Genomic DNA, 144179 nt, shown 5'->3' on the forward strand with positions numbered 1-144179 from the left:
CTGGGGGCGGTCCTCGCGAGGCTGATCCCTCCAGGCGCCTTCGAGAGGCTGATCTTGCCAGCGGTCCTCACGAGGCCGGTCACGCCACTCCTGGCGAGGGCCACGGTCGTCCCAGCGTCCTCCGCCACGTCCTCCTCCTCGGCCGTAGCCCCGGTCGTTGCGCTCGGGGCGTCGACCGAGGCGTCCATCTCGAATGGCCCTGAGCTCTTGACAGTCATTGGTGTTGTGGATGTGAACGTTGTGGAAGGCGCAGAGTGGTTGGCTGCTCTTGGATGACTCGGGCTGGTCCCGGCCGCGCTTCGTGTCTGGCTCCGCCGCGAGTACGGCCACTCCCTTGCGCTTCACGTCCTTGGCCTTGGCTTTCTTCTCCTCTAGGTCGGCAGTTGGGAGCTCGAGGAGGGAAAGGCGCCCTTCCTCAGCTCTTGTGCACTTGGTCACCAGGTTGAACAGCTCCAGGGCCGTGCATAGCTCCTCGTGGACGGCGAGCTCCTCCTTCATCTTGACGTCGCGGACGCCATCAGAAAACGCGGAGATGATGGCCTCGTCCATCACCTTGGGGATCTTGAGGCGAACGTTGTTGAACCGCTGGATGTACTTCTAGAGGGTCTCCCCTGGCTGCTGCTTGACGCGGCGCGGGTCACCCGCGGCCAGAGGGCAGTCGCGAGTGCCCTGAAAGTTGGCGACGAAGCGGTCGCGCATCTCATTCTAGGAGGAGATGGAGCCCGGGGGCAGGTTCAGGAGCCACGAACGAGCGCCTTCCTTGAGAGCTATGGGGAAACAGTTCACCATGACTTTTTCGTCGCCGTTGGTTGCCTCGATGCTCAGCTCGTAGAGTTGCAGGAACCCCGCGGGGTCGGGGGTCCTGTCGTAGCATGGAGGCAGGTCGGGCTTGAACTTGCCCGGCCATGCGATGCTACGCAGCTCAGGAGTGAAGGCGCGGTAGCCTGCGGTGGCCACCGGGACCCTTTGCTGATGTGGAGCCTGCCCTTGATGCCCGCGCACCACCGCTGCAAGCGGCGCGTGGTCTTGTCGCGGTGGCGCCGGGAGTGCGGGAGCATTCTCTTGCGGACGGGGAACTTCTTGGCAGCTTCCTTCTTCGCGCATGGGCGCCCGACGTGGTGGGTCGCGCCGGGGGGCCGCACACCTTGGCGCCAGGACGCTGTCTTGGTGCGGAGGTGGTGGTGGTGGCGCTCCATGAGCCACATCGCCCACAGCTGGCGGAGGGCGAGGCAGCGAGAGGGATGGCACGGGGGAGCCCCCTGCGGCGCTGACGAGCTCGGCGATGCGGTCCAGCCAGTCCTCGTAGAGGTCGTCGACGGGGCGGTAGCGCAGGAGTTCGCGTGCCATGAGCAGCGCAGCCTGCGCGTCCGTAGGAGCGCGACGAGCGTGAGACGACGAGCCAACCGGGGTCAACGGCGGAGTGGCGGTGCGGCCGTCCCGCCGCACCGAGGTGTGCAGCGAGGACGCTTGCTGCTTGTTTCCCGCCGGGCCGGTGGCGGTGTTGGCGGCAAGCGACGGAGAATGACGGGGAGGCCCGCCGACGGGAGCTGTCTGAGCAACGCGGGCGGCGATGGTGGCCCGGCGCTCAGCACGAGCTCGGCGAGCATCCGCCATGTATGCGACGAAGCGACAGAATGCGGATCGACGGAAGGAAAGCTTCGGCGCACCCCTACCTGGCGCGCGAAATGTCGGATTTTGGGTTCTGGCAAAACCCTTGAGGTTCGAACACTGGGGTGCGCGCGAAGATTTCCCCCTACCTAATCACGCCCTCAGCCTCACCGCGATCTCAAAGCCTAGCTCGACGAACCCGCAACACAAGAGACACGAGATTTATACTGGTTCGGGCCACCGTTGTGGTGTAATACCCTACTCCAGTGTGGTGTGGTGGATTGCCTCTCGGGCTAGGGATGAACAGTTACAAGGGAATAATAGCCTCCTGAGGAGTGGTGCTTGTGCTTGGTGACCTGGTCAAGGTTTCGATCCCTTGCTATGGAGGTGGCTAGTCCTATTTATAGAGGCCCGGGTCCTCTTCCCAAATATTGAGCGGGAAGGGATCCCACAACGGCCAAGTTTGAAGGGGGACAACTAGTATAGCTTATCCTGACAAAAGTAGTCTTCGCCTACCAAAGGCTCTGGTGGTGACGCCGTCTTGGGCTCCACGGTGCCCTCCGTCCTGCCGTCCTGCTGGTCTTGGTCTCATTGCACCGATATGGAAACCTTTACCTGATGCCTCGGGACTCCTCGCATGCGCTTGCCCCTTTAGCACTAAAGAGGAAATGAGGACACTGCGCGCTGGCGCCCGCCTGGCTCCAGTCGTCATGGCTTGCGTCATGGGAACCTCGCGAGGTTCGCCTTTCCTTGATCTCTCCGCCCCTCGCGAGCCAACCTGGTGAGGCCACTCCCAAGGAGGTCTTGGGTCGTCCGCCTCGCGAGGGTCTTGAGCGTTTGCTGGTGAAGATGGGCCATACGGGCCCGCTTGCAGAGCCACGCCGTGGGCCGCACGCAGGCAAGTCTGGGGACCCCCATTCCCAGGACGCCGACAATTGTGTCTAGATTGTATCTATGGTTTCTAGAACTTGCGGCGGCTGGCATTGATTTTCGTCGACTCCCCTAGGTTTTCTGGAATATTGGGGTATTTATAGAGCAAAGAGGCGGTGTGGGAGGCCACCGAGGTGGGCACAACCCACCATGGTGCGTCTGGGCCTCAAGGCGCGCCCTGGTGTCTTGTGCTCAACTCGGGCTCCCTTTTCGGTACTTCTTTGGCCCACTGGATGTCCTCTGGTCCAAAAAAAATCCACAAAAAGTTTCGCTGCATTTGGACTCCGTTTGGTATTGATTTCCTGTGATGTGAAAAACATGCAGAAAACAACAACTGGCACTGGGCACTATGTCAATAGGTTAGTACCAAAAAATGATATAAAATAATTATAAAATGATTGTGAAACACCCAAGAATGGTAATATAACAGCATGGAACGATAAAAAATTATAGATACGTTGGAGACGTATCACGCGCCCAGGGGGCAGGGCGCGCCCCCCACCCTTGTGGTCGCCTCGTGTCTCTTTTGGACTACTTTTAATTTTCCTAATTTTATAAATATTCCAAAATGGAGAAAAAATGCTATTAGAACAGTTTTGGAGTCGGTTTACTTATCGTACCACATACCTATTCCTTTTCAGAGTCTGAAACATTCTGGAAAGTGTCCCTTATGTACTCCTCCGGTTTTACGGTGTCTATTATATTGGTTTCCACATTTATGGGGTTACCTGAGATATAATGTTTGATTCTTTGTCCATTCACCAGCTTTGGATTTGTGCCTTCGGCGTTATTGATTTTTATGGCACCGGAACAATAGACCTCCTCGATAATGTAAGGACCTTCCCATTTAGAGAGAAGCTTTCCTGCAAAAAATCTTAAACGGGAGTTGTATAACAAAACATGATCACCTACATTAAACTCACGCTTTTGTATCCTTTTGTCATGCCATCTTTTAACCTTTTCTTTAAACAAATTGGCATTCTCATAGGCTTGGGTTCTCCATTCATCAAGCGAGCTAATGTCAAATAACCTCTTCTCACTGGCAAATTTTGAAATCATAGTTGAGCTCTTTTATAGCCCAATATGCCTTATGTTCTAGTTCAAGAGGTATGTGACTTGCTTTTCCATAAACCATTTTATACGGAGACATTCCCATAGGATTCTTATAAGCAGTTCTATAAGCCCATAATGCATCATCAAGTTTCTTAGACCAATTCTTTCTAGATCTATTAACAGTATTTTTCAAAATTAATTTAATCTCTCTATTTCTCAATTCTACTTGACCACTAGACTGAGGGTGATATGGTGATGCAATTCTATAGTTAACATCATACTTAGCAAGCATTTTACGGAAAGCACCATGAATAAAATGTGAACCACCATCATTCATTAAATATCTAGGGACTCCAAACCTCGAAAAAATAACTTCTTTAAGCATCTTAATACAAGTGTTATGATCAACACTACTAGTTGGAATAGCTTCTAGCCACTTAGTAACGTAATCAACAGCAACTAAAATATGTGTATACCCATTAGAGGAAGGAAAAGGTCTCATATAATCAAAGCCCCAAACATCAAATGGTTCAATAACAAGTGAATAATTCATAGGCATTTCCTGACGTCTACTAATATTACCAATTCTCTGGCATTCATTACAAGACAAGACAAACTTACGAGCATACTTGAAGAGAGTAGGCCAATAAATACAGGATTGCAATACCTTATGTGCAGTTCTATCTCCAGCGTGGTGTCCTCCGTAAGCCTTGGAGTGGCACTTGCGTAGGATTTGTTCCTGTTCATGCGCAGGTACACAATGTCTAATAACATCATCTACTCCTTCTTTATAAAGGTGTGGGTCATCCCAAAAGTAATGTCTTAAATCATAGAAAAACTTTTTCTTTTGCTGGTATGTGAAACTAGGTGGTATAAATTTAGAAACGACATAATTAGCATAATCATCATACCATGGAGTATTACGAGAAGCATTTATGACAGCTAATTGTTCATCAGGAAAGCTATCATCAATAGGCAGTGGGTCCTCAAGAACATTTTCTAACCTAGGCAAGTTGTCCACAACGGAGTTCTCAGCTCCCTTTCTATCAATAATATGCAAATCAAATTCTTGTAACAAGAGAACCCATCTATTAAGTCTAGGTTAGCATCTTTCTTTTCCATAAGATATTTAATAGCAGCATGATCAGTGTGAACAGTTACTTTGGAATAAAAAATATAAGATCTAAACTTATCACAAGCAAATACAACTGCTAAAAATTCTTTTTCAGTAGTAGCATAATTTCTCTAGGCACTGTCTAGAGTTTTACTAGAATAATGAATAACATTCAATTTCTTATCAACTATTTGCCCTAGAAAAGCACCAACAACATAATCACTAGCATCGCACATAATTTCAAAGGGTAAATTCCAATCAGGCGGTTGAACAATAGGTGCAGAAATCAAGGCTTTCTTAAGTATTTCAAATGCTTCTACACAATCATCATCAAAAACAAAAGGAACATCTTTTTGCAAGAGATTAGTGAGAGGCCTAGAAATTTTAGAGAAGTCTTTAATAAACCTCCTATAGAAACCAGCATGACCAAGGAAACTTCTTATACCTTTGATATCTTTAGGACACGGCATCTTTTCAATAGCATCTACTTTAGCTTTATCAACTTCAATACCTCTTTCAGAAATTTTATGCCCCAAGACAATACCTTCATAACCATAAAGTGGCACTTCTCCCTATTCAAGACAAGATTAGTTTCTTCACATCTCTGCAAAACTCGATCAAGGTTGCTTAAGCAATCATCAAAGGAAGTTCCGTAAACGGAGAAATCATCCATGAAAACCTCAAAAATCTTTTCACAAAAGTCAGAGAATATAACAGTCATACATCTTTGAAAGGTAGCAGGTGCATTGCATAAACCAAAAGGCATACGTCTATAAGCAAAGGTGTCGAAAGGGCAAGTAAAAGTGGTGTTTTCCTGATCATCTTTTGACACAGGTCTTTGAGAAAAACTAGAATAACCATCTAGAAAGCAAAAATGAGTATGTTTGGATAATCTTTCTAGCATTTGATCAATAAAAGGTAGAGGGTAATGATCTTTCCTAGTAGCTTTATTCAATTTGCAAAAATCAATTACCACTCTATAACCTGTAACAATTCTTTGTGGAATCAATTCATTCTTATCATTTGGAACAACAGTAATACCTCCCTTCTTAGGGACACAATGAACAAGACTTACCCATTTACTATTAGCAATAGGATAAATTATACCTGCCTCTAGAAGCTTTAGTGTTTCATTTCTTACCACTTCTTTCATCTTCAGATTTAACCGTCGCTGGTGATCAACAACTGGTTTAGCATCAGGTTCCAATTTAATTTTGTGCTGACATAGAGTGGGACTAATGCCCTTAAGATCATCAAGAGTATATCCAATAGTGGCACTGTGCTTCTTCAGAGTTTCAATAATTTCTTTTCTTCATGCTCTGAAAGGTTAGCACTAATAATAACATGATATATCTTCTTTTCATCAAGATAAACATATTTCAGAGTATCAGGTAATTTTTTAAGCTCAAACACGGGATCACCTTTGGGTGGAGGAGGATCCCCAAGGATTTCAACAGGCAAATTGTGTTTCAAAACAGGCCCTTGATTAAAGAATATTTCATCTATTTCCCTTCTTTCATTCATAATCATATCATTTTCATGGTCTAGCAAATATTGTTCTAAAGGATCAGTAGGAGGCACGACAATAGAAGCAAGACCAATAATTTCATCGTTACTAGGCAATTCTTTATCATGGGGCTGTCTATGTAATTTAGAGAAATTAAAATCATGAGACATATCCCCTAAACCAACAGTAACAATATCCTTTTCGCAATCTATCTTAGCATTAACAATATTCAAGAAAGGTCTACCAAATATAATGGGACAAAAGTCAACTTGTGGGGAAGCAAGAAGAAGAAAATCAGTAGGGTATTTTATTTTCCCACACAAGACTTCAACATCCCTAACAATCCCAATTGGCGAAATAGTATCTCTATTGGCAAGCTTAATAGTAACATCAATATCTTCTATCTCAGCAGGTGCAATATCATTCATAATTTCTTTATATAAGGAAAAAGGAATTGCACTCACACTAGCACCCACATCACATAAGCCATGATAACAATGATCTCCTATTTTAACTGAAACAACATGCATGCCAACAATAGGACTATGTTTATATTTAGTATTGGGTTTAGCAATTCTAGCGGCTTCATCATAGAAATAAATAACATGCCCATCAATATTATCGACCAAGAGATCTTTAAACATAGCAATACTGGGTTCAACTTTAATTTGTTCAGGGAGTGTAGGTGTTCTAGTATAACTCTTGTGAACCACAGTTGAAGCTTTAGCATGATCCTTTATTCTAACAGGAAAAGGTGGTTTCTCAATATAAGCAGTAGGAACAATAGGATCAACATTATAAGTAATAGTTTCTTCTTCAACTTTTGTAGGTTCTACTATTTTAACTTCAATGGGAGTATGATATTTAAACCACTTCTCCTTAGGGAGATCAACATGAGTAGCAAATGATTCACAAAAAGAAGCTACTATCTCATAGTCAAGTCCATATTTAGTGCTAAAATCACGAAAGGCATCAGTATCCATAAAAGATTTAACATAATCAAACTTAAGGTTTATACCTGACTCCTTACCTTCATCGAGTTCCCAATCTTCAGAGTTGCGTTTAATTCTTTCCAATAAATCCCATTTGAATTCAATGTCATTCTTCATAAAAGAACCAGTACAAGAAGTATCGAGCATGGATCGATCATTATGAGAAAGACGAGCATAATTTTTTGAATAATAATTTCTCTTGAGAGCTCATGATTGGGGAGTAAATATAACATTGACTTAAGCCTCCCCCAAGCTTGAGCAATACTTTATCCTTCATGAAGCCAAAAATTATATATATAATTCCGATCATGATGAACCAGATGCATAGGATAAAACTTCTGATGAAATTCCAATTTCAATCTGTTGTAGTTCCATTATCCAATATCATCACATAGCCTATACCATGTCAGTGCCTTTCCCTTGAAAGAGAAAGGGAAGACCTTCTTCTTGAAAACATCCTTGGGCATACCTGCAAGCTTAAATAATCCACAAACTTCATCCACATAGGGTGCATATTAGGATGTAATGTTCCATCTCCTGCATAAGGATTAGCTAGCAGTTTCTCTATCATACATGAAGGAATTTCATAATAAATATTTTCAGTAGGTGCAGTAGGTTGAGGAGCAACTCTTTGCTCTTCCGGTCGAGGTGAAGATACCCCGAACAAGCCCCACAAAGGATTATTATCCATAGTAACAAGTGACAGTAAATTTCAGCACACTATATAAATGTTTCCTTACCAAATTCCACTTACCAAAGGCGCTACACTCCCTGGCAACAGCGCCAGAAAAGAATCTTGATGACCCACAAGTATAGGGGTTCTATCATAGTCCTTTCGATAAGTAAGAGTGTCGAACCCAATGAGGAGCAGAAGGAAATCACAAGCGGTTTTCAGCAAGATATTCTCTGCAAGCACTGAAATTATCGGTGACAGATAGTAGTATGATGAGATAATTCGTAACGGGTAACAATGAACAAAAGTAAAAATGGTGCAGCAAGGTGGCCCAATCTTTTTTGTAGCAAAGGACAAGCCTGGACGAACTCTTATATAAAGCAAAGCGCTCCCGAGGACACATGGGAATTGTTGCCAAGCTAGTTTTCACCATGTTCATATGATTCACGTTTCTTACTTTGATAATTTGATATGTGGCTGGACTGGTACTTGGGTGCTGCCCTTCCTTGGACAAGCCTCCCACTTATGATTAACCCCTCTCGCAAGCATCCGCAACTACAAAAGAAGAATTAAGGTAAACCTAACCATAGCATGAAACGTATGGATCCAATTCAGCCCCTTACGAAGCAACGCATAAACTAGGGTTTAAGCTTCTGTCACTCTAGCAACCCATCATCTACTTATTACTTCCCAATGCCTTCCCCTAGGCCCAAATCATGGGGAAGTGTCATGTAGTCGACGTTCCCATAACACCACTAGAGGAGAGACAACATACATGTCATCAAAATATCGAATGAATACCAAATTCACATGATTACTTATGACAAGACTTCTCCCATGTCCTCAGGAACAAACATAACTACTCACAAAGCATATTCATGTTCATAATCAGAGGAGTATTAATTATCATTAAAGATCTGAAAATACGATCTTCCACCGAATAAACCAACTAGCATCAAGTACAAGGAGTAATCAACACTACTAGCAACCCACGGGTACCAATATGAGGTTTTGAGACAAAGATCGGATACAAGAGATGAACTAGGGTTTGAGAGGAGATGGTGCTGGTGAAGATGTTGATGGAGATTGACCCCTCTCGATGAGAGGATCGGTGGTGATGACGATGGCGATGATTTCCCCCTCCCGGAGTGATGTTTCCCGGGCAGAACAGCTCTGCCGGAGCCCTAGATTGGTTCTGCCCAGGTTCCGCCTCGAGACGGCGACGCTTCGTCCCGAAAGCTTCCTTCTAATTTTTCCAGGTCAAAACACACCATATAGCAGAAGATGGGCGCCGGGGGCCTGCCAGGGGGCCCACAAGGACGGAGGGCGCGCCATCCACCCTTGTGGATGGCAGGTGGCCCCCCTCTGGTGCTTTTTTTGCCCAATATTTTTATATTTTCCAAAAATATTCTCCGTGAAGTTTCAGGACTTTTGGAGTTGTGCAGAATAAGTCTCTAATATTTGCTCCTTTTCCAGTCCAGAATTCCCTCTGCCGGCAATTTCCCTCTTCATGTAAACCTTATAAAATAAGAGAGAATAGGCATAAGTATTGTGATATAACGTGTAATAACAGCCTATAAGGCAATAAATGTCAATATAAAAGCATGATGCAAAATGGACGTATCATATATCTCCTTATTCATGGTAAAGGTTTATTATTCATGCTATATTTGTATTGATCGAAAACTTAAAATACATGTGTGGATACATAAACAAATACTGTGTCCCTAGTAAGTCTCTACTAGACTAGCTCGTTGATCAAAGATGGTTAAGGTTTCCTAACCATAGACATGTATTGTCACTTGATAACGAGATCACATCATTAGGAGAATGATGTGATGGACTAGACCCATCCGTTAGCTTAGCATATGATCGTTTAGTTTATTGCTACTGCTTTCTTGAATGTCAAATACATGTTCCTTCAACCATGAGATCATGCAACTCCCGGATACCGGAGGAATACCTTGGGTGCTATCAAACATCACTGTCGGCGTTCTGGGAACCAGGGTACCTAGACTTGCCTGCCTGCGGCCCATGGCGTGGCTCCTTCGACGGCCTGGTACGGCCCATTTGCAAGACCATCAAGACAAGATCCTCGCGAGGGGCCAAGCCTCGCGAGGCGGACGACGTCAAGACCTCCCGAAGAAGCGGCCTCCCCAGGAGGCCTCCCGAGGAGCGGAGATTTCTATGCAGGTACCCAGCCTCATGAGCCTACCATGACGCAAGCCATGACGACCAAGGGCCAGGTGGGTGCCAGGAGGCACAGAAGGCACAGTTTCCCCTTTGGTGCTAAGGAAGCAAGGACAGGCGCGGGTTCCCGAGGAATCTGCTAAAGGTTTGCATTCCAGCGCAACGAGACCATGACCACGGGCGCGGAAGGATGGATGTCATCGCCGAGCCCACCGCTACGTCATGACCAGAAGCTTTGCAGGCGAAGACCACCTTTTCATCAGGATAATATGTACTACTTGTCCCCCTTTGAATTGGCCACTGTGGAATCCCTTCCCGCCCATGTTTGGGAAGAGGACCGAGGCCACTATAAATATAGGTTAGCTACCACCGTAGAGGGGGGACGGATTCTCACCCTCGATCGGCTCATTGCCTCCCTAGTCGACTCACTCTCACCCTTAGGAGGCTATTCATCCACTGTACTAGTTCATCCTCAGCCCCTCGTGAGGCCAATCCACCACAAAGCAGGAGTAGGGTATTACACCGCAAGGTGGCTCGAACCTGGGTAAACTGCCGCGTTCATCTTAATCCGGATAGGCTAGGCTGTAGGGCGACGAGTTGGTGAGTTCGAGAGGTTGAGTTGTTCGCACACGCCTTAGAGTTCGAACCTTCTTGGGTCCGCGGAGCCCTGAATCCGACATTTGGTGGCCAGGTAGGGGCGTGTCGTAGGCCCGCCTCTCCGCAAGTCACGACCCGTTCTTGCCCCGCTTCGCCCATGACATGAGCTCGCCAAGATCGCGTCGAGCGTTGGGCCGCTCACGCCTCCCAGGCGACACCCTGGCTCCAGGGCCCTTCAACGCCCCAGTCGCCGTGCGCTGGGCGCCGCGGCTGGTGCATCCGCACGCCTGTGGCCAGGCCCGTCCACGCCGCTTTCCGCACGGCATGATGGTCATACCGTCACGCTCGCCTTCAATCTCGCCGCGGCACTGACAGCCCCCCCCCCCCCCCCCGTGCCCACCATGGGCTCATGAGCGCGCAGACTGCGCTTCTTGTGGCGCAAGAGCTTTTGCGCCACCATACCACCGGAGGCAGCTGTGACGCGTGGCTCTGTAGGATCATCGAGCTGCTTGATGCCGCCTGCGGAGGACCGGGACCGGCCGTTTCATGGCCGGAGTTGCGGTCTTCTTCTTGGGCCCATGCTTGCCCGTGTTGTGTTTGCTCGTCCTTCAGGAGAGGACCTGGGGGGCTCCGCCGTGGTAGGATCGCGGGCTGGACTCCACCTCCAGCCCAAGGAAGGACCCATCTGGCGCCGGTTGGGATGGATGGCCGCCATGGGCCATCTCCCGGCCGGCACGGCTCCTCCATAGCAATGGTGGCCGACACGATGGAGGAACCAGAAGTTGCCTTCGAGATGACGGTCGTCCCCGCCCCCATTCCACCACCAGCGTTCCCCGGGTGGCAGGGGAGGGGCCGGGTGCGCCGCCAGGATGGCCAAGGCTTCACGAGACCAGAACCGGCCGTGAGATGGCGCAGCGCCCTTGGTTGCGCCGACCATGATTGCAGTTTGCTCACAACCGATCTTTCAAAGTATACATCACACTAACCCTTGGATGCAGGTAGAACGTGTTCGGCGGTGCCCCCGCGAGGTGATGGGCAGGATGGGCCTGACCTCATGAGGCCGGGGGCCCCGCACTCAGTGGGCCTCAAGAAGGGGGGGCCAGAGCGTGGCAGGAGGCTCGGCGAGCTGCGGCCCGGGACGCGGCCCGCCAACGTTGTCGCAACCGGGGCACTCAGAAAACCCTACCCCCCCCTCGTGAGGTCGCCGCTCTCAGCCTTCCTAGGACCAAGCATGCCCCCCATGACCTTGGGTGTCCCAGCGAGGCACGTCGGGGCACCACGGCGGGGCCTGATACGTCTCCAACGTATCTATAATTTATGAAGTATTCATGCTGTTATTTTATAATTCTTGGATGTTTTACAAACATTTTATAGCAACTTTATATCATTTTTTGGGAGTAACCTATTGACCCAGTGCCCAGTGCCAGTTGCTATTTTTTTCTTGTTTTTTACATCGCAGGAAATCAATACCAAACGGAGTCCAAATGCAACGAAACTTCACGGAGATTTTGTATGGACCAGAAGACCAACAGTGGGCCAAAGAAGCACCTGGGGGGCCCCGAGGGGGGCACAACCCACCAGGGCGCACCTGGGGGCCTAGGCACGCCCAGGTGGGTTGTGCCCACCTCGGTGGCCTCCCGCACCATCTCTTTACCCTATAAATTCACAAATATTCCAAAACCCTTCGGGGTTAACCTAGATCAGAAGTTCTGCCGCCGCAAGGCTCTGTAGCCACCGAAAACCAATCTAGACCCTTTCCGGCACCCTGCCGGAGGGGGGAATAATCTCCGGTAGCCATCTTCATCATCCCGGCGGCCACCACGATGAGGAGGGAGTAGTCCACCCTCGGGGCTGAGGGTTTGTACCAGTAGCTATGTGTTTAATCTCTCTCTCTCTCTCTCTCTCTCTCTCTCGTGATCTATATCATGGGCTTTGTTAATATAGATGGATCATATGATGTTTCTCCCCTCTATACTTTTGTTGTGATGAATTGAATCTTTACCCTTTGAAGTTTTGTCTTGTCGGATTGAGTATTCAGATATGAGAACACATGATGTATGTCTTGCGGTATGAATAGTTGAGGTGACACTGGGGTATCATATTTATTCACTTGATGTATGTTATGGCACTCAACTTGCAGATTCCCGAGGTGACATTGGGGTAATCTATGCATAGGGGTTGATGCACGTTTTTATTATCTTTTCTCCGATAGAAACTTTGGGGTCTCTTTGTAGTTCTTTGTGTGGATTGAGTATTATGAATATGAATTTCCTTTGGTGTTATTTTAGTATGAACTCTTGATTAGATCGACCGAAAAGAATAGCTTGCGTTATTTTGGTATTAACTCTAGGATAGATCGATCAGAAAGAATAGCTTTGAGGTGGTTTCGTACCCGACAAATAATTTCTATCTTTTGTTGTCCGCTAATAGGAACTCGGGAGTGATTCTTTATTGCACTTTGAGGGATAATCATACGATCCAACTATGTTAGCATTGTTGAGAGGTTGCACTAGCGAAAGTACGGACCCTAGGCCTCATTTTCAAGCATTGCAATACCTTTTTTGTGCTCGTTTACTATTTGCTACCTTGCTGTTTTTATTTATTCAGATTATAAAAATATATTTCTACCATCAATATTACACTCTTATCACCATCTCTTCGCCGAACTAGTGCACCTATACAATTTGCCAATGTATTGGGTGTGTTGGGGACACAAGAGATTTCTTGTATTTGATTGCAGGGTCGTTTGAGAGAGACTATTTTCATCCTACGCCTCCTACGGATTGATAAACCTTAGGTCATCCACTTGAGGGAAAATTGCTACTGTCCTACAAAACTCTGCGCTTGGAGGCCCAACACGTGTCTACAAGAATAAAGTTGCGTAGTAGACATCAAGCTCTTTTCTGGCGCCGTTGCCGGGGAGGTGAGTGCATGAAGGTATATCTTTAGATCTTGCAATTGAATCTTTTAGTTTCTTGTTTTATCACTAGTTCAGTTTGTAAAAGAAAATTAAAAAATGGAATTGAGGTTGCATCATATTATTCATCTTTATAATGTATTTCGTGAAAATGATGGAAAGGAAAATTCTGCTCAATTGATGGAAGAAGAATTCAATAGAATGTTCGGTATAAATGATGAGCATGATTGCAATGTTGTTAGTATGAATTCTTTGAATATCCATGATTCTAATGATATGCAAAGCCATAAGCTTCGGGATGCTATGTTTGATGAAGATGATATTTTTAGTCCCCCAAGATTTGATGTGTAAATTTTTTATAATGATTGCATGCCCCCTATTTATGATGATTATAATGGTGAAAGTGGAGTTTTAGAGGTCATGGCTTTATTTAGTGATGAATCCACCATTTTGGATGAGGCTTCAATTGACTATGATAACAAAGTTGCTATCTATGACGATTATGGTGACGACATGTATGCTATAAAGAATAATGATAACCATGAAACTTGTCATCATGATTTTAATTTCCAATCACATGATAGTTATTTTGTTGAGTTTACTGCCACTACTATTCATGAGAATAAATTTGCTTATGTGGAGAGTAATAAAATTTCTATGCTTGTGGATCCTGAAAAGAATGGTTTATGTGATGGTTATATTGTTGAATTCATTCATGATGCTACTGAAAATTATTATGAGAGAGGAACATATGCTTTTACATATCTCAATAATATCAAGTTTCCTCTCTATGTGTTGAAAATCTTGAAGTTATGCTTGTTTTGCCTTCCTATGCTAGTTGATTCTTGTTCCCATAAGTTCTTTGCTCACAAAGTCCCTATGCATAGGAAGTGGATTAGACATAAATGTGCTAGACATATGCTTCATGATGCTCTCTTTGTGTTTCAATTCTTATCTTTTATGCGAGCATCATTGAAATCATCATGCCTAGCTAAAAGGCATTAAAGAAAAGCGCTTGTTGGGAGACAACCCAACACTTTTACCTACTGTTTTTGTGTGTTAACATGATTAAGCTACTGTAGTAGTCATGTTTTATTGCTTTTGTTTCAATAAAGTGCCAAGTAAAGCCTTTGGGATCATGTTGGGTGATAGTTGATTTGACCCTGCTGAAAAACAGAAACTTTTGCACGCACGAAAATAAGTCTCATTTTTAACAGAAGAGCGCTTTTGAGTTGGTTATTTTTGCAGAAGTTTAATATACAAATTGCTCACGTGGTCCTAATTTTTTCATAATTTTTGGAGTAGCAGAAGTATGGTAGTTATCCAGATCATTACAGATTGTTCTGTTTTTGACAGATTCTGTTTTCAATGCATAGTTTGCTTGTTTCCTAGTTTCTATGGCTTATATTGCTCAATATAAATTGTGGAAGTGATATGGTACAGTAGGAATTGTGTATAAACAATTATGAATCTTGTCTTTGACAGTACCAAGGTGAAATGGTTTGCTCTTTATCATACTAACCTATCTCACGAAGTTCCGTTAAAGTTTTGTGTGATTGAAGTTTTCAAGTTTTGGGTGAGATGTCGATATGAGGTGAATAAGGAGTGACAAGACCCTAAGATTGGGGATGCCCAAGGCACACCCAAGGTAATATTCAAGGAAGATCCAAGAAACTAAACTTGGGGATGCCCCGGAAGGCATCCCCTCTTTCGTCTCCAACATTATCGGCAACCTCACTTGGAGCTATGTTTTCATTCGTCACATCATATGTGTTTTGCTTGGAGCGTCAATGTATTTTGTTAGGATTTGCTTGCTGTTATTTAGAATAATTTTTTGCATCTTTTATTTCAATAAAAGTGGCATTGATAGCCTTTGCATACTTATTTTACAAGTATACATGTTGCTGTTTGAAAACAGAAAGTTTACCGATGTTGCAAAAATTTCCTAGAAAAGTCAGAATGTGATAAAATGTTGAAACTTTCTGCAAAATGAGATCTGATAAATTCTCTACAGTGTGGTATAATTTCATAATGTTTGGAGTTAGGGAAGTGTTGATACTCTTGCATTCTTTACAGACTGTACTATTTTGGCAGATTGCTGTTATGTTTGCATTGTTTGCATATGTTTGCTTGTTTAATGATTCTATTTGAGGATAGGAGTATTAAATATGCAGAGGCATTTCGTATGCAATGTTGAATAATAATTTTAGTGATTTGCTACAGTAGAGAATGATAAGGTTTTTGCATTAGTTTATACTAACTTATCTCACGAGTTCTTGTTGTGTTTTGTGTGGATGAAGCTTTTGAGATTTAGGAAAACCGTGATATGATAAGAATTAAGGAGACACAAAATCTCAAGCTTGGGGATGCCCAAGGCATCCCAAGATAATATTTCAAGAAGTCTCAAGCATCTAAGCTTGGGGATGCCCCGGTAGGCATCCCACCTTTTTTCTTCAACAATTATCGGTTACTATTGGTTGAGCCTAAGTTTTTGCTTCTTCACATGATGTATGCTATCCTTGGAGTGTCATTTTATTTTGTTTTGCTTGCTGTCTTAATAAAGTACTTAGATCTGAAAGTTTTTAAATAAAATAGATCCCTCAAATAGTTGCCAGGGAGGCTAAGTAAGCGGCATTCACATCCCATCAATGAAGCTCTTTTCTATGGAATTGCTCTAGTGCTTCACTTATATCTTTTTGAGCATGGTGTGCTTTAGCATTTTTGAAGAAATTATCTCTTGCTTCACTTAAATTAATTTGAGAGAAAGAAATATTATGCTCATGATCTTCACTTATATTTTTTTTGAGCTTATCAAAAGCAATACATGAAAATTAGCTCCAAAGTGATAGATATCCAAGAAGGATATAATAAAAACTTTCATGAAGATCATTGGACAAAATAAACTTGATTCTTTGTAATAGTTTTGAGATATGATGATGTGATATGTGAGTCATGTTGATGAGTAATTATGCTTTAGTAAGAATATTGGTGTTAAGGTTTGTGATTCCCTTTGCAAGCACAGAAGTCAATAGTTGTGCAATGAAATTACATCCTAGTTGTGGTGCATTATTCGGTGTTAATTATGCCCAATGCTCGCTTATGAGATTATTCGTTTCTTGGTTGGTCGCTTCTCAATTTTTTGCTAGCCTTCATTTTGCACTAAGTATGATCACTACCTGTGCATCCAAAATCCTTTAAACCAGTTTTGCCACATGAGTCCACCATACCTACCCATATGCAGTATTCTTTTGCCGTTCTAAGCATATTTGTATCTGCCATCTCTAATTTTCAAATTAAATTTCTCTTTTTTGTGCTCGAACCGCTCGCGAGGCGGTGAGGGGTGGCCAATATTTTCCATGCTAGATGTGTTATTCTCACGATGAGTGTTTATTCACTTGTCATTGCATGAGAGTAAGGCAAAGGTATTAGGGATGCCCAGTCCCGAAATGAAAAATGAATTTACTTTATGTTGTCAAATAATAAATTCCTTGGAAAGTGTAGGTATGGAGGGTACCCATGGATACAGTTAGCCATGGAAAGTGAAAGTATGGTGGAAAAAGGAATAAACTTTATTTTCTGTTTGGGAACCGCCTATGATATATCTAGCATGGAAAGTGTTGGGAACTCTAAGTCGTTTTCGTTGGTGGGAAAAGTATGCCTCTCAAAACGTTTTTACCTCTCAATTTTTTCATTGAGCTCTGGCACCTCTACAAATCCCTACTTCCCTCTGCGAAGGGCCTTTCTTTACTTTATGCAATTTTTATTTTTAATTTGAGTCTCCATGTTCTCTTATAAAGCACCAACTAGGGGGCACTATGATCGGACTTGAGCATTGGGTGTAGCTAATATGCGAGTGTGTTTCATGAATGGATCAATGATTGAGCATGATGGGCTAGGGATAGCTTATTTTAGCATTGATATTTTGAAAGACATGGTTTCTTGTTGGTATGCTTGAGTATTTAAGTCCTCATGTCAAAACTAGACTATTGCTTTGAACCAGATAAAAGTCCAAATGTCTATACTACAAAAGAAAAGAATATGTGACGAATATGATAGGTAGCTTTCCACACCAAAAATTCCGTTTTCAATTGCTACTTTATCATAATAAGTTTTATGAGAAAGAGTTGTTGTTATGATGCTAGGAAAAGTGATTGAAATTATCATTGATCAAACTTATGCACTTTGCTAGCATTCACACTTCATAAATTATTTCTTTTATCATTTACCTACTCGAGGACGAGTAGGAATTAAGCTTGGGGATGCTGATACGTCTCCAACGTATCTATAATTTATGAAGTATTCATGCTGTTATTTTATCATTCTTGGATGTTTTACAATCATTTTATAGCAACTTTATATCATTTTTTGGGACTAACCTATTGACCCAGTGCCCTGTGCCAGTTGCTGTTTTTTGCTTGTTTTTTGCATCGTACGAAATCAATACCAAATGGAGTCCAAATGCAACGAAACTTCACGAAGATTTTTTATGGATCAGAAGACCAACAGTGGGCCAAAGAAGCACCGGGGGGGCCCCGAGGGGGGCACAACCCACCAAGGCGCCCCTGGGGGCCCAGGCGCGCCCAGGTGGGTTGTGCCCACCTCGGTGGCCTCCCGCACCCCCTCTATACCCTATAAATTCACAAATATTCCAAAACCCTTCGGGGTTAACCTAGATCAGAAGTTCTGCCGTTGCAAGGATCTGTAGCCACCGAAAACCAATCTAGACCATTTTCGGCACCCTGCCGGAGGGGGGAATCCTCTCCGGTGGCCATCTTCATCATCCCGGCGGCCACCACGATGAGCAGGGAGTAGTCCACCCTCAGGGCTGAGGGTTTGTACCAGTAGCTATGTGTTTAATCTCTCTCTCTCTCTCGTGATCTATATCATGGGCTTTGTTAATATAGATGGATCATATGATGTTTCTCCCCTCTATACTCTTGTTGTGATGAATTGAATCTTTACCCTTTGAAGTTTTGTCTTGTCGGATTGAATATTCAGATATGAGAACACATGATGTATGTCTTGCGGTATGAATACTTGAGGTGACAATGGGGTATCATATTTATTCACGTGATGTATGTTATGGCACTCAACTTGTAGATTCCCGAGGTGACATTGGGGTAATCTATGCATAGGGGTTGATGCACGTTTTTATTATCTTTTCTCCGAAAGAAACTTTGGGGTCTCTTTGTAGTTCTTTGTGTGGATTGAGTGTTATGAATATGAATTTGCTTTGGTGCTATTTTAGTACAAACTCTTGATTAGATCGATCGAAAAGAATAGCTTGCAATATTTTAGTACGAACTCTAGGATAGATCGATCGGAAAAAATAGCTTTGAGGTGGTCTCGTACCCCACAAACAATTTCTATCTTTTGTTGTCTGCTAATAGGAACTCAGGAGTGATTGTTTATTGCACTTTGAGGGATAATCATATGATCCAAGTATGTTAGCATTGTTGAGAGGTTGCACTCGCGAAAGTACGGACCCTAGGCCTCATTTTCAAGCATTGCAATACCGCTTTTGTGCCCGTTTACTATTTGCTACCTTGCTGTTTTTATTTATTCAGATTATAAAAATATATTTCTAGCATCAATATTACACTCTTATCACCATCTCTTCGTTGAACTAGTGCACCTATACAATTTTCCATTGTATTGGGTGTGTTGGGGACACAAGAGATTTCTTGTATTTGATTGCAGGGTCGTTTGAGAGAGACTATCTTCATCCTACGCCTCCCACGGATTGATAAACCTTAGGTCATACACTTGAGGGAAAATTGCTACTGTCCTACAAAACTCTGCGCTTGGAGGCCCAACACATGTCTACAAGAATAAAGTTGCATAGTAGACATCAGGGGCCAGCCTCGTGCCCAGTGGGGGTCTAGGGCTAGGCCCCCTCCGCGCCGCGAGGAGTCCGCGGCCCAGCCGCGGCGGCGACACGCGTTGTCAGAATCCCGGGGGCCAGAGGCCCTGTCCGGAGGTGGGTCCCCAAGGGAGAGCGGCCATGACCTCACGGCTCCGTGCCCCAGGCCACTCGCCTCGAGCCTGGGGGAGGGACGGGGTATGCGCTCAGGGGGCCTGACACGCCCGGTCTCTTGAAGACCTGCCCATGACACTCTCATGTAATAATGAGTGGGGCTGTACACACCCCGGAGTCTCCTGAGTGCTGCCCCTGGGCCTCACGGGGGCTCCCACCCACGTCCCAGTGGAAGCCCCATGCTCCACGCTGGCGGACGACATGGTCCCCCAATGACTATGCCCACGCCCTATGGAAGCCCCATGCTCCGCGTTGGCGGGAACACTAGAAGACTAGCATAGGTGCCGGACGCGGCTGTTCTTGGCTTTTTCTTGTAACCAATTTGCTACTTCTTGGAATAAACTTGTTGCTCTTGCATTTTTGTTTAAAAAAGGGGGGAGTTCCTGGTTTTGTCTTCTTCTGGCCGTTTTCCCTTCGCTTGATTTTCGTCTTTGCGAAAGATGGCGGGCACCTATCAGGCTTTTGGACTTTGCTCCCAATGCCATCACCTGCATGTCCGTCTTCGCCCATCTTTGTGCAAACTTCGTGGGGATGTGCCCAATGTGCCTCTCTTCCGTCATTTCTTCATTCCCCGGATTGAGAGCGGGAAGGCCCTCTCCAGCAGTGTCACATGGATCCCAAGGATAGGAATGAAGAAGCACTACCTTGACAGAAAGCTCCACATCAAGCGGCCTGAATGAAGGGCATATCAAGCAAGAAAACTTCCCGGATTACTGCGCCCTCAAAACAGAGAAGATCAAAAGGAATCCACGCTGGAGTTATGTGGGCCCCAACGGCGACAAGCTTGGCCTTGCTTTGGATAGGATCCATAGCCTTAAAGTTGTCGGGCTGACCATTGAAATGGTTGGGCCGGACTTCACTCGACACCGGATTTTCCCCTTGAGCAAAGAGGAGGCTGGCGAGCTTGGGAGTATAAGAATCCTGCCGCGGTTGCACCCAGGCCTCCGCAACAACTTGACTATCATGGAGCACTACTGGATTTTTCCAGCTCTTCAACAAAGGTTGCCAGTTTCCTTGCCGGAAATAGTAGTCCCATTGTGCAACAACACCGACAAGGACTCTATTGTGGCAATGATGCAGGCATGCAATGGCAGGGGTGTAGAGGGCCATTGGAGGGTACCCAGCAAGGCTGAGGTGGATGCGTGGTTCAACAATTTGGCAGAAACACCAGTCAGAGAAGAGAAAGGCATGATCCACCCTACCAAGGTTGATGAACTGGAATTTATTGCCTTAAGGGAAGAAGAAATGAAGAAGGCGACACACTCCAAGGCAGTAGTTATTGATGCCGAGGGGGAAGAACACGCCGAAGAGTGTGAGGACAAAGAGGAACATGCTGAAGAACATGGAGGCAAGGAAGAACATGCCGAGGACCATGTGGAGGAGGAAGAGCCCCTGTTCCTCCTGCTTGAACAAGGGCTAGAACTTCAAAAAAGCCAGCCAGGAAGAAAATGACACGCACCAAGACGACAACAACGAGCCTATCGGCATGGAGAGAACCGTCAGAGTTCCCCGACAGCAAGCTGCCCGGCAACAGTCTTCCAGCGGCAAGCTTCTCAGCAGCAACCGCCTCAGCGTTCATCCTCCTAGCAGCCGACTCCATCAACCGAGGATGGACCGGGAACCTCACAGCCCCTAGAGTCTTTTGTAGCGAAGCACGCCAGGGCACCACCTCCACCCCCTGCAACTTCTGGTGCTGATAACGAGGTTTATTGGGATTTATCCAATTTCATCGACCACGAAGAAGAGGAGTGAGTACTTCAGTCTTCTTCATCCATTCTTGATTTCTTTTGTTGTTGTTGTCATCAATTTGACTATTTGATTGTCTTGAGCCTGCAGGGATGAGGAGCCATTGGCAAACAGGTCTCGGAAGAGGACAAGGACCGCCGAGGAGAGCGAGCCGGGAACAAAATATTGACCAGGGCATAGCTTCCCCTGATGTTGTTGTGGTCAGCCCCCGGCACGAAGAGATCCCGCAAGGCCAGCCGGCAAGCATCACTGGAGACGCTTCCATTGTTGAAGCTGACAAGGAAGTGGAAGGAGAGCGTCACCAAGAATAGCGCCAAGAAACTAATCCCTTGGTAACGCCCCACACAACCACCATTCCTGAGAGCAGCTCGCCGGAAAGAACTTCCACTGATGAGCCTGTCCGCCTTGAGCGAAGTTGCCGGCAGCCAGGCACGACAACGAATATTGCTGGAGAGAAGACCATCCCCTCTCAACAGACCCACCTAGGTAATCTACTTCCACTTGACCACTTTTCTTCCATTGGCAATCTTGTTTTGTCTTCTTGAACTTGAATTTTGAATTTTCATTTCCATTTTCTCCTCCATTTTCACAGATCCACCTCCGCTAGAAGACATGGATACCTCTGTTGATGTGGAGGGAATCACGAAGAGTATTGCCGCTGAGGCCACCAATATTTTGTTGGGAAATGTAGCATGCAATTTCAAAAAAAATCCTACGCTCACGCAAGCTCTATCTAGGAGATGCATAGCAACGAGAGGGGGAGAGTGTGTCCATGTACCTTCATAGACCGAAAGCAGAAGCGTTTAACAACGCGGTTGATGTAGTCGAACTTCTTCTCGTTTTGACCGATCAAGCACCGAACGTACGACACCTCCGAGTTCTGCACACGTTCAGCTCGATGACGTCCCTCGAACTCTTGATCCAGCAAAGTGTCGAGGGAGAGTTCCGTCAGCACGATGGCGTGGTGACGGTGATGGAGAAGTGATCCGCAGGGCTTCGCCTAAGCACTACGTGAATTTGACCGGAGGCATAAACTGTGGAGGGGGGCATCGTACACGGCTAACTATGGTTGGTGTGTGTTCTAGCGGTGCCCCCCTCATATATATAGGTTGGAGGGGAGGAGAGGCAGCCAAGGGGGCGCCCCAAGTAGGAGGAATCCTACTTGGGCGCCTCCCAATTCAGCATCCCCCCTTCCATATTCATCTGGAGGGAGAAGGAAGGAGGAGGGAGGAGAGAAGGAAGGGGGAGGCCGAATTGCTCCCCTTCCTTTCTCTCTTCCCCTCTTTCCTTCCCCTTTATTTTGGCCTACATGGGGCGCACCAGCCCCCTAGGGGTTGGTCTGTCCCCTTCTTGGCCCATTAGGCCCATGTAGTTGCCGGGGGGATGCCCGGAACCCCTTCCGGTGACCCGATATGTACTCGGTACCCCCGGAACACTTCCGGTGTCTGAATATCATCGTCCAATATATCAATCTTTACCTCTCGACCATTTCGAGACTCCTCGGCATGTCCGTGATCTCATCCGGGACTCAGAACAACATTCGGTCACCAAATCACATAACCCATATAATACAAAATCGTCATCGAATGTTAAGCGTGCGGACTCTACGGGTTCGAGAACTATGTAGACATGACCGAGACACCTCTCCAGTCAATAACCAACAGCGGAACCTGGATGCTCATATTGGTTCCCACATATTCTATGAAGATCTTTATCGGTCATACCGTAATGACAACATACGTTATTCCTTTTGTCATCGGTATGTTACTTTCCCGAGATTCGATCGTCGGTACCTTCATACCTAGTTCTATATCGTTACCGGAAAGTCTCTTTACTCGTTCCATAATAGATGATCCCGGAACTAACTCGTTAGTAACATTGCTTGCAAGGCTTCTTATGATGTGTATTACCGAGAGGGCCCAGAGATACCTCCCCGATACTCGAAGTGACAAATCCTAACCTCGATCTATGCCAACCCAACAAACACCTTCGGAGATACCTGTAGAGCATCTTTATAATCATCCAATTACGTTGTGACGTTTGATAGCACACAAGGTATTCCTCCGGTATCCGGGAGTTGCATAACCTCATATTCAAAGGAATATGTATATGACATGAAGAAAACAATAACAATAAAACTGAAAGATCAATATGCTAAGCTAACGAATGGGTCTTGTCCATCACATCATTCTCCTAATGATGTGATCCCGTTCATCAAATTACAACACATGTCTATGGTTAGTAAACTTAACCATCTTCGATTAACGAGCTAGTCTAGTAGAGGCTTACTAGGGACACTATGTTTTGTCTATGTATCCACACATGTAACAAGTTTCCGGTTAATACAATTCTAGCATGAATAATAAACATTTATCATGATTATAAGGAAATATAAAATAACAACTTTATTATTGCCTCTAGGGCATATTTCCTTCAGTCTCCCACTTGCACTAGAGTCACTAATCTAGTTCACATCGCCATGTGATTTAACACCAATAGTTCACATCTTTATGTGATTAACACCCATAGTTCACATCTCCATGTGACCAACACCCAAAGGGTTTACTAGAGTCAATAATCTAGTTCACATCACTATGTGATTAACACCCAAAGAGTACTAAGGTGTGATCATGTTTTGCTTGTGAGAGAAATTTAGTCAACGGGTCTGACACATTCAGATCTGTATGTATTTTGCAAATTTCTGTGTCTACAATGCTCTGCATGGAGCTTCTTTAGCTAATTGCTCCCACTTTCAATATGTATCCAGATCGAGACTCGGAGTCATCCGGATCGGTGTCAAAGCTTGTATCGACGTAACTCTTTACGACGAACTCTTTATCACCTCCATAACCGAGAAATATTTCCTTAGTCCTCTAAGGATAACTTTGACCGCTGTCGAGTGATCCACTCCTGGATCACTATTGCACCCCCTTGCCAAACTCATGGCAAGGTACACAATAGGTCTGGTATACAGCATAGCATACGTTATAGAACCTATGGCTGAGGCATAGGGAATGACTTTCATTCTCTTTCTATTTTCCGCCGTGGTCGGGTTTTGAGTCTTACTCAACTTCATACCTTGCAACACAGGCAAGAACTCCTTTGACAATTCCATTTTGAACTACTTCAAAATCTTGTCAAGGTATGTACTCATTGAAAATTGTTATCAAGCGTCTTGATCTATCTCTATAGATCTTGATGCCCAATATGTAAGCAGCTTCACCGAGGTTTTTCATTGAAAACTTCTTATTCAATTATCCTTTTATGCTATCCAGAAATTCTATATCATTTCCAATCAGTAATATGACATCCACATATAATATCAGAAATGCTGCAGAGCTCCCACTCACTTTATTGTAAATACAGGCTTCACCATAAGTCTGTATAAAACTATATGCTTTGATCACCTTATCAAAGCGTATATTCCAACTCCGATATGCTTGCACCAGTCCATAGATGGATCGGTGGAGCTTGCACACTTTGTTAGCACCTTTAGGATCGACAAAACCTTCTGGTTGCATCCTATACAACTCTTCTTTAAGAAATCCATTAAGGAATGCAGTTTTGACGTCCATTTGCCAGATTTCATAATCATAAAATGCGGAAATTGCTAACATGATTCAGACAGACTTAAGCATCGCTACGGATGAGAAGGTATCATCATAGTCAACTCCTTGAACTTGTCAAAAACCTTTCATGACAAGTCGAGCTTTGTAGATAGTAACATTACCATCAGCGTCAGTCTTCTTCTTGAAGATCCATTTATCTCTATGGCTTGCCGATCAACGGGCAAGTCAACCAAAGTCCATACGTTGTTCTCATACATGGATCCCATCTCAAATTTCATGGCCTCAAACCATTTTGTGAAATCTGGGCTCATCATCGCTTCCTCATAGTTCGTAGGTTCGTCATGGTCTAGTAACATGAATTCCAGAACAGAATTACCGTACCACTCTGGTGCGGAACGTGCTCTGGTTAACCTACGAGGTTCGGTAGTAACTTGCTCTGAAGTTTCATGATCATTATCATTAGCTTCCTCACTAGTTGGTGTAGTCATCACGGGAACGATTTTCTGTGATGAGCTACTTTCCAATTCGAGAGAAGGTACAATTACCTCATTAAGTTCTACTTTCCTCCCACTCACTTCTTTCGAGAGAAACTCCTTCTCTAGAAAGGATCAATTCTTAGCAACAAAGATCTTGCCTTTGGATCTGTGATAGAAGGTGTAACCAACAGTTTCTTTTGGGTATCCTGTGAAGACGCACTTCTCCGATTTGGGTTCGAGCTTATTAGGTTGAAGCTTTTTCACATAAGCATCGCAACCCCAAACTTTAAGAAAGGACAACTTAGGTTTCTTGCCAAACCAAAGTTCATACGGTGTCGTCTCAACGGATTTAGATGGTGCCCTATTTAAAGTGAATGCGGTTGTCTCTAATGCATAACCCCAAAATGATAGTGGCAAATCGGTAAGAGACATCATAGATCGCAACATATCTAATAAAGTACGGTTACGACGTTCAGACACACCATTACGCTGTGGTGTTCCAGGTAGCGTGAGTTGTGAAACAATTCCACATTGTTTTAAATGAAGGCCAAACTCGTAACTCAAATATTCGCCTCCACGATCAGATCGTAGAAACTTTATTTTCTTATTACGATGATTCTCCACTTCACTCTGAAACTCTTTGAACTTTTCAAATGTTTCAGACTTGTGTTTCATCAAGTAGATATACCCATACCTACTCAAATCATCTGTGAAGGTCAGAAAATAACGATACCCGCCACGTGCCTCAACACTCATCGGACCGCATACGTCGGTTTGTATTATTTCCAGTAGGTCATTAGCTCGCTCCATTGTTCCGGAGAATGGAGTTTTAGTTATCTTGCCCATGAGGCATGGTTCGTAAGTATCAAATGATTCATAATCAAGTGATTCGAAAAGTCCATCTGCATGGAGTTTCTTCATGCACTTTACACCAATATGACCTAAATGGCAGTGCCACAAATATGTTGCACTATCATTATCAACTTTGCATCTTTTGGCATCAATATTATGAATATATGTATCACCACGATCGAGATTCAACAAAAATAGACCACTCTTCAAGGGTGCATGACCATAAAAGATATTACTCATATAAATAGAACAACCATTATTCTCTGATTTAAATGAATAACCGTCTCGCATCAAACAAGATCCAGATATAATGTTCATGCTCAACGCTGGCACCAAATAACAATTATTCAGGTCTAAAACTAATCCCGAAGGTAGATGTAGAGGTAGCATGCCAATGGCGATCACATCGACCTTGGAACCATTCCTGACGCGCATTGCCACCTCGTCCTTAGCCAATCTTCGTTTAATCCGTAGCCCCTATTTCGAGTTGCAAATATGAGCAACAAAACCAGTATCAAATACCCAGGCACTACTACGAGCATTAGTAAGGTACACATCAATAACATGTATATCAAATAAACCTTTGTTCACTTTGCCATCCTTCTTATCCACCAAATACTTGGGGCAGTTCTGCTTCCAGTGACCAGTCCCTTTGCACTAGAAGCACTCAGTTTCAGGCTTGGGTCCAGACTTGGGTTTCTTCCCGGGAGTGACAACTTGTTTGCCATTCTTGTTGAAGTTCCCCTTCTTTCCCTTGCCCTTTTCCTTATAACTAGTGGTCTTGTTAACCATCAACACTTGATGCTCTTTCTTGATTTCTACCTCTACAGCTTTGAGCATAGCGAAGAGCTCGGGAATTGTCTTATCCATCCCTTGCATATTATAGTTCATCACGAAGCCTTTGTAGCTTGGTGGCAGTGATTGAAGAACTCTATCAATAACACTATCATCCAAAAGATTAACTCCCAACCGAGTCAAGTGGTCATGATACCCAGACATTCTGAGTATGTGTTCACTGATAGAACTGTTCTCCTCCATGTTGCAGCTATAGAACTTGTTGGAAACTTCATATCTCTCAACTCGGGCATTTGCTTGAAATATTAACTTCATCTCCTTGAACATCTCATATGGTCCATGACGTTCAAAACGTCTTTGAAGTCATGATTCTAAGTTGTAGAGCATGGCACACTGAACTATAGAGTAGTCATCAGACTGCGTTTGCCCGACGTCCAAAGCGTCTAGATTAGCGGGAGGGGGCTTGTCACCTAGCGAAGCATCAAGGACATAATTCTTCTCAGCAGCAATGAGGATAATCCTCAAGTTATGGACCCAGTCCGTGTAGTTTCTACCATCATCTTTCAACTTAGCTTTCTCTAGGAACGCATTAAAATTCAAGGGAACGGTAGCACGGGCCATTGATCTACAACATAGGTATGCAAAAACTATCAGGACTAAGTTCATGATAAATTAAGTCCAATTAATCATATTACTTAAGAACTCCCACTTAGATAGACATCCCTCGAGTCATCTAAATGATCACGTGATCCATATCAACTAAACCATGTCCGATCATCACGTGAGATGGAGTAGTTTTCAATGGTGAACATCTCCATGTTGATCATATCTACTATATGATTCACGTTCGACCTTTGGTCTCTAGTGTTCCGAGGCCATGTATGTACATGCTAGGCTCGTCAAGTTTAACCCAAGTATTCCACATGTGCAAATCAGTCTTGCACCCGTTGTATGTGAACATAGAGCTTATCACACTTGATCATCACGTGGTGTCTCGGCACGACGAACTGTCGCAACGGTGCATACTCAGGGAGAACACTTATACCTTGAAATTTTAGTGAGGGATCATCTTATAATGCTACCGCCGTACTAAGCAAAATAAGATGCATAAAAGATAAACATCATATGCAATCAAAATATGTGACATGATATGGCATCATCATGTTGTGCCTTTGATCTCCATCCCCAAAGCACCATCATGATTTCCATCGTCACCGGCTTGACACCTTCATCTCCATCGTAGCGTCGTTGTCGTCTCGCCAACCATTGCTTCTACAACTATTGCTAACGCATAGTGATAAAGTAAAGCAATTACATGGCGTTTGCATTTCATACAATAAAGCGACAACCATAAGGCTCCTGCCAGTTGCCGATAACTTTTACAAAACATGATCATCTCATACAATAACGTATATCACATCATGTCTTGACCATATCACATCAGAACATGCCCTGCAAAAACAAGTTAGACGTCCTCTACTTTGTTGTTGCAAGTTTTACGTGGCTGCTACAGGCATCTAATAAGAACCGTTCTTACCTACGCATCAAAACCACAACGGTGATTTATCAAGTTTGTTGTTTTAACCTTCAACAAGGACCGGCCGCAGTCAAATTCGATTCAACTAAAGTTGGAGAAACAAACACCTGCCAGCCACCTTTATGCAAAACTAGTTGCATGTCTGTCCGTGGAACCGGTCTCATGAATGTGGTCATGTAAGGTTGGTCCGGGCCGCTTCATCCAACAATATCGCCGAATCAAAATAAGACATTGGTGGTAAGCAGTATGACGATCACCGCCCACAACTCTTTGTGTTCTACTCGTGCATATCATCTACGCATAGACCTGGCTCGGATGCCACTGTTTGGAAGCGTAGCATGCAATTTCAAAAAAATTCCTACGCTCACGCAAGATCAATCTAGGAGATGCATAGCAACGAGAGGAGAGTGTGTCCACGTACCCTCGTAGACCAAAAGCGAAAGCGTTTAACAACGCGGTTGATGTAGTCGAACTTCTCATTCTGACCGATCAAGCACCGAAAGTACGGCACCCCCGAGTTCTGCACACGTTCAGCTCGATGATGTCCCTTGAACTCTTGATCCATCAAAGTGTCGAGGGAGAGTTCCGTCAGCACGACGGCGTGGTGATGGTGATGGTAAAGTGATCCGCGCAGGGCTTCGCCTTAGCACTACGTGAATATGACCGGAGGCGTAAACTGTGGAGGGGGCGCCACACACGGCTAATAATGGTTGGTCTGTGTTCTAGCGGTGCCCCCCTCATATATATAGGTTGGAGGGGAGGAGAGGCAGCCAAGGGGGCGCCCCAAGTAGGAGGAATCCTACTTGGGCGCCTCCCAATTCGGCCTCCCCCTTCCATATTCATCCGGAGGGGGAAGGAAGGAGGAGGGAGGAGAGAAGGAAGGGGGAGGCCGAATTGCTCCCCTTCCTTTCTCTCTTCCCCTCTTTCCTTCCCCTTTATTTTGGCCTACATGGGGCGCACCAGCCCCCTAGGGGCTGGTCTGTCCCCTTCTTGGCCCATTAGGCCTATGTAGTTGCCGGGGGATGCCCGAAACCCCATCATGGTGACCCGATATGTACCCGGTACCCCCGGAACACTTCCAGTGTCCGAATATCATCGTCCAATATATGAATCTTTACCTGTCGACAATTTCGAGACTCCTCGTGATGTCCGTCATCTCATCCGGGACTCGGAACAACATTCGGTCACCAAATCACATAACTCATATAATACAAAATCGTCATCGAACGTTAAGCGTCTGGACCCTACGGGTTCGAGAACTAAGTAGACATGACCGAGATACCTCTCCGGTCAATAACCAACAGCGGAAACTGGATGCTCATATTGGTTCCCACATATTCTACGAAGATTTTTATCGGTCGTACCGTAATGACAAGATACATATTCCCTTTGTCATCGGTATGTTACTTGCCCGAGATTCGATCGTCGGTATCTTCATACCTAGTTCAATCTTGTTACCGGCAAGTCTCTTTATTCGTTCCGTAATACATCAACCCGCAACTAAATCATTAGTCACATTGCTTGCAAGGCTTCTTATGATGTATATTATCGAGAGGGCCCAGAGATACCTCTCCGATACTCGGAGTGACAAATCCTAATCTCGATCTATGCCAACCTAACAAACACCTTCGGAGATACCTGTAGAGCATCTTTATAATCACCCAGTTACATTGTGACGTTTGATAGCACCCAAGGTATTCCTCCGCTATCCGGGAGTTTCATAATCTCATAGTCAAAGGAATATGTATATGATATGAAGAATGCAATAGCAATAAAACTGAACATAATATGCTAAGCTAACGAATGGGTCTTGTCCATAACATCATTCTCCTAATGATGTGATCCCATTCATCAAATGAAAACACATGTCTATGGTTAGGAAACTTAACCATCTTCGATTAACGAGCTAGTCTAGTAGAGGCTTACTAGGGACACTGTGTTTTGTCTATGTATCCACACATGTATCAAGTTTCTGGTTAATACAATTCTAGCATGAATAATAAACATTTATCATGATTATAAGGAAATATAAAATAACAACTTTATTATTGCCTCTAGGGCATATTTCCTTCAGATTTTCGTAGAGGAGGCCGCAAAATATGCCGCTAAAGAGGTTAGGAAAGTTGCCGAAGAAGTCGCCAAGGCTGCCGGCAACACCTCAATTACAACTACCGCGGATGATGAGATGAGAGCAGTTGATGATGTTGAACCAGCCGCTGGCAACCATCCTAGTACATCGAACGCCCCTCCAACAAGGAACTTCTTGATGCTCTTGAGCTAGCAACATGAATCTGAAGCCCCCAGCATGTCCAGTGCCGGAGATCACGCCCTCGAGAACGTGGATGATGAAGTTGTCGTCCCCATGTCTCGAAGAACTAAAATTTGCATGCCTCCAATGACAACATTGCTAATCTCACCTTGCTGAAGGCCATGGACGATCGCTTCAAGGATGCGCAAGAGCGCTATAGGAGGCGCTGGGAAAAACTCCAAATGCGGCAACTTATCATGGAAATGGGCGAGGAAAAGCTGAAGGAGAAGATTGAAGAGGCGCATATGTGGTACGAGGAGAGGGTCCAGAGCATCAAGGACCGTGAAGCTGAGCTTGCCACTGCCAAAGAAACTTTCATCCCGGAGAAAGCTGCGGCCGAGATGGCACAAGAGGAATCCGACAAGAAAACTGCAACCCTCAACAGCAAATTGACTCAGCGCAAAGTTTAGATTGACGTCCAAGAATAGGATCTTGCCGCTAGGGAAAATACGTTGGCCACTACTCTCCATGCTAAGGATGAAGAGATCCAAGCTCTTCTCGCCAAGCGGAACCAGGAGCTTGAGCAGACCCACAAAGAGACCATTGCTATTGGTGAGCTGCGTTGGGATTTCCTCGAAGAGGAGAGGATAATGCAGTACAATAGATATAAGTATTTCCCTCAGTTAAGAACCAAGGTTATCAATCCAGTAGGAGAACCACGCACGACCTCATGGACAACACCTACACACAAAAGAACAAATACTTGCACCCAACGCAAACAAGGGGTTGTCTATCCCTTGGTAGTTACAATGATCAAATCTCGTAGTGATAGATAGGTAAAGAAATTGCAGCAAGGTATTTTCGGGTTTTAATATATGATAAAGATATACCTGGGGGCCCTAGTATTCAGTAGAGGCTTCCCTCTTGAACATAGCATATGGTGGGTAAACAAATTACTGTTGGGCAATTGATAGAAAAGCGCATAGTTATAACGATATTCAAGGCAATGATCATGTATATAGGCATCACGTCCGAGACAAGTAGACGGACTCCTGCCTGCATCTATTACCATTACTCCACACATCGTCCGCTATCCAGCATGCATCTAGTGTATTAAGTTCATGGAAAAACGGAGTAATGCCTTAAGCAAGATGACATGACGTAGACAAAGTGAACTCACACATGAATAAACCCCATCTTTTTATCCTTCATGGCAACGATGCAAATACGTGTCTGCGTCCCTTTCTGTCACTGGGATATTGAGCACGCAAGATTGAACCCATTACAAAGCACCTCTCCCATTGCAAGAAAAATCAATCTAGTTGGCCAAACCAAATCAATAGATTGGAGAGAAATACGAAGCTATAATAATCATTCATAAAAGAATTCAAAGAAGACACAAATAATATTCATGGATAATCTGATCATAAACTCACAATTCATCGGATCCCAACAAGCACACCGCAAAAAGTGATTACATCAAATAGAACTCCAAGAACATCGAGGAGAACATTGTATTGAAGATCAAAGAGAGAGAGAGAGAGAAAGCCATCTAGCTACTAACTATGGACCCATAGGTCTGTGGTAAACTACTCACACATCATCAAAAGAGCAGCAAGGTTGATGTAGAGCCCCTCCGTGATTGATTCCCCCTCCAATAGAGTGCCGGAAAAGGCCTCCGATGTGATCTCGTGAGAACAGGAACTTGTGGCAGTGGAAAAAGTGTTTCGGGTGGCTCTCTATTGGTTTCTCGATTTTAAAGAATTTATAGAGGCGGAATTAGGTCAAACGGAGCAAAGGTGGGCCCACGAGGCACTAGGGAGCGTCTACCCCCCTGGGCGTGCCCTGGTGGCTCGTGGCCACCTCCTTCGTCTTCTGGCCCTCTCCTGAAGCTTCTAGTGTCTCTTTTGTCCAGCAAAATATCTCCAAAATGTTTCGTGGCATTTGGACTTCGTTTGGTACTGATATTCTGAAAAACCAAAAACTGGCAACAACAACTGGCACTCGGCACTAAGTTAATAGGTTAGTCCCACAAAATAATATATAATTCCTTGTAGTTGCATATAAAACATCCAAGATTGATACTATAATAGCATGGAAAAAAATTATAGATACGTTGGAGATATATCACCGACAAGGCCTCCGGGGGAGCCACTAGGGTCCAAGGACAGCTCAGGAACTAATCTCCGTGTGCTTGCTTGTAGCAGACGCGGCCCATGTAAAAAGAACAATTTATCTTTTAATTAGAACCGCCTTGCTATCTATATAAGATATAATTTATGTACTTGAATGAATGTAAGCTTCCTTCCCCATGAGATTCTGCCCTTGTACATAGTTTTACCCTACGCTTGCCGGAAACTTGCCGGTGCGCACACTCTAGCCGACATCGCTTGAGGAATAGGTACTTAGCAGCTTGCCGGAAGTGCCGCTTCCCGGCGAGTTAACACTTCTCGGTCCTGGTGTAGCTACGTACTTATATTGCTGAGTGGACTCGAAACAAATAAGAGCGCAACCAATTCCGACAAGGTTCCTTCACATGCAGGGTTTTCATAAAAAACAAAAATTGTTCAAGGAAAAGTAGCAAACACAACAAAGAGATTTGTTTCAAAGTTTTGCGACTTAATTTTCTTTTTCGTACTTCTTGTCATTAATGATAACTTGAACGTCATTGGTTTCTACACCATCACTCCCCCTGGGAAACTTGCACGCGATGAACTCTGGCTTTAAGAAAAAGAAAGTAGAGAAATGAGTAGGCTAGAACCCTTGACAAATTGTTAATCATTTCATACAAGATAAAATGTAACACAACATCTCATTTGACATACATAAATAAATATGTAATTTGACAAAGGGTTGTGAAACACTTAGTTTTATTTCACTACACACGGCTTCTGCGCCCAGCTGTGTACAAAGGATTACATGCCTAGCCCGCCAACTTGTACAAGAGAAGTTGCCGAGAGGCCTGGCAATAGCGCCTCACGGATAGAACATGCGAAGATGCTCAATGTTTCATGAGTTTTGCACTAGGGTGCCATCTTCGGTCTCTAGACGGACTGAGCCAGGTCTAGTGACTTGAACTACCTGATAAGGGCCTTCCCACTTTGGCATCAACTTGTTTATTCCCTTCACGGACTGGATCCGGTGAAGAACAAGGTCGCCTTCCTCAAGCTTCTGGGCATGAACTTTGCGGCTATGACAGCGGCGCAAAGCTTGCTGGTAACATGCAGCACGCATAGCAGCCTTGAGACGATCTTCCTTGAGGAGCGTGGAATCATCATGCCTCGTCTCTTCTTGATCCGCTTTATCAAAATCTTGGACTTGAGGTGATCCATGTCTGATTTTGTGAGGAGCTTCGCTTCTGCACCATGAACAAGGGAGAAGGGTGTTTGGCTGGTAGCTTGATTTGGTGTCGTCTTGAGTGACCAAAGAACCGTCGACAACTCATCTATCCAGCGTCTTCCAGACTTGTGCATCTTGTCGAAAGTTCTCATCTTGAGACCTCGCAGGACTTCAGCATTTACCCTCTTCGCCTGTCCATTGCTTCTCAGATGAGCAACAAAGGCGTAGCGGATCTTGCTTCCAAGCTATCAACATTATGATGTGAAGGAGTGGCTCGTGAATTGGGTGCCATTGTCGATGATGATCCTGTTGGGTTCACCAAAATGATCAACCAATGCTTTAAACAACTTGATAGCTGACTGTGATGTCACCTTCCTTACCGGCTCTACCTCAGGCGACTTTGTGAACTTGTTGATTCCTACGTACAAGAACTCAAAGCCCCCGGTTGTACGGGGAAAATGGTCGAGGATGTCCAGCCCCCTGACCACGAAGGGCTAGGAGGGTGGAATGGTTTCAAGAGCTTGAGCTGGCTAGTGTGTGTTCTTGGTGTGGAACTGACATGCTAAACATCTGGTCACCACCGACATTGCATCTTGAAGGGCTGTCAAGCAATAGAAGCCTTGCTAACAAGCGTGTGTGATCCAACATGGGAACCACACATTCCTTCATGTACTTCTCCCACAACTTCTACCCATCTTCCCGGCAAATGCACTTAATTTCACTCCATTCACTACCAAAAAAAAAACACTTCCGTGATGATACGTGTTTGTCACAGTAGGTCATGTTTTCTGTCATGCATGTACATCCATGACGATTTTATGACAAAATCAAGATAGTCATACCTATGCTGTCGTAGAAGTGTTCCATGACAATACCAAAATTATCATCACAGAAGTGGGCAAATGCACTTCAATTTCACTCCATGCACAACAAAAAAAACACTTCCGTGATGATACGTGTTTGTCACAGCAGGTCACATTTTCTGCCATGCATGTACATCCATGATGATTTTATGACAGAATCAAGATAGTCATACCTATGCTGTCGTAGAAGTCACTACTGCAGGATGCTTCTAATGCGATAGTCCAATCAGTGACCCTTCGACGACTGTGTGTGATGCATTAATTGCAAACTGTGATGTAAAATAACAGGTAAAAATGATACGAAACATTTGCGATGGCGGAGACATCAAACATGATCTAGATTATAGTTGTGTGTGCGATGCGTGGCATACAATTAATCCATAAGAACTATTTGGGATGAGGCAGAACAACAGAAACGGGCATCCATATCAAGGTGTGTGCGATATACGGCATACAATTCACTCGGATGAACTGTTTACGATTAGGGAACGCAATAGAAAGGATCAACAAGATCAAGGTGTGTGCGATATACGACATACAGTTCATTCGGATGAATTTTTTTATTAGGCAAGACAACGGAAACGATTCAAGTTAACAAGATGTGTGTGATATACGACATACAGTTCACATAGATGAACTGTTTACTATGAGCCAAAAGAACACAAACGATTCATGTAAACAAGATGTGTGTGATACGCGGAAATAGCCCACTCAGATGAACTGTTTACGATGAAAAGTTATAACACAAATGGTTACTAGAGCTAATTCGTGTGCGATTCTGTGTGTAGAAAAAACTTTGGAAAATGCAAACTAGTTGCTTGCGATGGCTAGGAGTATTGCACATGATGCATGTGCGAGTACTCGTGTGCGATGATTAGTAAGTTACACATACGTTTCCTTACGTTAACACGTCTGTGGTCACACGAGACACCACATACGGTTGTCAGGTTGTGTGCTCCACTTAGTCTTCCCATGCTCCACAGGGGTGAATTGTAAAATCCCCAATCCTCTAGCCAGATGCTAGCTATAAATAACCACAGCAAAGGCCGCCACCGGTGACTCGCTACTGATCCACTTGCTAGCTAGTTACCCACACATACCGACATACCCACAATCATCGGCAACTGGATGGAGTTGCGTGACGAGAACGAGTGCCCGAGATCATAGTTTAGGTTAACTAGTTATACCTCCAGAGCCGGATGATTCCGGCTCTGGAGGTATAATTAGTTAACATAATTGGAGATCAAATAACTAAAGCTTCCCCAACGTGATCGTGCGCCGGCCCCAACCGCTAGCAGAGCGCGTGCGGAGGGACGCGACCCAAGCACGCCTTGGCGCCTAAACAGCGAGCAGAGCACACGCAGGGACACCAGAGTGGAGCGCGACGCGGCTGCCTCAATGCGAGCAAAACGTGCGCACAGGCGCGCGCAGAGCGCGCCGCGACTGCCTCAACAACGAGCAGACCACGCGGGGGGCCGCGAGCAGAGTGCGCCGCGGCCGCCTGAACGGCGAGCAACCACACCTGCATATTGCAATTCTGGTCAACCTTCTAGCACCGCATGGGAGGCATGACGGGCTATCCATTGACACGATGGTGATATCTAGACCATGTGTGATAGTGGGCAGATACGTACACGTGTGAGATCGCGGGCCCACGTACGCCATCTGGGAACCGTTTTTGGCTTCGAGCCCAGAACCATCAATAAATTTTGAGCTTGTTTCTCGTCACATTCCAGATTACCACGCAATAAGTAATTGCAAATCTGTTCACACCAATCAAACCTAAACGTGTTCCCACTGAGCACAGGGCTAAAAAAACGACCCAGTATAAATTACTTCACAATTCCTCTCCTCATCACCTAAAACACAATTCTTTGCCATGACCGGTATGAGGAGTTTCGGGTCGACATATAACCAGGGAGCAAAGACCAAGGCCGCGGAAGCACTACAGAGGTCCCTCCGCTACACAGCAGCCGCAACAGCGATGTCCTTGCGCGCCGCGGAGCCCTCGAATGAGCTCTCACCGGCACGCGAGGGCTCTCACAAGCGCACTCGCCGCATCGGCGATTGCGACGAGCTGGCAGTGCTGAAGATCTTGGCCAGCAACAAAGACATTCTCACTGGCCTAGTTAAGCAGCAGGAGCTAGTCGATGGCTTGATGAAGTTGCTCGAGATTAGCGATGCCTCGGTTGAGAAGGTGACCGGCCTCATCAAGCAACTCATGGGTGACGATACAAAGCTCCTCAAGGCGCTCATCGAGACGGAGGAGGAGGCCGCCGGCTGGAAGAAGCCGCATGAGCAGAGCAGTGCCTCGGGGATGCCGCTGAAAGTGGTCGTCGAGGAACTAATGGGTGACTTGAGGAAGCTCCGGATCGAGCGCGAGTTGGAGGTGGAGGAATCCGTGGCTGCTGTCAAGCAAAGTCGTCAGGAATTGAAGAAGGAGCTGGAGGATCTCGTTGCCCAACGATCCATCAAGGAGTAGAGACAGTTGCGATCCATATCGTTGTCTGTAATTTCCTTCTTCTCTTGCCCCCGTGTCTTCCAGGCGTTGCTGCATGTGGCATTTTAAATTATCCGGAATATGCAAGACAATTATTTTCTGCGCCATTGTAAATTTGTCGTCATATTATCCGTTGCCATTTTATTTGTGGTCATATTATCCATTGCGGCATGTGGCATTTTAAATTATCCGGAATATGACTGGAAAACACGAACGAAGCAAATGCTAACATTGAGTGCGGGGCCATGGGATCACAAGCCAACACCCTCCGTCCAGGTGCTTTAATTAACCGCATGTTAAACAACGCTCGGCCGCCATTAATGGAGAAGTTCTGAGCGAGGCGGGCGGCTGGTGGATGAAGTCAAAGAGCCCGCTTCCTGGTGAGCATGCGCGGCGGACTGCTCGCACGTGTCCCGTCGAGCCTACGCGGTGGACAGGTCGCACGCGTCTCGTCGAGCCTGCGCGGCAGATTTCTCGCATGCGTCCCGTTGAGCCTGCATGGCGGACTTCTCGCGCTCGTCCCGTCTAATCAAATAGCTGCACGGATGCCACCGGCTATGGTTAAATTTTGGCACAAAATACAAAGACGACCAGTGAACGAGGGCCGAGGTAGTACTCTCCCATAAAAAGAAGGACGCGTGGCCGCACTTAAATGGTTACAGGAACACACGCGGTTCATATAATACAACCGTTTGCGATATTAACGTGTCAGTTATTTGTTTCAAAAGGACTTCGTTGGCTATTAATGTGTGCGCCTTGTCTCAATCTGGACGATTTTCTTACCACGACATATATGTGCCATGTCATGAAACCATGCCAAGTTTCATGATTTTTGGTGAGTTTTGGATTTACTAGGATTTAAAAACTGAGATTCTCAATGTTCCAGGACGACGAGACGTTTGTAATTCATTCCCATTCGTTCAATGAGACCTAAACATGCACCCAAGGACACATGTACGATTTTCCACCCATTTTGCTTCACTGGAGCATGTGCTTGTAGTTCAAATTTCAATTATGGACATTAAATGCCTAGAAAACTCAATTAATATATAAAATGGCCAAACGACCCCTGAATAGCTCCAAATTTCGGCACTACACTCCAGTAATTCTATGTTGCGTGCAGAAAACAAAATACAAGGCAGAAGAGGCAACGATTAAAGTTTCACCCACAAGAGGGGCACGTTTTCCTACCAGAACCACGAGGGTTGCGAGAAGCTCCGGTTTGTAAGAGGCTTGTAATAAAGGTTAGCCCAAATTGGACAATTTTTTTACCACGACATATATGTGCCATGTCGTGACACCATGCCAACTTTCATGATTTTTTGGTGAGTTTTGGATTTACGAGGATTTAAAAACCAAGATTCCCAATGTTTGAGGACGAGCCAGGGCGCCGAGATGGTTGTAATTCATTCCCATTATTCCTTGCATGGGACCTAAACATGCTCCCAAGGACACATGTATGATTTTTCTAGCCATTTTGATGCACTAGAGCATGTATTTGTAGTTCAGATTTGAATTATGGACATTAAATGTCTAGGAAACTCAATTAATGTATAAAAAGGCCAAATGAACCCTGAATAATTTTAAATTTTAGCACGGATATCCTGTCATTCCATGTTGCATGTAGAGAAAAATATAAGGCGAGAACAGGCAGCGATTTTCGTTTCACCCACAAGGGGACACGTTTCCCTATCAGAACCACGAGGCTTCTTGAGAGAAGCTCCGGTTTGTAAGAGGCTTGTACTAAAACTTGCCCCAAAATGGACAATTTTTTCCATGACATATATGTGCCATGTCGTGACACCATGCCATGTTTCACAATTTTCAGGTGAGTTTTGGATTTACATGGATTTAAAAATAGAGATTCTCAATGTGCGAGGCCGAGCCAGACGCCGAGACGGTTGTAATTCATGCCCATTCTTTGCATGGGACCTAAACATGCAGCCACAGACACATGAATGATTTTTGTAGCCATTTTGGTGCACTAATTTGAATTATGCACATTAAAGTAATGCTTATACAACTTAATTATAATGTATAAAAAAGGCCAAATGAACCCTGAATATTTAACGTGGTTCTGGTCAACCGTCTGTCACCCGTGGGTAAGCACTGTGCGCATGCGTCATGCTAGCTCACGCTTCCTTCTTAACTAAGTTTTCTGTATTAATGGTGTTATATATCCAAACACGCTACCGTTTCCTGCCACTCTTCCCATCGGTTTCCCGCTGCCAGTGTCAGTGCTCATAGAAGGCTAGGCGGTGACACACCGGCCATGTACAGATTGCACACAGTTTCTAAAAGCACAAACATGTGTGATAGTAGGGAGTAGGTCCCATACGCTGACCGGTGTGAAATGCCTTAAAAGCAAGGAGGCAAGTTTTATCAGCAAGGGGCGGCTTCCCATCCACTAACCGAGTCGAATAGAGCCCAGAAGTTAAGCTTGCTGGGGCTGGACGAGTCTAAGGATGGGTGACCCGGTGGGAAGTTGCATATCTCAAGCTTCATTAAAGCGCCATGATATGGTCATTACAAACATTTATCATCTAAATGTGTCTATAGTGACCTGTCATGACGATTATATAAACCTTGGGATCCTTGTTTTGGTAATTTGTAGAATATTTTTTTCATTATTTCTTGTTCTAAAAAATCAGAGAATGATCGAGATCTATAGGCCCACACAATCTGTCCCTTTGACCCAACGTACGAGAAGGGGTTTGGCCATGATGGTTGCCTCTTGCTCTGTGTGCCATGTTAGAGCAAATTAAGTTTGAGCACATGCGTTGGACGACGCCCCTACCCTCCCCGCCACCTCGAAGTTACGGAACCACCATCGTACGTCTTTAACCTGGCTGGGGGGTACAATGTTCGTTTTGTAATGTTACTAATGTAGTTGGTGCCCCATCGAAGTTGTGCATTCTGGATTTGTACAAATCACACACCACCCATTCATTTTTTCGGGCCACATGCATGGTATAGGGGGTGTTCTGATCGAGCACCTCTCCCTTGTGCAGTTTATAGATGACACACATATCTATGGGCTCCTCGAGGTCTATATATATATCATCCTTGACCGATAACAAGGGGGACCACACAATCTATCCCTTTGATCCAACATACAAGAAGGGTTGGACCATGAAGGTTTCCTATTGCTCTATGTGCCATGTTAGACCAAATCAAGTTTGAGCAAATGCGTTGGATGACACCCCCGCCCCCCTGCCTCGAAGTTAGGGAACCGACATCGTACGGCTTGACCCTGGCTTGGGGCCGGGTACGGTGTTCGGTTTGTAATGTAGTTGGTACCCCATCAAAGTTGTGCATTGGGGATTTGAACTCATCACACACCACCCATACATATTTTCGGGCTGCATGCAGGGTATAGGGGGTCTTCTGATCGACCACGTCTCCCTTGTTCGATTTTTTCTGACGACACGCATATCTGTGAGCTCCCCGGGTCTATATATATCATACCTTTGACCAACAATGAGGGGTGTTTGTCCATGAATGGATTTCTCCTAGTTCGTGTTAGGCCCGGTCACCGTCACATGTTTGAGCAAAGTTCGAGCTCATGCGTTCTCAGGATTCCCTCCCACACGCTCAGATTGGTGGGTTGGACTGACACCATACCCTATGTATCTCGTCCTTAATTACACTACAAAAAAATAAACTTCCCCGATGATACATGTTTGTCACAGTAGGTCACGTTTTCTGTCATGCATGTACATCCATGACGATTTTATGACAGAATCAAGATAGTCATACCTGTGCCATCGTAGAAGTGTTGCATGACATTACCAAAATTATCATCACGGAAGTGTCCACTTCCATGACGATAAATGGAGCGTCACGGAAGTGCTTTCATCAAGGGTAACCGACACGTGGCATCCACCATAACGGGTCGCGTTAAGCTACCCAGTCCGGTTTCGGATCCGATAACCCATTAAAAGCCCGGACCAATGCGGATTTTCCACGTGTAAAATTCTCATTGGCCGGAGGAAACAAGTGTTGGCTCACCGTTGGGACATATGTCATCCACTCATTGGACAGGACGCGCCTATGATAGGTCGACACGTGGCATGACCCAACAGTGGCCCATTCCGGTGAAAAAGGCCGGCCCAGTAAAAATTAGCAGGCCGGCCCATATAAGGCCTACTTGTGTCAGGTCCATTTAAGCCCACGGCCCATACGAGATGTGCCAATTCGGCCCGTCAACGGCCCGTTAATGATTTGACACCATTGCGGCCCATCGTCAGTTTGAGCCCGTTAATAGCCCGCTATATATTTGGGCTCAATATTGGCCCGATGTGGTTTCAGCCTGTTAACGGCCCTTTCAAGGGATGGGCCAATTTTCAGGATGTACATCTTACGGCCTTTTAGCGACCCATTTAAGTGTTGGGATAATTTCCGGCCCGATGTGTCTTTCAGCCTGTTGATGACCCATAAATGAGTTGGGCCATTTGCCCTCGGACATGAGTTTTGTCCTTTTAATGGCCCATGCTCTTCATGGTCCAATACCAGCCTGGTTTCTCTTTCGTCCTGCTAAAGGCCCACAACACAGTTAGGCCATATACAATACGACCTGACTTTCGACATCTTAGCGGCCCATGCTCTTCATGGTCGAGTACAAGCCCGCTATCTCTTTCGGCCTGCTAAAGGCCCATAGTATAGTTGGGCCATATGTAGCCCGACCTTAGTATCGGCCTGTTAACGGCCCGTGAAATCAAATGGGCCCACCTGTTGCCCGCTTTGATGTTGGCCTGTTAACGACCCGGGAGGTAACAGGGCCGACCATTAACTTTCAGCCTGGTAACGACCCATTAACTTAATGGGCCCACTAAAGTTCGAACATGTCTGTAGGCCCAATTATAAAATTTGAGCCCATTACGACAAGAAATTATGCAGGACCAAAACCGATCAATCAAAGGCCTATGAAAACTTTGGCCCCTCCGAGCCCATTAGGGAAGCTCATTAAGGCCAGTGGGCTGCTTCCTTCATATAGGGCCCACGACTGTTCATGCTAACTAATAATTTCACTACTTTTTTAGCTTCCTAGCGACCATTTAGCTGGAATGCGAGGCGTGCTAAGCAAAGGTACGACATACAGGGAAAAACTTTGCACATCCAGCATATATTACAGGAAATTACATCGACTAGGCCATCAAAGATTGATGCCAGTGCAAATAAATGAACAGAACCTAACGATCTACAACGTCACAATCTGCAACCTCAGCGTGTATGACGCCCATAAGCATGTGTGCAAGTTCTTCCTACTTTGCTACACTGTCTATGAAAACATTGATCAGTTGTTGTTGCGCAGGAATGTGCACCTCTGATTCCTCCACCATTTCCATCATTGCTTCAGCAAGTAATTGGTTCACAAACATACATTTTTTGCCGTTGCATCCGAGACAGAGGATACTGAACAGATTCATATGGCGATTTTGGCAGGCTTGTATTATTGATAGTGGAGAGTGTCTTGACCACTGTATCATAACATAAATTAGGAGGAGAACCGAACAGATTAATTAAGATTTATTGCCATATTACCTGACCTAGATTTATTGGAAAGAAACAATGGGGTTGCCTTGATTTTCAGAGTTTGTCTTCTTATCTTCAGCAGCCTGCACCAAATTAACACACTAGCATTGCTATCATTGGCCAGGTCAGATAATAGGAAGGCAACATTGACACAATGAATGTTTGGGCAACCAGACCACACCAGTCTACACCAAATTAACACAATATGGCACAGCTATCATCAGCCAGGTAAGGTAATACGAAAGTAACATTGACACAATGAATGAATGGGCAACCAGAGCAACACTACAATTCAGTAATGTGCATGATACGAGATAGTACACTCATGCAACTCAGTATGCAAAACTACCAGGCAGTTTTCCTTACAAAAATCAATATTGTTTCCTTTAATTATACATTTTTCTACAACTAAATTTAGATCAGATAAAGGTTGGATTCACGCCGATTAACAAAATACATGTTGATGTAAAAATACAGTGATATAGAACATGTACTTACATTAGCATTGGAGCACAGAGAATTCCTGCAAGATACTTTCCTCGAATACGATCCCAGTGCAGAAAATCTTCTATCGTTTAACCTTATTTTCTAAAAGAGAGATGGGTAACAAAATGTAGAAAATATGATCAGAATGCTATAAAATTTCATGATGTCAGGATACACACACGCTTCTTAGAATGGAGTTGACATATTTTTGCTGGATTGGAGCGGACTAGTTCTTTGGCCACTGGAATCTGCTTATTATCAGTAGGAGTTGGGTTTCTCCGTGCTGGAGCAGTATCTATGAAAACTAGAGTTGGTTTACTATCTCCTGGCGTTTGGATCTTTTGCAAAGACCTTGTTTGTAACCCTTCAGATTCTAACATAGCCGTCTTCCCCTTGCATGCCTATATAGAAGAATGGTGCTTCAATTATAAAACATACTACAATAGAGAGATGGAATAGGTACTGAAGAATAGAAAGGCATGACATATTGACATGTATTCCCTCCATCCGGAAATAAATGGATGGGTCTAGGCGTATTTCAGTTCTAGATACATCCATTTTTATCCATTTCTGCGACATGTAATCCGTACGGAGGGAGTATGATGTAAGAGCTAGGGATAAGACAGGACAATAGTGTAAAAACACTACTTGAATGTAAAACTATATGCTAGCGGAATACATACAGAAAAACACTAAGGCAACATATGCGTGTATGATTTGGAAACTAAGATGGCATTGCAACAGACCACTAGAACAACACTTCAATGTAAAAAAGAACATGGTATGGTAGACAGATGAAGTACATACTGATGAATAACAATGCATAAGATATTCAGCAGCATGATGTCCAAACTAAGCAGATGGCATTGCGATAGAGTAGAATGACAGTACTTGAATTTGAAAACATGTTATCATGAATGGAATAGGTACTTAAAACCAGGAAGACATGACATATTTACATGCATGATCAGCAGGCTAAGCACATGGCATTGCAATAGAGTAGATGCACTCCAGGACATTATATGCATGTTGTACCCATATCACGGGCCAAGTTAGAGCAAGGACCTTGTGGGGTGAATAGGATTCATCATCTTTCTGCAATTCTTATGAAGAACTGCCTTTACATGTTCCATCATATTGGGTATCATTAACGTCATGTTTGTTGGCCATTACATTGCTCCATGAGGTTCTTGTGGATAAATCGGTGTGTGCAATTATATCTGACATGCATGGAAGACAACTAGTAGTTAGGTTTATGTAATGAGTGCATGTAGGAGACGACATAAATAGTAGGACTGGTGTTAACTAGCAGCAACATGTCTCAAAAACTAAAGGGAGAACACAGATGAAAGCTACAGAATATGTATCATTTGTACTCGAGATTAACTAGATGGCACACAAAAGTATTAAAGAACGACATAGGTAATACTAGAAGTGGTATAATACTATAATCACCAGCCTGTGGGATAGCATTGGCTGATGGATGATAACTATGGAACAGCGTTACCTAAAGAACAAGTCTCTTAGCTGAACTATGGAACAATGTTAACTCCTGAACAAGAACCGTAAGAGATCAACATGAATATACAATGAAATGTGATAATCTAGTTTCCATGCTTAGGTGAATAACAAAGCCATAAATTTTGCACACAAGTAAGATGAGGGTACAACCCATCTGGCCGCCCTCCATAGGAGTGAGCATCATGTGCTGACTTGTCGATGGCCCTGCAGTTGGTGTGGCTGTCCATCTCGGGCACATGCATTCGATGCAGGGAACTATTGAGTGGGGACTATAGCTCCCTTCTAGTGTATGCTTCCCTTGTTGGAGCAGCTACGGTGAGTCGGAAGACGGTGTAGCTGAAGATGCAGAAAACGCATAATGTTAAGAACGACACATATCTCTGATCTTAAGAAATACCCTAAGAGATTAATAGCATGGTACGAGAGTGGTCAGACGTTTGTTGACTGAAGATGAAATTGGGGTCACACGATTTTATTTTATTTTGGTACTGCCCGATCTACACCAGATGGCTTGATGGCAGTCTTGTGCCTCCCGGCTGACACTATTCGGAATCTTCCCCAAAGAGCCAGCAACCACCGGCAGAGCAGCCTGCCTTCGATGTCTGTGGCCGCGAGAGCTCCGACCAAAACCCAGCTCCCCACCCCACCGCACTACCGTGGTTGCGCCACCCCCGGCCAATCCACAAAGACTCACCGTCATCCAGATCCGGCGGGGGCAATACCTTCAACCCATGCAACTCTAAGATAGCCATCTAAGCACTGCTTCCACGGCGAACTTGCACCCCCGCGCCCTTACATTAGACACCAGCCAACCGGCAGCCTCTTCCCATTGGGAATCGATTGGCCTAGAATAAAAATTCAGACAACTGACGCCTAAATAAAGTGATTTGAGATGAGGGTGCGACCTATCTTGCGGCCCGGTGAAGTATGCAGCTCCAGCTACCGCGTCGGTGAGGCCGGCGCGGTTGCGGTGGCTACCGACGGCAGGGAAGCAGAGATGTTGTGACGGTCGATGACTGCGGGGAAGCAGCGTCGGGGCTCTGGACGGATCCGGAGGTGGAGCTGCTCCGGCGTCGTGCACAACGACGGGGGTGAATCGGCTCCGGTACGGTTCACGCGGCCATCGTCGAGGCAGCTCCGGCAGCACAGAGTAAGAGGCACATGGCCCAGTGCACGATAGCAAACGGACAGCGTCTTCGACATTGGGGAGGAGGGCGGCGGTGAATTTGGTGCGGTGGGGGCACCATGGAGGAGGGGCTGAGGTTTTGCGGCTGGGGAGAAGGGAGCTTCGGGGAGAAGGTGATTTGGCGCCCACGAGGTATGAATGGGGAATTGGGAGGGGGGACCATGTCTTACGGATGCATTTGTATGAAATGTGTGTGTGGGGGGGGGAGTTACAGTTCTACCCCTGCCTTTAGGCTTCTCGGCTTGGGTCTGTGTACTGAGTGTCGGAGATAGTAGAGTAACTTTGCTTCTCCCAAATAGTGGGCGCGAGCGATTTCGGGCGAAGAGGGCGTGTTTTGAAATAGTGGGCGCGAGCGATTTCGGACGAGGAGGGCGTGTTTTGAAATAGTGGGCACGAGCTATTTCGGGCGAGGAGGGCGTGTTTTGAAATAGTCGGCGCGAGCAATTTTGGGCGAGGAGAGGGTGTTTTGCCGCCCATGGTTTATGAATTATTCGGCACATGTCATTTCGGCCGAGGAGAAGCCGCGCTTGGATGAAGTTACGAACCTACCCTCGATGTATAACGGGCCAATTGATGCATGTCCCACATAGGCCGGTAATTCCGTGTCTCCCATTTATTTGCTCGGGCAAATTTCACCGAGCAGAGGGTTTTTAACGGTTCATTCAAATTTTGGGAGAACAAGCATCCACGTCTACCTTACCAAGTCGATTCAAATCAAATTTTGAAATATTAGCTTGCCACTTCTTTTTAGATGGAGAGATGATGCTCGGGAGTAATGTGTTTTTACATGCTCGTTGCTAACGATTTACTATATGACAAATAGTTGATCCACTCAAAAACGGGAATCAAACCCAAAATGAAATATCTCGATTCAATGAAATAGCTCGTTCACCAGGTCAAAATAGTGAACTAAATCCAAAATTGAACACCTCAACCAAGTAGCATGCTGTACATTATTATAGTACTCCATGAACATGTTGAAAGTCAAATTAATGAACTTGTTTGATACGCATATCTCCGTTCATGTGTGGATTGTAGACAACATGTTCTCCAATTTAAATATTTGAATGCAAGTTTATGTCGAAACATGGTTTATATCAATCTTTGATGCATAAAACGCGACCTCCCCCTCTCCCGGACTCCTGCTCTCTCCCTCGTCGACAATCTTCATTCTATCGCACGCATCCAACACACAAACCTTGTTGGTCCCTCTCCCTCTCTCTCTATCTCTCTCTCTTGCTTTGTGTGTGTGTGGGGGGGGTGGTCTTTCTACTTCGCATGCATATATACTCCATGTATAGGTCTCTCTCGCACACTATGTATGATTCTCCAGTCCAAGCTAAATATCTTGGGTGCACTCATCGTACACACACAAATTCCCTGGCTCGTTGCCCGTAACTCTCTCACGCACCACTCTGCCGTCTCGGAGCTCTTCCCTCTCAATCTCAAACTCTCCATCTCCCTGGGTCACACATACACATTCATATCTCACTCGCGCTCGATAGACCCATCTAAAACTCTATCTCTCTCCCTCGTTCTCTCTCCATCTCACATGCACACACACACAATCTCATGCCTAGCCAAGTATAATGGTCTCTCACTAAATTGTAGGCACACACAGTCCCCCCTATATGTATATGACTAGCTAATTCTTAGTCTCCATCACAAACATGTGCATGGTCTATCTCGATTTCTCTCGGGGCATCTTTCTATCACACACGCACCTCGTCCCTCGATCTCCCACCCATATAGTCCACTAACGATCTCGAGGGGATCTCTCTATCACAAACACACCCTCTCTTCCTCCCCATGTGTCCATCTTCTCCATGTGTCCCTCTCGACCTTTGTTCCTTGTTGGCCAGACCTCTATTGGACATGTGCTATAGGGGTGTCTCTCTCCGTTGCAAACAATCATGCACTAGCTATCTTCGTGTATCTCCTCACCTCGCTTTTCTATCTCGGAGATGCATGTGTGATATGTTTGCATAAGAAATGAACACACACACACTCTCTCTCAAATTTATCGTTTGTTGTCCCTTTCTCTTTCACACACATACTCTTTTTCCACACTCATTCATTCTCCTTCACACGCACTTGATCTCTCTCGACTTAGGCACTCTCTTCGGTCCATACCATATTGATTTATTGAAAAGTCAAACATCATAAAGTTTGACCATGTACGTGGAGAAAAACATTCACATCTAGAACGACAAACATATGTCATTAGATTCATCATGAGATGTAGTTTCGTATGATGTATCTTTGGTATTGTAGATATAAATAATATTTGCGTAAACCTGGTCAAAGTTACCAAAGTTCGACTTCTAAAAAATTTATATGCACTGGATTATCAAGCGGATGGAATATCTCTTTCCCCCTCTCAGCTATCTGACACACCACTCAGCCTTATCGGGGCTCCTCTATCTCTCTCAAACTTTATATCTCCCTGGTTCACACATACACATGTCTCGCTCGTGCTACATAGACCCATCTAACACTCTCCGCCCTTGATCTCTCTCTATGTGACACGCACCCCCCTAAGTACCATAATCCCTCACTCCATCATAGGCGCACGCACTCCCCCCTAAGTATGACTATCGCTCACTAGCCATCAGGAACACACTTATTGTCTCCTTCCATCCATACGTCTATCTCGATATCTCTCGGGGTATTTTCTATCGCGCACACACCTTGTCACTCGATCTCCCACCCATGTAGTCCCATCACGATCTCCATGGGATCTCTCTATGAAAAACATACACTCTCTCCTCCCCATGTCTGCATTTTCTCCGTACGTCTCTCTCGACCTCTCTCCCTTATTTGTCAGACCCCTCTTGGCCACGTGCAAGGGGTCTTTCTCTCTCGGTTGCAAACAACCACACACTATCTCCTCACCTTGCTTCCGCTGTCGAAGATGCATGTGTGATATGTTTGCATAAGACACACACACTTTTTCTCTACTTTTATCGTGTGTTGTCCATGTCTCTTTCACACACGCACACACACTTTTTCAGTCACTCTTTCTATTTCTCTCTCTCTCTCTCTCTCTCTCTAGTTAGGTACTCTCTCATGTCCATAAGCATATGGATGTTTTGAAAAGTCAAACCTCAGAAAAGTTTGACCAGGTATATGTGGAGAAAAACATTTACATCTGGAACGATCATTAGATCCATCACAACATGTACTTACTGCATACTATCATTAATCTTCGGTATTGAAGATATAAGTAATTTCTTTATAAACTTGGTCAAGTTTTCAAAAGTTTGACTTTAAAAAAAATGTAGGCACTACATTATCAAACAGAGGGAGTAGCTATTTCTCTCTCTCTGCTATCTCTCACGGGCCTCCCCTCTCACTCGAACTCTCTATACTGAGGGATTATACGGTCACTGTGTTAGTGTATAGCTCCATATATTGTTTAGTTGACCGGTCAACCAGTCCACATACTGCCTTGTCAGCTCGTGTTCTCTATCTTCGTGTGTTGGCCCATGTGGCAGTGGGTGAAAATAAGTAAACTAGAGGCCCATCTGACACACGGTGAAGTAAACAAAGTTGAAACCACTCGGGGTAGCACCCCGCATGCTAGTAAATTGAGGGCACACTTCTTCCGCGTGAAGGACGCACTCGCTCACACTTCACCACTGCGCGGCGGCATGCACAGAAGGACGCACTCGCGCACACCCAGCACACAACACACGCCAGCACACGTGTACACCGGCGAGGCAGCCAACAAGCGGAGGCAGCTCGAGCCAAAACCGCATCCGGCGAGCCTGGACTTCATCAGGAGCCTCCCCGGTGACATGTTGCTCGTCATCATTGGCCTCCTCCCCACCAAATCTGCCGTGCGGACCACCCTGCTCTCCCGGCGGTGGCGCTCCCTCTGGCGCCGCGTCCCCCTCAACCTCACCGTCGACAGCTGCCTCTGCGACGGGGATTGCAAATGCATGGCCGCAGTCTCCAAGATCCTTTCATCGCACCCTGGGCCAGCTAAACGCCTTGACATCGGCATGTTCAGTACCAACTGCAAGGTCCAAGCCAATTTGGACGAGTGGTTCTTATCCCCCGCCCTAGATCAGCTCGAGGAGCTCAGCCTTGAAGCTGGACGATGTCGCTCTCTGCCACCGTCCGCGCTCCGCCTCACGCCAACGCTGCACCACGCCAGCTTCAGCTCCTGCTATCTTCCCCAGATTAATGCCGCACCTGCCCTTCTTCTCCCTCAACTCAGGCAGCTCGACCTCTTCGATGTTGGCATCTCAAAGAAGGTTGTGGAGCACCTACTCCGCAGCTGTACTGCGCTCGAGTACCTTCGGCTTCAACAGATCCACGGGTTCATTAGCCTCCACATCGCCTCGACGAATCTCCGATGGATTTATGTGTCTTGCTGGCCCTGCAACAAGACATCAATTGGGAAGAGACCACTCCAGCTGTTCCATGTTATGGTCATTGAGAATGCGCCTTTCCTTGAGAGAGAGCTTGTATCTGATATAGAAGGTCCAACAAAAATCAGGGTCATTGACGCACCGAAATTGACAGCGTTGGTGTACTCGTCTGCCAAATTCTTCGAACTCTTTATTGGATTCGTAATCATTTAGGTACAACACTCATCTTCTTCTCCGTCTTCTTGAAATTCACATTTTTAAATTTCTTCTTGATGTATTTACGACTATCATCCAGAAAATGATTCCCACAAGCTTGACCCAGTCTATGTGCACAGTGAAGATCTTGGCAATAAAATCTATCGGCCCCAATTTGGATCAAGTTGTTGGATTCCTTACATGCTTTCCGTGCACGGAGAAGCTACTCATCGAGGTGAAACTTCTTTCCTATTAGTAAACAGTAATCACAACGTACCTCAATTTTTTCGTAATTTTCCCAAATTACGATGACAAGTGTAGTGTTCAAAATTGCATCTACGCACTGCATCGAAAGAAATGTTTTTAGTATTTTTTCTCACGTGATCACCTGCATCGTTTTTGTTGTTGTACTACTATAGTAGCCTAGGCTAGTCATAGTGGCAAGTAACTTAGACTAGTAACTCTATGGTTACCCTAAGAGCAAGTACTACCTCCGTCCTGGTTTACTCTTCCTATTTTGTAGTATCAAAATTTGACCATAGATTTAACTGACAAAATGTTAATGCATGTCACTAAAAGTTATATCGTTGGATTCGTATTTGAACATAATTTCAAATGGTATAATTTTTGGTGACATGCATTGGCATTTTCTTAGGTAAATCTATGGTCAAAATTTTACACTAAATACGAGGTAGTACAAAAGTGGGCTATAACGGTCCTCCACTATGTAGGCCAAAACACGTGCCAAATTCACTTGTGATGCATTTGGCATCGATGCCCCTCCATTGCTGACTTGGTGCCCCAATCTGGATCACCTACTTTGCTCCGGTGCCAAATTAACTCACGCAATGAAAAAACACTTGCATGGGAGAGGGAGAGAACTGAGGCAATAATAAAACAATTGTTTGGGAGAGTGAGAGGCTGGTGTAATTGGTTTGATTGATTTGTTTATACATGTGGCTCTGTGAGCACAGCGGTGCCAACTCTATCACATCGCTAGAGCGGTGCCAAAATCTTTTTATTTGACATTGATGCGTATTATGTGGCATACTTTTGAGAAATATGGCATCGGCCACATAGTGGAAGGCAACAAATGTCCAAGATCTTCACGTGCTCCTAGGTAAATGAGAGGAAAGGGAGAGAGAGTGAAAAAATATCACTAGCCAGCTAACCCTATCGTATGAGCGAATGATATTGGTACTTCTTGATGACACGACAATCTTATACAGCCAACTGCTCTAATATGTTCTCTTCTTTTGCAGATAAAAAAGACCCGAAAGTGAAAAATGTGCTGCACCATAACAATCTCATCGAATGCCTTGATCTCCATCTTACAGAAATTGATTTGATCGACTACCGACGCAGCACATCTGAGATTAAATTGGCCAGGTTCTTTGTTTTGGAGGCAAGTGTGCTCAAGGTAATGAGGTTTGGCGTTCTCTGGCACAAGAATGAATGGCGTGCTGATCACCGCAAGCGTCTAAGCCTAAATGACTAAGTCTCCGCAGAAGCTGGATTTGTTTTTGAAACATCAAGTGGCCCGAGACTCGAAAATTTATTTTCCCATTAGTGACTTGTCAGGGCTATGGATTTTAGTTTGTACGATAATGCTAAATCCACCTATAGTAACGAAAGTTCTTACGTAAACTTCCTAGTAATTCCCTCTTCATAGGTGCAGCATTACTCCTAACATTTGTAATATCAGTTTGAAACTTGTAATATTGCCGTGTCCTATTCCTGCGTTTTCAAAATCCTGCGAATCAAAGAGGTCCTCAGTTGTCGATGATGTTGTGCCTGCCATCTTTCACCAATAGCCATCGGATCTAGATCTAACGCATACAAACCAAACTTCTCCAGTTTTGCAAAAAGATGCCTGCACTTGTTCCCTATTTACAAACAACTCCTTGTCTCTCAGAATCAGCCTTATCTCCTCCCCACCACATCTAGAAGGCCATGGAAAAATCTAGCATGATGGCCACTGCCGGCACCATCCACCCAAATCTTGGTTTTCCGTGCAATGCACGGGTATCTACGCACGGGAAATTATGCCGTACACGGCTAGTTGTAAGCAGGATAGCTCTACAGCCATGAGAATAGTGACTGCAGACGGTGAGGCTGACTTTGGTATGCCGAACACGGCGCCTACACTCAGGTGTCATCTCCGGTGCAGGGTCTTGTCACTTCACTGTGAGGAGCAGCACGTAATAATTTGACCAACGGGTAGTACAGTACTAGTACATTGGTAGTAGTACTTGAAGGAAATATGCCCTAGAGGCAATAATAAAGTTGTTATTTATATTTCCTTATATCATGATAAATGTTTATTATTCATGCTAGAATTGTATTAACCTGAAACTAAGTACATGTGTGAATACATAGACAAAACAGAGTGTCCCTTGTATGCCTCTACTTGACTAGCTTGTTTATCAAAGATGGTCATGTTTCCTGACCATAGACATGTGTTGTCATTTGATGAACGGGATCACATCATTAGGAGAATGATGTGATGGACAAGACCCATCCGTTTGCTTGGCATAACGATCATTTAGTTTTATTGATATTGCTTTCTTCATAGGATACCCAAAGGAAACTGTTGGGTACACCTTCTATCACAGATCCGAAGGAAAGATATTTGTTACTAAAAATGGATCCTTTCTAGAGAAGGAGTTTCTCTCGAAAGAAGTGAGTGGGAGGAAAGTAGAACTTGATGAGGTAATTGTACCTTCTCCCGAATTGGAAAGTAGTTCATCACAGAAATCTGTTCCAGTGATGCCCACACCAATTAGTGAGGAAGTTAATGGTGATGATCATGAAACTTCAGATCAAATTACTACCAAACCTCATAGGTCAACCAGAGTACATTCCGCACCAGAGTGGTACGGTAATCCGGTTCTGGAAGTCATGTTACTAGACCATGACGAACCTACGAACTATGAGGAAGCGATGATGAGCCCAGATTCCGCAAAATGGTTTAAGGTCATGAAATCTGAGATAGGATCCATGTATGACAACAAAGTATGGACTTTGGTGGAATTGCCTGATGATCGGAAAGCCATTGAGAATAAATGGATCTTCAAGAGGAAGACGGATGCTGATGGTAGTGTTACTATCTACAAAGCTCGACTTTTCGCGAAAGGTTTTCGACAAGTTTAAGGTGTTGACTACGATGAGATTTTCTCACTCGTAGCGATGCTTAAGTCTGTCCGAATCATGTTAGCAATTGCCGCATTTTATGAAATCTGGCAAATGGATAACAAAACTGCATTCCTTAATGGACTTATTAAAGAATAGTTGTATATGATGCAACTAGAAGGTTTTGTCAATCCTAAAGGTGCTAACAAAATGTGCAAGCTCCAGCGATCCATCTATGGACTGGTGCAAGCATCTCGGAGTTGGAATATACGCTTTGATAAGTTGATCAAAGCATATGGTTTTATACAGACTTGCGGTGAAGCCTGTATTTACAAGAAAGTGAGTGGGAGCACTAGAGCCTTTCTGATAAGTATATGTGACTGACATATTGTCGATCAAAAATGATGTAGAATTTTCTGGAAAGCATAAAGGAGTGTTTGAAAGGAGTTTTTCAAAGCAAGACCTCGGTGAAGCTACTTACATATTGAGCATCAAGATCTATAGAGATAGATCAAGACGTTTGATAAGTTTTTTTTCAATGAGTACATACCTTGACAAGTTTTTTAAGTAGTTCAAAATGGAACAGTCAAAGAAAGAGTTCTTGCCTGTATTGCAAGGTGTGAAGTTTAATAAGACTCAAAGCCCGACCACGACAGAAGATAGATAGAGAATGAAAGTCATTCCCTATGCCTCAGCCATAGGTTCTATAAAGTATGCCATACTGTGTACTAGACCTATTGTATACCCTGCCCTGAGTTTGGCAAGGGAGTACAATTTTGATCTAGGAGTAGATCACTGGACAGCGGTCAAAATTATCCTTAGAGGACTAAGGAAAATATTTCTCGGTTATGGAGGTGATAAAGAGTTCATCGTAAAGAGTTACTTCGATGCAAGCTTTGACACCGATCTGGATAACTCCAAGTCACACTCCAGATACATATTGAAAGTGGGAGCAATTAGCTAAAGTAGCTCCGTGCAGAGCATTGTAGACATAGAAATTTGCAAAATACATACGGATCTGAATTTGGCAAACCCGTTGACTAAACTTCTCTCACAAGCAAAACATGATCACACCTTAGTACTCTTTGGGTGTTAATCACATAGCGATGTGAACTATATTATTGACTCTAGTAAACCCTTTGGGTGTTAGTCACATGGCGATGTGAACTAATCACATAAAGATGTGAACTATTGGTATTAAATCACATGACGATGTGAACTAGATTATTGACTCTAGTGCAAGTGGGAGACTAAAGGAAATATGCAGTTGTTATTTATATTTCCTTATATCATGATAAATGTTTGTTATTCATGCTAGAATTTTATTAACCGGAAACTTAGTACATGTGTGAATACATAGACAAAACAGAGTGTCCCTAGTATGCCTCTACTTGACTAGCTTGCTTATCAAAGATGGTCATGTTTCCTGACCATAGACATGTGTTGTCATTTTATGAACGGGATCACATCATTAGGAGAATGATGTGATGGAAAAGACCCATCCGTTAGCTTCACATAATGATCGTTTAGTTTTATTGCTATTGTTTTCTTCATGACTTATACATGTTCCTCTGACTATGAGATTACGAAACTCCCAAGTCCCGGAGGAACACCTTGTGTGCTATCAAACGTCACAACGTAACTGGGTGATTATAAAGATGCTCTACAGGTGTCTCCAAAGGTGTTTGTTGAGTTGGCATATATCAAGATTAGGATTTGTCACTCCGTGTATCGGAGAGTTATCTCCGGGCCCTCTCGGTAATGCACATCACCATAAGCCTTGGAAGCAATGTGACTAATGAGTTAGTTGCGGGATGATGCATTATGGAACGAGTAAAGAGAATTGCCAGTAACGAGATTGAACTAGGTATGATGATACCAACTATCGAATCTCGGGCAAATAACATACCGATGACAAAGGGAACAACGTATATTGTTATGCGGTTTGACAGATAAAGATCTTTGTATAATATGTAGGAGCCAATATGAGCATCCAGGTTCCGCTATTGGTTATTGACCGGAGATGTGTCTCGGTCATGTCTACATAGTTCACGAACCCGTAGGGTCCGCACGCTTAACGTTCGATGACGATTTGTATTATGAGTTATGTGTTTTGATGCACTGAAGGTTGTTCAGAGTCCCGGATGTGATAACGGACATGACGAGGAGTCTCGAAATGGTCGAGACATAAATATTGATATATTGGACGATGTTATTCGAACACCGGATGAGTTCCGGGGATCACCGGATAAATACCGGGGGTTATCGGAACCCCCGGGGGAACTAATGGGCCAACATGGGCCTTAGTGGAGAGAGAGGAGGGCAGCCAGGGCAGGCCACGCCCCCCCTTGGAGTCCCAATAGGACAAGGGAAGGGGGCGGCGCCCCCCTTTCCTTCTCCCTCTCTCCCACTCCTTCATTCCCCCTCTCTTCCCTTGTTGGAAACCTACTAGGAATAGGATTCCTAGTAGGAATCATACTTGGGGCGCGCCCCATGAGGGCCGGCCGGCCTCCCCCTTGCTCCTTTATATACGGGGGCAAGGGGGCACCCTAGAACACACAAGTCAACAGTTGTTTTAGCCGTGTGCGGTGCCCCCCTCCACAGATTTCCACCTCGGTCATACCGTTGTAGTGCTTAGGCGAAGCCCTGCGTCGGTAACTTCATCATCACCGTCATCATGCCGTCGTGCTGATGAAACTCTCCCTCGGCACTCAGCTAGATCAAGAGTTCGAGGGACGTCACCGAGCTGAATGTGTGCAGATCGCGGAGGTGTCGTGAGTTCGGTACTTGATCGGTTGGATCGCGAAGACGTTCGACTACATCAACCGCGTTACTTAACGCTTCCGCTTTTGGTCTACGAGGGTACGTGGACACACTCTCCCCGCTCGTTGCTATGCATCACATAGATAGATCTTGCGTGATCGTAGGTATTTTTTTTGAAATACTGCGTTCCCCAATAGTGGCATCCGAGCCAGGTCTATGCGTAGATGTTATATACATGAGTAAAACAAAAAGGGTTGTGGGCGATAATAGTCATACTGCTTACCAGCATGTCATACTTTGGTTCGGCGGTATTGTTGGATGAAGCGGCCCAGACCGACATTACATGACCGCGTTCATGAGACTGGTTCTACCGCCGTGCTTCGCACACAGGTGGCTAGTGGGTTTCTGTTTCTCCAACTTTAGTTGAATCGAGTGTGACTACGCCCGATCCTTGTTGAAGGTTAAAACAACACACTTGATGAAAAATCGTTGTGGTTTTTGATGCATAGGTAAGAACGGTTCTTGCTAAGCTCGTAGCAGCCACGTAAAACTTGCAACAACAAAGTAGAGGACGTCTAACTTGTTTTTGCAGGGCATGTTGTCATGTGATATGGTCAAGACGTGATGATATAAATTGTTGTATGAGATGATCATGTTTTGTAGCAGAGTTATCGACAACTGGCAGGAGCCATATGGTTGTCGCTTTATTGTATGCAATGCAATTGCCATGTAATTGCTTTACTTTATCACTAAGAGGTAGCGATAGTCATACAAGCAATAGTTGGCGAGATGACAACGATGCTTCGATGGAGATCAAGGTGTCAAGCCGGTGACTATGGTGATCATGACGGTGCTTTGGAGATGGAGATCAAAGGCACAAGATGATGATGGCCATATCATGTCACTTATATTGATTGCATGTGATGTTTATCCTTTATGCATCTTATTTTGCTTAGTACGACGGTAGCATTATAAGATGATCTCTCACTAAATTTCAAGGTATAATTGTTCTCCCTGAGTATGTACTGTTGCGACAGTTCGTCGTGCCGAGACACCACGTGATGATCGGGTGTGATAAGCTCTACGTTCACATACAACGGGTGCAAGCCAGTTTTGCACACGCAGAATACTCGGGTTAAACTTGATGAGCCTAGCATATGCAGATATGGCCTCGGAACACTGAGACCGAAAGGTCGAACGTGAATCACATAGTAGATATGATCAACATAGTGATGTTCACCATTGAAAACTACTCCATCTCACATGATGATCGGACATGGTTTAGTTGATAAGGATCATGTGATCATTTAGATGACTAGAGGGATGTCTATCTAAGTGGGAGTTCTTAAGTAATATGATTAACTAAACTTTAATTTATCATGAACTTAGTCCTGATAGTATTTGCATAACTATGTTGTAGATCGATAGCTTGCGATGTAGCTCCCCATTTATGTTTGATATGTTCCTAGAGAAAAACTAAGTTGAAAGATGATAGTAGCAATGATGCGGACTAGGTCTGTGATCTGAGGATTATTCTCATTGCTGCACAGAAGAATTATGTCCTTGATGCACCACTAGGTGACAGACCTATTGCAGGAGCAGATGCAGACGTTATGAACGTTTGACAAGCTCGGTATGATGACTACTTGAAAGTTTAGTGCACCATGCTTTACAGCTTAGAACCGGGACTTCAAAAATGTTTTGAACGCCATGGAGCATATAAGATGTTCCAAGAGTTGAAATTGGTATTTCATGCTCATGCCCATGTCGAGAGGTATGAGACCTCTGACAGTACTTTGCCTACAAGATGGAGGAGAATGGCTCAACCAGTGAGCATGTGCTCAGATTGTCTGGGTACTACAATTGCTTGAATTAAGTGGGAGTTAATCTTCCAGATAAGATAGTAATTGACAAAGTTCTCTAGTCACTATCACCAAGTTACTAGAACTTGGTGATGAACTATAATATGCAAGGGATGACGAAAATAGTTCCCGAGCTCTTCACGATGATGAAATCGGCGAAGGTAGAAATCAAGAAAAAGCATCAAGTGTTGATGGTTGACAGGACCACTAGTTTGAAGTAAAAGGGCAAGGGAAAGAAAGGGAACTTCAAGATGAATGGCAAGCAAGTTGCCACTCCCATGAAGAAACCTAAAGCTAGACCCAAGCCTGAAACTGAGTGCTTCTACTTCAAAGGTGTGACGCCCCCGATTCAATCGTACACTAATCATACACGCAAACGTGTACGATCAAGATCAGGGAGTCACGGGAAGATATCACAACACAACTCTAAAAATAAAACAAGTCATACAAGCATCATAATATAAGCCAGTGGCATCGAGGGCTCGAATACAAGTGCTCGATTATAGACGAGTCAGCTGAAGCAACAATATCTGAGTACAGACATAAGTTAAACAAGTTGGCCTTAAGAAGGCTAGCACAAACTGGGATACAGATCAAAAGAGGTGCAGGTCTCCTACCCGGGATCCTCTTAAACTACTCCTGGTCATCCTCAGCGGCCTGCACATAGTAGTAGGCACCTCCGGTGTAGTAGGATTCGTCATCGACGGTGGCGTCTGGCTCCTGGGCTCCAGCATCTGGTTGCGACAACCAGGAAGAAAGAAAAAGGGGAAAAGGGGGAGCAAAGCAACCGTGAGTACTCATCCAAAGTACTCGCAAGCAAGGATCTATACTACATATGCATGGGTATCTGTGTAAAGGGGCAATATCGGTGGATTGAACTGCAGAATGCTAGAATAAGAGGGGGATAGCTAGTCCTGTCGAAGACTACGCTTTGGGCAGCCTCCATCTTGCAGCATGTAGAAGAGAGTAGATGGTAAGTTCACCAAGTATCATTGGATAGCATAAACCTACCCGGCGATCCTCCCCTCGTCGCCCTGTGTGAGAGCGATCACCGGGTTATATCTGGCACTTGAAAGGGTGTGTTTTATTAAGTATCGGTTCTAGTTGTCATAAGGTCAAGGTACAACTCCGGGTCGTCCTGTTACCGAGGATCACAGCTATTCAAATAGATAAACTTCCCTGCAGGGGTGCACAACATTACCCAACACGCTCGATCCCCTTTGGCTGGATACACTTTCCTGGGTCATGCCCGGCCTTGGAAGATCAACACGCCGCAGCCCCACCTAGGCACAACAGAGAGGTCAGCACGCCAGTCTAAATCCTATGCGCATAGGGGTCTGGGCCCATTGCACACCTGCACGTTGCGAACTCGGCCGGTGAGCAGACCTAACAACCTCCATTTCAAAGGAAGTTGCATTACGCGGTCCAACCCGGCGCCCGCCGCTCAGTCGCTGACGTCACGAAGGCTTCGGCTGATACCACGACGTCAAGTGCCCATAACTGTTCCCGCGTAGTTGGTTAGTGCATATAGGCCAGTGGCCAGACTCTGATCAAATACCAAGATCTCGTTAAGCGTGTTAATTTTGAAGTAACCGCGGACGCCGGCTAGGGCCAGGCCCACCTCTCACCTAGGTGGTCTCAACCTGCCCTGTCGCTCGGCCACAAAGTAACAGTCGGGGGCCGTCGGGAACTCAGGCCCACCACTACCTGGATGGAGCCACCTGTCCTTTCAGCCCCTTCATCCAATCACTTGCGGGTACTCTACGATCCGACCCGACTTTAGTCACATCATTTATCATGTATAATAGTGTAGTATGTAAGTAACTACCCGTGATCACCTCCCGAGTGATCACGACCCGATAGTATAGCATGGCAGACGGACAAGAATGCAGGACCACTGATGGAATACTAGCATCTTATACTAAGCATTTAGGATTGCAGGTAAGGGTAACAACTTTAGCAACAATGACAGGCTATGTAGCAGAACAGGAATAACCGAAAGTAGTAACGTGCAACACTACTCTAATGCAAGCAGTAGAGAGAAGAATAGGCGATATCAGGTTGGTCAAGGGGGGGGGGGCTTGCTTGGTTGCTCTGGCAAGAAGGAGGGGTCGTCAACACAGTAGTCGATCGGGGCACCAGCAGCGGCATCAGTCTCGTAGTCTACCAGAGAGAAGAGGGGGAAGAAACAATGAATACAATGCAAACAGATGCATACCGATGCATGACATGACAAGTAACAGTGCCAGGTGTGCCCTAACGCAGTAGGAGGCGATAACGGCGAAGGGGGGAAACATCCGGGAAAGTATCCCCGGTGTTTCGTGTTTTCGCACCGGAGGGGGAAAGTTGCGTGTTTGCTATGCTAGGGGTGTGTGGCGGGCGAACGGGCTGCGTATCCGGATTCGCCTCGTCGTTCTGAGCAACTTTCATGTACAAAGTATTTTCATCCGAGTTACGGACTATTTTATATGTTTTTTCTAAAGTTTTACTTATTTTTTGAATTTATTAATTATTTTAAATCAACATTATCCAGAATAGTGTAAGCTGACGTCATCATGATGTCAGCATGGCGTCAGCAATCAACGGGGCGTTGACTGGGTCAAACTGATGTGTGGGTCCCACCTGTCATACTCTGTTTATTCTAATTAGGGTTTAACTAATCTAATTACTGTTTAATTAAACTAACTAATTTGTTAGATCAACTAAACAGAATTAATTAACTTAAGTAATTCACTAATTAATTATTCTATTATTTTCATTTTTTAAACATTCTAAGGGCGTGGGTGTCGGTGTCAAAACCGGTGGATCTCGGGTAGGCGGTCCCGAACTGTGCGTCTAAGGTCGATGGTAACAGGAGACAGGGGACACGATGTTTACCAAGGTTCGGGCCCTCTCTATGGAGGTAATACCCTACTTCTTGCTTGATTGATCTTGATTAATATGAGTATTACAAGAGTTGATCTACCACGAGATCATAATGGCTAAAACCCTAGAAGTCTAACATGTATGATTATGAGTATCCCTATGGACTAAACCCTCCGGTTTATATGGACACCGGAGGGGACTAGGGTTGTACAAAGTCGGTTACAGAGAAAGGAATCTTCATATCTGGACGCCGAGCTTGCCTTCCATGCCAAGGAGAGTCCCACCCGGACATGGGTGAGAGTCTTCGGTCTTGTATCTTCACAGCCCATCAGTCCGGCCAATGTCCAATAGGCCGGACGCCCGAGGACCCCTTAGTCCAGGACTCCCTCAGTAGCCCCTGAACCAGGCTTCAATGACGAGGTGTCCAGCGCGTAGATTGTCTTCAGCATTGCAAGGCGGGTTCCTCCTCCGAATACTCCAAAACAGCCTTCGAACACAAAGAACATGTCCGGCTCTGCAAAACAAGGACCACACACAACCGCAGTGAGTATAATATTTCACGAGCCCAATCTACTGACAACTTTTTGTAGCGTGATGCCACGTCACCACCCGGTCATTATTTCGAACTGTTTTTCGGCCTGCCGCTACATGTTTTGATATGCGTTTCCATTGGCACGTCTTGTCAAAGCAGAGATCATGTCCCGTCATTACGGGATTCTCATCAATACGGGCGTGGGTAATCCAACCGTCCCGTCGGTATGATTCCTTGGGAATAGGCAAGTTTTAAGGCCCATGAGGAGGCGTTTGATATTCATCACCTTTATAAAGGGGTATAGACCCATCTTTCTCCTCTACGCCTTACTCTTCCTCAACATTTCCAACCTCGAGTTCCAGCGCCCATGTTTTAATTGCTATGAGCCTCTCAGTCATGTCCGGATCCAGCCTTCAAGTCTGGGGGGTGGCCTCTTCTGTCACAGAGGAGGATATTGCGAAGCTCCGAGCGGCAAGATACCTGACCGCAGAAATCCTCCACAGGCTCCCTACTAAAGGGCAGGTCATCCCTACCCCCAAATCCGGCGAGAGGGTCGTATTCATCTCCCACTTCCTCCGAGGGCTAGGGCACGCTCTCCATCCCTTTGCCCGCGGGCTCATGTTCTATTACGGGCTAGATTTTCACGATCTAGCCCCGGACTCCTTTCTTCTCATCTCGGCGTTCACCGTCATATGCGAGGCCTTTCTCCGTATTCCCCCACACTTCAGCTTATGGCTCAAGACCTTTAATGGGAAGCCGAAGGCGATCAAGAGGAAGCAAGCGGAGTGTGGTGGTGCCGCGGTGAGCAAGCTCACCAACGCCTTTGGCTAAAAGGATCCTTCACGGAATCCTCCAACTTATGGCAGCGGGAGTGGTTTTACATCACTGAACCCCGTGGTACCAAGTGGGCAGCTACACCTGCGTTCTGATCTGGCCCTCCAATACAGCTCACATCATGTATCAATAAGGGGTTGGACTAGGGATCAACTGACGAAGTGCAGACTCTACAGAGCTGCATCCGGAGTCTCCTTGAGAAGGACACCGATCTCATCGACGTGATTCAAGTCATGCTAGTCCGCCGGGTCCTGCCATGCCAGCGACGGCCCCTTCGCCTATGGGAGTTTAATCCGGAAGGACCACGAACCCTTCATCACTTCTTCGGCACGATGCACAGAGGAATGTGGAAGTTATTTTTCGAGACACAAAAACAGTGGCCAGACAGCATTGAGGACATCGGCCTCAACTGCAACCATCCGGATACCTCGGTAAGCACTCGACTCCCGAACACAGCTTAGTTAAATACCCCGTAATAAGATAATGAGAAAACCATCTTCTTCCAGGGCTGGATAAAGAAGGCGGAGCGAATTAGGTGTTCGTCCCCTCTTCCCGAAGACTCAGCTAGTCCTGTGCTAACAAGGATGCTGGTCCCGACACCATACCAAGTGCCGGTGAAAGAGGACAAGGAGGAGAGCAGGAAGACCAAAGGTGGCATCCATTCTGAAGGTACACCAGGTACTGTGTCCGGGGAGATTAGGGATTCCCCTTCCGAAGACAAAAGAGAAGGAGAAGCTGACATCCTTTCTCCCCATGATAAGAAACGGGCCGCCTCCGAAGGTTGGGAGGTAAAGGCTCCTAAGCGAGGGAAAATGCCCTTGTCAGGTGGTTCGGGCTCGGAAGACGACGTTGTAGCACAGTTCCTCCGTAAGGGCAAGCCTTTAGCCGAATCGTAAGTGAACAAGGATATCCTAATATAATCATATCCCATTCCTATCATGTTACAAGGGTAACATCTAATATACATTTGCAGTCCGGCATGTAGTCTTCCTCAACAGTCCTCGTCCTCGGGGGATCTGCTTTCGGAGATGATGGAAAGTGAGACGCCTCCATAGGCCTCCTCGCCCGATAGAGCGGACGACTTTGAAGTGTCGTCCTGGAGGATCTCTCCCGATCAGCAAGTGGTGCGGGGGACAATGAAGACAACGCCCGAAGGTGAAACTTCGGTCGCCCAAGGTTCGGGGTATGCGGCCCCAACGGGGACCAACAGTAAAGGCCCCGGACTAGCCGGTTTACAGCCGGAGACGACCCTAGGGTCGAGTAAGCATATCCCTTCAAAGGGAGTCCGTACTCCTGCAGCCGCTTCCAGGAATCCGGGAGCGCCGAATACATTGATGGACATGCTGCAACATGCGTCCGTCTTGGAGGAACATCGTACCTTAATGGGTACGGTAGTTGAGAGGATTTTGTCCGCAAAAAGCGGATTGAATGAAGCCTTCATGGGCCTACTAAGAAGCTTCGAGGTACGTAGTGTAATATTTTCAATTGTGCTCTATACACGCAAAATGCATCTATGTATAGATAGTAGCCCCTGAGACTCTGGTTGGCGTCCAAGGGGAGGCAATCAGAGGATCGAAAAAGACATGCCCAGGAGATAATCTAATTAATCAGAACACAGGCTGTTACATCCATGGCGACTGTCCATACTACAGAGGTTGCAGGTCTGAAGCAGAAACTTGACGTGGCGGATGAGGACATCACCCTGATTAACAGGCGACTCGACGAGGCGCAAGGTATGTTTTGGGGCGGTCAGTATATGTATGTATAATAACATGAGCAGGAAGCTGAGAATTACATACAGAGACATGCATAACTGCAGATAGTGCTGCCGCGGTTGAGACCCGTCGGGCTGAGCTTGCCCGAGCCAAGGAGCAAGCCAGGATGAGTAATGTGGCTGCCAGGAAGGCAGCTGAGGAGTTAAAGGCCGAACAGGCTGCTCGGCGCCACTGCGAGGAGAGAATATCTTCCATAGAGCAAGATCTAAAGGATGCCGCTGGCAAATGCCAAGCACTCGAAGAGGAGAACAAGGCCAAAGTAGCCGAACTCGAGAAGGCCTTACAAGAGGCGAGAAAAGCACGATCTGAGTCTAGAGAGGCTTGGGAGAGATCCGGCAAGCCTTGGAGATAGCGGCCTGTAAGCCCTTTCTGTTACAGACTAAATTCGGCGATCCGAAATATGCCCCACTTAATCAAATGTGGAGCTCTCTAGACGCATTCTTGGACTTGCCGAAGAGTGTCTCCGATGCGGCACAGTTTTTCCAAGCGCAAGAAGGGCAAGCAACGGAAAAGCTTTTCTGGTCACAATTCAGCGCGTCGAAGCGTCCACTGTTGTTGAACGAACAGATGGCCCAGTGGGCCGAGCTTCACAAGATGTCCGGATCTGCCATGAAGGACGTCGTGGTCCGGCTGTGGCCGACTGAGCCACTTCCGAATAGTTATTTCGGTTTGGTGCAGCGACTTGTTGATGTGGTACCGCGTATCGACGCTATGAAGCGGTCAGCATGCATTGAAGGTGCACGGATGGCGTTATTGTCCTTAAACGGATCCCTAACGCCGTCCTCGCCGTCGTCTTTAAATGTATCCACCATATATATATATATATATATATATATATATATATATATATATATATATATATATATATCGTACGTGGAGGTGGCCGCCCAGCGTCCGGTATGCGGTGGGCCTTGGGCCTGCTCCTCTCCGGTGTTGTCGTCCATATCGTCGATGTCTTCAGAGTCGTAATCGAGCATGTCGGTTAAATCGTCGACAGTGGCTATAAGGTGGGTGGTGGGTGGGAGGAAAAATTCCCTACTCTCAGCCCCTAGTCCGGGATGGGCATAGTTCGGACGTTGCTCCTCTGTAATGACAAGGGATCGCATTAAGTCCAGAGCCTCGCTTAAAGGCATGGTTTGTACGGAGAGAGGAAAATCCGCGGAGTACGGCAGGGGAACACTCCCCGGCCGGACTCAGGCGGTGCTGACTCCGAAGGTTCGGAGCCAATGTCCGGAGAGGGGTCTGGCTTCGTGATGGTTGCCAGCGATGCCACTTCAACCGGCTCTCCTATACTGGGTTTGGTGGCCGCAAACAATCCGGCGGGCTCGTGAAGTCCGTCTTCGGACATGGCGACGCATTCCGGATATAAGGCCAGAGCAGGAGTTGGAGTCACGAATCCTGGGAAGATCAAGTCTCCCCAGACATCAGTGGCATAGTCCAGGCTTCCAAAACTAATCTGGTGACTTGGGGTGTAGCTGTCGACCTGCTCTAGATGGCCAAGCAAGTTGGCCGCAGTGCGAAGCCGCCGAACACGAAGATCTGGCCGGGGAGAAAAACTTCCCCCTGGACAGGGTTGTTGTAGATGATTGACGGAGCCATCGAACCTCCTAAAGACGACGCAGCGGAACTCTCATTGAAAGCACCAATGTCGGTGTCAAAACTGGCGGATCTCGGGTAGGGGGTCCCGAACTATGCGTCTAAGGTCGATGGTAACAGGAGACAGGGGACACGATGTCTACCTAGGTTCGGGCCCTCTCTATGGAGGTAATACCCTACTTCCTGCTTGATTGATCTTGATGAATATGAGTATTAACAAGACTTGATCTACCATGAGATCGTAATGGCAAAAACCCTAGAAGTCTAGCCTGTATGATTATGAGTATCCCTATGGACTAAACCCTCCAGTTTATATGGACACCGGAGGGGACTAGGGTTGTAGAAAGTCGGTTACAGAGAAATGAATCTTCATATGTGGACGCCGAGCTTGCCTTCCATGCCAAGGAGAGTCCCACCCGGACACGGGTGAGAGTCTTCGGTCTTGTATCTTCACAGCCCATCAGTCCGGCCCATGTCCAATAGGTCGGACGCCCGAGGACCCCTTAGTCCAGGACTCCCTAAGTGGGCCCCATTAGTCATTGTCATAGGGGGGTCTTTAGCGGGTGCTGGCGCTAGCGGTAACGGGCACCGGGGGGTGCCGGCGCCCGACCCGGGCGGGGGGCCGAGCGGGCACAGCTGTGGTGCAGGAGCCGGCAGCACGCGAAGGGCGGCGTGCGGGCGGGCGCGGTGGCGCGGACGCGGGAGGAGGAGAGGGCGGCCGGCGGGGGAGGCCACCGTGGGCGGGCGGGGCGAGAGGAACCGGGACGCGGCGCCGGGCGCGTGCAGCCAGTGACGGGTCTAGCGGGGCGTCGGCGGTGGGCAGCGATGTAGCAGGCAGCGGCAAGTGTGGTCGGCGATGGCAGGGGCGGCAGCAGCAGCCGGAGCAGTAGCCGCGGCAGCAGAGCCGTGCGGCCGAGGCCTACACGGCGCAGGCGCGAGCGGGAGAGGGGGTGCCGCGGTGACGCAGGCCAGTGCGGCGGTGGTGGCAGAGCCGGCGAGGCCATGGCGAGGAGGCAGACGGCCGGGGCACGGGCTCGACGCGTCGAGCGCGTGTGCGGGCACATGCCGATGGCCGCAGGGGGTAGAGGGGGCTCCGGGTTGCCGGAGCACGGCAGCGGACGGGCGAGCGAAGGGCGAGGCGGTGCGCCGTGGTGGCTGGCGAGGGGTGGCCGCGGCGTAGTCCCGAGCGACAGCCGGGCTTAGGCGCGCGCGCGAAGGCCCGTCTGTGGGCGCTACGGGGCCATTTTGAGTGCGGGGTGAGGGAGAGAGGAGGTCCGGGGTCCTCACTGGGGGCTGTAGGGGTTCGGGCAGCGGTGCGTGAGGAGGAGGACGGAGACGGCGCGTCGCAGGGGAGGCAGTCCGGTGAGGAGGGGCTCCGGTAACGGCGGAGCGGTCCGGCGAGTCGGGGAGGCCTTCGAGCGGCAGCAGACGGGGCGCGGTCGTCGGGGTCGTCGCCCCGATCAAGATCCAGCGGGGGGGAGGGGGTGGAGAGTAGAGGAGTGGCGAACGTGGGGGGTTAGGGTTCGGGCGAGAGGGGATAAGGGGAGTGGTGGTTGGCTGGCCGGTTGGGCCTTTGCCCAGTTGGGCTGGTGGCCTGCTGGGCCGGAGCCCAGTGGGGGTGCTTTTGTTTTGTTTTCTGTTTTTTTATACTTTCCATTTTCTTTATTTTCTTTTCTGTTTTCTCTTTATTTACCTAACATTTTAGTTTTGTAAAAATACATAGGTTGTACTTAATTTAGTAAACTTAATTAAGTCACATACCGAACATTTTTGTTTTACTGTTTGAGAACTTTTATTGTTTGCCGTGACTTTGAATTTGAATTTTGACCGGTTTCGAATCAACGTGAGTTTAACAATAGTAATCGTGGTGACGTGGAATCATTAGCTGGGAATTACTGCAGCATAATTATCCGGGCGTCACAAAAGGAAATGGTCACTGGAAGTGTAACCGCCCTAGATACTTGGCGGATAAGAAGGATGGCAAAGTGAACAAAGGTATATTTGATATACATGTTATTGATGTGTACTTTACTAGTGTTTATAGCAACCCCTCGGTATTTGATACTGATTCAGTTGCTAAGAGTAGTAACTCGAATCGGGAGTTGCAAAATAAACAGAGACTAGTTAAGGGCGAGGTGATGATGTGTGTTGGAAGTGATTCCAAGGTTGATAAGATCACCATCGCACACTCCATTTACCTTCGGGATTAGTGTTGAACCTAAAATAAATGTTATTTGGTGTTTGCGTTGAGCATGAATATGATTGGATCATGTTTATTGCAATACGGTTATTCATTTAAGTCGAAGAATAATTGTTGTTCTATTTACATGAATAAAACCTTCTATGGTCATACACTCAATATAAATGGTTTATTGAATCTCGATCATAGTGATACACATATTCATAATATTGAAGCCAAAAGATCCAAAGTTAATAATGATATTGCAACTTATTTGTGGCACTGCCGTTTAGGTCATATTGGTGTAAAGCGCATGAAGAAAGTCCATGTAGATGGGCTTTTGGAATCACTTGATTATGAATCATTTGATGATTGCGAACCATGCGTCATGGGCAAGATGACTAAGACTCTGTTCTCCGGAACAATGGAGCGAGCAACTAACTTATTGGAAATAATACATACTGATGTATACGGTCCGATGAGTGTTGAGGCTCGCGGCGGGTATCATTATTTTCTGACCTTCCCAAATGATTTGAGCAGATATGGGTATATCTACTTGATGAAACATAAGTCTGAAACATTTGAAAAGTTCAAAGAATTTTAGATTGAAGTGGAAAATCATCGTAACAAGAAAATAAAGTTTCTACGAACTGATCGCAGAGACGAATATTTCAGTTATGAGTTTGGTCTTCATTTGAAACAACGTGGAATAGTTTCGCAACTCACGCCACCTGGAACACCACAGCATAATGGTGTGTCCGAACGTCATAACCGTACTTTATTATATATGATGTGATCTATGATGTCTCTTACCGATTTACCACTATCATTTTCGGGTTATGCATTAGAGACAGCTGCATTCACGTTAAATAGGGCACCGTCTGAAATCCGTTGAGACGACACCGTATGAACTTTGGTTTAGCAAGAAACCTAAGCTTTCGTTTCTTAAAGTTTGGGACTGCGATGCTTATGTGAAAAGCTTCAACCAGATAAGCTCGAACCCAAATCAGAGAAATGTGTCTTCATAGGATACCCAAAGGAAACTGTTGGTTACACCTTCTATCACAGATCCGAAGGCAAGATATTTGTTGCTAAAAATGGATCCTTTCTAGAGAAGGAGTTTCTCTCGAAAGAAGTGAGTTGGAGGAAAGTAGAACTTGATGAGGTAATTGTACCTTCTCCTGAATTGGAAAGTAGTTCATCACAGAAAGCTATTCCAGTGATGCCTACACCAATTAGTGAGGAAGTTAATGATGATGATCATGAAACTTCATATCAAGTTACTACCAAACCTCGTAGGTCAACCAGAGTATGTTCCGCACCAGAGTGGTACGGTAATCCTGTTCTGGAAGTCATGTTACTAGACCATGACGAACCTACGAACTATGAGGAAGCGATGAAGAGCCCAGATTCCACAAAATGGTTTAAGGCCATGAAATCTGAGATAGGATCCATGTATGAAAACAAAGTATGGACTTTGGTGGAATTGCCCGATGATCGGCAAGCCATTGAGAATAAATGGATCTTCAAGAGGAAGACGGACGCTGATGGTAGTGTTACTATCTACAAAGCCCGACTTGTCACAAAAGGTTTTCGACAAGTTCAAGGTGTTGACTACGATGAGATTTCCCAACTCGTAGCGATGCTTAAATCTGTCCGAATCATGTTAGCAATTGCCGCATTTTATGGAATCTGGTAAATGGATAACAAAACTGCATTCCTTAATGGATTTATTAAAGAAGGTTTGTATATGATGCAACCAGAAGGTTTTGTCAATCCTAAAGGTGCTAACTGCTACCTCTTGAGCATGCGTTGGTTTTCCCTTGAAGAGGAAAGGGTGATGCACCAAAGTAGCGTAAGTATTTCCCTCAGTTTTTGAGAACCAAGGTATCAATCCAGTAGGAGGCCACACGCAAGTCCCTCGTACCTACACAAACAAATAAGAAACTTGCAACCAACACGATAAAGGGGTTTTCAATCCCTTCACGGCCACTTGCAAAAGTAAGATCTGATAGAGATGATAAGATAATATTTTGGTATTTTTATGGTAAAGACTAAAAGTAAAGATTGCAAAGTAAAAATAGATTGGAAACTTATATGATGAAAGATAGACCCGGGGGCCATAGGTTTCACTAGTGGCTTTTCTCAAGATAGCATAAGTATTACGGTGGGTGAACAAATTACTGTCGAGCAATTAATAGAAAAGTGCATAATTATGAGAGTATCTAGGCATGATCATGTAAATAGGCATCACGTCCGCAACAAGTAGATCGACTCCTGCCTGCATCTACTACTATTACTCCACACATCGACCGCTATCCATCATGCATCTAGAGTATTAAGTTCATAAGAACAGAGTAACGCATTAGGCAATATGACATGATGTAGAGGGATAAACTCAAGCAATATGATATAAACCCCATCTTTTTATCCTCGATGGCAACAATACAATACATGTCGTTTCCCCTTCTGTCACTGGGATCAAGCAACGCAAGATTGAACCCAGAGCTAAGCACTTCTCCCATTGCAAGAAAGATCAATCTAGTAGGCCAAACCAAACTGATAATTCGAAGAGACTTGCAAAGATAACAAATCATACATAAAAGAATTCAGAGGAGATTCAAATATTGTTCATAGATAATCTTGATCATAAACCCACAATTCATCGGATCTCGACAAACACACCGCAAAAAGAGTTACATCGAATAGATCTCCAAGAAGATCGAGGAGAACTTTGTATTGAGATCCAAATAGAGAGAAGAAGCCATCTAGCTAATAACTATGGACCCGAAGGTCTGAGGTAAACTACTCACACATTATCGGAGAGGCTATGGTGTTGATGTAGAAGCCCTCCGTGATTGATTCCCCCTCCGGTGGAGCGCCGGAAAAGGCCCCAAGATGGGATCTTACGGGTACAGAAGGTTGCGGCGGTGGAAATAGAGATTCGTGGTGCTCCTGGTTGGTTTCGGGGTATATGGGTATATATAGGAGGAAGAAGTAGGTCAGTGGAGCTGCGAGGGGCCCACGAGGGTGGGGGCGCGCCCAGGGGGGCAGGCGCACCTCCCTGCCTCGTGGCCTCCTCGTTGATTTCTTGGCGTCCACTCCAAGTCCTCTGGATCACGTTTGTTCTAAAAATCACTCTCGCGAAGGTTTCATTCCGTTTGGACTCCGTTGGATATTCCTTTTCCGCGAAACACTGAAATAGGGAAAAAATAGCAATTTGCACTGGACCTTGGGTTAGTAGGTTAGTCCCAAAAATAATATAAAAGTGTATAATAAAGCCCATTAAACATCCAAAACAGATAATATAATAGCATGGAACAATCAAAAATTATAGATACATTGGAGACGTATCAAGCATCCCCAAGCTTAATTCCTGCTCGTCCTCAAGTAGGTAAATGATAAAAACAGAATTTTTGATGTGGAATGCTACCTAGCATAATACTCAATGTAATTTTATTTATTGTGGCATGAAAATAATAATACTTCAAGCATACTAACAAAGCAATCATGTCTTCTCAATATAACATGGCCAAAGAAAGTTATCCCTACAAAATCATATAGTCTGGCTATGCTCCATCTTGACCACACAAAATATTTAAATCATGCACAACCCCGATGACAAGCCAAGCAATTGTTTCATACTTTTGATGTTCTCAAACTTTTTCAATCTTCACGCAATACATGAGCGTGAGCCATGTTCATAGCACTATATGTGGAATAGAATGGTGGTTGTGGAGAAGACAAAAAGGAGAAGATAGTCTCACATCAACTAGATGTATCAACGGGCTATGGAGATGCCCATTAATAGATATCAATGTGAGTGAGTAGGGATTGCCATGCAACGGATGCACTAGAGCTATAAGTGTATGAAAGCTCAACAAAAGAAACTAAGTGGGTGTGCATCCAACACGCTTGCTCACGAAGACCTAGGGCATTTTTGTGGAAGCCCATCATTGGAATATACAAGCAAAGTTCTATAATGTAAAATTCCCACTAGTATATGAAAATGACAACATAGGAGACTCTCTATCATGAAGATCATGGTGCTACTTTGAAGCACAAGTGTGGTAAAAGGACAGTAACATTGTCCCTTCTCTCTTTTTCTCTCATTTTTTCATTTTTTTATTTGGGCATTTTCTCTTTTTTATGGCCTCTTTTTTTTCTTTTTTTCTTTTCGTCCGGAGTCTCATCCCGACTTGTGGGGGAATCATAGTCTCCATCATCCTTTCCTCACTTGGGACAATGCTCTAATAATGATGGTCATCACACTTTTATTTACTTACAACTCAAAAATTACAACTCAATACTTAGAACAAAATATGACTATGTGAATGCCTCCGACGGTGTACCGGGATATGCTATGAATCAAGAGTGACATGTATGAAAGCATTATGAATGGTGGCTTTGCCACGAATACGATATCAACTACATGATCATGCAAAGCAATATGACAATGATGGAGCGTGTCATAATAAATGGAACGGTGGAAAGCTGCATGGCAATATATCTCGGAATGGTTATGGAAATGCCATAATAGGTAGGTATGGTGGCTGTTTTGAGGAAGGTCTATGGTGGGTGTATGATACTGGCGAAAGGTGCGCGGTACTAGAGAGGCTAGCAATGGTGGAAGGGTGAGAGTGCGTATAATCCATACACTCAACATTAGTCATAAAGAACTCACATACTTATTGCACAAATATATTAGTTATCGAAACCAAGTACTACGCGCATGCTCCTAGGGGGATAGATTGGTAGGAAAAGACCATCGCTCGTCCCCGACTGCCACTCATAAGGAAGACAATCAATAAATAAATCATGCTCCGACTTCATCACATAACGGTTCACCATACGTGCATGCTACGGGAATCACAAACTTTAGAACAAGTATTTCTCAAATCCACAACTACTCAACTAGCATGACTCTAATATCACCATCTTCATATCTCAAAACAATTATCAAGTATCAAACTTCTCATAATATTCAATGCACTCTATATGATAGTTTTTATTATACCTATCTTGGATGCTCATCACATTAGGACTAATTTTTTTAACCAAAGCAAATTACCATGCTGTTCTAAAAGACTCCTAAAATAATATATGTGAATCATGAGAGATCAATAATTTCTATAAAATAAAACCACCACCGTGCTCTAAAAGATATAAGTGAAGCACTAGAGCAAAATTATTTAGCTCAAAAGATATAAGTGAAGCAAATAGAGTATTCTAATAAATTCCGATTAATGTGTGTCTCTCCCAAAAGGTGTGTACAGAAAGGATGATTGTGGTGAACTAAAAAGCAAAGACTCAAATCATACAAGACGCTCCAAGCAAAACACATATCATGTGGTGAATAAAAATATAGCTCCAAGTAAAGTTACCGATGGACGAAGACAAAAGAGGGGATGCCTTCCGGGGCATCCCCAAGCTTAGGCTCTTTCCACTCCTTGTTCCATAATCCATCAAATCTTTACCCAAAACTTGAAAACTTCACAACACAAAACTTAACAGAAAATATCATGAGCTCCGTTAGCGAAAGAAAACAAAACACCACTTCAAGGTACTGTAATGAACTCATTCTTTATTTATATTGGTGTTAAACCAACTGTATTCCAACTTCTCTATGGTTCATAACCTCCGATACTAGCCATAGATTCATCAAAATAAGCAACCAACAAACGAAAAACAGAATCTGTCAAAAACAGAACAGTCTGTAGTAATTTGTACCAAACGCATACTTCTGTAACTCAGAAATATCTACCAAAATAGGACGACCTAGATAATTTGTTTATTGATCTACTGCAATTGGAATCAGTATTTTATCACGTCCTGGTGATTTTTAACAATTGTTTTCGTGAGCAGAAAGTTTCTGACTTTGTCAGCAAGATCAAATAACTATCATCCAAGAAGATCCTATAGGTTTTACTTGGCAAAAACACTAATTAAAACATGAAAACACATCTAACCAAAGGCTAGATGAAAGATTTATTACTAAACATAACCAAAAAGCAAGAAACAAAAATAAAATTGGGTTGCCTCTCAACAAGCGCTATCGTTTAACGCCCCTAGCTAGGCATAAAGGCAAGGATAGATCTAGGTATTATCATCTTTGGCATGCAATCCATAAGTAGCTCTCATAATAGATTCATAAGGTAATTTAATTTTCTTTCTAGGAAAGTGTTCCATGCCTTTCCTTAATGGAAATTGGAATCTAATATTCCCTTCTTTCATGTCAATAATTGCACCAATCGTTCTAAGGAAAGGTCTACCAAGAATAATAGGACATGAAGGATTGCAATCTATATCAAGGACAATGAAATCTACGGGCACATAATTCCTATTTGCAACAATAAGAACATAATTAATTCTTCCCATAGGTTTCTTAATGGTGGAATCTGCAAGGTGGCAGTTTAAAGAACAATCATCAAATTCACGGAAACCTAACATATCACACAAAGTTTTTGGAATCGTGGAAACACTAGCACCCAAATCACACAAAGCATAGCATTCATGATCTTTAATTTTAATTTTAATAGTAGGTTCCCACTCATCATAAAGTTTTCTAGGGATAGAAACTCCCAGTTCAAGCTTTTCTTCATAAGATTGCATTAAAGCATCAACGATATGTTTGGTAAAAGCCTTATTTTGACTATAAGCATGCGGAGAATTTAGCACGGATTGCAACAAGGAAATAAAATCTATTAAAGAAAAATTACCATAATTAAATTCCTTGAAATCCAAAATAGTGGGTTCATTGCTATGTAAAGTTTTGACCTCTTCAATCCCACTTTTACCTATTTTTGCATCAAGATCTAAAAACTCTGAATCATTGGGATGCCTTTTAACTAAAGTTGACTCATCTCCAGTCCCATCATTATCAAGATTCATATTGCAACAAGGATTTAATAGGAGACACATCAATCACTTTTAGATCTTCATCCTTATTACCTTCTAAATCTTCCGGTTTAGAGGCCATCTTATTGACTAAGGTGGCCTGCTTATCCAAAATTGGGCTATTAATTTTTCAAGATGAGCAAACTGAGATCTCAAGCCATAAAATTCCTTAGACATATCATCAAGCTCTTTATTCACGTACTCCATAAAGATTTTTTGTTCTTTAAGATCATTTCTAAAGAAATTATTATGCTCAAATTGCAAAGTCATAAAGCTTCTGACGTTGTTTTCAATTTCTTCCAACCTTTTAAGGTAAGGATCAACGTTTTTAGGCAGGGCCATCAGGGCAAACAGGCAACAAGAAGCAAGCGAAAAAGAGGCGAACGGAAAGAGAGGGCGAATAAAACGGCAAGGGTGAAGTAGGGGAGAGGAAAACGAGAGGCAAATGGCAAATAATGTAATGCGAGGGATAAGAGTGTGTGATGGGCACTTGGTATTTCTTGACTTATGCGTAGACTCCCCGGCAACGGCGCCAGAAATCCTTCTTGCTACCTCTTGAGCATACGTTTGTTTTCCCTTGAAGTGGAAAGGGTGATGCAACAAATTAGCGTAAGTATTTCCCTCAGTTCTTGAGAACCAAGGTATCAATCCAGTAGGAGGCCACACACAAGTCCCTCGTACCTACACAAACAAATAAGAACCTTGCAACCAACGCGATAAAGGGGTTGTCAATCCCTTCACGGCCACTTGCAAAATTGAGATCTGATAGAGATGATAAGATAATATTTTTGTATTTTATGGTAAAGCCTAAAAGTAAAGATTGCAAAGTAAAAATAGATTGGGAACTTATATGATGAAAGATAGACCCGGGGGCCATAGGTTTCACTAGTGGCTTCTCTCAAGATAGCATAAGTATTACGGTGGGTGAACAAATTACTGTCGAGCAATTGATAGAAAAGTGCATAATTATGAGAGTATCTAGGCATGATCATGTATATAGGCATCACGTCCGCAACAAGTAGACCGACTCCTGCCTGCATCTACTACTATTACTCCACACATCGACCGCTATCCAGCATGCATCTAGAGTATTAAGTTCATAAGAACAGAGTAACGCATTAGGCAAGATGACATGATGTAGAGGGATAAACTCAAGCAATATGATATAAACCCCATCTTTTTATGCTCGATGGCAAGAATACAATAGGTGTCGTTTCCCCTTCTATCACTGGGATCAAGCAACGCAAGATTGAACCCAGAGCTAAGCACTTCTCCCATTGCAAGAAAGATCAATCTAGTAGGCCAAACCAAACTGATAATTCGAAGAGACTTGCAAAGATAACAAATCACACATAAAATAATTCAGAGGAGATTCAAATATTGTTCATAGATAATCTTGATCATAAACCCACAATTCATCGGATCTCGACAAACACACCGCAAAAAGAGTTACATCGAATAGATCTCCAAGAAGATCGAGGAGAACTTTATATTGAGATTCAAAGAGAGAGAAGAAGCCATCTAGCTAATAACTATGGACCCAAAGGTCTGAGGTAAACTACTCACACATTATCGGAGAGGCTATGGTGTTGATGTAGAAGCCCTCCGTGATCGATTCCCCCTCCGGCGGAGCACCGGAAAAGGCCCCAAGATGGGATCTCACGGGTACAGAAGGTTACGGCGGTGGAAATAGAGATTCGTGGTGCTCCTAGTTGGTTTCGGGGTATATGGGTATATATAGGAGGAAGAAGTAGGTCGGTGGAGCTGCGAGGGGCCCACGAGGGTGGGGGCGCGCCCAGGGGGCAGGCGCGCCTCCCTGCCTCGTGGCCTCCTCGTTGATTTCTTGACGTCCACTCCAAGTCCTCTGGATCACGTTTGTTCCAAAAAGGGAACAACATATGCCGTTATGCGGTTTGACCAATAAAGATCTTCATAGAATATGTAGGAGCCAATATGAGCATCCAGGTTCCGCTATTGGTTATTGACCGGAGACGTGTCTCGGTCATGTCTACATAGTTCTCGAACCCGTAGGGTCCGCACGCTTAACGTTTGATGATGATTTGTATTATGAGTTATGTGTTTTGATGTACCGAAGGTTGTTCGGAGTCCCGGATGTGATCACGGACATGACTAGGAGTTCCGGGGATCACCGGATAAATATCGGAGTGCCGGGGGGTTATCGGAACCCCCGGGGGAACTAATGGGCCAACATGGGCCTTAGTGGAGAGAGGAGGGCAGCCAGGGCAGGCCGCGCCCCCCCTTGGAGTCCAAATAGGACAAGGGAAGGGGGCGGCGCCCCCTTTCCTTCTCCCTCTCTCCCTCTCCTTCCTTCCCCCCTCTCTTCCCTTTTTGGAAACCTACTAGGAATAGGATTCCTAGTAGGAATCCTACTTGGGGCGCGCCCCATGGGAGCTAGCCGGCCTCCCCCTTGCTCCTTTATATACGGGGGCAGGGGGCACCCTAGAACACACAAGTCAACAGTTGTTTTAGCCGTGTGCGGTGCCCCCCTCCACAGATTTCCACCTCGGTCATATCGTTGTAGTGCTTAGGCGAAGCCCTGCGTCCGTAACTTCATCATCACCGTCATCACGCTGTCATGCTGACAAAACTCTCCCTCAGCACTCAGCTGGATCAAGAGTTCGAGGGACGTCACCGAGCTGAACGTGTGTAGATCGCGGAGGTGCCGTGCGTTCGGTACTTGATCGGTTGGATCGCGAAGATGTTCGACTACATCAATCACGTTACTTAGCGCTTCCTCTTTCGGTCTACAAGGGTACGTGGACACACTCTCCCCACTCGTTGCTATGCATCACATAGATAGATCTTGCGTGATCGTAGGTATTTTTTTAAATACTGTGTTCCCCAACAGTACTACTACTAGTACTAGCACCACCGTCTGGATTTAGTAGTACTACCACGTCCATCTAGATTTAGTATTTGACTAGCAATATCTAGTAATGCATGTCACAAAAAATATACTACTCCCTCTGTAAATAAATACTTGGTGTATTGTTTTATTCCTTCCGGTAGATGGCTCAAATCTGAAGTCTCATCAATCAGACTACTATTGTACTCACCAAACGCTCAGCTTGGTAAGCTACTGATGTCACTTGAAGCTACGTCGGTATTTCCCCAAAGAGGAAGGGATGATGCAGCACATCGGCGGTAGGTATTTCCCTCAGATATGAAACCAAGTTTATCGAACCAGTAGGAGAACAAAGCAACACAATGTAAATGACCCCTGCACACAAATAACAACACCTCGCAACCCGACGTGTTAAAGGGGTTGTCAATCCCTTTCGGGTAACGGCGCCTGAAACGGTGCATGGACAAGAGAAAGTTGCAATAGATTGAGTAAATAGATTGTGAATAAAATAAAGAGCAGCAAAGTAATTTTGTATTTTTGGTTTAATATATCTGAAAATAAATGCAAAGGAAAAGTAGATCGCAAAGGCAAATATATGAGTAAGAAGACCCGGGGGCCGTAGGTTTCACTAGTGGCTTCTCTGGATAAAAAGATAGATCTGATCATAAACTCAAAGTTCATCGATCCCAACAAACACACCGCAAAGGAGTTACATCATACGGATCTCCAAGAGACCGTTGTATTGAGAATTCAGCAAGAGAGAGGAAGCCATCTAGCTACTAACTACGGACCCGATGGTCTACAAAGAACTATGCACGCATCATCGGAGAGGCACCAATGGAGATGGTGAACCCCATCCGAGATGGTGTCTAGATTGCATCTTATGGTTCTGGACTATGTGGCGGCTGGATGAATATTCCGTCGATGCCTTTAGGGTTTCTGGAATATTAAGGTATTTATAAAGCAAAGATGCGGTCCGGGGGCACCCGAGGTGGGCACAACCCACCAGGGTGCCTAGTGGGTTGTGCCCCCCTCGGGGCACCCCCCAGGCACAGCCAGGGCCCATTGTGTTCCTTCTGGCCCATAAAAATTCTCCGTGGAGTTTCGTGGCATTTGGACTCTGTTTGATATTGATTTTCTGCGATGTAAAAAACATGGAAAAAACAGCAACTGGCACTTGGCACTATGTCAATAGGTTAGTACCAAAAAATGATATAAAATGACTATAAAATGATTATAAAACATCCAAGATTGATAGTATAACAGCATGGAACAATAAAAATTATAGATTCGTTGGAGATGTATCAGCTACCAACAAAAAATTGCAATCACAGAGTACTATTGTACTCCCTCCGTACTGGTGCATTAGTCACGTTACGAAAACCAAATAGTAATCCCACAACTTTTAGGCGCGGTGCATTAACTACCCACCTCGTTCCCTGTTTTTTGCCACCAAAAAAATCACCCAATAGGAGACGTGGGGTGCATATGCATTCAATGACTTGAGACTACTTAGCACAACATTTTTGGTTACATGCATTAACATTTTATTAGTTAAATCAAAGGTCAAAACTTGGCGCAAAATGAAAAGGGGGCCAATACACCAGTAAACATCAAAGTTCTCTCGTTTGGCCCCAACTAGAGGTCCGGTGAGATGACTATACTGCACCGACACGGAGGGGGACGTAGCTTCATTGACTTACTGCACCTGCCTTTGGGTGGATGACAGGATGGCCCAACAGGTGGCTGGCCCACCTGTCATACAACCAAAGGCAGGTGCAGTTAAGGCACCGGAGCTCAGTCCCACAGAGGGAGGGCCGAGGAGTAGATGGTCAACACACACATGAATGCAACGCAGTCTGCACTTCTCATATAAAGGCTCCCCGCCAGTCCAATCTACGAAATCCTACACACCTACACATCCTAACCAAGGGCAAGAGTGATCACTCCAATCGCAAGATCAATTGACTAGAAGCTAGACCCATGGAGGCGATGAGCGTGAGCATCAGCCGGCTGTGCCATATGGTCCACGATGCTGGCCTGCGGCCCGACACTGAGGAACATCTCCAGGTCGTGCTTGAGGCCGCCAGGGCGAGAGGCTGCTTGGACGACAACTTCATTTCCTTGTTCGACGAGGTCCTCGTCGGCTTCCTCGACAAGTTCACCATCGTCAAGAAGCTTGCGGATGAACTTGACGTACGCCTCCAGCCCACGCGCCCAGGCTCTGCGATGCCTGCCACCCTCAATGGCCTCTATGGTGACAACCTCTTCGATGCACTGGTGGCCATGCGACTGCCCGCCTTCGCGCCGGAGAATGTCCACCTCGAGGTCGCGCTCACCGTGCAGCGCCTGGCGCAGCAAGACATCATCGACATAATCACCCACGTCTACGTGCAAATCATCCACAAGGACTACTACATGCAAGAGAAGGACGATAGTTCGCTGGCCTTCTTGGACCGCAGGGCAACCTTGGACGACATTGTTCAGAAGCATGTTGAGCTCGCCGCCAACGCAGCTGCTCCTCACATGTCAGTAGGTGACCCGGTGCACTAGGGCGTGAGGATGTCGTTGATGGATCCGTATGTATCTTTATCTTTCCGTCAAATCCATGTAGTAGTATATGGTACTACTAGTAATTATCTTACCTTTCGCATCAACTTCATAATTTTCATACGTACTCCATGCATGAACCGCGCCAGAACCAAACTTCTCACTACTCTAGGGAAAACCGTTATTTCTATCTATCGGTCGCGCCATGGAGCAGAACCAAATTTTACAAGTGACAAGTTCAAAAGGAAAAGCCTGCCGTGTTCGCGTCGCACCCCCACACGGTTGGTCCGGCACGCCGCTCAAGGGGGAATGCGTGCTGTGTTGCATTTTCACTTACATGTGGGACCGCAGTTGAGCAAATCGACTATCGGCAAACCCCCACCCCGCCCACCGCGCGATGGCTGAGAAAATAGGAGGGAGAAGAGATGGTTGTAGCATGGACTCCAAGAAAATTGGTGTCAGATGGGACTCGTGTGGGTGGCGTGTGCGGTACTGCTAGACATAAATGCTAGTGTGGGAGTCCTGGACTAAGGGGTCCTCGGGCGTTCGGCCTATTATCAATGGGCCGGACTGGTGGGCTGTGAAGACATGAAGGCCGAAGACTGTACCCGTGTCCGGATTGGACTCTCCTTGGCATGGAAGGCAAGCTAGGCGGCCAATTATGAAGATTCCTTCTTATGTAACCAACTCTATGTAACCCTAGATCCCCCCGGTGTCTATATAAACCGGAGGGGTAGTCCGGAAAGGAGATACTTATTACCATAGTCATACAGGCTAGGTTTCTAGGGTTTAGCCATTACGATCTCGTGGTAGATCAACTCTTGTAGTACTCATATTCATCAAGATCAATCAAGCAGGAAGTAGGGTATTACCTCCATAGAGAGGGCCCAAAACTGGGTAAACATCGTGTCCCCCGTCTCCTGCAACCATCAACCTTAGACGCACAGTTCGGGACCCCCCCACCCGAGATCCGCCGGTTTTGACACTGACATTGGTGCTTTAATTGAGAGTTCCACTGTGCCGTCAATGAAAGGTTCGATGGCCCCTTCAATCGTCGATAGTGACGCTGTCCAAGGAGAAACCTTCCTTCCCGGACAGATCTTCGTGTTCTGCGGCTTCGTACTGCGGGCCAACTCGCTTGGCCATCTGGAGAAGATCGATAGCTACACCCCTGGCCATCACGTCAGATTCGGAAGCTTGAACCACGTTGCGGACATCCGCGGAGACCTGATCTTCGACGGATTTAAGACCGCGGCAATCGCTCCCCCTCGCTCCGATGAACATGACTTAAATCTGTCATCGGGTCACATCCAGGAGATGGTTCCTGTTGCTGCAACAGCCTTAGAGCTGGAGCAGATTGTGCCATCCGAGGCCACAAAGTCCGCAGCGTTGGAGCCGCACACAGACTCGACACCCTGCAGTATGTGCGTCAACGGAACTCCGGATTCGTCGCCGGCTATAAGTTCCGGACCACCTACGCCTGCGGACACCGAGCTGGATCAGTTATCAATTTTCAAATTCAGCGCCGCAGACATCTTCCAGCACTCACCTTTGGGCGATGTGCTAAACTCTTTAAAGAACTTGTCCTTGGAGAGGGACTCATAGCCGAACTATGTCCGGTTCGAGCTAGAGGCTGATGATGGAGAACTTCGCTCCCACCCGCCACCCACTTCATAGCCATTGTCGAGGTCTTAACCGACGTGCTTGATTATGGCTCCGAAGACATCGACGGTATGGACGACGATGCCGACAAGGAGCAAGGCCAAGACCTGCCATTCACCGGACGTTGGACGGCCACCTCTTTCGTACGATGTGTACATGGTTGACACACCTAAAAAAGCTAGCGACGATGACAAGGAAGACCCAGTTGCGAATAAACCTTCTGAGACACAGCCCAATCGCCAGTGCCTGAAACGCCGTTCTAAGTCACGTCGCTCAAAGGACAACAACACTGGCACCGGAGAAAATAATACTCCGGACGACGGCGAAAACAATGAAGACACTGTTGGAGCAACATTTGAACAGGAGGAACAAGACAACTGGCAAGTTAGCCCTGATAAACAGGCCATGCCCAACGACCTGGATGACGATAGTTACCGTCCACCCTCCGAGCATGACAAGAGCCTCGGCAACGAGGATTTCATCGTGCCTGAGGCACCCCTCGAGCAGGAGCGCTTCAAGCGCCAGCTAATAGCTACTGGAAGAAGCCTGAAGAAAAAGCAGCAACAGCTTCAAGCGGATCAAGACCTACTGATTGACATATGGACTGATGTCCTGGCAGCCGAAGAATACGGCCTCGAGCGTCCATCCAAGAGTTACCCAAAGCGAAGACTGCTACCTCAGTTCGATGAGGAGGCGCCAGAGCGCATACCTCCCTCGCGCAATGCGGAACGACCACCATGTGGTCGGGATAGCGCGGTGGACCGACCACCCCGCGGTCGGGATAAAACGGCAACTCAGGCCGAACAACAGCCCGCCCCACTGCCTCGTAAAAACAGAGACAAAACAGCTCGGGACCATACATACGACCTTCGGCAGGACCTGGACAGTAGAGTAGGACACACCAGATCAATCTACAGATCGCGAGGACGCCTCTCGACTCGCGACGACGGCTACTTATTTGGACATGACAAACCTAGTCACGCCCGGGCCGATAACCGCAGGCGGACTTCATCGGAGGTGCGCCACGACGCGGCCCGATATAGAGGCGCCGCACACCCTCTCTGTTTCACAGATGAAGTATTGGATCACGAATTCCCAGAGGGGTTCAAGCCCGTCAATATTGAATCGTACGACGGAACAACCGATCCCACAGTATGGATCGAGGATTTTATTCTCCACATCCATATGGCCCGAGGAGACGATCTCGACGCCATCAAATACCTCCCACTAAAACTAAAAAGGCCAGCTAGACACTGGTTAAATAGCCTACCTAAAAATTCCATCGGCAGCTGGAAGGACTTGGAAGAGGCTTTTCTTGACAATTTCCAAGGCACTTATGTCCGGCCACCGGAAGCCGATGACTTAAGTCATATAGTTCAACAACCTGGAGAATCAGCCAGAAAGTTCTGGACTAGGTTCCTAACCAAAAAGAACCAGATCGTTGACTGTCCGGATGCCGAAGCCCTAGCGGCCTTCAAACATAGCATCCCTGACGAATGGCTCGCTCGCCACCTCGGCCAAGAAAAGCCGAAGTCTATGGCAGCCCTCACGGCACTCATGACCCGCTTTTGCGCGGATGAAGATAGTTGGCTGGCTCATAGTACAAACACAGCCAACAAGGCAGGCCCCTCCGAGGCCAAAAATAGCACCGGCAAGACCCGGCGCAATAGACACAAACGCCGAAGTAATGGCGATAACACCGATGACACTGCAGTTCACACCAGATGCAGTGGCTCCAAGTCCAGCCAGCGAAAGAAACCTTATAAAAGGAACAGCGAGGGACCATCCAGCTTGGATCGCATACTCGGCCGTCCGTGCCAGATACATGGCACCCCAGACAAACAAGCCAATCATTCCAACAGAGTTTGTTGGGTTTTTAAATAGGGCGGCAAGTTAAATGCCGAGAACAAAGAAAAGGGATCACAAAGTGAGGACGATGACGAAGAGCCCTGGCGGCCGAACACTGGGGGACAGAAGAAGTTTCCCCCTCAAGTCAAAACGGTGAACATGATATATGCTACACACATCCCCAAAAGGGAGCTGAAGCACGCACTCAGGGACGTCTACGCGGTAGAGCCAGTCGCCCCAAAATTCAACCCGTGGTCGTCATTCCCGATCACCTTCGACCGTCGAGATCATCCAACTAGTATCCGCCATGGCGGTTCGGCCGCACTGGTTCTCGACCCAATCATCGACGGATTTCACCTAACACGAGTCCTAATGGATGGCGGCAGCAGCCTCAACCTGCTGTATCAGGATACAGTGCGCAAGATGGGCATTAATCCCTCACGAATCAAACCCACAAAGACTACCTTTAAAGGAGTCATACCAGGCGTAGAGGCTCATTGTACGGGCTCAATCACGCTGGAAGTGGTCTCCGGTTCCCCGGACAACTTCCAAAGCGAAGAGCTAATCTTCGATATCGTCCCCTTCTGCAGTGGCTACCACGCACTGCTCGGACGAACTGCGTTTGCTAGATTCAACGCGGTGCCACACTACGCTTATCTTAAGCTCAAGATGCCCGGTCCATGCGGCGTCATAACAGTCAATGGAAACACCGAACGCTCCCTCGGTACAGAGGAGCACACAACCGCCCTAGCAGCAGAGGTACAGAGTGGCCTTCTCAAGCAGCACCATAATCCGGCTGCCGAGCCCCAGGACATCATTAAGAGGGTCCGGACTACACTGCAACAGGATAGCTCGGCTCGTCAAGAGCTCGATTAGCAATTCGGCCTCCGTCCCAGTCCCGATGAGGTAGTGGCATTCGTACCACTCGTACGTAATTACGCACTCAAAATTCCATGGGCATTGACGGAGGCATAGCTACCTTGTGATCCACAGTTCGGCTAGACCGATCCCGGATTCACATACACCTTCACTATTTCCTCTTCCCTTCTCAGGTTTTACACAGGGCTCCTTCGTGGGCCTGATTGACTGGTCATGTCCAAGGATAAGCACCAGAACGGCATGAAGCACAGGCGTACAGGAGAAGCTCTAGAGGTCAATTTAACAATTACTCTACCTGTTTTCAGGACTCACACGCAGTTTGCCTTCGGTGGCGGCATGTTAAATAGCCGGTTGATTATCGCACTATTTGTATCGATGCACTTTAACGCATCAATCCAATTATAATGGAAACAGTTCGTGGCCCAGGTTCAAGGGCCACAACTATTATCTCTGCTCTCTTTCTGTTTTCCTTTTCCCATTAATTGCTTACATTATAGCACCCGTACACTTTGGTACGTTTCATATTCGCCAGGGGCTCCCCATCGCCCCATAATACGGCAACGAAGTGCGAACACTTCTTATAGATAAGTTCGGCACCCCGAATTTAGCATTATATGCATTGGCTTCGAATCATGTCTTTGGTCAATAGTTGGGTTGCCCGGCTCCTGTGCTTGCTACCCTATGTCCCGCTACATCGGCTAGGGTAGTAAAGGGAGGACTACTGCGATTGTGCCCTGGTTTACCCGGATGAGCACCTCAGTAGAGAAAGCCAAAAACTGACTGTCATGATGCGGCGAGAGCCGGTCAGCTGTTCGAAAGGTCGAAAATTGCTGGAGATTTTTTCCGCATTACGCAAAGGATCGGTACTTCCCGATCAGAGGCTGACAACACTTTGGTTCTTATACCAGGGGCTGCACCCATGTTTTATTATAAAACTCCTATGGCTAAGTGAGGGCCTTTAAGCCGCATAGTCTGATTGCCTGGTTCGTTGCGCTAAACAACTCCTTCAAGGACCATATAATTGGATCAAGATTGTTTAGATTCCATCCCGAACACCTCCGTACTACCTACGTGAGGGCAGAAGCCGACGACTGGCCAACCCTCAGATTCCATACAACACGGCCGCACAGGAGGAAACAATTAAAACATAACAAACATTATATTACAAACAAGCTTTGTTTTCATCATACAAGGCAAAGAAAACACGAATGCATTCATTCAAATACGATGTCTTGCGAACATTGCACGACTGCAAGGCGAGACCCCTCTAGGACATCCGCAAAATATTGTTCAGGTGTGCGGTGCTCCTTGCCCTCTGGCGGCTCCCTGGCCACCTCGACGGCGTCCATCTTCGCCCACCACATCTTGCAACGGGCGAAGGCCATGCGTGCACCTTCAATGCAGACTGATCGCTTGACGATGTCTAATCGCGGACAGGCCTCCACCACCCGCTTCACGAGGCCAAAATAACTGTTGGGTATCGCCTCGGCTGGCCACAGCCGGATTATTAAATCCTTCATGGCTAGTTCGGCCACCCAGTGCAGCTCGACCAGTTGTTTTAGCTGATTGGTAAAGGGCACCGGATGCTCTGGCATAGCGTACTTTGTCCAGAACAGCTTCTCCGTGGAGCTCCCTTCTTTGGCTCGGAAGAACTCCGCCGCATCGGACACGCTCCGTGGAAGATCCGCAAAAGCCCCTGGGAAACTCCGAATCCGGGTTAGTAAAAGGTACTTCCTCTCCGCATACTTGCTTTGCATATTAATTGCCTTACCCGCCGCGATCTTCTTGGCCTCCTGGATCTCTTTGAGGGAGTCCTGGGCCTCATTCCATGCGGCCTCCACGCTCTGACGAGCCTTGGCGAGTTTGGTCTCTTGGACCGACGCATCGCGCTCCAAGGCCTCGCACTTCTTCACCGCGTCCTGGAGCTCCTTCTGGACCTCGCCGACCTGGGCCTTGAGCTTCTTATGGGCAGCTTGCTGCTGGACAGCTTTCCCCTCGGCTTCGGCCAGGGCCTTTTTTAGGGCCTCGACCTCGGTCGCCGCTCCTACACATATTATGACACTCTGGTCAATACACACCACTTATTCTTTCCAAATACACAGCAAGTCGTTACACACCTTGCTTCTCCTGAAGCTGAGTCTTCACCTTGCCTAGCTCGTTCTCGGCTCGCTCCAGCCTCTGCTTCAGTTCAGAGACTTCGGCAGTATGCGAGGTCGCAGCCAATAGCAACGCCTGCTTATTCAAACATATCTAGTTAGTCTCCTACAACAAAGGATTGATCCTCTGTCTGGTCTTTCTTCCAGAACATCGGACAGTGTCTCAGGGGCTACTGTCTACATGGGGTCGTTCTCTTTCTACGAGGCTCACCTCAAAACCTGTTAACAGGCTGCTGTAGGCTTCGTCTAGTCCACTCTTGGTGGACTGAACCTTCTCGATCACCGCACCCATAAGGACACGGTGCTCGTCCACAATGGAGGCGCCTCGTAGCGCCTCCATCAGGTTATCTGGTGCCCCTGGTTGGACAGGGGTCACCGGTGGAATCGGTGCACCCCCCTCCTTCGAAGGAGGCTCCTCGCCTAATTCTGGAGCCCTATGGGTCTCCGGAATCGTATTCGGCCAAGGGCCGAACTGAATACGTCCCTCTCCGCCAGTCTCCATGGGGATTTGCTCCCCCATGTGTCCGGCAGCAGAGGTCTCGCCTTGTGGCGCCTCCCGGACATCGTCCTGGGCTACTCCCCGGCTCGGAGCGGTCCTCCGGGACAACACTTCGGTGTCATCCTGGGCCTCGGGGGAGTGAGCGGTCGGCGGTGATGCGCTGGCCATTTCCGTCGGATCCAACGAACCTCCAGATGAAGTTCGCTGGATGCTGTCGCGAGCCGGACTGCAATAGCAAAATTAACCATATCGAGACGATAAAGAGGAAAGACCAGATATACGGGTATGTACGAGTCGTAGTACTTACGATGCGGCCCGGGCTTAGTGCGGGGGCGTCGCTCCGGACTACTGTCAACGTAACACGCGGTGTTGTCCGCTGGGGTACCCTTCCCCTTCTTGGGCGTTCCCGCCTCCAGATGTGCAGAAGCCGCTCTCTTTTTCTTTCTCCCCTCAGGGGAAGGTTTGTTCTCCTCCTCCTCCTCTTCCTCGTCGTCGTTCTCAGGGACGGAGGAATGTGCTTCTTCGTCTTCGGACTTCACGTCCGAAGCGCCCTTGCGATGGGGGCCACTTTTGGCCCCCTTGGCCTTCTTCTTGGCCTTCTTCTCCGGCGCCTTATAGGGTGCCGGCACCAGCATCTTCGCTAGACGCGCTATGACCGGTTGTTCAGGCAGCGGAGCCGGACACTAGATCCGCTTCGCCCTCTCCATCCAGTCTTGAAAAAGCAATGATAAAAGCTCAGACATCATCCTCGAAACAAACAAGTAGGGGATACGTTAAAAATAACATACCTCACTGGCGAGGTGTTTAATGTCGTGCCCACGATCTGAATTCGTGGCCGGCGGTTTTTCATTGCCCTTAAAGAGCAACTTCCAGGCACCTTCGTGAGTGGTTTCGAAGAGCCTCACCGGGGTTTGGTGCTTCTTCAGATTAAACTCCCACAGAGGGCGACTTCAGCGCTGTCAGAAGAAAATCCGGCGAACCAGCATCAGCTGAATTACATCGAAAAGCTTGACGTTCTTGGCTATCATGCTTTGAACATGCGTCTGCAGCGCAATCAGCTCATCGGGCGAACACCAGTTCGGACTCTTCTCGACCCAGGAGGTGAGTCGCATGGGAGCGCCGGAGCGGAATTTGGCAGCCGCGGCCCAGGTGGTGTCGCAGGGTTCTGTGATGTAGAACCACTGTTTCTGCCACTCCTTTAGTGTATCCACAAAAGTGCCTTTCGGCCAGGAGATGTTCGACAACTTACTCACCATGGCTCCTCCGCACTCCGCATGCTGGCCATCCACCACCTTCGGCTTCACGTTGAAGACTTTGAGCCACAGCCCTAAGTGGGGTTGGATGCGGAGGAAGGCCTCACACACGACGATGAACGCCGAGATGTTGAGGAAGGAGTTCGGGGACAAATCGTGGAAGTCTATCCCGTAATAATACATCAACCCACGGATGAAAGGGTGGAGTGGAAACCCTAGCCCGCGGAAGAAATGAGGGATGAATACCACCCTCTCGTTGGGCAACGGCGTGAGGATGGCTTGTCCCTCGGCCGGCAGACGGTGGGCGATTTCCTTCGCCAAGTACCCGCCCGCCCGAAGCTCAGTAATGTCCTCCTCCTTGACGGAGGAGACCATCCACTTGCCCTGACCTCCGGATCCAGACATGGTTGAGTGCTAGCTTGAGTGGAAAGGAGATGAGAACTTGGGCGCTGGAGCTCAAGATTGGAAGGGCGGAGAAAGAGAGAAGGCGTGGGAGAAGAAGGGAATCCTTATCCCTTTATAAAGGCAGTGAATATTGAAGGCCTCCCCACTCGCATTGGAACTCGCCTATTCCCAAGGGCTGTGTAAATGGCACGGTTGGGTTACCCATACCCGTATTGATGAAGAATCCCGCAATAAGGGGACACGATCTCTGCTTTGACAAGATGTGCCAATGGCAACCGCGTCTCGAAACGTGGAAGGGCGGACACAAAACGGTCAGAAATTATGACCGGGCTGACGTGATGTCCTGTTGTAAAATAAGTTGTCAGCGGATTGGATTCGTGGGGTACTATATTCTCTCTGCGGTTGTGTATGGTGTGTGTGTGTGACAGGTCCGGATACTATCATCGCGTTCGAAGACTATATTGGAGTTCGGAAAAATGGGAACCCGCCTTGCAATGCCGAAGACAATCTGTGCGCCGGACTCCTCGTCATTGAAGCCAGGTTCAGGGGCTACTGAGGGAATCCTGGACTAAGGGGTCCTCGGGTGTCCGGCCAATTATCAATGGGCCGGACTGGTGGGCTATGAAGACATGAAGGCCGAAGGCTGTACCCGTGTCCGGATTGGACTCTCCTTGGCGTGGAAGGCAAGCTAGGCGGCCAATTATGAAGATTCCTTCTTATGTAACCAACTCTATGTAACCCTAGTTCCCCCTGGTGTCTATATAAAACGGAGGGGTTAGTCCGGAAAGGAGATACTTATTACCATAGTCATACAGGCTAGGCTTCTAGGGTTTAGCCATTATGATCTCGTGGTAGATCAACTCTTCTAATACTCATATTCATCAAGATCAATCAAGCAGGAAGTAGGGTATTACCTCCATAGAGAGGGCCCAAACCTGGGTAAACAACCTGTCCCCCGTCTCCTGCAACCATCGACCTTAGACGCACAGTTCGGGACCCTCTACTCGTGATCCGCCGGTTTTGACACTGACAGCTAGTTATTGCCCATGCCACCCACGATATCGAGCCTATATCAAGGTGCTGGTTATGTAAGAACAAATTTCTTGGAGTATGTGCTCAGCCCTCCTCTCTCTCTCTCTCTCTCTCTCTCTCTCTCTCTCTTCTCAGCCAGCCAGCAGACGCGCAGAGCCCATCGTCTGTTTGCACACATGCGGTCCCACATGTCAGTGAAAACGCAAGAGGACCCACTGAACCTGCACATCTTTCACCTCGACGTGCTGGTGATGAAAAACAAATCCAATAAAGAACTTCGGTGGCCGCTTTTGGAGTTAGTCAAGAGTAAGATTCTATTTACAGTTTAATCCAAGATGCACATCACGTGGCTTCAACTAGCACTCCATTTTCTTGCATGACACGACCTGTATGCTGGATGTCCCACGTGTCGGCAAATGGAGGAAGAACTCGACCAAATCTTCTCCACATTTAGGGCGGAGGAGTAGGAAACATGGCAAGCCCTGTGCCTACATCATACTACGTACAAGCCCACCTCACGCAATCACGCTATCACCATATTTCTTGGCCTCCGTGCGACACCTAGCTCTAGTTGATCTACCTAGAACTAAGTATTGTGCTAGCATACTCCAATATTAGGTTGGCACTATGTGATGTGGCAACTTCATATAACTGGATGCTGGCTATAATACTACGGTACTCACACGCCAAGAAGTGAGTCAAAATCCATTCATAAATTGAGTTTATGGCATGCATATGCAAATGTACCATTCATTACATACAACAAGTCATCAACACACAAAGACAACGAGGATACATGTTGGATTATAGATTAGTTCCAACAAAACATTCTACAACAAATGGCCTCCGTCCCCCACACGAGCGAAGCCACTTTGGACCCCCACACGGTTGGTCCGCCACACCGCTAGGGAAACGCGTGCTGTCTTGCATCTTCACTTAGGCCAACTCCAGCGCATGCAGCTCGAACGCGCGCTCGCCCAGCCCCCTTTCCCTCGATGCCCCCAAGCTACCCAACCACGACTACGTGTTTTGCGCACCCGGCGGCCAGATTTGGAGCGGATCCGGTCGGGCTTGAGCTTCCCGGCTGTGGGAGGCCGCGCCGCGCCATGGACTGGCCGGGCACCGGGCCGGAAGGCCCCGGCAAGGCCGCAAGGCCGCATGCAGGTACTGACTCCTCCTCTAGCCGCTCGGATCTACACCATCGGCAGTCCGCCGACAGATACATGAATGGCGGTCGGCCGGGCTCGGTGCTGGCCCAAAAGCTCGTCGGCGCACTGTTGCCACTCATTACGTGCGACGACTGCCCAAAGAAGGTCTTGCGCCGCATGTCTACAACGCCGGAACATCCCGGATGGGTGTGTCATCAAGTGCTCAACCGATGGGGTATGTGCTACTTTTGCTTCGGTTGTGCTATCGGATTTGACTAGTTGTGCTAACTTAAAATTTTATTGTGTAGAATGGATGCAAGAAGAGTACATCGATATATTGATAGAGCGCAATTTAGTAGATGTTCTAGCAGTTTTAGCTAGCATAGGGGCTAGAGATGAGACTAGTGCACTTTTTGATAGAATAGAGGCTACACATGAGACTAGATGCGAGGAAGCAACGTCTACTTCTTTACACTCAAAGAAGAAAGAAGCACGCAAGATCGAGCCTCCGCAGATCAATAATGAATGCATTGAGAAGGCACTAATCCAACTTACAGGAGCAGTTATGGAAGTTGGATATCTTCTAAAATGTATTCTTGTGGTTCTTGTTTTCTTTGGTCTTGCTTTTCTAGTCAAAATGTGGTGTTGTATTTCCATGTACCAAAATCAATGATGAAAAAAAGATATGTGTTTGCAAAGAAAAATGTACGTGGCCGGGACGCGTCTGCGCGTTGGGCACACGACCACCGCATCCGAGAAATGGCCCGGACACGACCCCATTGCCCTACCAAAACGGACAGAATCCGGGCAAAACGGACGTCCGTTTGGGGTCATGCGTTGGAGTTGGCCTACAAGTGGGACCGCAGTTGAGGAAACCTACTATCGGCAAACCCCACCTCGCCCGCCACGCGATGGCTGAGTTAGAGAAACAAGGAGGTTGAAGAGATAGCTGTAGCACGGACTCCAAGAAATATGGTGTCAGATGGAAGTCACACTGGTGGCGTGTGCCGTACTCCTGGACGTGAATGCTTGTTCTAGCCCATGCCACCCTACTATATATCGAGGATTTGAGGTGCTGGTTATGTACACCGAACACATTAACATATGGCCCACCTCACACTGTGGCCAAATTTCCTAGAGTCTGCGCTAGGTTAATAAGTTTTCTTTGTGAGGGTGGATGGCTGGTCTCAAGTTTAAAACTTGTTGTATTACGTATACGTCGGCTTAGAGATAGTGCAGCTGAAAGCACAAGTGCTCCATGGGTGATTTTGGTAATTAATGTCAACATATCTCTTGTTGGACTAATACTTTTATCTAGCATATTTCAGATAAATCCAACAGTGGAGTGGCATGGACTAGAGGATGTGGAACCCCTTCAAGATGATAAGGACAAAGGATTGGCTCAAGCTCAAAGCTCAAGACTCCGCCTTTTTTATCTTAGTGATCCAAGATCACATTGAGTCCATAGGAAAGCCAATACTATTAAGAGGGGATGAGGTGTTGCTTAATGGCTAGCTTGCTCAAAGTGCTTAGTGATATGCTCCAAAGCCCTCAACCACTTTCTCGCATCCACATATGTCCCAAACCAAAAGTCAAACTCGGCCCCACCGAAACTTTCTATCTGGCGCCACCGAGTTCAGTTGACATAGCCACTGCCAGAAACCCTAATCAATTCAGTCTCACCGATGGGATCTCGGTCTCACCAAGATGGGCTTGCAAACTCTTTGTTGCCTATTGCATTAATATCGGTCTCACCAAAATATGAAATCGGTTCCACCGAGTTTGCTTGGCCAACTCTCTGTTTTGCTTATTACCCAAATCGGTCCCACCGAGTTTGTGTAATCGGTCAAACCGAGATGAAGCTTTACCCTAAACCTAGCACATCGGTCCCACTGAGTTGATCATGTCGGTCCCACCGAAAATCCTAACGTTCACATTTTGAACTAAATCGGTCCGACCGAGTTTCATGATTCGGTCCCACCGAGTTTGGTAATTTGTGTGTAACGGTTAGATTTTGTGTGGAGGCTGTATATACCCCTCCACCCACTCTTCATTCATAGAGAGAGCCATCAGAACATGCCTACACTTCCAACATACATTTTCTGAGAGAGAACCACCTACACTTGTGTTGAAGTCAAGATATTCCATTCCAACCACATAAATCTTGATCTCTAGCCTTCCCCAAGTTGCTTTCCACTCAAATCATCTTTCTACCAAATCCAATCCTATGAGAGAGAGAGTTGAGTGTTGGGGAGAATATCATTTGAGGCACAAGAGCAAGGAGTTCATCATCAACACGCCATCTATTACCTTTTGGAGAGTGGTGTCTCCTAGATTGGTTAGGTGTCACTTGGGAGCCTCCGTCAAGATTGTGGAGTTGAACCAAGGAGTTTGTACGGGCAAGGAGATCCCCTACTTCGTGAAGATCTACCCTAGTGAGGCATGTCCTTCGTGGGTGATGGCCATGGTGGGATAGACAAGGTTGCTTATTCATGGACCCTTCGTGGGTGGAGCCCTCCGTGGACTCACGCAACCATTACCCTTCGTGGGTTGAAGTCTCCATCAACGTGGATGTACGATGGCACCACCTATCGGAACCACGGATAAAAAATCTCCGTGTCTCCAATTGCGTTTGCACACTCCAATCCCATCCCTTTACATTCTTGCAACTTGCATGATTTACTTTCCGCTGCTCATATACTCTTACCATGCTTGCTTGATATGTATTGTGAATGTGTGAACTTGTGCTAAATCTCCACTTCAACTTAAAGAAAATAAAAATTGCAACTTTTCTTACGAAGAGTCTATTCACCCCCCTATAGACACCTCTTCCCGATCCTTTCAATTGGTATCAGAGCATTGGTCTCCATTGCTTTGGTTTAATCACCATTGGAGGAAGATGGATGAGTCTACGTTGGGGTCTTAGACGTAGAGTGCCTATTCTTGATGGAGAGTTCTTTCATGAGTGGAAAAATGAGATGCTTGAGATTTTCAATGAATATCATTTGAACAAGTACATTACTAGCCCTTGTGCACCTCATGTTGATCCTTTGCATCCTACCCTTGATGAGTCTATTGACATGATCCGCAATCTTAGAACTATCAATCATATTGTAAAAGGATTGCCTAAAAATTTTATTGCTACCTTACCTACTCTAGATTGTGCTTACACCATATGGAGATTTCTAGAGGAAGGATTCCCAAATTATTCCTTGAAAAATCTAGATGAGATTCTCCATAAGTCTATTGCCTTGAATAGGATGAGTACTAGTGATCCTAAGTTTCATGATTGTCTATTTGAGCTTAGTGATCTCATGCGTGCCAAAGGAGATGTTGGAATTATTAGCAATATCATTTCCGAAGTCATTAGAATTCATAAAGATGAACATTGTTACGGTCATACTTCTAATGAATCACTCTCTCTAGGAATGGATCCTTCACAAGACGATGTTGAACATGGATACTATGATGAGGGTGATGATAGTGACTATGATCTTGATGATGCGATGAGACACTTTGGTCTTATGGCTAATCTTCGCGGCTACATGGCTGGAGGAAAGGAATGGGTCCTTGATAGTGGATGTACTGATCATATGACCGGAGACAAAGATATGTTTCGTGGGCTTGCTGAAAACGACGGCCCTCGAAAGTATGTCACTTTTGGTGATAACTCAAAGGGTAAGGTGGTTGGCCTCGGTAAGGTGGCCATCTCACATGATAGCTCCATACAAAATGTCATGCTCGTTGAATCTCTGGGGTACAATTTACTTTCAGTATCTAGACTTGCTGATTTCGGTTTCAATGTCCTATTTACTGAAGTAGATTGCCAAGTTTTTCAAAGAGACAATCATAAAATGGTCTTTACCGGTGTACGTAGAGGTGATCTTTACATTGTTGATTTCACTAAAAAGGCTCAACCTAGAACTTGCTTAATTGCTAAATCTTCTAAAGGCTGGTTGTGGCATAGAAGGCTAGGTCATTTGGGCATGCGAAATCTTGATAAGCTTATTAAAGGTGATCATATCCTTGGGGTAAAAGATGTTATATTTGACAAGGATAGACTTTGTAGTGCTTGTCAAGCAGGAAAAAAAGTTGGTGGAAGTCACCCCGTGAAGAACATCATGACAACGAGAAGACCGCTCGAGCTACTTAACATGGATCTCTTTGGTCCCAATGCCTACAAGAGTCTCGGTGGTAACTCATTTGGTCTAGTCATAGTCGATGATTTTTCAAGATTTACGTGGGTGTTCTTTCTTGATGATAAATCGCAGGTCCAAAAGATCTTCAAAAACTTCGCTAGGAAGGCCCAAAATCAATTTGAAGTGAAGATCAAGAAGGTTCGGAGCGACAACAGAACGGAGTTCAAGAACGCAAATGTGGAAACCTTTCTTGGCGAAGAAGGGATCTCACACGAGTTCTCGGCTACGTACATGCCTCAACAAAATGGAGTTGTTGATAGGAAGAACCGGACTCTTATTGAGATGGCAAGAATGATGCTTGATGAGTACAAGACTCCAAAACACTTTTGGGCAGAAGCGGTTGAGACAGCTTGTCTTGCAACAAATCGCTTGTATCTACAGAAGCTACTCGGCAAGACGGCATACGAGATCCTCACCGGTAAGAAACCCCAAGTTGGATACTTTCGAGTATTCAGCTCAAAGTGCTACATTCTTGATAAGCATCGTCGTTCTAAATTTGCTCCTAAATCTCATGAAGGTTTCCTACTTGGTTATGGATCAAACTCTCACACTTACCGTGTCTACAACAATTCACCCGAAAGGTTGAAGAGACGGTAGATGTGAAGTTTGATGAATCTAACGACTCACAAGTAGAGCAATTGCCAATTGATGTAGGAGGTAAAGACCCTTCGGAAGCAATCCAAGACTTGTCTATTGGCAAGATTCGTCCAACGGAGGTAAAGTAGAGTACCTCGTCCGTCCAAGTGGAAGCTTCTACCTCACGACAAGGTGAACCAAGAGTCTACATGGGAGCATCCACGAGTGGGACACACCAAGATGAAGAAAACGAGGAAGTACACCAAGATGACCATCAACAACCTCCTTCTCCACCGCGACAAGAGAACGACAACACCAACAATGAAGAAGGCCAAGAAGAAGGACAAGATGAAGAAGATGTTCCACCCCGACCCAAGCAAAAGCTCCCACGAGTTCGAGCAAGAGTCGCCAAAGACCATCCCGTCGAGCAAATCTACAATGATATCGAAACCGGGAGAATCACTCGCTCTAAAACTCGTTTGGCTAACTTTTGTGAACATTATTCATTCATCTCTAGTATTGAACCTATGAAGGTTGAAGAAGCATTGGAAGATCCGGATTGGATAAATGCCATGCATGAAGAGCTACACAACTTTGAGAGAAACCAAGTGTGGACATTGGTCGAGAAGCCCGACAACAACCAAAACATCATTGGTACCAAATGGGTGTTTCGCAACAAGCAAGATGAAGATGGACAAGTAGTTCGCAACAAAGCATGTCTCGTCGCCCAAGGCTACCCTCAAGTAGAAGGTATGGACTATGGTGAGACATATGCCCCCGTTGCTAGACTTGAGTCCATTCGCATCTTACTTGCCTATGCTAATCACCATGATATCACTTTATACCAAATGGACATTAAAAGTGCCTTTCTAAATGGTGAAATTGAGGAGGAAGTTTATGTTAAACAACCTCCCGGCTTTATCAATCCTAAGAAACCCGATCATGTTTACAAACTTCACAAAGCTCTTTATGGTCTTAAACAAGCTCCTAGAGCGTGGTATAAATGCTTGACCAAGTTCCTTATTGAAAAAGGCTTTGAAATTGGAAAGATAGATTCTACTCTTTTTACCAAAAGGGTTAATGGAGAACTATTTGTGTGCCAAATTTATGTTGATGATATTATATTTGGTTCTACTAACCCTCATTTTAGTGAGAAGTTTGGAAAACTAATGTCAGAGAAGTTTGAGATGTCTATGATGAGTGAACTCAAATTCTTTCTTGGTTTGCAAATCAAGCAAACTAAGGAAGGTACCTTTGTTTCTCAAACAAAGTACACCAATGACTTATTCAAGAAGTTCAATATGCAACAATGCAAAGGTATGAATACACCCATGCCCACTAGTGGACATCTTGATTTGACCAAAGATGGTGAACCGGTTGATCAAAAAGTTTACCGCTCTATGATTGGTTCATTGTTATATCTATGTGCCTCTCGTCCCGATATTATGCTAAGTGTGTGCATGTGTGCACGATATCAAGCGGCCCCCAAAGAATGTCATCTTAAGGCTGTGAAAAGGATAGTGAGATACTTAATATATACACCAAATTTTGGCATTTGGTATCCTAAGAGGTCCTCATTCGATCTTGTCAGCTACTCCGATTCGAACTATGCCAGAGACAAGGTTGATAGAAAGTCCACTTCGGGTACTTGTCAATTCCTTGGTAGATCTCTTGTGTCTTGGTCCTCCAAGAAACAAAACTCGGTATCCTTATCCACCGCCGAAGCAGAATACATTGCCGCTGGTTCAAGTTGTGCTCAATTACTTTGGATGACCCAAACTCTTAAAGATTATGGGATATATGTGAAACATGTTCCATTGCTTTGTGACAATGAAAGTGCTATTAAGATTGCTCATAATCCCGTGCAACATTCTCGAACTAAGCATATTGAAGTTCGTCATCATTTCATTCGAGATCATGTTGCTAAAGGGGACATTGATCTTAAGCATGTTCGTACCGATAAGCAATTGGCGGATATATTCACCAAACTGCTTGATGAGAAAGTCTTTTGCCGTTTGAGAGGAGAATTGAACATCATTGATGCTTCAAACTTGGAGTAGGAACTCCATGTGGATACATGCAAGGCATGAGCCTATGACTAATCCTTGATATTTCTTTCATGATGCTATTCATATGTCTTGGATATACTTGCAACCTTGCATGCTATCTAACCCTTGCAGGTACTTGGATGAATCTAAATGTATGAGATTGCAACTCACTCATATCTTGAGCAATCTCTACATCACCAAGTCTCTACAATATGGTGGTTGAAAACAAGGAAGCATGAAACTCTTCAAACATATCCTTTGACAAATTCTATATCAAGTTTCATGATTGTCATTTTGGATACACAAGTGCTCTTCCTTGCAAATCTAACCCATGTAGGTATATGAACTCAAATTCCAAGTGGTGCTCCCAACTCTTGATGAGCTACATCAACCTTGAGCAACCCACACAAGTTCAACTACATGATCAAGATCACACCACCACCCAAGGTATGTTAATCCATCTTAGAGAAGCTTTACTCCAAGTCGTGGGTCAAAGCAACTCAACAAGATGTGAATACATCAAGATGCTTAAACGAAAAATGGTAACCCCATTTTGAGCTTAAAACGATGAGTATGACCTATGATCAAGTGCCCTACTTGACTTCTAAGTCAATATACTCTAACATAGGTCACTTTGTCGCCGACCAATTGTAGATGAAGTTCTCTTGTGTTTTGTCCGTGCTCTTGCATTTGTCTCATGCATATTTGTTTCCCCTTTCAAAAAAAATTCATCTAGATTTCTTTTCTTTTTGTTTGTTCTGCATTCCCTGCATCCAATTCATTGCAAATCCTTGAGTTAATTCCCTGCAAATCCTTGTGAGACCTTACTTGCCTAGTGAGCTGAGTTGACAAGTGTTTTCTCTGTGATGAACTCGGTCACACCGGTATGTTGCTTTTGGTCCAACCGAATCCTTTCGGTGCAACCGAAGCACACAACTTGGTGCCACCGATCTCACTGCAGAAAAGACAACTTGCCACTTGTTCCTGCATTCTTTTAGCTCCAGCTCCACTCAAAGATTCTTGTCCTCTACCAGCATCATATTCAACATGTTGCTTTGCTCTGTGACTCAAGGACCAAACCCATTTGTAACAAAAATCCAGAAGAGCCCTTCTTGGAAATTGATGTCAAAGGGGGAGAGAGAGATCACATCAAAGCTTAATCACTTTGACAGGGGGATAGAGTTCTTCAATAGGGAGAAAGAGGAATCACATCAAAGGCCCCAGATGCTTGGTGTTCTAGAGGAGAGAAGTCACATGTCTTTAAGAGGGGAAAGACATGTTCATATTTTGTTGTTTGCATTTGCTCTGATTTTCTGTTCCCTATCTTCTCCAAGTATCCCATGCAAGATTCAGGGGGAGCAAGACATCTAAGGGAAGGAAATCTCTGAATTCATTGCATATCTTTACTTTTGGGGACATGTCTATATTCAATAGAGTACTCAGTACTCACTCTCTACATGTCATCCCAGTCTTGGTACTCTTGTGGTTTCTTTTGTTTGCTCTGGCTAGTAGATGTATCTGTGTTATCTAACCTTGTTTACTCAGGTTCATTCCTTCCTAAGCCAACTCAAGACCACAAGGTAAGTATATGCATCATAGTCATGTGCATGAGGATTTCTTGCTGATGTACATACTGCTTGCAAGAAGGACTCATGAGCATGAAGGTACATTTCCTATACTCACATCATTTGCTCTGATGCATATAGCCAAGATACATGTAACACATTGCTTACTCTGTCATGCTTATGCATTCACATGCTCCTATATTCCATATTTAGATGATTGCATACATGTAGGGGGAGCCTATGCATGTTACATGTCTTTCCAAAGCTTTACTTGTTATTCTCTATATCTTTATCTAAAGCTTTGATGTATGTTGTCATCAATTACCAAAAAGGGGGAGATTGAAAGCACAAGTGCTCCCTGGGTGATTTTGGTAATTAATGTCAACATATCTCTTGTTGGACTAATACTTTTATCTAGCATATTTCAGATAAGTCCAACAGTGGAGTGGCGAGGACTAGAGGAGGTGGAACCACTTCAAGATGACAAGGACAAAGGATTGGCTCAAGCTCAAAGCTCAAGACTCTGCCTTTTTTATCTTAGTGATCCAAGATCACATTGAGTCCATAGGAAAGGCAATACTATTAAGAGGGGATGAGGTCTTGCTTAATGGCTAGCTTGCTCAAAGTTCTTAGTGATATGCTCCAAAGCCCTCAACCACTTTCTCGGATCCACATATGTCCCAAACCAAAAGTCAAACTCGGCCCCACCGAAACTTTCTATCCGGCGCCACCGAGTTCAGTTGACATAGCCACTGCCAGAAACCCTAATCAATTCGGTCTCACCGATGGGATCTCGGTCTCACCGAGATGGGCTTGCAAACTCTCTGTTGCCTATTGCATTAATTTCGGTCTCACTGAAATATGAAATCGGTCCCACCGAGTTTGCTTGTCCAACTCTCTATTTTGCTTATTACCCAAATCAGTCCCACCGAGTTTGTGTAATTGGTCAAACCGAGATGAAGCTTTACCCTAACCCTAGCACATCGGTCCCACCGAGTTGATCATGTCGGTCCCACTGAAAATCCTAACGTTCACATTTTGAACTAAATCGGTCCGACCGAGTTTCATGATTCGGTCCCACCGAGTTTGGTAATTTGTGTGTAACGGTTAGATTTTGTGTGGAGGCTATATATACCCCCACCCACTCTTCATTCGTAGAGAGAGCCACCAGAACATGCCTACACTTCCAACATACATTTTCTGAGAGAGAACCACCTACACTTGTGTTGAGGTCAAGATATTCCATTCCAACCACATACATCTTGATCTCTAGCCTTCCCCAAGTTGCTTTCCGCTCAAATCATCTTTCTACCAAATCCAATCCTATGAGAGAGAGTTGAGTGTTGGGAGACTATCATTTGAAGCACAAGAGCAAGGAGTTCATCATCAACATGCCATCTATTACCTTTTGGAGAGTGGTGTCTCCTAGATTGGTTAGGTGTCACTTGGGAGCCTCCGTCAAGATTGTGGAGTTGAACCAAGGAGTTTGTACGGGCAAGGAGATCGCCTACTTCGTGAAGATCTACCCTAGTGAGGCAAGTCCTTCGTGGGCGACAGCCATGGTGGGATAGACAAGGTTGCTTCTTCATGGACCCTTCGTGGGTGGAGCCCTCCGTGGACTCGCGCAACCATTACCCTTCGTGGGTTGAAGTCTCCAATGTGGATGTACGATAGCACCACCTATCGGAACCACGGATAGAAAATCTACGTGTTTCCAATTACGTTTGCACACTCCACTCACATCCCTTTACATTCTTGCAACTTGCATGATTTACTTTCCGCTGCTCATATACTCTTATCATGCTTGCTTGATATGTATTGTGAATGTGTGAACTTGTGCTAAATCTCCACTTCAACTTAAAGAAAATAAAAACTGCAAATTTTCTTACTAAGAGTCTATTCACCCCCCCTCTAGACACCTCTTCTTGATCCTTTCAGCAGCAATTTTGGAAGTTTGAACCCAAACATCAGAATGCAATTTCTACTGGGCTCATCCGAGGACCTAGGATGATGGGATTCGCAAATACAGTAAAAACACCCGCGCGACACGCGAAGCATGTGAAGCTAGTACAAATAGTAGTACTATCGTTGATTGGACTCATCTGATAACTTGTTGCAATGCACGTACAATTATGTAGTCAAAAAATATTTTTTTGCCTTGTCGCAGCACCCACTCTGAGAAGCGACTCGGAAGCCATTCATAAATTTAGTAAGTTTATCACAGGCATATCATTTAGCATTACATACAACAGGTCATCAACCCACAACGACAACGAGGATACATTATAAATACTAAAGTTTTCATCACACAACAAATGAAATGAACTTGCTCAACCACTCGTCAGCGTTGGAAACGCTTGCTTTGAACCAGAAGTGATTCTCTGGGAAGGGCCAGCTATTGTCAATCTTGAGACCAACGCATGACTGATCATCCAGGTTGAAGCGGCCTATATCATGACGCATATTGTGATAGCCACGGTAGGGAAGCATAGCAATGTTTGAGGTATAGATACAGTTGCTTCTCATAAATGGTAGTAACATTGTGTCAACAGCAGCTGGATCGCCCTTTCACCATCATTGGATAGTTTTGTCCAAGGAAGAGCGAGTTTCCTCCAAGACTATCAATACTGAACCAAGGAGAAGGTGTTGGCGCTAGCACACTAGTATCCATCCCGAATACCCTATAACGGATGTTGGAATAGGTCCGGAGAGTGCGACCATGCGAGACAACGCCTGCTTCCTTAGTAACATCAGCAGTGCCCTGTATACAGACAAGAAGAGGTGATAAATCGGAATAAGTTGCCAGGCGCCACTGAGTATATGGGTCCCGCTCGTCCTCATGCTCGTGATCATCACCATCGTCATCTCCTCCTTGGTTATAAAAATTTTCAAGTATAGGTGGTGGAATGTTCACAGGACCTTGGAAACACAAGAAGGTTAATTAGTAAAGGGAAACTAGCTAACCCGCATGCATGTGGATGAAACAATTATAATTACGGTGGAAGACAAGCATACCGAAAGCATCAGGATTCCATGCAAAAACAATGCCACGAGTGGTGGCAACAAACACAAGACCCTCGTATTGAATTGCATCACAGTACTCATCCATGTACAGAAATTGATTTTTGAGCAATATCCATCGAGGCATGGAAGTAAGGACGGCAACAAGCTTGTTGAAGATAGCAACAACTTCATACTTCGTGTAATCCCAAGAGCGGTTGGGAACTCGACAAATTGCTATCTTCCATAGATGACAGTCACCATGATCGTATTTGAACTTACGTAGAATCCCGGTGTGCTCAACCTCTGGGCAGTCTGAGATTTTTGGATGTGGAACCCGGTGACGAGTGTACACATTCACAAGTTCCCACTCGCAGTTGTACCCAATATAAACAACCCAATCTCCATTTGCGCCTGCCCAAGCCTTACCCTCAAGCGATGGCATCTTAACATCACACATATGATTATCAAGCGGCATCAACTTGCAAAAGGCGAGGCTTTTGTCGTCCGCGTGCCAGTCAGCAGGGTCACGGCAAAGAAGATAGGGGAGATCAAACCGCTCCTGGACCCTTGGGTTCCTTGTAATGATGTTATGAGTTGAGTCGAGAATGGTCTTGAACGAACCTGCCATGCTAGCCGAGGTGATGACGTCGCACCGGTCAATGAGTTCCTCCACCACGTCATCTTTCAGATTGGGGCAAGAATAACGGGGTTGTTTCCGGCCTGTTCCCTCCATGGAGAAGACGATCGAACAACGACAGAAGGAAGGGTGAAGGCAAATGGAGGAGGGAGGAAGAGTGTGCGACAGCAGTTCGAAATCGAGAGGGAAAGGCGGAGAGGCGGTAGACGGTTGCCACGGTACACGAAGAGGTGCCCCGGCCTACATAGACATTCATTCGGAAATTGTACAAGAGGACTCACCATCGTTTCACTGACATGTTGGAACGGGACCACATGTCAACGAAAAGTGGTGTGTAATTTCTCATACAAAATGCGATCTGGCCGCGTTGGCCCGAGGTGCCGCATTAGTTATCGAACTTTATTTTTTTAATGGCGGGCCGTTCGGTTTTGAAGCATGACTAACTGGTACAGTATGCAGAGAAAATATAAACTACTCTACCACTACCCCAGCTCTAGTACTAGTATCAAAAAAGATATATAGGCTGGAGCTTCAGTGCTTTCTTGCTAAGGGCTGCCCACTTGCTTCTCACACTATCACCCTCTCGCCAGATCTAAAAAAGACGGCCTCTATCTCCCTCCTCACCGGTGGTCTCAGATCTGCCGGGGAAGAAAAGGACGTGCATCGTTCACACACTCATCGTCGGCGAGCGAGGTCACGCACGGACGACAAGGCCGTCCTCTCAGACATAGCGCCCGCGCGGGGTGGCCTCTGTACCAAAGCTCGCTATCGTAGTGTGTGCGGAGGACGACGACCACGAGCCAAACCACTTCCCGCCGACCCTCAGGTATGCTACCTCACCAGACCGTTGTTCTATTGCCCCATCTGCGACGTTGCTGCATGTGGATCTTTTTTCACTCCATCATCTTCACAATTTGCTATCCTCTGCTCTGCTGGTCATGCAGACGAAAACCTTAAATTGCACTATTAAAGGAAACCCTACTTCATGCAGACTAATCCATGTCTAGGCTGAATAAGGAAAGGAAGGGAGAAAGTACTGTCCAAGAGACTAGGCATTGAACCCGCATCTAGGTTGAAAAGGGGAAAATCAGTAGCTAAGGAATGAGTCTCGTGTCTCTTGGTTAAAAAAGGGTGAAAAGGGGTAGAAAGGCATGGCAACACAATAGAGAATGACCAGGTCGATCGATTTGTTGTCCTCACATAGGAAAAAGGTTGCTAATGAGAACAAAAATGGGATGTAATGCACATATGCTGCCTGAATATTTGTTGCTCTGGGTACCACTCTATGCGTCCGTGGAGGTACATCGTACTGGTGCGCCCATTGTCCGAATGGGCATCCCATGCTCTTATTGCCACTTTTTTTGCTGTTAGTATAACGCCAACGGTAAAGTCAAGAAATGCTACTGCTAAAGTGATGCCACATTTAACTAATGCCGCACTCAGTCTAATGCCACCGATAAATTTAAGCAATGCCATTTAATGTCAATGGATTATTTAAGGGTTAGCTGTTGATTGTGGATGTATTAAAGATTTTTCAGCTAAGGCATTCAAATGCTATTGCACAACTAGTATACCAACGATGAAACTTGTTACTACCTTCAGATTTTTGCACTATTAATGCTTATAGATTACATAGCTCACTTTCATGAGATAAGTGAATTTTTTTGTACAGTGTCACCAAAATGCCAAGGCGCTGATGTCATTTTATTTTGGTTAAACTGCACAAAAAATTATGAAGAGAAGAGGAAAGGTCAAGAGTGGGCACCTCCTCCTCCGGCTGTTCTCTTGATCCGTTCGATCAAGTTTTTATGTTTGATCGATTATCAAGATTGGGATAGCAATTTTTCAAGTACCCTCAAGTTTGAAATGATATTTACCTTGAAGGTACATGGTTTGCATTTTTTGTACTGTCATTAGTTAATAATGCTAGTTACCTTCAGACTTTTGTATTCTGTTTAATGCTGTTGCACAGCTAGTATACCAATGCTGAAACTTGTTACCTTTACATTTTGTATTGTTAATGCTTATAGAACTATTCCGGTGCTAGCTTATCGAAATTTGTTCAGTAAAACCATTGTATTGTACCCCATAATAAAAAAACTACTCTACTGTTGCACTAGCCACTGGATTATTGTATATTTGTACTATTCAAATGGTGTTGCATTAGTGTGTGGACATATATAAAGTGTGGCAAGGTTTCCCAGATATGTGCTCAAGAAAACTACTACCTGTTTTTCGAAATACTAGACGGCTGGGTACTTTAAATTGAACTGCGAAAACGTCTTATATTAAGGAACAGCAGGTGTAGAGTTCACTCAAATTATCCCGATAAAGCTAGTCACACCTTTGTTAAAATTAATGTTCATTATGTTATCGGAGGAGGTCTGTATGTTTGTCTCTAATGCCTGTCGATTACATACCTGACATCATGATGTAATGTTAAGTCATTTATTTTTGTACAGTGTCATTGAATTGTCAAGGCGGTGATGGCATTTTATTTTAGTTGAACTGCACAAAATATGCTTAAAAGAAGAGGAAAGATTAGGAATGGTTCACTTTTTCCAAAAAAACTATGTATGCCTTCCTGACATCAGCCGATGTTGCCTTATTTATTTCTTCAAACAGGTGGTTAGGAACAGTCTTGCTACCTTTTCCCATTAAGAAATTGGAATGCTTATATTTGTGAGTCTATGCTTCAACTAGTACCACTTTTATAGTAATCACACTTTCAACATCTATGCAAATAGGGATGCTAGATTTTAGTGGAACCGCACAAAAAGTCCAAATGGTTCAACATTAGGAGCATGTTTTCTTCCAAACCTTTATATCCAATTGGTGGCACTATGAGCTTCGTTACGAAGGTACATGGTTTTATACTATCTTGCTACTCTTTTTGTACTGTCATTAGATAGTAATATTAGTGGTTTGCATGTGAATTTATTGGCAGGGTGGACCTACATTGGAGGTGCAGGACATGATTCAATGATTGGATGCTCAATTTCGGTTGTATCGATTTCAACTCTTCCATCACTACGAACATGGGCATCCTTGGTCTGATGAAGAATAGGCGCTATATTTCCGCTCTAAACTAGCAAATCAATTCAGTACGAAATTGTCCCGGGGAAAACATGACAGTATCAAATTGTCCAGTGCAAAACATGACAGATGCTAAGCGGAAGAGGTGTGTTTAAACCAAAAATACAAGGTGGGGTATATGTTTACTAGCTGGTTGATATTTGTGCAGACAGATGTCTGTCCGTTGCTATTTGGCAAACAAAGTGACCACAATTTTGGTGGAACTGCACAAAAGAATAGTATAGTCACTGCATGCAGTGCCATTTGAAAATAGACACAGAATGACTGGATAGTCACTTCATGGACTACACAAAAGTAGTACTGTACTATTTATTGGCCAACACTAGATGCTTCATTGCTTTGGTTTGATTATACAATGGGCATAATTTTGCCCAAGTTAAAATTTGTATTCCGAAAATAGTCTCGCCGTGTGATCGGGAGAAGACCAAATCATATTGCAGTGGATGTTCCTCCGTCATGTGTCGTTCATTCTCATGGTTCCAGCTGTTGGTGAAACCACTTACTTTTGCAAGAGGAATTGTAGACTTCACAAACAAATTTGTCTTTCACTTTGTACTGAATGTTGGCTCGGAGAAGCATCCATGTTAGTAGGAAGAACAGATGTTTTTTCTAGATCTTTGCTTTTGGAGCTACATATTTGTATATGATCTGTGAATCATTGAAATGCATTAACATGTTACTAGTTGGTTGTGAATTTGGGCTACTAATGTGAACATATTACAATGCCAGGCCCGTGAGTCTCGTGTGAACATTTCGAACGGATCGGCTCTTACTACTGTGCACATCATGATCCTGATTTCTGTGTTCTCAGTGTTTACAAGTTACTAGCAGTTCCTTATTTCTGTTCGCTCAGTGTTTACAAGTTACTTATCGATCACTAGCTAGCCTACTAATACGCTCCTAGAAGTTTTAGTTGCAACGCAAGATCCAAAGGTGGTAGTTTTCTGAATAAAAATGCCTACCTCTGAAGAAACTGACAAGCTGTTCTGAAGAAAATGCCATGCAAATCTGATGAAACTGCCAGCAAAAACGTTCGCAAATGCCTTATCTCCCAGCGAATGTTCATCAGCTAATGCGATCCTACACGTACACTATCCGGCCTACTCGATCCTACACGTACACTATCCGACCTACTCGATCCTACACGAATAAATAGCGGATCACGCATGTACTACCTCCTTTCCGGTTTGCAGGGCTCAATTCAAAAATCTCACCAACCAAGGTTGATGATGAGTGGTAGAATCATTTTTGACAACGAGGGAGTACCTCATCTGGATGATTCGAGTGCACCCGTTTGACCGTCATGCCGATGAGCGACCCAGCACGGACGGGACGCACCACTGACTGGACGAGATGACACATCAGTTTTTCCAGTTTTCCACGGTAAGCTGGCGTGCTAAGCCATGCCTTCTTATGCATTGAATTCCGATGACCGTCGTGTTTCCCGTGACACGCGGCTTCAACTACCTTCCGCCTATAATTACTGGTTCCCGGCGTTCTCCGGTAGCACCGTCACCGAACTTGCCCTGTCGGCTCCCCTCACAACCCCCACCGTCCCGACGTCGCTCGCCACTTGCCCTCGCTCTCGCCACGTCCGTCATGCCCCCGACCGTTCGCAATAGGTGATGCTAGAGGTGCTCACCGGCGGAGCTAGTGTTCGGTTATTCACCGGAAGGAAGACGGAGGGAGGAGGCATGCTATCGGTCTTTAGATGGCAATGCGGAGTAGGAGGACTTGTTGGAGCGTGACCACCTGGCGAAGGAGTAGCGTATCGCCAATTTGCGTCGCCAGCGGTGCATGGAGGAGCAGCGCACCGCCGCTTTGAGTCGCGAGCAGAGCGCCCGCGACTGGGCCGACTACATGGAGGCTGGCGCCCGGCAAATAGCCCGAGAGGCTGTCGGGCACGCACACGTGCGCGGCGCCGAATTTTACTACCAGCTCGTCAAGTGGGTTTCCTGCTTAGAAGCCGAAGCTTCGGTGGACCACGCCGGCATGGAATGGGCCAACGCGCGCGAGCAACGCGCCCTATCGCACCTCCGGCAAGTCCGAGGCGAGGAGGAGAACATTGGTGTCGGCATTTAGGGTGTACCGCAGATGGCGGCCCACATCGTCTAGTTAGCTAGGAGTAAGTCAGTACTTGTACACTAGAGTATTAGTGGGAGTAGATAGTTAACTTGGCTATGATGGTTGTCAATGTGGAAGTTCAGTACTCTATATTTGGTCAGACCTGTTACTTTGCTCTGTATGTTGACCTATCCGTGTGAACGTATGGAATGGGCTGTTATTTTTTAAATGGGTTGTATTTGTCCGCCACGGGTTTAGAGGCTGACTTCTAGGCCTACTAGGTTGACACGTACACAATCAGGAGATGATTGTACGTGGAGAGGATGACATCAGGGACCCAGCAGGGTCATGGCAGTACGCAAGCAAGTGCCTCCTTATTTCAAGCCAAACACTGGTTCCTCCTAATGGATTTCTGACATCTGGGTCCCATGCGATTGTCAACGTAGTCAATAAACGAGAGAATTGCACAATGAGCGGCTGACACGAGGGACCCAGTAGCTTGCCCAATTTTTTTGAGGGAAGTAGCTTCCCCACTTATATTTGTTTTTGAGACGGAAGCGGGGTGTCAACTGGGTTGTGCAGGGCACTCTGGCCTGTCTAGCCAGCCTTCTCTTTTATGTTTACCACAAGACCAGCCCAGTAGTTTTTTTTTCTTGCTGAAAATGGCTAGCCCAGTTTTTTTGTTCTTTTGCAGAATACCCAACCGAGGCCTACTTGCTTTGTCAGCCCTGCTGGGCTGCAAATCTTTCAAGACGAGAAAATAGGCTATCAGTAATGAGAAATGGGTTGTACATTTTTAAAACAAATCAAACCGGCAATTAGTTTCATTTTTTTTCATTTTGAGGTTTTAAATTCCATTGATTTTTATGCGTGGACAATTATTTGGATTTTATATTGATATGAATTTAGTTTTCAAATTAGTTTGAATGTGACTCGAAATTTCGGGATTAAAAATAGTTGACTGCACTGAAATATGCAAAATTTCATATAATTTTTAACCGTGGCCACAATATGGGCTGTAATACTAACAAAAAGAAGATGGGCTCCAAAAAAATCCTTAAGAATTAGCAAATGGGTTTTAAGTTATTAGAAATAATGGTAGATGGGTTGTATGTTATTTTCCACACATTTGAGGCTGACTTGTGCGCCTACTATAGGTTGACGCGTACGCTTTCCTAAAAAAAGGTTGACACACACGCAACACTGTGTCAACTTAGTCAACACACGAGAGAAGTGACTGTTGGATGTCCATCCAACGGCCGTCGTGCTTATTCAATCTTTGCTCTTCCTGCTTCAGCCGCTCAAACAAGCGCCGGTGGGACTGCCTGCTCCCTCTTCCCGCGGCCGGCTATGCTGCCGCGCATGCCTCGCCGCCCCACCGTACTCCCATCGTTGGCCTAGCAAACACCTGCTATTATTCTATGGCGACGGTAGACGAACCAGTAAACCCTCGTACTCCCCTCCGCGTGGGAAACAACTACCGAGTCTTCCCTGGCTCCGTGTCATGCCCTTCCTAGGTCTCGCTGTCGTCCACCGCCCTAGTGCTCTCGGTGCGGCGTGGTCAACGTGGTCAATGAACGACCTCCATCGGAAGTGGACTGTACGTGGAGAGGCTGACAGTTGGGTCCACGACCGCACGCAAGGAAATGCCTCCTTATTACGCGCAAAATAATGATTCCTCCACCTGACAGCTGGGACCCACCGGAAGGGCCTCTGTATTTCGCGAAAAAATGTCCCCCTCCCCGCTGACAGCTCGGACCCACCAGCTATATCTTCGCATGCAAGGAAGTGCCTGCTTGTTACGCACACAAAAATTAATACCCCCTGCTAGCTGGGACCCACCATAGTGGGAGGCTGACTTTGGGCCTACTAAGTTGCCGGGGATGGAGGGCATTGTCAACTTAGTCAATATGAACGATTCTAGCTCTAGTGACCGTACGATGTCCATCCAACGGCTGTACTGCTTCTTCAACCTCTGGTGTTCTTGCTCCAGCCGCCCAAACCAGCGCCGGTCGTGCCACCTGCTCCTGCCTCCCGTGGTCGGCTGTGCTGCCGTGGAGGCCTCACCCGCCCCCTACTACTCCTGCCACTGGCCAGGCCATCCCTCTACTCACCCACACCCCCTGTTATTCTGCGACGACGGCAGCCTCGCACCGCAGCCGAACCAGTGAACCCTCGTACTCCTCTCCGCGTGGGCATCCACTGTCGCGTCTTCCCCAGCTCCGCGTCCTCCCCTTCCTAGGCCTCGCCGTCGTCCACCGCCTTGGTGCTCTCGGCACGGTGTGGTCAATGTGGTCAAGGAACGACTTCCATCGGAAGAGTACTGTACATGGAGAGGCTGACAGCTGGGTCCACGGCCGCAGCAAGGAAGTGCCTCCTTATTACGCGCAAAATAATGATTCCTCCACCTCACAGCAGGTACCCATCGGACGGGCCACCGTATTTCACGAAAAAAAATTCCCCCTGACTGCTGGGATCCACCAGCTACATCTTCACACGCAAGGATGTGCCTCCTTATCGTCCCTAACAGTCGGGACCCACCTGGTCGAAGCGTACGTAGCGTTGTCATTCTGGTCGTGAACGTGTATGTACATACTGGTCGATCGGTCAGTCTCCTGGCTGCAGCGATGAACCGTGGCCGAGTAAGGAAGGGCACCTATCATAGTAGAGGCGCGCACGTAGCATGTACACGTACGTACAGCCAGGGTGCAAGAAAGTAAATACGGCCACATACGGACATACGGGCGGGGTCTCGAATGCCTACTCACGCATACGTACGACCAGGGCTCGTGTACATGGCTCGGTCAGAACAGAGAAACTACGTCGTCGTGTTCAACGAGAGGCAACGGAACGCGTGCTGTTCATCGGGAGCCAACCGGCTTGGACGGAACAGCTGATCGAAATGAGGCCTGGCGTACCGCAGAACGGAGGAAACGACCTTGTGTTCGACCGCCTATAGTCGAAACGGGATCCTATTCATAGGGAGGGGTGTGGCGTACCGCAAAACAGAGGAAACGTACTTCTCTTCGACCTCCTACGGTGGAAACGGGGTCCTGTTGATCGGGAGGGGTGTGGCGTACTGCAAAATGGAGGAAACAGACTTGTGTTGGAGCGCTACGGTCGAAACGGGGGTCCTGTTCATCGGGAGAGGTGTGGCGCACCGCAAAACGGGACTCCACGGGCTACTGTTCATCTCCACCGTCGACCTCCTCCAGCCTCAACGGGCTACTGTTCATCCACCGTCGACCTCCTCCAGCCTCCACTTGCGACTGTTCATCCACGGGCTCCTGTTCATCCAGCCTCCACCGCTCCTCCATCGGCTACTGTTCAACCAGCCCACTCCACGGGGTCCTGTTCAACCACCCCTCCCCGGGCTACTGTTCATCCAGCCCTCCACCGGCTACTGTTCAACCAGCCCTCCACGGGGTTGTCCTGTTCATCCAACCCTCCACGGGGTCCTGTTCATCCACCCCCAACCGGCTCGATCGATCGGGGTCCTGTTCATCCAGCGGCAACGGCCTCTACTACCACGGGGTCCTGTTCATCCAACCCCCACCAGGAATTGTTCATCCAACCCCCCCACATAGCTCACTGTTCATCAAGAGGCAGCAGGTTCAATCGGCTTCAGTTAGCTGCAGTAGCGAAGGAATCACTCAATTGGGTTCAGTTAACAGCCAGGGATCGATCAATCGCTTGGGTTCAGTAACGCGTAGCCTGCAGTGCAATCGCTCGGGTTCAGTAGGAGCGAACGCCTCGCTCGGGTTTAGTAGATCCCAACGCTCGCACCCACGTGCGTACGTGTATGAGAGAAACGCGCATCGCTCGGCCCCCGACCACCCACCATAACCGGGAACTCCCCGATATTTTCCTCGTCCTCGCTTCTACCATGGTTTTTTCCGTCATGGACGGCCCAAAGAATGTCATGCAGCTGCGTCTTCGGCCCGCCCAGGACGAAAAGCCCATTTTCTGTCATGATTTTTTGTCATAGAAGTAGGAGCCCGCCACATCTATGATGATACCGGGTTTTGTCACAATTATCGTCATAGAAGTGTCATAAGCATGATATAATTTTTTTTCGTTCGGCCCAAAATGTCACGGATGTGTCTATTTTTTGTAGTGTTACCTGGCTTTCACGGTGGTTGTCTGTATAAAGAGGTGCACCTCATCTAAATTGTACATTATTTGATATCTAAAACACATCAACCCTTCCAATGTACATCATTTTGGGCCGCATGCAGGCGTTGCTGGTTTTGTGGCCCCTCTCGTGTGATTTTTTATGATGGTCCAATCTATTGGCCCAAGCGGTTTATATATATATATATTCTATCCACTTTTGCTCGACAACAAGAGTGGTCATTTGACCAAGCGATAGATTCACAGGTCTGTCTTGTGGTAGGTCATGGCGACATGTATGTCTGACCAAAGTATCCGTACATGCATCCGTCCCGCCGACACGAAGTGGGAGGTGGGGCAAGCTCCCTAGCTAGGTAGCTACGACATTATGTCATTATAGATATATCCGAGGGTGCTTTCCGGTTTGCAAGGCAGGTGCCACCAAAGTTGTGCATTGTGTATTTAAACATCACACCCTATATTCCTACATATATTTGGCCACTTCCAGGTGGTTCTTGACTTCTGGCCCCTCTCATCGATCTTCGACGATGCTCCCAACCGCGGGGCCGTGCGGTCAAAGTTGTGCATTGGAAATTTGAACATCACACACCACTCTTTTCATTCATATATATTTGCGCCACATGCTGGTGTGGTTGTCTTCTGACCCTCTCTCATGTTTTTTTGGCTGCGAAGACTTGGATGACGCTCAACCGATACGGGTGTACTGGCTTAACCGTGTGCGATGCAAGTGTGTTGTGAAATCACCATGACTGCGTAAGCGCGAGCAAGGGTGGAGCTACTGGCTTAACCGTGTGCGATGCTAGTGCGCTGTGAAATCACCACGACTATGCAAGTGCGAGCAAGGGTGGAGGCAGTGGCTTAACAGTGTGCGATGCTAGTGCGCTGTGAAATCACCACGACTGCGCAAGCGCGAGCAAGGGTGGAGGTAGTGGCTTAATTATGTGCGATGCTAGCTATAAAATCACCACCTGCGCAAACTAAAGGCGGGTATTTTATTTAGGATGAATTCCACGGCTACGTTTGAAAATTAGGACGAACCGTGTGCGACAGACCAGCTAGCTAGAAATCCAAAAACAAACTACGTGCCTTGAGCGATGCAAGAATCGGCGGTTCTGCTGCTTTTCCTTATTATCGTACACGCATATTCTTATTGGACCATGTGCGATCTTGGGTGCTCCCACCCCGCATCAATTCCTTTACCCAAATTTTAGTAGCCGCGGTATATCAACCGTCGCCCCCACTCCACCACCGACTTTACAGTAAAATTCCAGTAGCCGAGGCATTTGAACCGTCACCCTCCCTCGTCCACCACCATCTCCACCCACCATTAGTTAAATTTTCAGTACACGTGGCGTATCCTGAAACACCACCACCCTCCACAGTCCCCCCTACCCGCCCCCCCCCCTCAAACCCTAGCTTGCCACCGGCGCCAGCGCCGCCAACCCCAGCCAGTCTTCCCGTGCCTCCTAGCTTAGATAGTAAAGCTCAGGTTACACAGCAATTCCCATACCGTCGCCCCCTGAGTTTTTAGATGAGGCATGCGGTGTCCCTCCCCACCAGATCCAAATCCCCTGCTCCAGAGAGTTGCAGCCTAAGCCTGACCACGTATCCCGGGGAGCCCGACGAGTGTTCGGCCAAAAAGAGGTTTATCATGGCCTCTCCAGTGGACATTGGTGAGGTGGCTGCCGTTCGTCCCGACCTGTCGACCCTGGAGCAATACCGTGCCGTGGAAGCGTATTACTGTATCTCGGGAAACCTGGCTTCGAAATCAAGCTCGTCGACAGCGGCGGCTTTGCGCGGGCCATGTCACAGGTTAAGTGGTCCATCCCCAACCCATCTGGTTCAACCACCGTCGATCTCTTCGAAGGCCCTGCCGCTGATCTCTTCCGCCACATGGTCAAGGATTTGCGATCCTTGTACACCATCGAGCCCATTTTGTCATTTCTGAAGGACACGTTCTATGGCGGTGGCTTGGGATCCTCAATTGCCATGTCAGATCTCATCGACCACGACCACGAGGAGGGCCCCTACAAAGGTTCTTCCAAGGTGAAACAGTCCGTCTGTGACACCAAAGAGCACACCAAGGGTCTGTGCTCTTCCAACTGGAAGGATCCCGTCCATGACAAGTGAGGCAACATCCTATCAGCAAATCTTACTTTTTCTAGCTAGCCAACCCGCACCTTTTGTTGTAGTAACTTTTGCCATGCGGTGTTTTTACTGTGCCATGTTTAATTATTTCAGTTATGCAAATATGTAATGTTCAATAGGGCTATGTGATGTTTAAGTATGAATTGTCCACTTCAGTTTAACAAATGGCTATATTTGGTTGTTTATAGTGAGTAGATGCCTTGTTTATCTGTATTTGGTTGTTTGGTTGGTTGCAGTGAGCATTTGTCCAGTTATCAAGCAGATGCCTTGTTTATATGTATTTGGTTGTTAGGTTGGCTGTAGTGAGCATTTGTCCGGTTTTCAAGCAGATGCCTTGTTTATCTGTATTTGCATGATAGGTTGGTTGAAGTGAGCATTTGTCCAGTTTTCAAGCATATGCCATGTTTATCTGTATTTGCTTGTTAGGTTGGTTGCAGTGAACCCCTGTTGAGTTTTCAATGGCTATATTTGGTTGTTATACTAATCATTTATGCCTTGTTTATTTTAGTCATTCACAATGTGATGTTCATTATGTGCAAGTCGGAACTGTGCAGCTCGATTTCACCAATACCAGTTTGAACGGCTATATTTGGTTTAAGTTATGCCTAGTGTAGTTAACACATGCCCTTTATTTAAGTTTTACACATTTATCCAGTGTGATGTTTAAGCATGAGCTACGTTCTATTCATTTTCAACAATACCAGTTTGAATTGCATTATTTGGTGCCTGTTAAGCCTGTTGTTGGTAACATTCCCTTCCATTTTATATCCGCTTTAACAGCATGCTGAAGCCAACACATTCAAGCTATCATTTGGAGATGGTGTTTTTTACCTTGGCTATATTTGTTTGATGTTAAGGTTGTTGTATTTATCATGCCTTTCCACTACTTATGCAGGACAACAACGGGAGTGGCCAGCATTTCCCGCCGAGGTTAGTTTCATCCCCCGGCTTGTCCTCCCCCCGTCGTTCCATAATGTAATGCATATAGATCCAGACCTAGACAGTTTTTAGCTTCTAAGTATTAACTTGTTGCTTGTAGGTACATATGTCCTTGGCAAAGATCCACGCATCGACCCTTTTTGCGTATGGGGCAATGAGATATTCATGAACCAACATCAAGTGAGGAAACTGATAATGATTATTAGCAAAAATATACGAACGGTGGCAATCAAATTATTTTTTTATGCTCTATCGAACACAACATGAGTTGTAGGATGGTAACTACAAACTCTGTAGCCTTCTGTTTTTACTGCCCATAATGAGTTGTTAGTCAACAATGTCTGAATCTTTTTTGTTTGAAGTGGTTCCCAAAGCAGTTTACTCAAGATTACCTCACAAAGTACATGATTGCTGTACACGCAATGAAGGTTAAAGTATATCGTCGAGACTACAATGAGCATTGAGAAGTCCTAATGAAGACAATGAAGGATGGGCGGGCAGCCATCATAAGGGGTTGGCCTACAGTCGTGCGCGCATTACGCATGGAGGAGGGCACAATATGTGCATTCTTCTTCACCTTCTCTGGCAACTAGAGTGTTTTTCGCCTCTCTCTTTACAGTCTTTAGTACAATTGTGTTTCATAATTCTTTACTTGGTGCTTCTATAGTTCTTCAGTATATTTACCTGTTGTCGGCGTTCTAGGAACGGGGGTCCCCAGACTTGCCTGCCTACGGCCCACGGCATGGCTCCACTAGTGGCCTGGTACGACCCATCTTCATCATCAAACACTCAAGACCCTCGCGAGGGGCCAAGCCTCGTGAGGCGGACGACACAAGACCTCCTCAGGGGCAGCCTCATTAGGTTGGCTCGCGAGGAGCGGAGAGATCAAGGCGAGGGGAACCTCGTGAGGTTTCCGTGACGTGAGCCATGACGACCAAGGCTAGGCGAGCGCCAGCGGGCATAGAGCACCGGTTGCCTCTTTGGTGCTAAAAGGACAGGTGCAGGCGAGGAGTCCCAAGGCATCAGGCGAAGCTTTCCATATCGGTGCAACAAGACCAAGACCAGCAGGACGATAGGACGGAGGTCATCGCGGAGCCCACGACGGCGTCACCACCAGAGCCTTTGGGAGGCGAAGACCACCTTTTGTCAGGATAGCTTGTATTAGCTGTCCCCCTTCAAATTGGCCGTTGTGGGATCCCTTCCGCCTTAACATTTTGGAAGAGGACCAGGGCCTCTATATATAGGACTAGCCACCACCATAGGAGGCAACTGATCTTGGATCAGATCCATTCCATCCTCACACACACAAGCTCACCGAGCTCAAGAACACCTCTCCTCAGGAGGCTGTTCTTCCCTTGTACTTGTTCATCCCCATCCTACAAGGCAATCCACCACACCACACTGGAGTAGGGTATTACACCACATCGGTGGCCCGAACCAGTATAAACTCTCGTGTCCCTTGTTTCTCGGGTTCGGCGGGCTAGGCCTTGAGATCGTGGCGAGAGTGTGAGCTAGGAAGGAGAGAGATCTTCATGCGCACCCCAGAGTTCGAACCTCAAGGGTTTTGCCAGAACCCGTAATCCAACATTTGGCGCGCCGGGTAGGGGTGCGCTGAAGCTTTCCATCCGTCGATCCACGCTCCACCAGCTCCGCCTCTCCGCTCGGTCCCCATGGCCGGCGCCGCTCCTCTGACTGGATCAACGGACGCCCGCGACGGCGTCGGGGGGCTCAGGGCCCTCACCCCTGCCTTGCGGCGGGTGCGGTGGCCGCCCAAGTTCAGGCCAGAGATGCCGCCACGCTACGACGGCGCGGCGGATCCGTCGGCCTTCCTGCTAGCGTAAGAGGAGGCCGTCCTGGAAGCTGGAGGCGACAGCAGGGTCATGGCCAACTGGTTCCCCATGGCCCTCGCTGGCGCGCCGCGCGCCTGGGTGCTCAACCTGCCATGATCCTATGTGGCCTTTTGGGAAGAGCTCCATGGCCTTTTCGTCGAACGCTTCGCGGCACCGGCGCCTGTCACCGTCGCGGCCCTCCTCGGCGGCTCGCAAGCACCACCCTCGGACCGCCACGCCAAGCAGTTTTTCCGCCAGATCGGCGCCGCCTCTATGCAGCAAGGAGCCCCTCCAGGATGGGCGGCGCCTGAGGCCAACCTCACCTTTGACTCAGAGGATCACCCCGCCACCACTACCAGCTCGGGCATGCTCCCAATGCTTTGCACGCCCACCATCTGCAACCTAGCCGTCACCAAGAACCTCATCGACGGCGGGGTCGGCCTTAATGTGCTCTCCGTGGAGGCTTTCGTCTTGCTTCACATACCGCACGAACGACTCTGTCCCACCAACCCCTTCTCCAGAGTTGGCAGTGACTCCGCTAGCCCCCTAGGGCAGATCCGCCTCCCCGTGACCTTCGGCACCCGCGAGAACTACCGCACCGAGCTTATCGACTTCGACATCGCCCGCGTCAGCCTCCCGTACAAAGCCATCCTCTGGTACCCTGCCTTAGCTTAGTTCATGGCAGCGACTCATCCGGCCTACAACCTCATGAAGATGCCGGGCAGCACCGCCGTCCTCACCGTGGCTGGAGACACCAAGGAGGCTCTGGCGGCCCTCAAGCTTGCCTTCAGGGCCGCAGCGGCAGCGCACTCGGCCGGCGAAGCCACCCCAGAGGCTAAGGAGGTCACGCTAGCGAAGAAGAAGCAGCTGTTCACTAAAGACCAGGACAAAACGCAGCAAGTACCGGTCAAGGAAGGTGGACCCTCAGGACCCACCTTCACAATAGACGCCAACCTCGACCCAGATGAAGAGGAGGCATTGGTGAAGTTATTGCGCGTGAACAAGGAGGTATTCACCTGGGAACCCAAGCAGCTGGTAGGGGTCCCGAGGGGGGTAATCGAGCATCACTTAAGGGTGTGCCCCAATGTGCGCCCTGTGAAGCAGAAGGCGCGGTGATAGTCCACGAAGAAGCAGTCCTTCATCGTCCTGGAAACTTGCAAGCTGGAGGCGGCAGGTGTCATTCATGAGGTCCAATACCCGGAGTGGCTAGCGAACCCCGTCGTCGTGCCGAAGAAAGGCGGGAAGGAACGCATGTGTGTCGACTTCACCAACCTCAACAAGGCCTGTCCCCAAGACCCGTTCCCGCTTCCGCGCATCGACCAGATCGTCGACTCCACCGCCGAGTGCGACCTGCTGTGTTTCCTGGACGCGTTCTCGGGCTATCACCAGATCAAGATGGCAGTGGAGGATGTGGAGAAGACCGCCTTCTTGACCCCGTGCGGGGTGTACTGCTACACCTGCATGCCGTTCGGACTGCGCAACGCTGGGACGACCTTCCAGCGGCTGATGCACATTGCCCTGGGTCAGCAGCTTGGGAGAAACCCTGAAGCCTACGTCGACGATATCGTGGTAAAATCTCGGGAGGCGAGAACCCTGATTCAGGACCTGGAGGAGACCTTCGCTAGCCTGCGCCAGGTGGATTTGCGGCTTAACCCGGAGAAGTGTGTGTTCGGTGTACCCTCTGGCAAGCTATTGGGTTTCCTCGTGTCTCACAGGGGGATCGAGGCTAACCCCGAGAAGGTCAAGGCAATAGAAGACATGAGCCCACCGCGAACTCTCAAGGAAATGCAGAAGCTTGCAGGCTGCGTGACCTCGCTGGGGCACTTCATCTCCAAGATGGGGAGCGCACCCTGCCATTCTTCAAGCTGATGAAGAAAAAGGGCCCGTTCGAGTGGACCCCAGAGGCCGACCTGGAGTTTCAAGACCTCAAGAGATACCTGACCAGCCCTCCGGTGATGGTGGCGCCTCGTCCCCTCGAGCCCCTGGTGCTTTACCTAGCCGCCACTCCCCACTCCCCAGCGCAACACTGGTGGCGGTTCGGGAAGAGCGCCAGACCAAGAGTCCGCCGCGCCATGCCACACCTTCAACCGGGGCGGCGCGGCACCAAGACGATACCGCGATGGCTGCAACACGGACGGCAAATGATCGGGCCCAGCAAGACGGCGTTCTCGGGCCTGTAGAGGCCCCAATGGATGACCAGGGTCCTGAGGTCCCATCACCTTAGGAGACGCCCCAACCTCCGGCAGCCGCAGGCTCCATCACGCTCCCACCCTCGTCAAGCACCCAGTGTACTTCGTCAGCACGATGCTGCGGGACGCGAGGGCACGGTACCCCATGCCGCAGAAGCTTCTGTTCGCACTCCTGGTGGCCTCACGCAAGTTGCGCCAGTACTTCCAGGGCCACCCGATCAAGGTCCTCTCAACCTACCCATTGGAAAGGGTGCTCCGGAGCCCTAATGCCGCGGGAAGGGTCGCCGAGTGGAACATCGAGCTACAGGCATTTCAGCTCGATTTCAGCACAACCAGGGTCATCAAGGGGGCTGCCCTTGCCGACTTCGTGGCCGAATGGACCGTCGCCCCAGAACCTGAAGTCGGCGAAAGCCGAACCCTCTCGCTGGGAAGTGAAGCACCAGATGGTTGGGTCATGTACTTCGACGGCGCCTTCGCATGCCAAGGCGAGGGGGCTGGAGCCGTGCTCATCGCGCCCACCCAAGACAAGCTCTACTACGCTGTGCAGCTCTGCTTCTAGCGGGGCGAGAAGGTCTCCAACAACATTGCGGCGTACGAGGGGTTGATCGCCGGTCTCAAGGCAACGGCGGCCTTGGGAGTGAAGCGTCTCACTATCAAGGGCGACTCCCAGCTCCTCGTCAACTTCTCTAACAAGGTGTATGAACCAAGGGACGGGCACATGGAGGTGTACTTCGCGGAGGTGCGCAAGATGGAGAAGCAATTCTTGGGCCTGGAACTGCAGCATGTACCGCGCGACACCAATAAGGAGGCCGATGAGATCGCCAAGAGGGCGTCAAGGCGCCAGCCCCAAGAACCCGGCGTCTTCAAGGAGTGACTCTTCAAGCCTTCGGCGGCCCCCGCGACCACGGATACCGCGCCGTCTCGAGAGGAACTCCGCCAGCCACCGACCTCGGGAGCCCCTGCATGCGGTCCCACCTCAGGAGCACGTCTGCTCCTGGCGCTCGAGACTCAGGAGGGGTGCTGGACCGAGGAGTTCAAGGCGTACCTGGTGCGGGGGATGCTGCCGAAAAAGGAGGAGGATGCAGAGCATGTAGCCTGGCAAGCCACGGCATACTGCATCCAAGATGGTGAGCTCTACAGAAAATGGCAGAATGATGTTTCCTTACGATGCATCTCCAGGAAGCAAGGGGGCAAGCTGCTAGCTGACATACACGGCGGAGATTGCGGGCATCACGCGTCGTCGCGCACCCTGGTTGGCAAGGCGTTCCGCAGCGGGTTATATTGGCCCACGGCACTCAACGACGCAGCCGAGCTAGTGAAATCATGCGCGGCCTGCAAATTCCATGTCCAGCAGATCCACCAGCCAGCTCAGGGCCTCCAGACTATCCCGCTGTCATGGCCGTTCGCGGTTGGGGGCTGGATATCCTAGGCCTGTTCCCTCAAGCGCCTGGGGGCTACCGCTACCTCTACGTCGCCATCGGCAAGTTTACCAAATGGGCAGAGGTGGAGGCCGTCCGCACCATCCCAGCCGGGTCCGCAGTTAAGTTCATCAAGGGCCTCGTGAGCCAGTTTGGGGTCCCTGACCGCATCATCACTGACAACGGCTTGCAGTTCACTAGCAATCTCTTCAAGACATATTTTGCTAGCCTTGGAACACAGATATTCTACGCCTTAGTGGCACACCCCAGGAGCAATGGCCAGGCTGAGCGCTCCAACGCGGAAGTCTTGAGGGGCCTCAAGACCAGGACCTTCAAGAAGAAGCTCGAGGCTTGCGGTAGGGGCTGGCACAACGAGCTCCAGTCCATGTTGTGGTCCATCGGCACCACCGCCACCAAGCCAACAGGCGAGACTCCGTTCTTCCTCGTCTACGGAGCTGAAGCAGTCCTCCCTCACGAGGCCAAGCATCGCTCCGTGCGGGTCCTGGCATTCGACGAAGCACACCAGGACGGCATGCGGGGGATGGCCCTTGTGCTGGGGGAGGAGCGCCGCCGCCAAGCCTCGCTCCGGGCAGCAAGGTACCAGTAGGCGCTGCGGCAGTATCACTGCTGCAGCGTCCGCTCCAGGACGCTCGAGGTGGGCGATCTCGTCCTAAGGCGGGTGCTCTCCAGGGAAGGGCTGCATAAGCTCTCACCCATGTGGGAGGGCCCGTTTAGGATTGCCCACGTCTCCAGGCCTGGCGCCGTGCTCCTGGAGACGCAGGACGGGATCCCCATACAGAACGCCTGGAACATCCAGCACCTCCGGAAGTTCTACCCATGAAGCAAGCCGAGTGCCTGTGAAGGTCTGCGCTCGTGACACTCTCATGTAATAATGAGTGGGGCTGTACATGCCCTGGAGTCTCTGGAGTGTCGGCCTTGGGCCTCGGGGGCTCCCTCCCACGTGCTAGTGGCAGGCCTTAGCTCCGCGCTGGTGAGAAGACTAGACTATGTGCCGGACGCGGCTGTTCATTTGCTTTCTGTAGTAGGCTTACCCCTCTTTAATGGAAATTTGAATTCTGGTGTTTCTCGATGACTTGGTTCGATTCCCTTTTCTCTCTATTTCTTCCACCGGTTCTCTGTTTTGCCCGACACTCTCCCTCACACGCCTCGCGAGGGGGCTGGACAGGAGCGCATGTAAGCGCTTCCCCTGGTCTTCACGAGGCACCCTCGTTCGATCTCGCGACCGGCGCACCCCTTTTTAAGTCCGTGCCCCACGGGTACCGCGATGTGGTGCGCTAGGCCATGACCGGCCACGCCTGGGGCCCTAAGCAAGGTAGAATAAGGGTTTCTTATTGAATTTTTACAGTATCTCAATGCCTCCCAAGTCCGCAGGAGGGATGTCTCATCAGGTGCTGGGAGATGCGCACCTCACGACGTGGAAACTACTTCAGACACATCGAGCTAAGTTATCCTTACATGCCTACGTAAAGCACTGATACCACAACACAACTCGGAAGTGATAAACATAGCATAAGGGGAAAAAGCGTCACGGTCCATCATACGCCCCCTCGGGGCCCCGTACTTGTTTCTTGTGATGCGGGAAGAAAAGAAAGAAAAAACAGGCAAAAGCGGCCCCTACGCCCACGGCTACTCCCGAGAATCAGCTCCCAGCGCTTCCCCAAGCTCAGCCGGAGCCCTCCTCGCGCTTCACCGGGGCGCGACGACGGGACGACCCGCTACCATCCTCGAATCGAGCCCGGCGACGGGGCGGTTGGTCGTAGCCACCGCTGCTGGAGCTTTCGCCGGAGGAGGAGCCGCCGCTGCCAGACGAGGCGACCAACACCAAGGGCGAGCTCGCCCTCGTCCTCGTCACGGCCGTCGCCAAGGCCGAGCACTTCGTCACTGTCGCTATCTTCAGGGCAGCACCCAACGGTGACCGTCTTCCCTGAACACCCTCACGAAGAGGGTCGCGGCACCGTCGTACTTGAAGTGGAGGGTGCACCGCCTGCTCAGACCATGCGCACGGGCAAATGTCTGCCAGCCATGGGCTAGGGCTACATTGCCCGCGAGGGAGATCTCCACCGTGACCCACGAGGCCTTGCTGCTGCTGCCGTCCGCCTGTAGCCATAGGCCGCCGAGACCCGTGGCCGCCAGCTCACCGGCAAGGGAGCGCGGAAGCTGGAGCCAGGTGCCGGTCAGGTTCTCCGACCACACAACGATCTCTGGCAGCATCTCCGCCGAGTGGAAGCATGGCCGGTGCTACCTCTTGAGCATGCGTTGGTTTTCCCTTGAAGAGGAAAGGGTGATGCAGCAAAGTAGCGTAAGTATTTCCCTCAGTTTTTGAGAACCAAGGTATCAATCCAGTAGGAGGCCACACGCAAGTCCCTCGTACCTACACAAACAAATAAGAACCTTTCAACCAACACGATAAAGGGGTTGTCAATCCCTTCACGGCCACTTGCAAAAGTGAGATCTGATAGAGATGATAAGATAATATTTTTGGTATTTTTATGATAAAGAGTGAAAGTAAAGATTGCAAAAAAAAATAAACGGCGACAGAAATAGCTTGTTGACGGGAGATTAATATGATGGAAAATAGACCCGGGGGCCATAGGTTTCACTAGTGGCTTCTCTCAAGATAGCATAAGTATTACGGTGGGTGAACAAATTACTGTCGAGTAATTGATAGAATTGAGCATAGTTATGAGAATATCTAGGCATGATCATGTGTATAGGCATCACGTCCGCAACAAGTAGACCGACTCCTGCCTGCATCTACTACTATTACTCTACACATCGACCGCTATCCAACATGCATCTAGAGTATTAAGTTCATAAGAACAGAGTAACGCATTAAGCAAGATGACATGATGTAGAGGGATAAACTCAAGCAATATGATATAAACCCCATCTCTTTATCCTCGATGGCAACAATACAATACGTGTCGTTTCCCTTTCTGTCACTGGGATCGAGCAACACAAGATTGAACCCAAAGCTAAGCACTTCTCCCATTGCAAGAAAGATCAATCTAGTTGGCCAAACCAAACTGATAACTCGAAGAGACTTGCAAAGATAACCAATCATACATAAAAGAATTCAGAGAAGATTCAAATATTGTTCATAGATAATCTTGATCATAAACCAACAATTCATCGGATCTCGACAAACACACCGCAAAAAGAGTTACATCGAATAGATCTCCAAGAAGATAGAGGAGAACTTTGTATTGAGATCCAAAGAGAGAGAAGAAGCCATCTAGCTAATAACTATGGACCCGAAGGTCTGAGGTACACTACTCACACATCATCGGAGAGGCTATGGTGTTGATGTAGAAGCCCTCCGTGATCGATGCACCCTCCGGCGGAGCGCCGAAAAAGGCCCCAAGATGGGATCTCATGGGTACAGAAGGTTGCGGCGGTGGAAATAGGGTTTTGTGGTGCTCCTCGATGGTTTCGGGGTACGTAGGTATATACAGGAGGAAGAAGTAGGTCGGTGGAGCCACGAGGGGCTCACGAGGGTGGGGGCGCGCCCAGGGGGCAGGCGCGCCTCCCTGCCTTGTGGCCTCCTCGTTGATTTCTTGACGTCCACTCCAAGTCCTCTGGATCACGCTTGTTCCAAAAATCACGCTCCCGAAGATTTCATTCCGTTTGGACTCCGTTTGATATTCCTTTTCTGCGAAACACTGAAATAGGCAAAACAGCAATTTGCACTAGGCCTTGGGTTAATAGGTTAGTCCCAAAAATAATATAAAAGTGTATAATAAAGCCCATTAAACATCCAAAATAGAATATATAATAGCATGGAGCAATCAAAAATTATAGATATGTTGGAGACGTATCAAGCATCCCCAAGCTTAATTCCCACTCGTCCTCGAGTAGGTAAATGATAAAAACAAAAATTTTGATGTGGAATGCTACCTAGAATATTCTTCAATGTAATTTTCTTTATTGTGTCATGAATGTTCAGATCCGAAAGATTCAAGATAAAAGTTGAATATTGACATGAAAATAATAATACCTCAAGCATACTAACCAAGCAATTATGTCTTCTCAAAATAACATAGCCAAAGAAAGCTCATCCCTACAAAATCATATAGTTTGGCCATGCTTCATTTTCGTCACACAACATGCTCTCATCTTGCACAACCCCGATGACAAGCCAAGCAATTGTTTCATACTTTAGTAATCTCAAACTTTTTTCAACTTTCACGCAATACATGAGCGTGAGCCATGGATATAGCACTATGGATGGAATAGAATATGATGATGGGGGTTGTGTGGAGAAGACAAAAAAGGAGAAAGTCTCACATTGACGCGGCTTATCAACGGGCTTGGGAGATGCCCATCAATTGATGTCAATGCAAGGAGTAGGGATTGCCATGCAATGGGTGCACTAGAGCTATAAATGTATGAAAGCTCAACAAAAGAAACTTAGTGGGTGTGTATCCAACTTGCTTGCTCACGGAGACCTAGGGCATTTGAGGAAGCCCATTGTTGGAATATACAAGCCAAGTTCTATAACGAAAAATTCCCACTAGTATATGAAAGTGACAAAACAAGAGAGTATCTATTATAAAGATCATGGTGCTACTTTGAAGCACAAGTGTGGAAAAAGGATAGTAGCATTGTCCCTTTTTATTTCTCTTTTTTTGGGCCTTCTTTTTTTATTTGGCCTTTCTCTTTTTTTATTTGCGACAATGCTCTATTAATGACGATCATCACACTTCTATTTATTTACAACTCAATGATTACAACTCGATACTAGAACAAAATATGACTCTATATGAATGCCTCCAGCGGAGTACCGGGATGGACAATGAATCAAGAGTGACATGTATGAAATAATATGCATGGTGGCTTTGCCACAAATACGATGTCAACTACATGATCATGCAAGGCAATATGACAATGATGAAGCCTGTCATAATAAATGGAACGGTGGAAAATTGCATGGCAATATATCTCGGAATGGCTATGGAAATGCCATAATAGGTAGGTATGGTGGCTGTTTTCAGGAAGATATAAGGAGGTTTATGTGTGATAGAGCGTATCATATCATGGAGTTTGGATGCACCGGCGAAGTTTGCACCGACTCTCAAGGTGAGAAAGGGCAATGCACGGTACCAAAGAGGCTAGCAATGATGGAAGGTTGAGAGTGCGTATAATCCATGGACTCAACATTAGTCATAAAGAACTCACATACTTATTGCAAAAATCTACAAGTCATCAAAAACCAAGCACTACGCGCATGCTCCTAGGGGGATAGATTGGTAGGAAAAGACCATCGCTCGTCCCCGACCGCCACTCATAAGGATGACAATCAAAGAACACCTCATGTTTCAAATTGTCACACAACGTTTACCATACGTGCATGCTACGGGACTTGCAAACTTCAACACAAGTATTTATCAAATTCACAACTACTCAACTGGCACAACTTTAATATCAGTATCTCCATATCTCAAAACAATCATCAAGTATCAAACTTCTCATAGCATTCAAATCACTTATATGGAAGTTTTTATTATATCCAACTTGGATGCCTATCTTATTAGGACTAATTTTATAGCCAAAGCAAATTACCATGCTGTTCTAAAGGACTCTAAAAATAATATAAGTGAAGCATGAGAGATCAATTATTTCTATAAAATAGAACCACCGCCATGGTCTAAAAGATATAAGTGAAGCACTAGAGCAAAATTGTTTAGCTCAAAAGATATAAGTGAAGCACATAGAGTATTCTAATAAATTCCGATTAATGCGTGTCTCTCCAAAAGTGTGTACAGCAAAGATGATTGTGGTGAACTAAAAAGCAAAGACTCAAATCATACAAGACGCTCCAAGCAAAACACATATCATGTGGTGAATAAAAATATAGCTCCAAGTAAAGTTACTGATGGACGAAGACGAAAGAGGGGATGCCTTCCGGGGCATCCCCAAGATTAGGCTTTTTGGTTGTCCATGGATTTTACCCTGGGGTGCCTTGGGCATCCCCAAGCTTAGGCTCTTGCCACTCCTTGTTCCATAATCCATCAAATCTTTACCCAAAACTTGAAAACTTCACAACACAAAACTCAACAGAAAATCTCATGAGCTCCGTTAGCGAAAGAAAACAAAACACCACTTTAAGGTACTGTAATGAACTCATTCTTTATTTGTATTGGTGTTAAACCTACTGTATTCCAACTTCTCTATGGTTCATAAACTCCATTACTAGCCATAGATTCATCGAAATAAGCAAACAACACAAAAAAAACAGAATCTGTCAAAAACAGAACAGTCTGTAGTAATCTGTATCTAACGCAAACTTCTGTAACTCAGAAAAATCGACCAAACTATGACGACCTAGATAATTTTTTTATTGATCTACTTCAATTGGAATCAGTATTTTATCGCGTTCGGGTGATTTTTAACAATTGTTTTCGTGAGCAGAAAGTTTCTGACTTTTTCAGCAAGATCAAATAACTACTATCCAAGAAGATCCTATAGATTTTACTTGGCACAAACACTAATTAAAACACAAAACAAATCTAAACAGAGGCTAGATCAAATATTTATTGCTAAACAGGAACAAAAAGCGAGGTATTAAAATAAAATTGGGTTGCCTCCCAACAAGCACTATCGTTTAACGCCCCTAGCTACGCATAAAGGCAAGGATAGATCGAGGTATTATCATCTTTGGATTTTAATTTTTCAGCGGAATCATGCTCGAATCCGGGAGGTTCTTTATGTTTCCCATCATATTCAGAAATTTTTAGATCTAAAGAATCCAACCGCTTATTGCAAAGAGTAATCAACATATTCATGCGGTGAAGATTTCCCCTAACACTCTTGAGAGGTTCAAGAGACTTTTGTAATATCTTAGTTACTTCGCAAATCTTTTCAAAAACTTGTGTCTCTTCCTGGGTATGTTGTGGCCCATTTTGTTGAGGTAGTGTACCCACTACCCCCTCTATGATTTCATGCGCAATACTGGGATCAATTTCAATAAAATTTCCTTTGGCAACGCAATCCAAGAGTTGTCTATGGGACATATTTAGAGCAATGTAAAAATTGCGAAGCAAAATTCTAAAACTCACCTCTAAGGTGCAATTACGATAAGATTCCATTATCCTATACCAAGCATCTATCAAGGTTTCTCCTTGTCTTTGTTTGAAGTGGAGAACTTCAAACTCAGGAGACAAAGGAGTAGATAAAGGACTAGCCATGATGGCACACGGGACACAAGAAGCAAGCGAAAGAAAAAGCGAACGGTAAAAGAGGGCGAATAAAATGGCAAGGGTGAAGTGGGGGAGAGGAAAACGAGAGGCAAATGGCAAATAATGTAATGCGAGGGATAAGAGTTTGTGATGGGTACTTGGTATGTCTTGACTTGTGCGTAGACTCCCCGACAACGGCGCCAGAAATCCTTCTTGCTACCTCTTGAGCATGCGTTGGTTTTCCCTTGAAGAGGAAAGGGTGATGTAGCAAAGTAGCGTAAGTATTTCCCTCAGTTTTTGAGAACCAAGGTATCAATCCAGTAGGAGGCCACACGCAAGTCCCTCGTACCTACACAAACAAATAAGAACCTTGCAACCAACGCGATAAAGGGGTTGTGAATCCCTTCACGGCCACTTGCAAAACTGAGATCTGATAGAGATGATAAGATAATATTTTTGGTATTTTTATGATAAAGAGTGAAAGTAAAGATTGCGAAATAAAATAAACAGCGACAGAAATAGCTAGTTGACGGGACATTAATATGATGGAAAATAGACCCGGGGGCCATAGGTTTCACTAGTGGCTTCTCTCAAGATAGCATAAGTATTACGGTGGGTGAACAAATTACTGTCGAGCAACTGACAGAATTGAACATAGTTATGAGAATATCTAGGCATGATCATGTATATAGGCATCACGTCCGCAATAAGTAGACTGACTCCTGCCTGCATCTACTACTATTACTCCACACATCGACCGCTATCCAGCATGCATCTAGAGTATTAAGTTCATAAGAACAGAGTAACGCATTAAGCAAGATGACATGATGTAGAGGGATAAACTCAAGCAATATGATATAAACCCCATCTTTTTATCCTTGATGGCAACAATACAGTACCTGTCATTTCCCTTTCTGTCACTGGGATCGAGCAACGCAAGATTGAACCCAAAGCTAAACTACTAGGCCAAACCAAACTGATAATTCGAAGAGACTTAAAAAGATAACCAATCATACATAAAAGAATTCAGAGAAGATTCAAATATTGTTCATAGATAATCTTGATCATAAACCCACAATTCATCGGATCTCGACAAACACACCGCAAAAAGAGTCACATCGAATAGATCTCCAAGAAGATCGAGGAGAACTTTGTATTGAGATCCAAAGAGAGAGAAGAAGCCATCTAGCTAATAACTATGGACCCGAAGGTCTGAGGTAAACTACTCACACAACATCGGAGAGGCTATGGTGTTGATGTAGAAGCCCTCAGTGATCGATGCACCCTCCGGCGGAGCGCCGAAAAAGGCCCCAAGATGGGATCTCACGGGTACAGAAGGTTGCGGCGGTGGAAATAGGGTTTCGTGGTGCTCCTCGATGGTTTCGGGGTACGTAGGTATATACAGGAGGAAGAAGTAGGTCGGTGGAGCCACGAGGGGCTCACGAGGGTGGGGGCGCGCCCAGGGGGCAGGCGCGCCTCCCTACCTTGTGGCCTCCTCGTTGATTTCTTGACGTCCACTCCGAGTCCTCTGGATCACGTTTGTTCCAAAAATCACGCTTCCGAAGGTTTCATTCCGTTTGGACTCCGTTTGACATTCCTTTTTTGCGAAACACTGAAATAGGCAAAAAAACAGCAATTTGCACTGGGCCTTGGGTTAATTGGTTAGTCCCAAAAATAATATAAAAGTGTATAATAAAGCCCATTAAACATCCAAAACAGAATATATGATAGCATGGAGCAATAAAAAATTATAGATACGTTGGAGACGTATCAGCCGGGGAGGCTTGGCGACCATGGCACACCTCCCCTCGTCGACGGGACTGCCACGCCTCAGACGGCTTCCACCAGGCAGAGAAACGCCGCCTCGGCTGCCCGGTGCGGCACCGGACCCCGAAGAGACTCGTCCTCGCCCACGAGGAACCACATCGGGGGTCACGGCGTGCTTGTGAGGGCGACCGCGCCCCCTCTTGGGCAGGGGAGAACCGGGCCCCTCTTGGCGAGCCTTCCCCTTCTCCGTGGCCAAGAACCTCTTCGTCGGCGCCATGGGTGACGAGGCGAGGCAGTGAAGCAAGGAAGAAGAAGCAAGAGGAATGGAGGAAGAGATGGGCAGTGGGGGCTCCGCCCCCCTCCTCATTTATAGCAGGAGGAGGCCAATCGACGACCCCCATGATCACAGGTAATGATGGCTTTTCTAAATGCACCAGGGACTCGTTATGTCGGGCAGTTGCCGAGGCAGCGTGGGGAAGCGGAGAAGCTCATGTCCCGTCAATCGCCACGCATCAATCAAGGCCGCAGGCGGTTGGGGCCCGTGGCGCTCCACACTTGCCCCTTGGCTTCGCCTCGAAGCCAAGTCCGAGCGCGCCTCGGGCCCGAGGGCTACTTTCGGCGTTCTGGGAACGGGGGTCCCCAGACTTGCCTGCCTGTGGCCCATGGCGTGGCTCCACTAGCGGCCTGGTACGGCCCATCTTCATCATCAAAAGACCCTCGCGAGGCAGACGACACAAGACCTCCTCAGGGGCAGCCTCACTAGGCTGGCTCGCGAGGAACAGAGAGATCAAGGCGAGGGGCACCTCGTGAGGTTTCTGTGACGTGAGCCATGATGACCAAGGCCAGGCAGGCACCAGGCGGGCGCCGGCGGGAGCAGAGCACCGGTTGCCTCTTTTGTGCTAAAGGGGCAGGTGCAGGCGAGGAGTCCCGAGGCATCAGGCAAAGGTTTCCATATCGGTGCAACAAGACCAAGACTAGCAGGACGGCAGGACGGAGGTCATCATGGAGCCCACGAAGGCATAACCACCAGAGCCTTTGGCAGGCGAAGACCACCTTTTGTCAGGATATCTTGCACTAGTTGTCCCCCTTCAAATTGGCCGTTGTGGGATCCCTTCCCACCTAAACATTTGGGAAGAGGACCAGGGCCTCTATATATAGGACTAGCCACCACCATAGGAGGCAACTGATCTTGGATCGGATCCATTCCATCCTCACATGCACAAGCTCACCGAGCTCAAGAACACCTCTCCTCAGGAGGCTGTTCTTCCCTTGTACTTGTTCATCCCCAATCTACAAGGCAATCCACCACACGACACTGGAGTAGGGTATTACACCACATCGGTGGCCCAAACAAGTATAAACTCTCGTGTCCCTTGTTCCTCGGGTTCGGCGGGCTAGGCCTTGAGATCGTGACAAGAGTGTGAGCTAGGGGAGAGAGATCTTCGTGCGCACCCCAGAGTTCGAACCTCAAGGGTTTTGCCGGAACCCGTAATCCGACACCTGTGCATCGAGTTATGCATTCATGCTTGAACCTATATTTGTAATAAACATTGTTTGATATGAAATAAGTGATTGCCTACTTTCAAATACAAAATCTGTGATTTTTAAATGTAGGGATTAAATTAGGGATAAATAAGGTTCTGCAAGCTAGTACACTGCACACGGTTTTCGAAAGCAAAACGTCTGCGATAATTGTGGAGATTAGGATCCACTACGTGTGCGATGAATCTCTACTGCACACACAATCAGCCAAGAAAAATGGTGTGAGATTAACAACAGTAGCATTGTCGGAGTAATTAGCCACGGGTAGCCTCATCAGCCCCCCATGGCGCTTCAAGACATCAGGGCCGGCTGCTCCCTCAGGATTCAAAGAGCCAAGCGCCGCCTCCTCGCGGTCGGCTGGTCCAAGCGGCCAGCTGCCAGGAGACGGCAAAGCCCAGCAGGCGGCCACGAGGAGGGCCGGCTCCTAGCAGGCGGTCCTAGGCGTCCTCAAAGTTTGCATTCACATAAATGCGAGGAGACAGGGCGTGGCTACGGCATGCCCTGCCACCTCCAAATCTAGGGTCGAGCGTGGCCACACTGCGCCGTACCAGATGGAGATATCCCGCCCGGTGCGACACTGTTGCCACATCGCTTACCACATCACCCCTGTTAGAGGGACCCATGCTCCCACGACGGGATGTCGGTACGGCCCGCAGGCGGCGGGCCCTACCTGTCCTCAAGGAGCTAGAAGGCGGCGAGCCCAGACCAGTCGGCTCGTAGGGAGGCCGGCCCCTGACCAGGCAGCTCTTCCTCTCCTTGGAGTCCATGAGCCATTAATCAGAAGAGATGGGGAATGGCTACAGTGATCGCCCGCCAGGCAGCGGTACTGTAGCCACGCCTCTCCCAACACAGCATGAATCATTACCAGCATCGCTACAGTGCTGGGCAGCCGGCCAGACCCGCAAGCGGCGGGAGCGGCCTGTCGGCCAAGTACGAGACAACCAGCGGGGCCCACCAGGCGGCGGGCCCGAGCGGCCGGCGGAGAAGCCGGTGACCGTAGACACTGACAGCCAGGGCCTACACTGGCCAGATTACCTTTGTACCCTTGGGGTTAGGCCTATATAAACCCCCAGGGCACCCATGCAAAGGGTTCAGACTCTTGTTCATCCACTAACCCATATAGAGAGAGGAAAGCTAGGGCTAGACTTGTTCTTCTTCCCCCTCTAGAGAAACAGCTCAAGGAGCAAGCTTGTAGCCACCATTGTTGCTTGAGTGATCATGCGGAGACCCCACAGAGCAGGAGTAGGGGTGTTATCTCCTAGGAGAGCCTCGAACCTGGGTAAGATTCGCCAGCGTGCATGTCTATGCCTCATCCCGTTTCCTGGCACCGGTGACGTATTATTAACCCCCTCCATGATAAGCCATCCTTTGGCATATGTCGCACGACACCCCCGACATTTGGCGCCCACCGTGGGGCTAGGTGCACCATCGTCCGGAGATCTGTTCTGGACGGGAACCCACTTCCTCCCCAGCGAGCGCAGCCAGCCCGGCATGCCCGATGGCGTTAGCACCGACGCATTGCGTGGCGCAGAGCTTGCCTGCGCAGCGGCTGGCCTCGCTGACCTTGTTGGCGAGATCTGCCTCTCCGACGAGCCCGCACCAGGCGTGGGCGCAGCCAGCTCCGAGAGCTGCCTCATCGATCTCCTTGGCAAGCTCGACATCGCCAACGAGCCCGCCTCTGACCTGGAGTCGATCGGCTCCATCGACCCGATGCTTGTCGACTCCCACACCGCGTTCCTTGACGCCTTCCCACCAACGTGGTGGTCATCGATGAACCTCTCCCTCGCGCCGACAGCGGCGGAAGCACCGTCACGGAGGTGCTCGTCATCAGCCACGATGGAGCATCTGGTGGGTGGCACCCAAGACCCGCTCGAAGTGGCGCTACGAGACCTGTCTGCACCCATCGCAGAAGATGCCGACGCCGAGACGCTAGAAGCTCGCCGTGTCTCGCTCATCGAAAGCGCCAAGAATTTGGCCAGCATGAGACACCTCTCGGAAGCCTACCAGCGCGAGATGGACCGCGCTGTTGGCGGCACGCCGGCCCCTGGCGGGCCCAGCCGCATTGGCATGGTCCGGCAGCATGGCGCAGCCGTCGCCAGCATGTTCGAGGCAGACCGCCCTGTCTATGCCACACCCATGGAAAACATACGAGCTGCCCAGGCGGCAGCAGGCGAACTGGACAACCTCGAGGGCGACGAGCGTCGCTACATGACGGAGCACGTCCAGCGGCTCATTGACGCGCCTGCCGCACAGCAAGAAGCCGGCTGCCATGCCGAAGAACTCGACCGGTGGAATGACGACCCGCCTCCTCGCCGAGATCAAGGCGCGACCTCCCGGACGCCAACTGGTGGCGTCCACGACAGACGAGACAAAGAGCCGGCTGCTAGCCGCAGCCGAACGCGTGTCACCATCGAGCGCGACCAAGATGGTCGCCCTCGAGCAGTGGAACGACGGGGCGGTTGTCCGCCTCCTCCTCCTCCTCACAGGGAAAGGGCGCGCTTCCCCACCGCCTGTTGACCACCCAACTCTCGGTGACCGGCTGGCCACCGAGAGGGAATCAGAGAGAACGACGCTCGCCCCCGGATCGACCGTCTCAATCAATCCCTGGCGCTAGAAGAGGAAGATGCGCTGGGCCCGCCTTGTTTCGGCCCCCGCATCCGCGATGAGCCCTTCCCTAAAGGGTTCACGCTTCCACGAGATACGCCCAAGTACAACAGCTCTGTGAAGCCGGAGGACTGGCTGGTCGACTACTCCACGGCCGTCAGCATAGCGAACGGCAAAAAGCGCTTTGCCGTAAAGTACGTTCTGCACATGCTCCAGGGCACGGCCCGGACATGGCTGAACAGCCTGAAGCCCCGCAGCATCGACAGCTGGGTAGATTTCACTGAAGTCTTCGTCCGCAACTTCACCAGCCGGCTATCGGGATGGGAAGGACCCCCCTATCGCCCGCACTCACTAGGCGACGGTTTAAAACTTCATCACAGAATGGGGTTAAAAACCGTTCGTATAGCAGCTCGTTGTACTAGTGAATGTACCATGGCAATACCAAAATTATCATCATGGAAGTGTCCACTTCCATGCGATAAATGGCGCGTGATGGAAGTGTTTTCGTGAAGGGTAACCGACACATGGCATCCACCATAACAGGTCGTCGTTAATCTATCGGGTTCCGGTTTGGATACGATAACCCGTTAACAGCCGGGATCAATGGGCATTTTCCACGTGTAAAATTCTCAATGACCAGAGGAACCACGTGTCAGCTTAGTGTTGGGATAGATATCATCCATTCAATGGACGAGAGGCGCATATGATACGTCGACACGTGGCATGACCCAACATTGGCCCATTTAGGTGAAAAAGGCTGACCCATTCAAAATTAGCAGGCCGGCCCATTTTGGGCCTACTTGTGTGTGGCACATTTAGGGCCACGACCCATATGAGTTGTGCCAATTCGGCCCGTTAACGGCCCGTTAACTATTTTACACCATTGGAGCCCATCGTCAATTCGAGCCTGTTAATAGCCTGCTATATATTTGGGCTTAATAGCGCCTAACATAATTTCGGCTTGTTAATGGCCCATACAGGAGCTGGGCCATTTATAGTCCGACCTGAGATTTGGCCTCTTAACGGCCCATCCTATTCATGGTCCAATACCAACCCGATTTCTCTTTCGTCCTGCTAAAGGCCCACAACACAGTTGTGCCATATATAGTCCGACCTGACTTTTGGCCTCTTAGCGGCCCATGCTCTTCATGGTCCAATACCAGCCCAGTGTCTCTTTCGGCCTCCTAAAGGCCCACAACACAGTTGGGCCATATACAACCCAACCTTACTATCGTCCTGTCAATGGCCCGTGAAATGGAATCGGCCCACTTATGGCCCGCTTCAATTTTGGCCCGTGAACGACCCGAAAGGGAACTGTCCAAGCATTAACTATCGGCTCGTTTCCATAATAGATGCCCAACAGAGCTTTCGGCCAAGTTACGGCCTGTCAACTAATTGGGCCTGCTAAAGTTCAAACATGGCTATAGGCACAATTAGCCAACGTCGATTTCGGCCTAGCTATTACTTTGAGCCTATTACAAGGACCATTTGTGAACAGGACCAAGTCTGGTCAATCAAAGGCCCAAGACAATTTTGGCCCCTGCAAGCCCATTAGGGGGGCATTAAGGGCAGTGGGCTCCTATCCTTGATAAAGGGCCCATGATGCTTTGTGCTAGCTACTAATTTTCACTACTTTTTCGGCTTGTTAGCAACCAATTGAGCTTTCGACCCAGATACCTTGATTCCGAGCCGCGCTAAGCAAATGTATGGCATACAAGGAAAAACGTAGCACATCAAGAATATATTATAAGAAATTACATCCACTAGGCAATCAAAGATTGATGCTAGTGCAAATAAATAAACATAGCTTATTGATCTACAACCTCACAATCTGCAACCTCGGCGCGGATGATGCCCATAAGCATGTGAGCAAGTTCTTCCTTCTTTGCTACACTGTCTCTGAAAACTTTGATCAATTGTTGCTGCGCAAAAATGTATACCTCTGATTCCTCCACAGTTTCCATCATTGCTTCAGCCAGTAATTAGTTCACAAACATACATTTTTTCAGTTGGATTCGAGACAAAGGAAACTGAACAGATTCAGATGGGGATTTTGGCAGGCTTGTATCATTGGTAGTGGAGAGTGTCTTGACCAATGCATCATAACATAAATTAGGAGGGGAACCGAACAAATTAATCAAGAGTTATTGCCATATTACCTACCCTAGATTTATTGGAGAGAAACAATGGGGTTGCCTTGCTGTGTTTAGAGTTTGTCTTCTTATCTTCAGCAGCCTGCACCAAATTAACCCACTAGCATTGCTATCATTGTCCAGGTCAGCTAATAGGAACGCAACATTGACACAATGAACGTTTGGGCAACGAGACCACACCAACCTACACCAAATTACCACAATATGGCATTGCTATCATCAGCTAGGTAAGGTAATAAGAAAGCAGCATTGACACAATGAACAATTGGACAACCAGACCACAACAATACAATTTAAGTAATGTGCAAGATATGAGATAGTACAATCATGCAGCTCAGTATGCAAAACTACCAGGCAGTTTTCCTTACAAAAATCTACATTATCACCTTTAATTATACATTTTCTACAAGTAAATTTGGATCGGACAACTGGTGTAGGGTACAGAAGGGTGGATTCACGCCGATTAACAAAATACATGCTGATGTAAAAATATAGTGATATACAACAAGTACTTACATCAGTATTGGAGCACAGAGAATTCCCGCAAGATACTTTCCTCGAACACGATACCAATTTAGAAAGTCTTCTATCCTTTAAGATTTTTTTCTAAAAAAGAGATGCGTAAGAAACATGTAGAAAATATGATCTAAATGCTATAAAATTTCATGATACGAGGATACGCACACACTTCTTAGAAAGGAGTTGACATATTTTTGCTGGACTGGAGCGGACTAGTTCTTTGGCCACTGTAATCTGGTTATTAACTAGAGGATTTGGGTTTCTCAATTCTGGAGCTGTATCTATGAATAGTGGAGTTAGTTTATCTCCTGGCATTTGGATCTTTTGCAAAGACCATGCTTGTAGCCCTTCAGATTCTAACATAGCCGTCTTCCCCTTGCATGACTTATATAGAAGAATGGTGCTTCAATTATAAAACATGCTACGGCAAAGAGATGGAATAGGTACTAAAGAATAGAAAGGCATGACATATTGACACGTATTCCCTCCATCCAGAAATAAATGGATGTGCCTAGGTGTATTTGAGTTCTAGATACATCCATTTTTATCCATTTCTACGACATGTAATCCAGACGGAGGGAGGATGATGTAAGAGTTAGGGATACGACAGGACAAAGAGTAAAAGAAACACTAGTTGAATGTAAAACTATCTGATAGCTGCAATAGGTACAGAAAAACAGGAAGGCAACATATGAGTGTATGATGGGGAAACTAAGATGGCATTGCAACAGACCAGTAGAACATCACTTCAATGTAAAAAACATGGTATGGTAGACGGATGGAGTACATACTGATGAATAATAATGCATGTGATATTCAGAAGCATGATGTCCAAACTAAGAAGTTGGCATTGCGACAGAGTAGAATGACATTACTTGAATTCGAAAACATGTTATCATGAATGGAATAGGTACGGAAAAACAAGAGGGCATGGCATATTTACAAGTATGATCAGTAGGCTAAGCACAGGGCATTGCAACAGAGTAGATGCACTCCAGGACATTATATGCATGATGCACCCATATCACGGGCCAAGTTAGAGCAAGGACCTTGTGGGGTGAATAGGATTCATCATCTTTCTGCAACTCTTCTGAAGAACTGCCTTTTACTGTTCCATCAGATTGTATATCATCGACGTCAAGTTTGTTGGCCGTTACATTGCTCCGTGTGGTTTTGTGGATATATCAATGTGTGCAATTATATCAGACATGCACGGAAGACAACTAGTAGTGAGATTATTTAATGAATTTCTATAGGAGATGACTTAAATAGTAGGATTGGACATAACTAGCAGCAGCAGGTCTCAAAAACTAAAGGGAGAACACAGATGAAAGCTACAGAATATATATTGTTTGTACTCGAGATTAACTAGATGACACACAAAAGTATTAAAGAACAACTACATAGGTGATACTAGAGGTGGTATAATCACCAGCCCGTGGGATAACATTGCCTGATGGATGATAACTATGGAACAGTGTTAACTCCTGAACAAGTCTCTTATCTGAACTATGGAACAACGTTAACGTCTGAACAAGACTCTTAAGAGGTCAACATGAATGTACAATGACATGTGATAATCTATTTCCATGCTTAGATGAATGACAAAACCATAAATGTTGCGCACAAGTAAAATTAGGGTACAACCTATCTGGCTGCCATCCATAGGAGTGAGCATCATCTGCTGACTTGTCGATGGCCCTTGTGGCTGTCCATGTCGGGAAGGCACATTCGAGGCAGGGAACTCTTGAGTGGGGACTATAGCTCCCTTCTAGTGTATGCTTCCCTTGTTGGAGCAGCTGTGGTGAGAAGGAAGATAGTGTGGCTAAAGATGCAAAAAACACACAATGTTAAGAACGACACGTATATGTGATCTGAAGAAATACCCTAAGAGATTGACACTAAGGTACGAGACTAGTCACACGTCGTTTGACTGAAAACTAAATTTGGGTCACATGCTTTTTTTAGTTTTTGGTACTGTCTGATCTACGCCGTATGGCTAGATGGCCGTCTTGTGCCACCCAGCTGATGCTATTCAGGATCTTCCCCGAATAGCCAGCGACCACCGGCAGAGCAGCATCCTCCGGCGTCCCTGGTCGTGACAGCTCCGACCACAACCCCGCCCCCGCCCCACTACACTACTGTGGTTGCGCCGCCCCTCAAAGACTCATCGTCATCCATATCCAGCATCAGCAGTACCTTCACCCCATGCAATATTAAGATAGGCACCTAAGCACTGCTTCCGCGGTGAACCTACGCCCCCCGCACCCCTACGATAGACACTAAGGCACTGCTAGCCCGGCCAACCGGCAACCTAGGAGCTCGACCACCTTGAGGGGTGATGCTTCCATCCACTAGGAATCGACTGACCCAGAATAAAAATTCAGGCGACTGGTGCCTAAATAAAGTGATTTCAGATGAGTGTATGACATATCTTGCGGCCCGGTGAAGTAGGCAGCTCTAGCTGCCGAGTCGGTGAGGCCGACACGGTTGCGGTGGCTCTAGGAGGCGGGAAAGTAGGTATTTCGCGACGGTCAATGGCTACGGGCGAGTAGCGCCGGGGCCCTGGACGTGTCCGAAGTTGGAGCCGCCCTGGCGCCGTGCACAACAGCACAGGTGAATCGGCTCCGGTACGGTTCACGCGGTCGTCATTGAGACAGCTCCGGCAGCATGGAGTAAGAGGCACACGGCCCAGTGCATGACGGCAAACAGACAACGGCTTTGACATGGGGGAGGAGGGCGGCAGTGAATTTGGTGTGGAGGCACCATGGAGGAGGGGCTGAGGTTTCGCGGCTTGGGAGAAGGTGATTTGGTGCCCATGTTGTATGAATGGGTGCCTCTCCGATGACGTGTGAGTTGTCCACCATAGACCTAAGGGTCCGTAGGCAGTAGCTAGATGGCTTCTTCTCTCTCTTTGATTCTCGTACAATGGTATCTTGGAGATCTATTTGATGTAATGACTTTTTGCAGTGTGTTTGTTGGGATCTGATGAAGTTCGAGTTTATGATTAGATCTATATCCATGAATATTATTTGAGTCTTTGTTGATCTCTTATATGCATGATTATTTATAGCCTCGTATTTCTTCTTCGAATCTTTGGTTTAGTTAGCCCAACTAGATCGATTTTTCTTGCCATGGGAAGAGGTGCTTTGTGATCGGTTCGATCTTACGGTGTCCTCACCCAGTGACAGAAAGGGTAGCGAGGCACGTATGTATCATTGCTATTAACGATAACAAGACGGGATCTATTCCTACATGAATAGATCTTGTCTACATCATGCCATCATTCTTATTGCATTACTTCATTTCTCCATGAAATTAATACACTAGATGCATGCTGGATAGTGGTCGATGTGTGGAGTAATAGTAGTAGATGCAGAATCATTTCAGTCTACTAATCTTGGATGTGATGCCTATATATTGATCATTGCCTTGGATATCGTCATAATTATTTGTTCTTCTGTCTATTGCCCAATAGTAGTTTGTTTACCCACTGTGTGCTATTTTCTCGAGAGAAGCCACTAGTGAAATCTACGGCCCCCGGGTCTATCTTTTCTTATATTTGCTTTCCAATCTATTTTCTGTTGTATTTGATTTCAGATCTAGTATTTCCAAAACCCAAAAATACCTTGCTGCACTTTTTCTTTATTTATTTTATTTCGTGTTTTTGCAAGATCTATTTATCCAAACACATACAAATTAATATATCTTTTTACCAAGGAGGGATTGACAACCCCTCTTACGCGTTGGGTTGCAAGGATTTGTTCTTTGTGTGCATGTACCGTTTACCTAGTGTTGCTTGGTTCTCCTACTGGATTGATACCTTGGTTTCATAACTGAGGGAAACACCTACCGTAGTTTTAGTACATCATCCCTTCCTCTTTGGGGAAATACCGATGCAGTTTCAAGCCGCATCACCCCTCAACCCGGCCGATCGATGGCCGGCTCCCAGCGCGAGCCGGCTAGACGTGGCATCTCGGCCGGCCGGCCGGCTGGCGCATGCCGGCTAGCCGTAGGTTAGCGGTCTTCCCATACGGACGTATGATGAGACAACTCCCCATGATGGGCAGGCGTGGCAACATGCGCCACCTACCCGCACTGGCTGAAGCGAGCGTGGCTACAGCGTCCCCGTACTGCTGACCGGGGCGGAAAGCGACCAAGTAACGCGACATTATAGCCGCACAGTGCCAACCACTCCGTGAAGCCAGACAAGATGGGTCACAGTGCCGTGTAGCCGGCAGGGCCCGCGCCCGGCGGACCCAGCGGATCCGGCGACCCAGCAGGCCCTATAGCCGGCCCATAGACGATGACACCAGGGCCCCGCGCCCATGCAACATTACCGTTTTAACCCCAAGACCAGCCTATAAGACCCCCCGATGCCTCTCCATGCAGGGGGTGGCTCTTAGATCACCCCACCCAAACACACACACACACACACACACACACACCCGAGGCAAGGCAGTGGATCAACTCCCTCTTCCTCCTTGCCCCAAACAGCCCGAGGAGCAACCTTGTAGCCCTTGTGCTCTCCATATTACATTCGGCAGGACTAGGGGTGTTCCCTCTCCTGAGGGTCCCGAAGCTGGGTACGCCTCGTGTCACACACCAGCGTGTGCCAACCTCGCCTACGGAACCCACTAGCATCCTCACGTAGCCCCCCACTTTAAGCCATCCCATGGCATCTACCATGAGATCACCATGATAGTTGGCGCCCACCGTGGGGCTGCTCGTGGCATCGGCTAAAGTCAAGTTCTGGACGAGGCCCTTCACCAGCTCTGGCGGGCGCATCGTGCATGGCATGGTTCCCAGGTCTGGCGCGGGCGCCGCCGCCCGCGCTGCTGGCTCCATCGTTCCCTTCGGTGCGTTCCACGTCTCCATCGCGCCTATCCCCGACGTCTTCCCGAGCAAGGTGTACGACATCAGCGACTCGCCTATCCACGTCAGTTGCATCAGCGACATCGTGGTCCTCTCCACTCGTGTGGAGGTGTTAGTCACTGGCTCTACTACGAGCAGCTCGCACGCCAAGGTGTTGGAGGCTGCGGCAGCGGCTCGCGCAGGCCAGTCTGACCCCCTGTGCGCGACGATGTAGAGCTTGTGCGGCCCCAATCTCCCGATGCTGACCCGGCCGCAGCTGCAGCTCAGCTCAACGAGGAGCGTCAACGCCTGCTGGACGAAGCCATGGCGCTCGCTGCTGAGCGGCGCCTGGTGGAGTCAGCGCGACACGAGTATGCACTACAAAAAAAATACACTTCCGTGATGATACCTGTTTGTCACAGTAGGTCGCGTTTTTTGTCATGCATGTACATCCATGACAAATTTATGACAGAATCAAGATAGTCATACCTGTGCTGTCGTAGAAGTGTTCCATGACATTACCAAAATTATCATCACGGAAGTGTCCACTTCCATGACGATAAATCGCGCGTCACAGAAGTGCTTTCGTCAAGGGTGACCGACACGTGGCATCCACCATAACGGAACGCCGTTAAGCTATCGGGTCGGGTTTTGGATCCGATAAGCCGTTAACAGGCCCGACCAATGGGGATTTTCCATGTGTAAAATCATCATTGGCTGGAGGAAACGCGTGTCGGCTCATCGCAGGGATAGATGTCATCCACTCATTGGACAGAAGGCGCCTATGATACGTCGACATGGGGCACGTCCCAACAGTGGCCCATTCCTGTGAAAAGGCTGGCCCGTTTGACTTGGTCAAAAGCTGGCGGGCCGGCCCATGGAAAGCCTGTTAACGGCCTGTTCGCATATAGCCCATTTACAGCCCGCTAACCCAAGGCCCATTACGCCCTATTCGAATTAGGCCGAGTAGCGTCATCTGGGCCATCCAATATGATTCCAGCCCGTTTTCACTTCTGGCCCATGTATGGCCCATGACGCCGTTCGGCCCATATGAGGCCCTATGTAACTCTTGGCCTATTAACGGGCCCGTAATGAACAGTGTATTACTTTACACCCATTAACGGCCCGTGGTGAAACTGGCCCGTAATGAACAGTGTATCACTTTATACCCATTAATGGCCCGTTATTCCGTTGGGCCGTTTCCAGCCCATGTTATCTTTCGGCCTTCTCAGAGCCCATTTATTCTTGGGCTATTTTCTAGCATTCGTTTACTTACGGCCCGTTACTGTCATTTTCTGCTTGTGGGCCAAATTCAGCTCGTCGTTACAGTCGGCCCGTTTGTGGTCCGTTAATACGTTGGGCCATTTTCATAGCGTCATCAAATACGGCCTATTAACGATGGCCCATTATGGTCGGCCCATGAACGGACGATTCCAACTCTAGCCCGTTTACGGCCAGAATGCGGTCTGTTTGGCCCATGTTTGGCCAATCGATCATACGGCCCGTATAAGGCCCATTGATGATACGGCCCGTAGAAGGCCCATTGTTTCTACGGCCCATAGAAGGCCCACTGTTTCTACGGCCCGTAGAAGGCCCACCGTTTCTACGGCCCGTAGAAGGCCCACTGTTTATACGGCCCGTAGAAGGCCCACTGTTTCTACGGCCCGTAGGAGGCCCAGTGTCACTACAGTAAATATTAGCCCATGGTTATTGTGGCCTAGTTTAAAAAAATAGGTTATTGCAGCCACTAGCAAACCACAGAAAAAGAACTGCACTGACTACAAGCAAACAAATAAACAAGACAACAAGGAAATAAATAAGCAAGCAACTTAGACTAGGCTATCATGGCTATTACACATATTACATCCACTGGGCATCAAAGTTCGCCACCAGTGCAAATATAGGGAACACAGTAGCATATAAACGCCGCAGCAAAACAAGTCCAGAACTGAAACCACTTCAGAAGAGCTCAAGAAACAATATCCTGGGTACCCATAATGCTGGCAAGATGCTTAGCAAGCTTATTAACTTTCTCTTGTTTGGCGCTTAAGTCCTCCAGCGCTTGTTGTTGCACCAGAAAGTATGCATCTGAATTCTGCAGGGACTTCCTCAGTCCTT

General features: G+C 46.9%; 1 protein-coding gene across 1 annotated transcript; it reads left to right on the top strand.

Moving 5' to 3' along the window:
* The first annotated feature begins 120150 nt into the window (after positions 1-120150).
* LOC141041036 (uncharacterized) lies at positions 120151-120879 on the top strand. Its single transcript, XM_073507146.1, has 2 exons — positions 120151-120480; positions 120577-120879. The coding sequence occupies exons 1-2, from the start codon at positions 120151-120153 to the stop codon at positions 120877-120879; spliced, it is 633 nt and encodes a 210-aa protein (XP_073363247.1).
* The last annotated feature ends 23300 nt before the right edge of the window (positions 120880-144179 follow it).

The sequence above is a fragment of the Aegilops tauschii genome, chromosome 2 (genome assembly GCF_002575655.3).
Source record: "Aegilops tauschii subsp. strangulata cultivar AL8/78 chromosome 2, Aet v6.0, whole genome shotgun sequence".
Taxonomy (NCBI): Eukaryota; Viridiplantae; Streptophyta; class Magnoliopsida; order Poales; family Poaceae; genus Aegilops; species Aegilops tauschii.

Excerpts from the sequence above, each read along its gene's own strand:
- LOC141041036 (XM_073507146.1), top strand. The coding sequence starts at position 120,151 with ATGCCGCAGAAGCTTCTGTTCGCACTCCTGGTGGCCTCACGCAAGTTG. Across the intron at positions 120,481-120,576 it reads TGTACTTCGACGGCGCCTTC|GTCTCCAACAACATTGCGGC; the intron begins GCATGCCAAGGC and ends CGGGGCGAGAAG.